At 36.0% G+C, this 140,065-nt stretch overlaps 15 protein-coding genes, 1 long non-coding RNA gene and 1 pseudogene across 26 annotated transcripts; 12 read left to right on the top strand and 5 right to left on the bottom strand.

Annotated features, from left to right (window-relative positions):
* The first annotated feature begins 2,305 nt into the window (after positions 1-2,305).
* Positions 2,306-5,183, top strand: LOC121249657 (endoglucanase 9-like). The gene is made up of 6 exons (XM_041148388.1): positions 2,306-2,569; positions 3,050-3,553; positions 3,646-3,795; positions 4,012-4,123; positions 4,360-4,523; positions 4,639-5,183. Exons 1-6 carry the CDS (start codon positions 2,363-2,365, stop codon positions 4,969-4,971), a joined length of 1,470 nt encoding a protein of 489 aa, XP_041004322.1. The 5' UTR covers positions 2,306-2,362; the 3' UTR covers positions 4,972-5,183.
* Positions 5,184-12,317: 7,134 nt separating this feature from the next.
* On the top strand, positions 12,318-15,311 carry LOC121249658 (endoglucanase 9-like). The gene is made up of 6 exons (XM_041148389.1): positions 12,318-12,559; positions 12,965-13,468; positions 13,773-13,922; positions 14,146-14,257; positions 14,494-14,657; positions 14,776-15,311. Exons 1-6 carry the CDS (start codon positions 12,353-12,355, stop codon positions 15,106-15,108), a joined length of 1,470 nt encoding a protein of 489 aa, XP_041004323.1. The 5' UTR covers positions 12,318-12,352; the 3' UTR covers positions 15,109-15,311.
* A 1,083-nt stretch (positions 15,312-16,394) lies between these two features.
* Positions 16,395-18,697, bottom strand: LOC121249656 (RNA-binding protein 7). The gene is made up of 4 exons (XM_041148387.1): positions 18,517-18,697; positions 17,615-17,826; positions 16,977-17,148; positions 16,395-16,878 (listed from the first exon to the last, which is right to left on the bottom strand). The coding sequence occupies exons 1-4, from the start codon at positions 18,548-18,550 to the stop codon at positions 16,706-16,708; spliced, it is 591 nt and encodes a 196-aa protein (XP_041004321.1). The 5' UTR covers positions 18,551-18,697; the 3' UTR covers positions 16,395-16,705.
* A 1,964-nt stretch (positions 18,698-20,661) lies between these two features.
* Positions 20,662-26,375, top strand: LOC121249655 (SUN domain-containing protein 4). Of its 4 annotated transcripts, none has more exons than XM_041148384.1 (6): positions 20,662-21,246; positions 21,336-21,515; positions 22,240-22,457; positions 23,838-25,099; positions 25,400-25,485; positions 26,112-26,375. In XM_041148384.1, the coding sequence occupies exons 3-6, from the start codon at positions 22,298-22,300 to the stop codon at positions 26,356-26,358; spliced, it is 1,755 nt and encodes a 584-aa protein (XP_041004318.1). In that variant the 5' UTR covers positions 20,662-21,246; positions 21,336-21,515; positions 22,240-22,297; the 3' UTR covers positions 26,359-26,375. The 4 variants fall into 4 exon arrangements, with proteins under 4 accessions (XP_041004318.1, XP_041004317.1, XP_041004316.1 ...); XM_041148383.1 differs by adding an exon at positions 21,629-22,065 and having other exon boundaries at positions 20,662-21,515; XM_041148382.1 differs by lacking the exon at positions 21,336-21,515.
* Positions 26,376-28,158: 1,783 nt separating this feature from the next.
* LOC121249653 lies at positions 28,159-30,380 on the top strand (annotated as a pseudogene).
* Positions 30,381-30,941: 561 nt separating this feature from the next.
* Positions 30,942-43,388, bottom strand: LOC121249652 (dynamin-2A-like). The gene is made up of 23 exons (XM_041148381.1): positions 43,243-43,388; positions 42,889-43,123; positions 42,140-42,190; positions 41,912-42,032; positions 41,299-41,391; positions 40,452-40,513; positions 40,101-40,218; positions 39,566-39,908; positions 38,858-39,005; positions 38,314-38,415; positions 38,078-38,197; positions 37,442-37,525; positions 37,118-37,245; positions 36,601-36,685; positions 36,319-36,457; positions 35,709-35,785; positions 35,464-35,520; positions 33,724-33,871; positions 33,461-33,609; positions 33,044-33,157; positions 32,889-32,956; positions 32,398-32,570; positions 30,942-31,656 (listed from the first exon to the last, which is right to left on the bottom strand). The coding sequence occupies exons 2-23, from the start codon at positions 43,042-43,044 to the stop codon at positions 31,400-31,402; spliced, it is 2,793 nt and encodes a 930-aa protein (XP_041004315.1). The 5' UTR covers positions 43,045-43,123; positions 43,243-43,388; the 3' UTR covers positions 30,942-31,399.
* A 10,217-nt stretch (positions 43,389-53,605) lies between these two features.
* On the top strand, positions 53,606-61,574 carry LOC121249651 (eukaryotic translation initiation factor 2D). The gene is given in 9 exon segments (XM_041148380.1): positions 53,606-53,884; positions 54,320-54,431; positions 55,825-55,869; positions 55,872-56,014; positions 56,117-56,211; positions 56,292-56,723; positions 57,229-57,337; positions 60,222-60,867; positions 61,191-61,574. Coding segments are annotated over 9 exon segments (1,839 nt in total). The 5' UTR covers positions 53,606-53,749; the 3' UTR covers positions 61,313-61,574.
* A 1,364-nt stretch (positions 61,575-62,938) lies between these two features.
* On the top strand, positions 62,939-64,226 carry LOC121249650 (probable carboxylesterase 18). Its single transcript, XM_041148379.1, has one exon. The coding sequence runs from the start codon at positions 63,017-63,019 to the stop codon at positions 64,064-64,066; it is 1,050 nt and encodes a 349-aa protein (XP_041004313.1). The 5' UTR covers positions 62,939-63,016; the 3' UTR covers positions 64,067-64,226.
* A 3,061-nt stretch (positions 64,227-67,287) lies between these two features.
* LOC121249648 (probable sucrose-phosphate synthase 4) lies at positions 67,288-73,756 on the top strand. 2 transcript variants are annotated; one of them, XM_041148376.1, is made up of 14 exons: positions 67,288-67,780; positions 68,333-68,425; positions 68,543-68,763; positions 68,982-69,045; positions 69,317-69,516; positions 69,632-70,109; positions 70,419-70,550; positions 70,699-70,830; positions 70,925-71,101; positions 71,478-71,531; positions 71,635-71,697; positions 72,060-72,902; positions 73,014-73,141; positions 73,312-73,756. In XM_041148376.1, the coding sequence occupies exons 1-14, from the start codon at positions 67,574-67,576 to the stop codon at positions 73,583-73,585; spliced, it is 3,066 nt and encodes a 1,021-aa protein (XP_041004310.1). In that variant the 5' UTR covers positions 67,288-67,573; the 3' UTR covers positions 73,586-73,756. The 2 variants fall into 2 exon arrangements, with proteins under 2 accessions (XP_041004310.1, XP_041004311.1); XM_041148377.1 differs by lacking the exon at positions 73,312-73,756 and having other exon boundaries at positions 72,060-72,919; positions 73,014-73,146.
* LOC121249649 lies at positions 73,597-79,475 on the bottom strand. Its single transcript, XM_041148378.1, has 12 exons — positions 79,199-79,475; positions 79,000-79,086; positions 78,176-78,309; positions 76,828-76,886; positions 76,690-76,744; positions 76,552-76,602; positions 75,972-76,011; positions 75,439-75,479; positions 75,266-75,370; positions 74,972-75,019; positions 74,514-74,633; positions 73,597-74,395 (listed from the first exon to the last, which is right to left on the bottom strand). The coding sequence occupies exons 1-12, from the start codon at positions 79,245-79,247 to the stop codon at positions 74,327-74,329; spliced, it is 858 nt and encodes a 285-aa protein (XP_041004312.1). The 5' UTR covers positions 79,248-79,475; the 3' UTR covers positions 73,597-74,326.
* Positions 79,476-82,227: 2,752 nt separating this feature from the next.
* LOC121249647 (glycerophosphodiester phosphodiesterase GDPD4) lies at positions 82,228-86,771 on the top strand. 2 transcript variants are annotated; one of them, XM_041148373.1, is made up of 9 exons: positions 82,228-82,673; positions 82,822-82,908; positions 83,019-83,116; positions 83,236-83,296; positions 84,776-84,856; positions 85,074-85,166; positions 85,443-85,532; positions 86,296-86,423; positions 86,511-86,771. In XM_041148373.1, the coding sequence occupies exons 1-9, from the start codon at positions 82,230-82,232 to the stop codon at positions 86,677-86,679; spliced, it is 1,251 nt and encodes a 416-aa protein (XP_041004307.1). In that variant the 5' UTR covers positions 82,228-82,229; the 3' UTR covers positions 86,680-86,771. The 2 variants fall into 2 exon arrangements, with proteins under 2 accessions (XP_041004307.1, XP_041004308.1); XM_041148374.1 differs by having other exon boundaries at positions 82,532-82,673; positions 83,232-83,296.
* Positions 86,772-89,184: 2,413 nt separating this feature from the next.
* On the top strand, positions 89,185-92,862 carry LOC121249646. Of its 2 annotated transcripts, XM_041148371.1 has the most exons (7): positions 89,185-89,272; positions 89,534-89,627; positions 90,003-90,073; positions 90,299-90,404; positions 90,509-90,641; positions 92,136-92,285; positions 92,518-92,862. In XM_041148371.1, the coding sequence occupies exons 2-7, from the start codon at positions 89,551-89,553 to the stop codon at positions 92,668-92,670; spliced, it is 690 nt and encodes a 229-aa protein (XP_041004305.1). In that variant the 5' UTR covers positions 89,185-89,272; positions 89,534-89,550; the 3' UTR covers positions 92,671-92,862. The 2 variants fall into 2 exon arrangements, with proteins under 2 accessions (XP_041004305.1, XP_041004306.1); XM_041148372.1 differs by lacking the exon at positions 89,185-89,272 and having other exon boundaries at positions 89,291-89,595; positions 92,518-92,697.
* Positions 92,863-94,310: 1,448 nt separating this feature from the next.
* LOC121249643 (phytolongin Phyl1.1-like) lies at positions 94,311-96,704 on the top strand. Of its 2 annotated transcripts, none has more exons than XM_041148368.1 (2): positions 94,311-94,441; positions 95,012-96,704. In XM_041148368.1, the coding sequence occupies exon 2, from the start codon at positions 95,468-95,470 to the stop codon at positions 96,308-96,310; it is 843 nt and encodes a 280-aa protein (XP_041004302.1). In that variant the 5' UTR covers positions 94,311-94,441; positions 95,012-95,467; the 3' UTR covers positions 96,311-96,704. The 2 variants fall into 2 exon arrangements, with proteins under 2 accessions (XP_041004302.1, XP_041004303.1); XM_041148369.1 differs by having other exon boundaries at positions 94,312-94,517.
* Positions 96,705-97,949: 1,245 nt separating this feature from the next.
* Positions 97,950-106,407, bottom strand: LOC121249644 (single-stranded DNA-binding protein WHY2, mitochondrial). Its single transcript, XM_041148370.1, has 8 exons — positions 106,252-106,407; positions 104,940-105,061; positions 104,711-104,808; positions 104,515-104,607; positions 104,236-104,330; positions 103,962-104,035; positions 99,080-99,168; positions 97,950-98,286 (listed from the first exon to the last, which is right to left on the bottom strand). Exons 1-8 carry the CDS (start codon positions 106,281-106,283, stop codon positions 98,170-98,172), a joined length of 720 nt encoding a protein of 239 aa, XP_041004304.1. The 5' UTR covers positions 106,284-106,407; the 3' UTR covers positions 97,950-98,169.
* A 1,537-nt stretch (positions 106,408-107,944) lies between these two features.
* On the top strand, positions 107,945-122,758 carry LOC121249642 (vacuolar protein sorting-associated protein 52 A). Of its 2 annotated transcripts, XM_041148366.1 has the most exons (20): positions 107,945-108,188; positions 108,774-108,868; positions 109,069-109,126; positions 109,370-109,465; positions 110,477-110,578; positions 111,852-111,935; positions 112,498-112,578; positions 113,031-113,174; positions 116,539-116,630; positions 117,557-117,638; positions 117,856-118,041; positions 118,501-118,616; positions 118,710-118,768; positions 119,144-119,244; positions 119,452-119,502; positions 120,850-121,029; positions 121,123-121,257; positions 121,515-121,589; positions 122,214-122,271; positions 122,358-122,758. In XM_041148366.1, the coding sequence occupies exons 1-20, from the start codon at positions 108,162-108,164 to the stop codon at positions 122,660-122,662; spliced, it is 2,127 nt and encodes a 708-aa protein (XP_041004300.1). In that variant the 5' UTR covers positions 107,945-108,161; the 3' UTR covers positions 122,663-122,758. The 2 variants fall into 2 exon arrangements, with proteins under 2 accessions (XP_041004300.1, XP_041004301.1); XM_041148367.1 differs by lacking the exon at positions 109,069-109,126 and having other exon boundaries at positions 107,963-108,188; positions 108,780-108,868.
* Positions 122,759-122,922: 164 nt separating this feature from the next.
* Positions 122,923-124,136, top strand: LOC121249641. 2 transcript variants are annotated; one of them, XR_005937624.1, is made up of 2 exons: positions 122,923-123,362; positions 123,462-124,136. It is a non-coding gene; the product is annotated as an uncharacterized LOC121249641 (long non-coding RNA). The 2 variants fall into 2 exon arrangements; XR_005937623.1 differs by having other exon boundaries at positions 123,459-124,136.
* A 417-nt stretch (positions 124,137-124,553) lies between these two features.
* LOC121249640 (RNA-binding protein 24-A) lies at positions 124,554-130,396 on the bottom strand. 2 transcript variants are annotated; one of them, XM_041148364.1, is made up of 6 exons: positions 129,808-130,396; positions 129,396-129,528; positions 128,651-128,786; positions 127,996-128,035; positions 126,232-126,529; positions 124,554-125,876 (listed from the first exon to the last, which is right to left on the bottom strand). In XM_041148364.1, the coding sequence occupies exons 1-6, from the start codon at positions 129,988-129,990 to the stop codon at positions 125,836-125,838; spliced, it is 831 nt and encodes a 276-aa protein (XP_041004298.1). In that variant the 5' UTR covers positions 129,991-130,396; the 3' UTR covers positions 124,554-125,835. The 2 variants fall into 2 exon arrangements, with proteins under 2 accessions (XP_041004298.1, XP_041004299.1); XM_041148365.1 differs by having other exon boundaries at positions 124,554-125,896; positions 129,808-130,395.
* Between the last annotated feature and the right edge of the window lie 9,669 nt (positions 130,397-140,065).

Here is a 140,065-nt window from a genome sequence, read left to right as displayed (position 1 = left end):
ACTGTAGTATAAAATATATATGCAAATATATATATATATATATATATATATAATATTACCCTAAAATCCGAAAAAGAAAATCATGATATATACTAACATATATAGATGGTCATCTCTCTCTCTCTCTCTCTCTCTCTCTCTAGCTATATCTTATATCTGGGAAACCAAAACGTACGAAAGGAATTAAGAAAATTTACAAGCAAGCGGGGAGAATATTTGGGAATGGCAATTAAGACTTGGTACTAAAGAATGAGAAGAAAGGGGAGAAGATCCCAAGAAATTAAGAGAATCAATTGAAAGCAATTACAAACTACCAAAAGCAATATTCATTCGTCCCTACACACAAATCAATTTATCTTAAAACCATATTGGCGCCGATTTTTGAGCGTGATCCAAGGACCCTTAAAGGCGCGCCATTTGCGCCTTCCATTTACTGATCTACAGTACTTTTGGACAACGAGAATATATAGAATTGGGTAGATAGAGAATTTCGAGAGACTTGCCGTTGTTTTTCAGTTATAGTTTCTTGATAAGTCCCTCAAAACAAGACCGATAATGATCAGGGACTTTTGTCTTCCACATTCAAAGGCAATTTTGTACACTAATTGTCTGGCATAAACCAAACACACGAGGATTAGTAGTGGACGAGTGACTCAATGTGTTTCTTCAAATTAATTAGCTCTAAATGGGTCCTACAATGGTTCAATGCATGGGAATAAACTGCTATGATGTATATCAATCTAATTTCAACTTTATGATTAAAAAAAAAAAAAGTAATGTTTTCTAGCGGCGCCATTAGAATCAATGTACTAGCTAGCTTCAGTTACCAAACATGAGTGACAAAACAGTGTAAAACAGTTCATGCTGGACTCGCCGAAATAGATTGGACGTGTCACGTGGATGCATATGATTAAAAAAGATTGTAGACATTACAGTAAGGTAGGTAAAGATTAGACAGAGTTCACCCAACAAAAAGCATACATGTTTATCAGTTGTTTGTTCATTAAATAATCCCAACAGTTACGAAGTTGATCAATCCCTGGTAAGCCTTTTTTTTTTTTTTTTTTTTAAGGAGAATAAAGAAAAATAGAGAAGAAGAGCAATGTAATCTATTTAGTTTTCCCCTTTCGGGTAACCGAGTTCCTACAATATCATGATTCGTGACATGTGCATGAATTACTGTGCTCAAAGTCATGATTGTAAAATAAAAAAGGAGATAATATATTAGGGTCAATGGCCAAATGCTATTGTACCATCTTGAGTGAAGCGGGATGTGCGGTACACTATATATATTGGGATTTGGCCAAACCCAAAATCGTGCAGTCAAATGACTAAACATATCAAGATCGATATCCTAGTAATTTGAAACTAATTACAACTTGACGACAACAATAAAAAAAAAAAAAAAAAGAAGAGAGAGAGAGTAATTGGCTGGTGTTGCAGTAGATCAAAGCTTATGTTTTTTAAAGGATAGAACACCCATATAGAGAGGTTAATGGAGCTACAGATTTCCTTAGAACGAGGTCATAAAGCTTCAATTTCAGAGGCTTACTAAAGAGGTTAAAGGACGTCTAGTTTGAGAAAAGAAAGATTAAGCCGTGTTTGGTTGTAAGACTCAGTTAAGTTTAGACTAATTTTAAATTGAGTCTAATATCCAAATACTTGACTCTCAAATTACTAAACTCATCTCAACTCAAAACCTCTTTACATGTGGGATCCACAACCTTTTTCAAATTTTCATAAAAAGTACTATATTCATCTTAACATCTAAACACACTTTAAACTCACTTTAAATGGGCCTCACATAATTCTTTCCACTACTCAACTCACTATTATTTACAAAAAATTGAGCTCAGCATGCAGTCTGATAAACAAGATCTGGTGTTGGAGGTTTGGGATCATGAGTTAATATTTCCTGTACATCAAAACATAAGCTCGAGGATGAGTTAATTGGAGCTCTGCAGGCAGATAAACAAGATCTAAGGGAGATGTGAAGGAATGGCTTCAATTTCAGGGGCTTCCCAAAGAGGTTAAAAGGATGTCTAGTTTTAGAAAAAGTTTCAGGTGTAATATATAGCATTTGTTTTGTCTTCCATTGGCATACAACGAAATGGTTGTGCGTGTTTTGTTTTTTGTTACCAAAACGGAAAAAAAAAAAATAACAAGAAGGAAAAAAGTGCTAAAATATGCAAGTTGACAAATACAATTAAAAAAGATATTTATTAATGGAAAGAAAAGCCTTAATTTGTGCCTAAATATAGTACATTAGGCCTTCGGGTTCTTATATATATATGAGGGCATCATGTTATCATCCAAGCAAAGTTTAAAAAACAAAACCATATTGACACTTTAACGAGTACGAATGGCAATGATAAGGGGAGCTTCTTTCTGCCTCTTGTTTTTCTCTTCTTTCTTGGTTTTGGAGAGCGTCCAAGGCAACCCCAACTACAAAGATGCCTTAGCAAAGTCCATATTGTTCTTCCAAGGCCAGAGGTCTGGGAGGCTCCCCAAAACCCAGCAAATTACTTGGAGGTCCAACTCTGGTTTATCTGATGGACAGCTTGCCCATGTATGTTGTTTGTTCTACTATTTTGTTTTGGTCCTGTCACGACTCATTAGAACTGAAAACTTCATTTCTTTACTATTTTTTTATACAAAATATTTTCTTTTCGTTCTTAGGCAATATTTGACAGTGTGTTCATGCACTCCATTTTCTTTTTTTCTTTATCACCTCCATAATATTGAACCTGAGATATGATCACCCTTTTGTGTTAAATTTTATTTTGGTGTCATTTCCACCACTGACCAGCTTATTGCATTCGTTATATATATATATATATATATATATATATATATATATATATATATATGCCATTCAACTTCCTTTGACCATACACAACTCTCAAAATATCACTTATATTTGCATGTGTGCAGCCAGCCAGGCCGTTGAATAAGGTCATTTTGTACACAAGCCTATGTTTTATTGTCTTGCAGTCTCAAAAAGTGATAATAGTTTGAGCTTTTTTAAAAAAGTTTGTGCCATTGGCAGGTGGATTTAACAGGAGGTTACCATGATGCTGGAGACAATGTTAAGTTCAATTTTCCGATGGCTTTCACGACCACCATGCTTTCATGGAGTTCGCTCGAATACGGAAAGCGAATGGGCCCAGAATTACAAAATGCAAGGGCCTCAATCCGATGGGCGACAGACTACCTCCTAAAGTGTGCCACGGCCACACCCGGAAGGCTCTACGTCGGGGTTGGTGACCCGAATGTGGACCACAAGTGTTGGGAAAGGCCTGAGGACATGGACACATCCCGCACCGTGTATTGGGTCTCTCCTTCCAACCCTGGCTCTGATGTTGCTGCTGAGACTGCCGCTGCTTTAGCTGCTGCTTCCATGGTTTTCAGAAAGGTTGATCCGAAGTACTCAAGGTTACTTTTGAAAACTGCCAAAAATGTCTTTCAATTTGCAATGAAATATCGTGGTGCTTATAGCGATTCGCTTGGCTCTGCCGTCTGCCCATTTTATTGCTCATATTCTGGATATAAGGTACAATATTGAAGAACTCAAATATAATGTCTTTCTTTTAAGGCATACACTAGTTTTAACTTTGAAAAAAGCATTCATAATGTAATTTTCAGGACGAACTGCTGTGGGGAGCTGCTTGGCTTCTAAGGGCTACCAACGATGTTTCTTACTCCAATATCTTGAAATCACTGGGAGCTGATGATGGAACCGATATGTTCAGCTGGGACAACAAATTGGCCGGTGCTCGTGTTCTTCTATCACGGGTAAAATAGCCAATCATGTAATTTGATAGACAAGAACACTACTAGATTTGCATAGAAATCTGCCAATTATGCGAGAAAATTAAAAGTTTTTTTGGGTTCTTCATCAAGTAAAATCTCAGCATTGATCTCTATGAACGCTAAAAAGGTCAACGATCTTTGTAGTTTTCCCTTATTTAGACTTTTTAACAAGTTGACGTGGTGGTTACCTTCATACAGCAAGCCTTGCTTAGCAAAGATAAGAACTTCGATCCATTCAAGCAACAAGCTGAAGATTTCATGTGCCGCATTTTGCCCAACTCTCCCTTCTCAAGTACACAATATACACAAGGTAAAGTCATAATTTCATAGCTTACTGATCTCCAGAATGAATTGGTATAATTCCACCAGTAACACCACATCTAAATTGTTTTCCTATATAATTAATTGCACTGCAAAGGCCTCGTAACCTTAAATTTTGAAGGTTCCAGCTACAGCGGTTCAAGTTTCCTAGAGCTTGGGTATCCTTTTCCTAACCCCTATGAATTGTGGGTTTCATTAGTAACCATCAATTTCTTTGATGTGAAGGTGGGCTCATTTACAAGCTACCAGGAAGCAACCTTCAGTACGTTACATCCATTACATTCTTGCTCACGACTTATTCCAAGTACATGTCCGCCACGAAACACACATTTAACTGTGGCAACCTTTTGGTCACTCCGAGTTCACTGAAAATCCTTGCAAAGAAACAGGCAAGTCATTCAAGATGCTATGTTCTTGGAACAACTGATCCATATGGTCACTTTTCTTATTCCTCTTTTCATTTTTTTCCTTTCGTCTAAACAGAATAACACATGGATATTGCAGGTTGACTATATATTAGGAGAGAACCCACTAAAACTATCGTACATGGTTGGATATGGGGCATATTTTCCAAAGAGAATTCACCACAGAGGATCCTCATTACCCTCGTTGACAAGCCATCCACAAAGCTTAGGTTGTGACGGCGGTTTTCAACCATACCTGTATTCATCAAACCCCAATCCTAACATCTTGACTGGAGCCATTGTTGGTGGCCCGAACCAAAACGATGGCTACCCTGATGAAAGAACTGACTACAGTCACTCGGAACCTGCCACGTATATCAATGCTGCTATTGTTGGACCTCTAGCATCTTTTGCTGGGAGCAATACCCGTTGATCATGAGTATTTTCTTAAGACAGGAGTTGGTTCAGTATATGTCTGTAGAACTTAGCCCGAAACTAGGTATGTACCACCAAGAAATAGGTACTGGAATATGTAGTTGTGTTTGAATTCTCTCCGGGATAATCCCGTGTTCCCAATATGAACAAATTACGTGTCAAAAAATGTACTGCGACACAAAATAATAGGGAGATTTCAATTCGAAGCTTTATCCGCATGCTGGAGCATGAAAAATTTTATGTCTTCCTGAGAGCAGAGGTGGCGAGAAGCTGAAAACTACTAAAAATGTACATAGCCTTACCCACAAGGTCCCAACCATGGAACCATTACAATCATAACCATTCAGTCAACTGTCAAGTAAAGATAGAAGAAATTAAGAATAATCACAGCACTAGATTTCTCCAAAATGATAAGGTATATAACTATCAGATCAGGTATTTACTGCTCTTGTCTCTGAAAGTTTGGGAGCTAGACAATTAGCAAACACGCACTCGGGCTAGGAAAGGTATGTATATATATCTTAAAAATAATTATTAGAGTAATAAAATGATGAAAACCCGCTACTTTTCCATATCATGATGCCTTGTTACAATTTACCATAAAGATCTGATCTTTAGGCAAGTGAAGAGACCATAGAGGTTAGGTGAAAAAAATAAATAAGATGGTCAAATTAGCACACCTTTTGTAATTTGTAATATTATATATGTCAATCATGTACGTAAGAAATGTTCGGAACAGGATTAATAATGCACAGAATGGCTATCACCAACGTGTATTAGCAATTTCAATTGCTGTAAGCTGGACAAAAGTTGCTTGATCAATATGCTAGTTATACGTACTTGGTATCAAACATTAATTGTAATGATATTTGGAGTAATAGTCAAGCTTATAAGGAATTATTGATAGCTTGGATAAGGTACTATATTGATCACTATACAATTCATTAAAAGACGTAAAAAGCATTCAATTCCAATGAGACTGTTCCCAAGAATTCCATGGAAACTTCAAAGGCTTGATCAGTTTGCAGCCATCACTAAAAAAATCGTGTTATTATGAGGAGGAGACTTTCACCGATTATTGCTAATTAAGTTTACGTTTAAATGTTGAATTGAGATTATAAAATATTATTAGAATATTATTTTTTAATATTATTATTATTATGATATTTAAAAAAAATGAATTATTTATTATATTTTATGTTAAAATTTAAAAAAATTGTAATGATGAGTTGAATGAATTGAAAGGAGTTGAGAATCCAAACATACCTTTTTTCTCAAATCAAGCTAATTAATATTAATTTCCAAAAGGATTAGGCTAGCTAGCCGTCATCTCAATTTTGCTAATTTTGCGCCAAACCCACTTGTCTGGCTGATTAATTGCTGATTAATTGAGTTTATGTCGCTGATATGTATGCGCACGCTGCAAGGACATATATGAAGGAGCCACATAATTTGCTCAAAGCATGCAAGGCTATGATCTAAAATGTGTAAGTGGTGTCACATGTCCTAAAAATTCATGAAACTATAATATAAAAGATATGAGAAATGTTACAGATATAAAGAGATATAAAAGTAAATTTATAAATTGACGTGGTTTCATGAGATCTGTTAGATTTATTTTATAATAAAAATAACTTTAAAATCTAACATATTACATCAAGTCACATCAATTTATAGTTTACTTTTGTGTAATTTTTTTGTACCTAAAGTATTTTTTAAAAAATATATGCAAAAAAATATAATTACCCTAAAATTCGAGAAAGAAAATCCTAGATGATATATACTAACATATATTGAAGATCATCTCTCTCTCTCTCTATAGCTATATCTATCTATCTGGGAAACTAAAACGTACAAACGAAGAAAATTTACAAGCAAGCGGCGGGGAGAATATTTGGGAATGCCAAAGACTTGGTCCTAAAGAATGGGAAGAAAGGGGAGAAGATCCCAAGAAATTAAGAGAATCAATTGAAAGCAATTACAACCCAAAAGCAATATTCACTCGTCCCTACAGAAATCAATTTATCTTAAAACCATAATGGCGCCGATTTTTGAGCGTGATCTAGGGACCCGTAAAGGCTCGCCATTTGCGCCTTCCATTTACTGATCTACAGTAGTTTTGGACATTGAGAATATATAGAATTAGGTAGATAGAGAATTTCGAGATACTTGCCGTTGTTTTTCAGTTATAGTTTCTTGATAAGTTCCTCAAAACAAGACCCATAATCAGGGACTTTTGTCTTCCACATTCAAAGGCAATTTTGTACACTAATTGTCTGGCATAAACCAAACACACGAGGATTAGTAGTGCACGAGTGAGTCGATGTGTTTCTTCAAATTAATTAGCTCTAAATGGGTCCTACAATGGTCCAATGCATGGGAATAAACTGCTATGATGTATATCAATCTAATTTCAACTTTATGATAAAAACAAAAAAAAACAAAATAATTTACATACAATATTTTTTACAACATTTTATACAACTTTGTTTTAAATTAGAGGTATTTTTATAAAAAATTTTGTAAAAAAAAGTTAGAAACAGTGACAAAACTGTGTAAAAAAGTTGCTAGACTCGCCGAAGTAGATTGGACGTGGATGATGCATATGATTAAGAAATTTGTAGACATTACAGAAAGGTGGGTAAAGATTAGACAGGGTTCACCCAACAAAAAATATTTATGTTTATCAGTTATTTGTTCATTAATTAATCCTTGTTTAATGTTTGGTTCGCGTCTCTACTTCAAGACGTACGTTTGGTACTGGAAGTATAAGGTCAAAGTACTACAATATTTCAGCTAATTCATTTGAGGAAGCATCTGAAGGTTTTCTACGTCAAGAATATCCCCCTTGTATACCCAATTTCCCAACAGTTACGAAATTGATCGATACCTTGTAAACTTTAAAAAAAAAAAAAATGAGAATAAAGAAAAATAGATAAGATCGAAGAGCAATCACTACAACATAAATAAATTTTTGTGACAGTTTAGCAATTGTGACAATTTCTAAACAATCACCAAAAAGAATTTTTTGTGACAGTTTGTAAAAATCGTCGCTAAAGACAACAGGGAAATTGCATTACGTATGAACGTATACATATTCACGTTCGAACATGCTCTAGACATTCGAACGTTGAGGCTACTTAAGTGCAAAAATAAAATTTTTTACGCCAACGTTTGAACGTTAATTGATTTAATATTAAAATTGGATATTTCAGATTAAAAATGATTGAGAATTGAAGTCCATTGATTTAATATTAATGTTGGATAAGCTAACAGCTAACATTAAAAAAGATTGAGAATTGTTGTTCATTACATATAATAAAAATAAAGTACAAAATATGATAAAATTTTGTAAACAACATGATAAAAGTGAAAAATACTCAGTACGAATTGTTTACATATGTATTCAATTCATTAGTCAATGTGTTGACATTTTCATTTAAGATATCTAACCGATGACCAACCTTGGTGACACTCTGTTATACTAACGCAATTTGTCGGTCGATGTGTGCAGTTATATCTGAGATCATCGCATCAACCTAAGCAGGGCACACATGGAGCCAAGCAAGGCGCACATCTCCCTTAGATGTACCATTCGGCAGCTGACTAGTACTCTCAATATGGGGAGCAATAACGGACCCAGACTGGGTCGGAGGAATAAGACCTGGTATAGGGCAACGTTGACGTCGAGCATGCCCCCTCCCCTGTCCAATGCTCCGACGGTGTGTGGTCATGTCGATGGGGCTAATCTGCTCTGTCAGCCATTCTTCTGCCTGAGGTGGCACACTTCGGGCCAGTAATAGCTAGGTAATGATGACTCCATATGGGAGGTTATCCGTGGAGATGACACTTACCTCGTAACAGATCCTCTCAAAAATACAAAATGACAAGTCGATGGGCTCTCCACGTGCCACTTGTATAAGGAACTATGTACGAGTCTGACTAAATGTGGCCTTATGTGCCACATGATCTACATTTGTTGTAACAATAAGATGTAACATACGGAAAAAGGGAAGAGTTGTACATGGCTGAAGGAGTTCTTCCTATCGAGCTGCTCTCGATCTCTCCCAGTGAAGATGTAGAAATCTTCATCTCGGTCGTCATCCTCCTCATCAGTACCCCCAGCCTCCGACTGGTGAACTGGGCTAGTAGATGACGTAGAAATGCCTACATCTGCATCTACTCGGGATCCATCCCTAGGCTGAGCATCTTCTGTAGTCGATGTCTCAACTACGTGACGAATCCCCAGAAGTTAGGCGATGACATCCGCCGAGATCTAGAACTGAATACTGCGTATAGTCATGGTGTGAAAGGATGCATCCTAAAGCATAAAGCACATCCCCATATAAAACTCTCGAACCATTGAGGAGTATATGCTACTCCTCAATATGCAGATACTCGTCCAGTCTCTGGTAGTGAACACGTCTCTAAGGTTCTTATACTCCCATCTGAGTTCGTCGAACTCCTAGATCAGGACTTCTTGTTTGGACATTACTATTCGAGCCCCGATTAGAGACGTGTCCTGGCTTGTTCCTTCCCTCCTCATTTTCCTAGTCGTCAGAAGATGAGCTATGTCTTAAAAGAAAAAAAAATAGCAATATTAGTAATATGATGCATATTATATACTGTAATCTAAATTATTTCTGAAACATGTTCGAACGTAAAATAATTCGCATTTGAACGTTAACCTTATACGTTCGAACATTTTAAACTTTATGTTCGCATTCTTGAACATATTTATTAAGACATTCGAACATTTCTGATCTTTTTGACACCTGAAAGGTTTCACATTCGAGTGGATGTGAAATAAACGTTCGAATGTAAGACTAACGTTTGAACGTATGTGATGCTAAAGAATATGAACGATTTGACATGCGAATGTTACAAACATACGTTCGAATGTAAAATACACACTCGCACGTACTCTTGTTATATTCGCACATATTGTAGAACGTTTGCACGTTATTTGATTAACATTCGAATGTGTTTGTCGTCTTCCTCATTTGAAAGGTCTAACGCTCGAATGTGAGGTTGTAACGTTTGATAGTTACGATACAGGAATAGTTGAGTCGACTCAGTCATTCCCTAACACCTTAAACATAATGAAAGTAGTCAAAAGCCATATTAGAAATGAAATATACACTTCAAGAAAACTTTCTACGGTGGCCGTTTGGCCATTGACAACCCGTGGGGGTCGAAAAATCAAGATGAAAATCTAGCTACCAATGGATTTCAGAAACTCCCAAAACCTCCATTAAACATTGTAAAAAAATATACTAAGGGTTGAAGAGAGATGCCTACCTCTTTTGTAACGTTTGTGGTGAAGTTTAACAGCGGCGGTGATGGATTTGGCGGCAATTTGTGACGGTTGCGAAGAATGAATACAGGTTACGGATTTCGTTTGGAATTTCATTTCGCATTCTGACAGAAGCTTATATACACTGACGTTCGAACGTTATAATAACGTCACTTAATGAGCGAGAGAGGCATCCGAACGTTACTAGTTGCACGTTCAAACGTTCGTCACTTAATTCCTGAGACATGCGAACGTTATATTTGTACATTCGAATGTTTGTCACTTAATTCCCGATATATTTGAACGTTATATTGGTACGTTCAAACGTCTCTAGAATAATTTTTTTTATAATTTATGCTAGATAATATATTATTTATAATATAATATATAATAGTTGTTATATATTGTGAATATGTAATTATTGATCAAGAATATTATTACTGTACTATATGTAATATACTTAATATACTATACTTATACACTATGTACACTATACTAATACACTGTACTTTAATATATACTATATTAGTCTAGTATTGTTAATATATTAATACGTATAATTAACAACTAATATTGTATGCTACTATATTATAAGCTAATAATATATGCTATACTAATAACACTATGCACTAGTATATATACTAATATTATACTAGTGTTATTAATATATTGTTGGGGTATATAATATATATATATATATATATATATATAATAAACTACTATTATATACTAATATATCATGAGCTACTAACTTATAATATACTATACACCACTACATTATATACTATACATTACTATATATACTAGTAAATAATATATAATATATACCCTATACTATCTAATATATACATTATTATGTCATATATACATTACTATGTTAGATAATTATGTTACATATTGTGTGTAATTAGAACATTATATAAATCACTATTATTTAAAAAATATATAAATATGTGATTCACGTTCAAACAATACAAATGTACGTTCGCACGTGTTGAGGTGACGTTCGAACATGGAAATTCACATTCAAATGTGTTTAAAAATTTGGCGGGACATTTCTCCCGTTAATTGTTAGACAATATATGTGGAACCTAATTTCACTCATGTTCGAACGTGTACAATTTAACGTTCTAATATCACGCCTTGATGTTCAAGTTAAACTATATGTGCGAACGTGAATGAAAAAATTTGCCCTTTCAGATAACCGAGTTCCTACAATATCATGATTCTTGACATGTGAATGAATTATGTGCTTAAAGTCATGATTGTAAAATAAAATGAAATAAAAAGGAGATAATATATTAAGGTCAATGGCCCAATGCCACTGTACCATCTTAAGCGAAGCGGGATGTGCGGTACTTTATACATAGTGAGATTTGGCCAAACCCAAAAACGTGCAATCAAATGACTAAACATATCAAGATCCTAGTAATTTGAAACTAATTACAACTTGACGAGAACAATAAAACTAAATTAAATTAAAAAAAAAAAAAAAAAAAGTAATTTGCTGGTGTTGCAGAACATCAAAGCATATGTTTTTTTGAGGATAGAACACCCTAGCTAATCGAGAGGTTAAAGGAGCAACAGATTTCCTTAGAACGAGGGAGGCTTGCTAAAGAGGTTAAAGGACGTCTAGTTTTAGAAAAGAAAGATTAAGTACTGGAAGGTGTTGGTGGTTTGGGATGAGTTAATATTTCCTGTACATCAAAACATAAGCTCGAGGATAGAACACATTTGCATGAAGATTAATTGGAGCTGCAGGCAGATAAACAAGATCTAATGGAGTTGTGAAGGAATGGCTTCAATTTCAGGGGCTTCCCAAAGAGGTTAATAGGATGTCCAGTTTTAGAAAAAGACGGCTGCCCTTATATCAGGTGTAAATATATAGCATTTGTTTTGTCTTCCATTGGCATACAACGAAATGGTTGTGCTAAATATAGTACGTTAGGCCTTCGGGTTCTTATATATATATATATATAAGGGCATCATGTTATCATCGAAGCAAAGTTAAAAATAAAAATAAAAATAAAAAAAAATAAAAAATAAAAAAAAAAACACCATATTGACGCTTTAACGAGTACCAATGGCAATGATAAGGGGAGCTTCTTTCTGCCTCTTGTTTTTCTCTTCTTTCTTGGTTTTGGCGAGCGTCCAAGGCAACCCCAACTACAAAGACGCCTTAGCAAAGTCCATATTGTTCTTCCAAGGCCAGAGGTCTGGGATGCTCCCCAAAACCCAGCAAATTACTTGGAGGTCCAACTCTGGCTTATCTGATGGACAGCTTGCCAATGTATGTTGTTTGTCTACTATTTTGTTTTGATCCTCTCACGACTCATTAGAATTGAAAACTTCATTTCTTTACTATATTTTTTTAATACAAAATATTTTCTTTTCATTCTTAGGCAATATTCGATAGTGTGTTCATGCAATCCATTTTCGTTTTTTCTTTATTACCTCCATAATATTGAACCTAAACTGATATGATCACCCTTTTGTGTTAAATTTTATTTTGGTGTCATTTCCACCACTGACCTGCTTATTGCATTCGTTATATACTTATATATGCCATGCAACTTCCTTTGACCATACGACAAAATAAAGTCATTTTGTACACAAGCCTATGTTCTATTGTCTGGCTGTCTCAAAAAGTGATAATAGTTTGAGCTTGTTTAAAAAAGTTTTGTACAATTGGCAGGTGGATTTAACAGGAGGTTACTATGATGCCGGAGACAACATTAAGTTCAATTTTCCGATGGCTTTCACGACCACCATGCTTTCATGGAGCACGCTCGAATATGGAAAGCGAATGGGCCCAGAATTACAAAACGCAAGGGCCTCAATCCGATGGGCAACAGACTACCTCCTAAAGTGTGCCACAGCCACACCCGGAAGGCTCTACGTTGGGGTTGGCGACCCGAATGTGGACCACAAGTGTTGGGCAAGGCCTGAGGACATAGGCACGTCCCGCACCATATATTGGGTCTCTCCTTCCAACCCTGGCTCCGACGTTGCTGCTGAGACTGCCGCTGCTTTAGCTGCTGCTTCCATGGTTTTCAAAAAGGTTGATCCAAAGTACTCAATGTTACTTTTGAACACTGCCAGAAATGTCTTTCAATTTGCAATGCAATATCGTGGTGCTTATAGTGATTCGCTTGGCTCTGCCGTCTGCCCATTTTATTGCTCATATTCTGGATATAAGGTACAATTAAGAACTCAAATATAATGTCTTTCTTTTAAGGCATTCACTAGCTTTTACTTTGCAAAAGCATGCATAATTGATTTTTTTTTTTTTTTGATAAGTAATGACATATTTGACCAAGAAAATATTTTTTGTCAAGTTGAACCAAGTAACATCAAGTAACATCAAAAAGCGTGCAAAATGTTCTCATGTGGTATATATATCAGATGGAAATAAGCATAACTTCAAAGTCTTGAAAGAGATTGTCTCTAAGAGAGCAGTTTTTATAGAAGTTGATCGATTATTTCTCTTGTATAATTTTCAGGACGAACTGCTGTGGGGAGCTGCTTGGCTTCTAAGGGCTACCAACGATGTTTCTTACTTCAATATCTTGGAATCACTGGGAGCTGATGATGGAACCGATATGTTCAGCTGGGACAACAAATTGGCCGGTGCTCGTGTTCTTCTATCAAGGGTAAAATAGCTAATCATGTATTTTGATAGACAAAAATAAAAACACTACTAGATTTGCACAGAAATCTGCCAATTATGCGAGAAAATTAAAAGTTTTCTTGGGCTCTTCATCAAGTAAAATCTCAGCATTGATCTCTATAAACGCTAAAAAGGTCAACGATCTTTGTAGTTTTTCCCTTATTTAGACTTTTTAACAAGTTGACGTGGTGGTTACCTTCATACAGCAAGCCTTGCTTAGCAATGATAAGAACTTCGATCCATTCAAGCAACAAGCTGAAGATTTCATGTGCCGCATTTTGCCCAACTCTCCCTTCTCAAGTACACAATATACACAAGGTAAAGTCATAATTTCATAGCTTACTGATCTCCAGAATGAATTGGTATAATTCCACCAGTAACACCACATCTAAATTGTTTTCCTATATAATTAATTGCACTGCAAAGGCCTCGTAACCTTAAATTTTGAAGGTTCCAGCTACAGCCGTTCAAGTTTCCTAGAGCTTGGGTATCCTTTCCCTAACCCCTATGAATTGTGGGTTTCATTAGTAACCATCAATTTCTTTGATGTGAAGGTGGGCTCATTTACAAGCTACCAGGAAGCAACCTTCAGTACGTTACATCCATTACATTCTTGCTCACAACTTATTCCAAGTACATGTCCGCCACGAAACACACATTTAACTGTGGCAGCCTTTTGGTCACTCCGAGTTCGCTAAAAAACCTTGCAAAGAAACAGGCAAGTCATTGAAGATGATATGTTCTAGGAACAACTGATCCATATGGTCACTTTTCTTCTTATTCCTCTTTTCATTTTTTTCCTTTCGTCTAAACAGAATAACACATGGATATTGCAGGTTGACTATATATTAGGAGAGAACCCACTAAAACTATCGTACATGGTTGGATATGGGCCATATTTTCCAAAGAGAATTCACCACAGAGGATCCTCATTGCCCTCATTGGCAAGCCATCCACAAAGCTTAGGTTGTGACGGCAGTTTTCAACCATACTTGTATTCATCAAACCCCAATCCGAACATCTTGACTGGAGCCATTGTTGGTGGTCCGAACCAAGACGATGGCTACCCGGATGAAAGAACTGACTACAGTCACGCGGAACCTGCCACGTATATCAATGCTGCTATTGTTGGACCTCTAGCATTTTTTGCTGGGAGCTATACCGGTTGATGAGTATTTTCTTAAGACAGGAGTTGGTTCAGTATATGTCTGTATTTAACCCCAAACTAGGTATGTACCACCAAGAAATAGGTGGACTATGTAGTTGTGTTTGAATTCACTCTGGGATAATCCCGTGTTCCCAATATGAACAAATTACGTGTCAAAAAATGTAGTGCGACACAAAATAATAGGGAAATTTCAATTCGAAGCTTTATCCGCATGCTGGAGCATGAAAAATTTTATGTCTTCCTGAGAGCAGAGGTGGTGAGAAGAAAACTACTAAAAATGTACATAGCCTTACCCACAAGGTCCCAACCATGGAACCATCACAATCATAACCATTCAGTCAACTGTCAAGTAAAGATAGAAGAAATAAGAATAATCACAGCACTAGATTTCTCCAAAATGATAGCCCATGGCAGACACATTCAAAATGCTCGCCTCATTGAAGTCATAATTATCCAATAAAACTATTGCATAGAAACTACTGCAAGTAATTTTGCAGGCTAGAAAGGCTCTTACTCTAAGAACAAGATTCACAAATTCCTGTATCACATTCTCTCAGTCCGCAAGATTAGTCGATTGGGAAGGATCCAAACATTCGACACAACCAAAGTAAACCCACTTCATGTGCCATATTAATGACCTTAAAGACATCATATAACTTAATAATCAATATAGACATTTACCAGGGGTGGTTAAATTTTTCTCGTTTCTCCATTTTATTCTCATTCATTCCTTTTATTTGACGAAATTCTACTTGTGCCACACATATAAAGAAATCAAAGAAAACACATAGTTAGCCAAGTGATTACAAACAAAGACCCCCGACCCAGTCTCTTAGAAGTCACAGATCTTAAATGGTCAAAATCTCAAGCATTGTTTTTTAACTGCCCCTGCCATACAAGACCACACAATTACACCTACTCGTTTGACCTTTCTCACATCCCATCAAACATCCTTTGATCTCTAATAGAATCCCCACCCCCCCGCGCAGGGGGGATTCTAAACCATTAGTCATTTGGGTGAGGCTATCATGAAAAGTGGATTTGACCTTTCTCACATCCCATCAACATCCTTTGATCTTTAATAGAAATACTCGTTCCAAATGTCCAAAACCCCTATCCCCCTGCAGATGCACATGAAGGGAAGGGGGGAAGAAAAGAGGGGGGGGGGGGGGGGGGGGGGGGGGGGGGGGGGGGGGGAGAGAGGGGAGAGAGAGAGAGAGGCAATTAAAAGATAAAAGAAAAGAAGTAGAAGTGACAGAATAGCATGCAAACAGAACCAATATCAGGTGCTACAAAAAAGATTTTAGAACCAATCACTAGGAAACACGGTATTGAAATATTGGAGTCAAGAGCAACTTTAACTAGATGAAACTACAACACCAAAGAAGAAACAAAGAACTACTCCCATTAAGTCTATGTTACAGAGAATAACAAACATGATGGGCACAACCTACGAATAAGGCTTAGGGCTAACACAAATTAACTTACTGGTTAACACATCTTCAACTATGCTTCACAACAACAGTGTCACTAATGCTGATTATATTATTAGAACGACTCACCAAGGTGGGAGTTCAATCTCTAACAATCTAATATGGTTAACTGTAAGATGGAAAATAGATTGGGTTACTTGTATCATGGCGGCGAGACCTAAAATGGCTAATGCTATCCAATGTTGTCCCCAAAACTCTCCGACTGTATTCATAATTGTTGCTATTGAAATGGGATCCATATCCATTAGATTGATTAATTACACCAGGGGAGATCGGCACTGTATTAAAAAGAAGCTCTTTTAGAACATGTACAATTACAACTTTTTGGGTGTAAGGAGAAGAAAATAAGGAATTAGAGAGGAAAAGAACATGTAACCTTGAGAAGGACTATCGTGGTAAGCTGAAAGTCTGCAATGTGCTGACAACTTCATGGAGTGCTGAGAAATTTCCATATCGTTAACTGGCACAAGGTGGGACCTTGGTTTATGAGATGAATTTGATGTGGGTGTGACCGCCATTGGAGGTGAGGGTTTGTCTTGCCCAGATATCTATTCACCAAGGAACAGATGTCATAATGAAAAGCATCAACCAAGCTTTGGTTTCAAACTTTGCAAACCCATATAGATTTGTATCTTTCAAATTTTCTATGTAAGTAGACCCAGTTTTTTCAATATATTGCAGCAAATGCTATTCTACTACCAATCAATTAGAAGACTACTATTTGCACACATGCCTGCCATTTCATCAAGGGCACAAAATCAAACTAGTGATTCCTCAATCTGACTAGGTTAACTACGGAATACGTCTCCATCACATCAAGCCTCGTGTACTGATTGGATACAGGCTTGGATAAAGTACAGCGGAAAGAACCAGAACATAAAAGTGCTAGGGAACCTAAGATAGTAAACTAGACTGATACAGAACAATATCAATCCCAGAAGAACGAGACTATGTAATGCAAAATGGCGTTCAAAAAATTACAGCAAGTGAAAGCCATAGGTAACAAGGACATACCGCAAATTTCAGTGTTCGGCTGTAGAGAGTCACAAGGCCAGAGAAAAGCCTGACAGCATAGCCTGCAACCTCCTCAGTTTCGTATTCTGCAAAAGCATAACCTTTGGGTTTATCTGTTTCCTTGTCTCGGGGAATGTACAAGTCGACCACCCGCCCTGCTTGAATCAAAATATCATACAAGACCCTATCACTCACCCTCTCATCCAGATTACCTGAGTACAAGCAAATAATATACAAGTCAGGAAAGAAAAGTCTGCCTACGAATTAAAAACGATGGCAACAGAAGCCAAATCTCAATAAACCACATCATAATATACTTATTTCAAATGGATGAAAGTATCAGGAAAAGTATAAACAATGCAGGGAAAAAATAGGTCCACAAAAGATCCTTTATTAACTCAAATAGAGATAACTTGTCACGCGCACACAAGGACTATAAATTCTCAACAAAGTTTCATCTCCAGGATCAAGATGTTTTAATGAAAATAGAAGATAATCATCTTCAGAGTCTTTAGTTTTTTGGAACTAGAAAACGAAAAACCCTCCAATAAAAGGACCATGGCCTAATTCGGCTGTTACAGGCTTCATTCCAGAAAATTCAGCAAAAAATTCATAATCAACCTATAAATTTTCTCTTTAAATACCCAAAAATAAAAATTCCATGGCTTTCTAGTCAACCGAACCAATCAACTTTATTTTCCAACCAAAATTACAGGTACCTAAAAAACTATCGGGTCCATTTGTTTCCAAAGAAATTTTCTCAAAAAAAAAATATTTATTCTTTGATTGTTCATATATCTCGAATTCTATGAAAAGAAAAAAGTATCTCATTCTCGCCTAATCAAAGATAGCGAAAAATAAATCGAAAGCGAAGAATGTTAAAGGAATTGTCTCGAACTTACCAACGTACACGGTGGAACCTGAGCTTCCGGACATGGTTGACGTACTCGAGATAAGAACGTGATGCGCAACCCTAATACGAAAGGACACTGTTCAGAGATGAGATCCAGCGAGAGACTGACTTCCGAGATAAATCCGTCAAACACGTTTGATATTATATTGCAATAACCGACATTGGATAGTGGAATGATTTAAGTACAACGGTCCTTATCCTATTAAAGAGAGACACGTGGCTAGGATTATCATCGTGACGTCCCCGAATTATCAGTGCGGCCTCCGGTCACATAGAATCGAAGAGTATATAAAAATAAATTTATAAATTAATATCATTTTATGTGATATGATAATCAGTTTTAGAATAAAATTAATTTTATAATCTAAAAGATTGTATTAGGTCATATTAATTTATAAGTTTATTTTTATATAATATTTTCATGACTAAAATATTTTTCTTATTTAATTACCTTTATTTCTTAATCTATTGTTCAATTCGCTTACCAAAAACAAAAATCTAATGTTCATGTAATTTTCTAAATATTATTTTGTAAGATGTTAATTGCTTTCATAATTATAATTCGATCGTTTATTAAATAAATTATTTGTAATAATATTTTCATCTGATAGCACTCATGAGTCACGACACCACTTGCTAGGAACTAAAGTCACGACACCATTGCTTTCATAGTAAATGTTGATTGCTATAAGCAAAGGATTTCAAATTCTAAGATATTCAAATTAAATTTGAAAAGATTAAAAAGTTTAGATTTGATAATCTCTCGGTCTCTTTGTTTATATTGAATTGTCCGATTTTGAGGGAAAAATATATAATATTATATACTCGTAATTGGGTTTATATTATATAAAAATTTTACACAAACAAATATCAAATATTATAAGATCTATGTGCTATGTCTATTTATTTTTAATAAAACAATACAGCTGGAACCAAAATAACTGAAAATAGCCTCTATCCAAAATTATGAATGCATTTTACAGGCTGTTAAACATAATTTACTAATTAAAAGTTACTTATAAAAAAAAATTACGAATTAAAAGTTGAGTCCAAAATAAAATGAAGAAATCATAAATTTAGAATAATGGTGTGTTTTTCACGCTTTGATACGACAAAAAACATTTATGTCTTCTAATTATATTTTTTTTTCACGTACATCAAATTATGGTAAGTAAGTGAAGGAAAATAAATTACACCAAATCATTTTGAACTAAGTGGAAATGACTTAAGTTATTTATAAATAATAATGAGTTAAGATGGTAGAGTGAGTTTTATAGAATCCAACAAAAATGAGTTTTTGATACGTTTGGATGTTAAGATGAGTTTAAATATATTTATGATAAGTTGAAAAGGGTTATGGGTCTTGTATGTAAAAATGTGTTAAGTTGAAAAATATTATGGGTCTCACGTGTAAAGATGTTTCGAATTGGGATGAGTTTAATGATTTGAAAGCTAAGCGTTTAAATGTCAGACTCAACTTAAAATCTAAAAGGACTTAAGGGTGCGTTTGGTTACCAAACTCACCTCAACTCATCTCAACTCATCATTACAACTTTTTCAAATCTCAATATAAAATATAATAAACAATTCAACTTTTTCAAATTTTAAAATAATAATAATATTAAAAAATAATATTCTAACAATATTTTATCATCACAACTCAACTCACCTCAACTCACTTCAACATCCCCACACACACCAATCATATGAGATACTCTCTTTTTTACGATATACAATAAACTCGGAGTGATGTTCTTGGCAGCAAAAGATTGTATTAACATGAACAATATATAGTATGACACGTCTTCCAAGTGTGAAAAAAAAAAAAAAATCCAGTGACATTTCGTGTGCCCTCCGTGTCTCTCTGTCTACTCGATAGAAGCGTGTTGTGGGAGATCTCGACCTCTATCGTGATACTTCTACCACCTATGGGGACATGGATCGTTCATGCTTGCTTAGGTGTAAAAACAAATCCACTTAAAAAAGAAAAAATGAACGCAAAAGTGAACATGGGGGGAGCTAGATTGTGCTGAAGGTTACTGAATTTCATTCAAGTATTATCTTATAAGATACGAAAATAAGTCAATAAAGAAATAGTGGGACATGATGTATGTCGAGGGAATTGGTGGATGTGCGGATCGACGAGGCAGAGTGGGAGACCAATCACCAATGGACTCGCCGTCAGCCGGCATTGCCCCTAGCGTGGCGTTTCTTTATTAGTCCCAACGCTCCAGCGCATCAGAGCGATTGACCTCCCTCTATAATTATTTGAAAACTTTTTTTTATAACGTCGACATAAATGACAAAATCCAATCCAAAAACCAGAGGGATTCGGAATTCCCTTGGTAAATCGCAGGGAGAGAGGGAGAGAGAGTGAGATTAACTAGTAGTAAAAGTAAAGAATAGTGTAACAACAGACATTCGGTGGAAAGAACTAGGAAGCCGTTACTGGAGAAAGCGACAAGGAAGAGGAAGAATGGAATTGACGAGTATAAAAAACGGCGAGTGGGAGGAGGAATGATGATTACATATGCCCAAACCGCAAGGCAACGCGGAGACAAATAGAATCGCCTTTCGTTAAGCCTTGTACATGACGCTGATTCTGCCTTCTCCGATCTCCATCCTTCTCCAAATTTAAATATTCATATTCCTGTTTCTTTTTGTTCAAAATCCTCGGTTGGAGCCAAACCAAGCCAAAAAGAAAAAAAACAAAACCGAGGTGATTTGAATTTGAATCTCACTGTTACTGTGTACCCATCTATTTTACTTCTTTTTAATCAATTTTTTTCTTGATTATGTTTGTATTAGATCTAAGAGTAATTCGATATATGTGCTCGAGCTGAATCGCCCACCGAGATCTCCTTTCTCTTTCTCTATATCTGGGTTCCTGTTCTAATCTACCTATATATTGCATGTATGTTTGTTTTTTTGGTGCTTTATCTTTCTTTGGATAATGAAAAGATCAACTCGGTTAAGGGAAGTAATTGGGTACGTGTTCTGAACCAATCGAGTGTTCTTTCTTTAACGTGTTTATATGGGTGGATGTGCTGTATTCGAAAATTTTGAATTTTGTTCTGCCGTATTTTTGTACTTTTATTTAGGTTTTCTCTACAACCAATCGAGTCTGAAAGGAATGCAATCTCATTGGTTGTGGCCTGTGCTTGAATTTAGTCGAGAAAACTGGTTAGGTGTTGTCTCTTTCAGTTTTCACCGTCGGTTCGGGTGAGATAGTATTTCTTCTGAACCAAGCGTATTTTGCCTCACTACAAAGATGGAATACTAATCGAACAATTCCCTTTGTAATTACTAAGCATCTATATATATATATATATATATATGAGGGTCTATTGTGTTACATAGAGTCCTGATTTGGGAGCTATTTATTATGGTATCCATGGAAGAATGCCCATTGTCGCTTCAAAACGTGGAAGCGATGCTGCCCTAAGCATTAAAATGGATATATTTGCGTGTATTTGAAAATCGTATAAAGTTATTTAGTTGAATCTACAAGCTAAATGCTATTTTGTTTAATTCAAAGGTAAAATTTACGAATTACAGCCATTAAACCTGGATCGTAGCTTCATTTACAACCAATACAGCTCATTTAAATGTTTTTCTTTTGATTCTGTTCGTATTTATGTCGTATCATTTTATTTGTTAGAATTTGTGTAAATATTGAAACAAAAGAAGGTTTCTGTATTATGTGGTGCAGGGGATCTCCTGTTTTCTTTAATTGTTCAACTGTCAGCATTGGACCGGATTGATGAGCGATGCAGAGGTCACGTAGAGCTATTCTTCAAAGAAGAGCTTTGGAGAAGGCTATAAGTGGAAGAACTAGATTGTACAAGGTTTCTCTTTCTTTGGTGTTTGTTTTGTGGGGGCTTGTCTTCCTTTTTAGCTTATGGATCAGTCACGGCCATGGTTATAGAGGTAAGCTTCTTAGACTATATTTTCTTTATACTTAAGGTAATAGTAGAGGCCTTTCAGTGTTTCTTCCTGTTTTCTGGTCAGAACTTAGGACGGTGTTCCTATGCTTAGCATAAGCGTATCAACCATATTTGGCAATCTAAAGTTTACTTCTTTCTTTCTAGCTCCTTGGCTATGCCCATGATCTATCATTTTGGACTGAGTAGCCTCCTCTTGATTACTTTTACTGGAAACATCGACCTGATTGCCAAAATTTAGCCTTTAACCTACTTCTTCGAATCTATTTATTCATGTTATGCTATTTGCTATATGCTGCTTCTTTGAGTCTATTACTAATAAGCTAGGGCTCTGTTGAGAACCTAAGCAAGCTGCGTTTTTAATCTGATTCAATATCAATTCATGGCTGGTACTTGGGGAATACCAAGAACCAATCATTTTTTAGTTGTATCTTTGAGTTAAAGTTTGCCTTTCAAAAGAAAATTTGACACTACAAGCAGTGTTTTTTTTTCTTTCATATTATCATTTTTTTAAAGCAGATTAACAGCTAGATATAAACTTTAGAGCATAATAGACTGAAGAAATTGATAACAAGAGGCAAATACAACAGCGATTATGGCAATAGCCTAGATGAAAAGGAAAAAGCAGTCCAGAATTTGGAAAACCAAATCAATGAAAATAGGAGGGTAAATGGAGAAGATTCTTTGACAGCAACTAATAGCTCAATTGGTGCAGATGCAGTGAGACTTCCAATAATATTTGATAGGACCAAGTTTTATTCTAGTTCTTTCTTCTCGTTCTTCAATTCTTGAACTGTTGCTGTGGAGAACATTTTTTTTCCCAATTTCTATGTTTCTTTTCATTATCCTGTCATGCAGTTGCAAGCATCATTTCTTGTTGCGTATTGTGTTATAGAAATTTTAAATGGTTGTGTATATGAGTTTTTAAGAAGTTACACACATATATAGTGCTATTGACTGTGTCAAAGATGCAAAACCATTCCATAGCGCACGTTTCTCTTATCTTAGTTTACAGCCATACTTTTGCAGAGTTATAGGGTGGGCATATTTTCTTGCTAACTACTTCCTGTTATTTTCATGTAACAGAAAGTAGGTAGCAATAAAGTGGACTTTTAGCGTGGGTGTAGTTTCCTCTTCCCGATCCACCAAAAAAGGGAGATGCTCCTTTAGGTTAGAGCTACTTCACTTTCGGTGTTCGATGTTTCCTTTGAACTGATACCCAAAGATTCCCTGTAACTGGGTGAATATTTGTAATTGTTGAGGATGCACCCATCTTTAGTATTATTTTCAACAATGCATTAAATTTTGGGAAGTACTATATTCATGACTTCTTATTAGCTGATCTCTCTAATTTCTTTCGGCTTAGATGAACCTGCTGTAATTCTGGCTGGCACATCAACTTGGGATGAAGCCAAGGTGGGATGTAATGACTCAGATACTACAGATAATCATCCACCAACGGAGGCTTTGTGTACAAATGCTGCTGAAACCAGAGGGTATGGTAGTAAATCAGTTGCTGATGATGACAGCACAAATTATGTCTCAGTTGAAGTGAGTAGAAATGATGTCTCAACTGTTGGAGAGCAACCTGCAGTGGAGAACTCCCTTTCTGCTCTGAAATCGGAAAATGATGCTCCAAAGAATGATCGTCTCTCTCACACTGTACCACTTGGTCTTGATGAATTCAAAAGCAGAGCCTTTAGTACTGTAAGTAAATCTGGATCTGGTCAGGGTGGAAGCGTAATACACAGAGTTGAGCCTGGTGGTGCTGAGTACAATTATGCTTCAGCATCAAAGGGGGCAAAGATTTTGGCATTTAACAAGGAAGCCAAGGGTGCCTCTAATATCTTAGGTAGAGATAAGGACAAGTATCTTCGGAATCCCTGTTCTGTGGATGAGAAATTTGCCATTATAGAGCTTTCAGAAGAAATCTTAGTAGATACAATTGAAATAGCTAATTTTGAGCACCACTCTTCTAATTTGAAGGACTTTGAGTTGCTTGGCAGTTTGGTTTATCCAACAGATGAATGGGTCAAACTTGGGAATTTCACTGCTTCAAACGTTAAGCATGCACAGAGGTTTGTCCTTCAGGAGCCAAAATGGGTAAGATACCTGAAGTTGAATCTTTTGAGCCATTATGGTTCAGAATTCTATTGTACATTGAGTTTTGTTGAAGTTTATGGTGTGGATGCTGTTGAAAGAATGCTGGAAGATTTGATATCTGCTCAAGATAAAAAATTGTATGTGACCGAGGAAGGAACTGGTGACAAAAAGGAACTACCCTACCAGCCAGAGCCCACAGAGAGTGTTGACCTTGATCAAGATATCACAGAAACTGAAATTACTTCTGCACATGAAACTGTAAAAACGAATGTGCCTGATCCAGTAGAAGAGATGCGTCACCAACAAGTTGGCAGGATGCCGGGGGATACGGTTCTCAAGATATTGATGCAGAAAGTGCATTCACTGGATTTAAATTTATCAGTTTTGGAGCAGTTTTTGGAGGAATTGGTTTCCAGATATGGCAATATTTTCAAAGATATCAAGGAAGATGTAGGAGAGAAAGATGTAATTTTAGAAAGGATCAGGGAGGACATACGGAATCTTCTTGAAAATCAGGAAGTCATTGTATGTGAAACTCTTACCTTTTAGAATCTGGTTTCATGTTACCACTATTGTGTTTGGGAAAATGATAAACCTACAACTAGTCTACAACTATTTTACAACTCTATTTAAAATGAAGGGTAATTATGTAAAATTGAAAATATTTTTTAATGAAGTGGCACAATTACATTAGTTGAGTTGAAGTGAGTTGTAAAAAACTTGTAGGAGTATCATTATCCTTGGTGTTTGTATGTACATCAAGATCAATTTTGGTGTTATCATTATTTGTGTGATTAATTTTGTAATGGTTTGTTTTAATTGCAGGCTAAAGATGTTGGTGATTTTATTTCTTGGAGGTCCCTTGTTTCATTGCAGTTGGATAATTTACTCAGGGACAATGCTGTTCTCAGGTAGAATATGTTTTCTAGTCAAATTATTATCTTTTTTTTTTCAAAATACCTAGGCAAACACATTCTACAGGTCCTGATCTTAGAATCCGTTTCTGTTTCTGGGTGGGTTTCTTTGGGTTTTGACTCTGTCGGATAAGGAAGAAAATATAGTGCAACAGGGCAAAGTTTCTGCTTGTTTAGTGTTCTCGTTTCTATCAACTCTGGCACAAGTTAGGATTTTCCTTGTGTGTGGGTTGGGATAGCCTCCCATTCCACCTAACTAGATAGCTAGAAGGTAAAGACCCAGATAGGATACTGGATCAGAGCTGAAATGTCCCATGAGTCTGGAATCTTTTTGATCTGTAAAGAAGAACCTTATTGATGAGAGAATTAGGCATAGCCAAAGAGGGGCGATTGAACTCAAATTTGAGATGGACAATTTGGGTTGTTGCAAAAGGAGGTGAAAAATTGGGGACTGCTCATGCAAGCCCCCAATTTGGGTAATATATATATTTATATATATATATATATATATATATATACATATGGCATTATTCATTGGTTAGAAGTGTAAATTAAGAAATACTATTGGTTTATCTAATTGTTTTTAATGGTGGGCTGCTTATCTAGTGTATGGGCATTTGCAGATCTCAGGTTGATAAGGTCGAGGAGAATCAGTTTTCAATGGAGAATAAGGGTATTGTGATATTTGTTGTATGTTTAATTTTTTCAGTTCTAGCTCTTGTGAGACTATTTCTAGATCTGGCGGTAAGTGTTTATATGGCATTGAGTGTTCATAGAACAAATGAGTCCGGGAAATTTTGTTGGATGACCTCGCCCTGGCTGTTCTTGCTATTGAGCTGTAGCACTATTATCTTCATACTATCAATATAAAACACATCTTTGAGTTACCCAGCTTTCTCCCAATGAATGAATTATTATTTATTGCCCCTCAGTGTGGCTTGCTTCATAAAACTTCCCCATACTGGTTATTTCCTTCGTTGGGGGGTTTTGCAGCAAGTTTTGTCGCTTTATTCGAAGATACTGTACAGAATGGTGTCCATTCTCTATTACGGAACGGAACAGACTTTAATCTTCTTTTGGAAAAGATCGACACAAATATAATATTGTTCATTGTTATGTATTAAGACTATTATTCGTAGAGTACTGCTATTCTTATTTTTCATTTGTGTCTATCTTTTCCAAAATCTGATTTTTTTTTCCCCCTAATTTTAAGACATTTTGGGATGATTTGCATGCATACGTCCAATTTACAGCCATACATATGATAATAACATGTAAATTGCCCAGGGTAGTGCTACGCATAAGCCTCACACTCTGCATATTCATTTAAAAATATCATTTTACTTTTTTATCCTATTTTACTTACAAACATGTCTGAAATCATTTTCATTACGTGGGTAAAAAAATAAAATGACATGTTTTTAAATGGGTGTACAGGGTGTGAGGTTTATGACTAAAATTTTTCAATTGCTATATATAATTCGATTGTTCTTGTTATATAATGGAAACAGTCTATTATTTAATGCTAATAATTTCCGAAACGAATGCCATTTATAAGATTTCTTACCATTTTGTACTAAAGACACGATATTTTCCGAAATTTGATTCTTATTTTTCCCCAATTTTTAGAGATGTTAGGATACTATGCATATTGCTTTAATTTAACAGCCATAAATTGCTATCGAACAAAAAGGGCCATAAATTGAATAAATGCGAATTGCAACAGTTCGATTGTTGCTGTCTTAGTAAAAATAGTCCAATATTAATTGTGCTATTATTATTATTATTATTATTATTATTATTATTATTATTATTATTATTCTCGTAAACATTTTTACTCCACTAAACATTTTAATATATATGATCAATAAAAAAAGGATAGGTTAAAAAAAAAAAAAAAAAGAATTCAGCCTCTCTCTAGGGATCGTATTACAACTTCATTTTAAAATTTTCATCTCATCTCATTTATTTCTCAAACATAATTCAAATACAAGCATTTTCAAATTAATCATTATAACTTTTCAAATTAATCATTACAAATTTTCCAAACTTTCAAACAAAAAATACCAAACAATTCAACTTTTTCAAATTCTCAAACAAAACTAATATTATAATACTATATTCTATCAATATTTTAATTTTATAATATTTTATATCTAATTTTTTCTCTTCTCTTCCTAAATCCAACAAATATTCAATTCAAACTATCTCGCTACTATTCACAAACTATGTTACTACTATTTATAAAATTTTCATCATATTTCACTTCCCAAACGAGCTTTAGTCAGTCAAAAGTTTTGCAAAACGTTTAAGGTAATAAAGAGTCAAAATACAAACTAAAGCTGACGATAATACCAAATAGGAAACACTGGTTAATGGTTATTATTGGAAGAAGATCCATACTCGGGATTTTCTTTTTTTAATCTTATTTGCCATACTGGGGATTCACAAACCTTACTCTCGACGAAGCTTTGCATGAAAAAAAAAAAGAGCAAAGCAGCATATAAAATATCTTCGTGGCTTGCATTCAATGCATATAACCATGCAAGTTACGATGAGCAAATAAGGAATGATCCTCTCCTTGAAGAAATGAATCCCTAGCAGACGATCCTTCTGTGTCATTCACAGAATAAAGGATACAGTATATACAGAGAAATGCCATCTGGATACAGTATATACAGAGAAATGCCATCTTCCGACAAGCGGACTTTCTGTTCATTCTACCGACCGTACTCTTCTTTAATATTTTTGGTTTTATTTTTTGTGCTAGCCTTGGTTGTTATGATCTCAGTGATACAGTGCACACTTGGTGATGAGAGGTCTTCTGAATTTTTCAAAACTCCAGATTCTCCGTATAGTTCTTCCTCCTCCCTCCCTCAAACCGTAAGTCTTGTTTAAGAAACACATATATTCGCTTAGTTTCTATGTTGATATACTCGGTTTTCTATTTAATTTTGAGTCTTGGTTGTTGGGTTACAAGGGAGAAAAGCAAAGAGAGAATAGAAAGGAAGAAAGAATCAGATAAAATCAACGTGACTACAGGGAAAAGCAAAGTAAAGAGACAATACAGTACGTTAGAGAAAATTGAAGCAAGTTTGGGTAGAGCCAGGTCGGCCATTAAAGAGGCTGGTCGAACCCACAATTTGACATCAACCAATGATGACCCTGGCTATGTTCCTCGAGGTCTAGTATATAGGAATGCAAATGCTTTTCACAGGTACCATTCGATTCATCACTAATGAATTTTTTTTTTAAAAACACTACTATACCCACTCTTTTTGACACCTCCCCACTTCTTTTGACACCTCCATTTGATCGTGGTCAAAATTTTTTTTTTTACTTAGTGATTAAAGAAGTGATTTTAAATGTATTGGTATATTTTTTATTTTTTAAATGTATTTAAATATGTTAAAAAATTGTGAAAAGAAAAAAGAAAAAAAAAATTTACGCTGGGTGGTATACCCAGTCAAGATGGGGCGGCATAGTAGCCGCACCCAATTTTTTTTTGTTATGGTACTTGGTTCATTAAAAGAGAGAAAAAAATGTAGGAATTATTCAGAGATGGAAAGGATTTTCAAAATATATGTATATGAAGAAGGAGAGCAACCATTGTTTCATTATGGTCCATGCAAGAGTATATATTCCACCGAGGGAAGCTTCATTCATGCTATGGAAATGGAGAATATTTATAGAACCAAAGACCCCAATAAAGCACATGTATATTTCATGCCATTTAGTGTGGTGGAGATGGTTAAGTATCTTTTCGTGCTCAATTCCCATGATATGGATCCCATTGGAACTATTGTCGCTGACTATGTCAACGTCATTTCCAAGACACATCCCTATTGGAATCGAAGCCTTGGTGCCGATCATGTCATGCTCTCTTGCCATGATTGGGTAAGCAATCTCTCTCTCCCACACCCCCCCCCCCCCCCCCCCCCCCCCCTTCTCTCCTTGTTCCTTATTTTGGCTTTGATTAAAAACGTGTCTTATTTTAGTTGCCTATCTCCTTGGTAAAAACATTTTAAAGTAATATAAAGTAATAGTAAAAAAAAACTAGTAGCATGGTATAAGAACGACCAAAATTACAGGGAAATTAATGCTCTATATAACTTTGCTAGATGCGTTTTGTTAATTTTATAGGGGCCTTATGCATCTTCATACGCTCCTACCTATACATGTCCGTTAAAGTATTGTGTAATGCAAATACTTCTGAAGGATTTGTTCCTTCTAGAGACGTTTCATATCCAGAAATCCATCTCCTAACAGGGGAAGTTAGGGGGCTTCTTGGCGGCCACACTCCATCTCGCAGACCCATTCTAGCCTTCTTTGCAGGCGGTCGACACGGCCACATTAGACCTATACTGTTGAAACATTGGGAAGAAAAAGATGAAGATGTTCTAGTATATGAGCGTCTTCCCAAGCCACTGAACTATAACTCGATGTTGCAGAAGAGTAAGTACTGCCTATGCCCAAGCGGGTTTGAAGTAGCAAGCCCAAGAGTTGTGGAGGCAATCCATGCAGAGTGTGTTCCGGTGCTGATTTCGGGGAAATATAGCTGGGAGTTATTTTCTATCCAGGTGAAAGTGGAGGACATTGCCAATATCAAAGACATACTTACGAGCATCTCTGAAAATCAGTACACGAGACTGCAAAGGAGGGTGAAGCAGGTTCAAAGGCACTTTGTAGTGAATGTACCTCCAAAGAGATTCGACATCTTTCACATGACTGTTCACTCTATTTGGCTTGGGAGGTTGAACATCCGCTTGAAGGGATTAGGCTCACCATTGACCATCATATAAATTTTCTATCGACAAGACTATAGGAAATTTTTCTGATGCTGGAAAAATTTTTTGTGAGTCTCCAAGTAAACTAGTCAGAGTAAAACACAGATTAAAAAATAAAAATAAAAACTACTTTTCCTCTCTTTTGCCTTTTGACAGGCGCATTGACTTTGTCTAATAAATCAGTTTTTTTTTTTTTTTTTTTTTTTTTGGAGGCGCCCCCGGGGGGGCGGGGGGGATTTCGAGTCTCTGACTCCAGAGGCTGGGGTTCTGCTAATAGGTTAATTCCGTATTTTTTAAGAAATAAATTTACTAACAGTGATCAAGTTCGCTTTTTGGGAGATGCTTATCCATGATGGTGGGGTTGGATGTTCAACAGCTTGCGAAATTGTTTTATTTGCTAAAATCTTTGGATTAATGTGGAATGGAAAACCTGCTCTGCAATATCTTGGACATAGGCAGAAGACAAAAATGCAAAGGCAATGATTGGAAAATATAAAGGCACCATATTCCTTCACAAACCGGATTTATTGGAAATGCAATAGCTTTTGGAAAAACCGAATCCCAATCTATTGGAGAACCGAACTTTGAATTGCATCGTGAAATAAAAATCTATAGACAGTTTACACTAGCAGCAATTAGAGAAAAAGGGTGAGAAACACAAGCAAATAGACAGTAAAATATATACCCTTTTACTTGGAAAAGATATTCCACATGTTACAAGGCCATCAGATATGGGTAGTACACATGAAATCCAAATCAATACAAACAAGTACATCTATGGCATCCAAAAATGAGCAGAGAAATGGGAACATAAACTCTATGAAAAGAAGAATATTGAATAGAATATAATAAAAGTGGATTTCAAGTGAACCCTGAAATCCATCTATGTGACGCCTGACCAAGTCATCTAACACTGGGCCAAGACATGAGCACTCGATACTGAGGACCTGTAGTCTTCTATGTACACAAACTCTCTCTCTCTCTCGTCTCTTCCCCATCTACTGATTCTAACAGGAATATAGAATTTAAAAAGAGCAAATGTTCGGATCATGAAGTGGGGCTGGGCTGTCTCACCCACCAAAAATGCAATGAAAACATGAGTCAGTCGAACAATACAATTCCATTTAATAATATTTGTAATTTGAAGAACCAGACTGCGGTGGAGGAGGGGGCAACCGATTAGGAGTACGTCGGCTGCCGGAATTTGAACCAGAGTTCACATCACCATTTTGTGCCGGGTCACTGTGATGTCGGCTGTGACCATTGGATCCAGACCTAGAAGAATTGCCAAAGGAATTATAATCAACAGAGCCATTAGCAGCCGCATCAAATGCAGACCTCCAGTCATCACCAGATGGACCACTAGTCCTAGGGCTGCTTTCTGCACAGGTTATAGAGATTACAATGTCAGAGCTTCAGGAAAACTATATATTTAAGATCAACATTAGAGCGCTGTAAAAAGAGACTTCGCATAGCATCATTATTTGAAAAACAATAGAAAACAACCCCAATAAATCCATGGCCTTCTGAACAACATCCAGGTCTTGCTTTTTCAAAAAAAAAGTGAATGAAAAAATCAAAGTTCCATGGCTTAATATTACAGTAACTCTTTGATTGTGTGTAGTTGACCATGCAACTGTTGAGGGGCTTGGTTCGTCCACTATGATAATGACATTATACGTACATCCCTCCTTAACATTGATCTGTAAGTCCTTGGTTACTAGGGCCCATGATCCACCACCAACATGTGGCAAACATTTATGTTGACTGGGAACTCAAACCTGAACCCAATCTAATCATCTATCAAGGTTAAACACACTCACCTTAAACATTCACAAAACAAGAAAGAAATGAAGCCATGGTAAAATTTATATTCTTCCGAGTCTTAATGCTTGGAAAAAAAAATGCTCTGATTACAACAATGATTTAGAAAATGTTTGAGAGATACTAACAAAGTTTTGAGTCCAGTTATAATTCATGATATAGCCTAAAACATATTTGCTTCTGGCATTGTTCATCAAAAACAGACTTCTTTAAGTGTTTTGAGAAGAAAAATATCATCGACTTGAGATCTTTTGGATTCAGAACGTTGAGAGAAATGGAACAGTTTTTAAATACAAACCTGCCCCACCACCATTAGACCAGCTGGAGGCAGCAGAAGCTCGGTTGTCATGAATGCTAAGTTGGCGCGTTAGTTTTGAAATTAGAGAAGACTGCTTCTGGTAGCGCTCCCTCCTACGTTTGGCATTCTGGTCCTCCTGGAGCAACTCCTCAATCCTTGCTGTGCTTTGTGCACTACCCATTCACAAATATAAACATTATTTTTTATACAAGTAAATATAAACATTATTTTTTAATTACCCCAAATATAAACATTATTAAAATTATTCTGTTCTATGAAGATTTAGGAATTTTGCATTCCTGTGACTTTTTCACGACTGTACAGTTAAAGAGACACAAATTGCAGGGAAGTATAAGGTTACATTCACCAGATGGAGCTAAGAACACGAAGGCAGCGTGTCAGGGCCGCTTGGACAAGCACATACGTAGAAAAAAACATCGAAGTTGTGCAATGCAAACAACAAATGAAGAGAAAATAGAGAAGCATTCCACCTGACATTGCTATACAACTGATTTAGCATATCTTCCTTCGCTTTCTCTACTTGGCAAAGAACAACTGCCTGCTCAACCAGTCAATCCCAAATGTATCAATCATTCACCTACTGATTTTAAGGATGAAAAATGCAAAGGTGATGATTTAAGCTTACTTTGGGGACATTTGCAGCCAAACTGTTCAAGACTGCTTCCACATAACCTCGTACTTCTTGAGACATCCACCGAAGCTCTTCCTCAGGATCAGCAGGCTTTCGAGCCATCATATCCTTGAAGGGGGGAGGAGCATTAAACTTTAAGATTTAGTGCAACAACTTTTAGCAAAATAAAGGTTAGCAGGTTCTTCCATCTAAATTGCAGTGGGAAATTGAAATTCAAGAAATTTCCAAAAAATTATGAAGACTGAATCAAATGAGAAAACTAGAGGAAATTCAACATTGAAGATACCAAAAAAACTGAATCAGAAAATGGCATAATTCCAAAATATTTGCAAGAAGAAAAAGTCATACAAGCAGCTATTTGTCATTACAAAGTAGAAATTGCGTAACATCAGCCATGAATCAGTAACTTACAAGAGAACCATCAGAAAGGCTTTGTCGCATACCACCACCTTCACCCTTTACTTGTCCTCCCCTAGAAGGTTGAATAACATTTCTTATTTTATTCATCCATTCAATCTTATCAGCCATACTCTCAGCCTTCAATACAACGGCACTATGGGCTGCAAGATGAATGGAGAATGAGTTCAGCATATGCTAGTAACTCAAAACAACAAACATCGGGGTGAGGGGGTATCCACATCTCAGAAACTAAAGATGAAAGAAAAAGGACATGCCTTTCAAAACAGTTTTATATGGAACCTTGCTAGTGATCTTGAACACAAGACTGGGTGCTTTTCCAGAATCTGGCCCATTAGCCTTCTTATCCTTTGAACTCTTTGATGGAGGTTCTTCCTCATCTGATACCTCTTCCATATTACATTCCTGAGAGGAATTATATAAGATGGGTGATGATTACTATTAGCATGAAGTACACTAAATGGTTATCTGAGGGATAGACTGCCCTTAATGGGCATCGGCAGGCACATATAAGCTGCGTGCATGTAAATATAGTTTGTCCGTAGATGTATCAAGACAGAAAGGCTAAAACCCAAACACAAAGATGAGCATGCTAATGAGATATGTCCAATTCTACAAAAACCATCTGTGATACAGTTTACCAAAAGCAATTGATCTTCTACAAATGACTAACATTCAAATAAAGTAGTGTCTCAAGAGACCAACCTTGATCCACGATTTTATAATGTCTAAAATCTAATCAAGATAGTCAACAAGAGATTTCAGTTTCTTCTCTATTGCTATTGAGGATTGAAAATGGAAAAATGAATATCAGACTAAGGGTTCTGAATAAACATAGTAAAAACAAAAATAATATTAAATTCATCTAATCTCATCTCATCTAATCTAATCTAATCTAATCATTACAACTTTCTTAAATTCTCACACAAAATAAATAAACAATTCAACTTTTTCAAATTTCATAACAAAAATAATATTAAAAAAATATATTATAACAATATTTTATTCAACTTTTAACTTTAATCTCAATTCATCTGCGAAAACAAACGAGGCCAAGAGTTTGAAAGTTTTCCACCGTTTTACAGAAATAGCTTGCGTAGAATTGATATCTGACAGCCTAACATAATTAAAAAAAAAAATAGCTTTACAACTACTCAAGCTTCTTTCTTTTCATAGCTAGCTGGTCAATTTGGTTTAGGCCATTTAGAAATAATTTTTTTTTATTAGTAAATAGAATTTTTATTAAAATAGGCAAAGCCAAGTAGACCATTCAGATATAATAAATAAATTGATTAGCTAAAAGAACATTTTTTCCCTTTGATTTGGTTCCTCATATTAACATTTTTTTCTAAGTAAATAAGTAACACTTTAGACATAACATTGCAGAGCAAGCTAAATAAAGGCTAAGCGTTAAAGTGAACATATATGTGTTCACTGCATCCAACTTATGTGTTGTTTTTTGGCCAAGGGAAAACAAATGTAAACTGTATTTCATAACGGGATTGCAAAAACCCAAACCCATAATCCCATACCATCAGATCTTTTCTTTTCAAAAGGTAAGCAATCCCATACCATAAGATTAGAATGAATATTCAGATAAGAGATTGGAAAAAGTTTTTGATAGGTAAAAAGAAGTTTATTAAACAAAGTAATTAGGCATAGCTCAAGTACACAGGGAGTATTCAAGAGAGAACGCCTAATTACAAGAGATCAGGCAAAAATTCTCCACAATAACTTTTTTTTTATGGGTAAAAATAACGTTAATAATACAAATGAAAATTCCCCCCACTAGCCCATATTCTGATACACCCGCCAGAATTAATGAAATTTTCATTTTGAATGCACAGTTTATTACCTGAGAACCCTCGATACATTCTGTCCAGCATTAGTGACAATGATAGAATCTTAAACAGTAAAAGGCTTCATAAAAACTTGGGGAACAACACAGTTACAAAATTCAGATCTAAACGTAGAAAAGTATGAACATTTGTAATTACCTCCAAAGTGATGACTCCTCGAAAATGTCTTTCCTCCTGCTTTTTGGTGTAACCAAGCTGTGGAATAAAGGAGAGGTCAAATAAATCCCAAGATCACAATTGTGATGATGATAGTAGATGAAAGTAGTTGCATTAGCAACAAGTACACATCTTATATTACAAGGGCTATGGTGCCTCGATGTAAGAGAACCCCAACTTATAAATTGAAGCTTGAATTTGGCAGGCTTTGAACTAATGTTACAAACCTTTCCGGTCTTCTCGTTCAAAACAAACCACCGACGGCTCCAGCCATTAGTTTTTGCACTTTTCTTTAATATAAAACCTGCAGTAAAATAAAATGCACAGTTAGTATAATGTAACTCCCCAAAGAAAGCTGGGCTACAGCTCGTGTGAGTCTTTTAAGTGCTCTCAAGACATCGGCATGCATAGTTGCCCCAAAAACCGATATGACCCCAGGAAACAGCTTCGCTAATTGCATCATGAATTCTATTTTGGCACAAAATGCACTTTCATCAATAGAAAAGAAAATTCCCCATAAAAATGATCTAGGACAGGTAAGTCAGCAAATATGCATCATTCACCAAGAAGAAGTAATTTATCTAATTGCAAAGTATCTTCATAATCTGAAACACTGTAACAATGTGATATATAGCGCAATAAAACCAGCTTCAATTTCATAACCAAAATGTTGTCCCCATTTTATTTTTAATTGTAGCGTTTTCCATAAATAGAGAAATGAGGAATAGGAAATCTACATTAATTAAATGTCTGAATCTTGATTTTGAAATACAGGTATCTAGATTCTTATATAATAGAACCTATTGTCACAAATGAGCATGCATTTTGCAGACAAACCTGCTGTTATTTCTCCTTCGGGACCTGCAGTCTTTAAACCTGAATTCTCCTGAACTTCTTTCTCTGTCTGCCCTGGTTTTTCCTTCATTGATTTTAAGCTTCCACCAGTTTGCTGACCACCTGTTTGAGGACTAGTTGCCTGACAAGGAAACAAGATACGCATAATGAGCAAGGCATAGGAAGACCGAAATGACTTCATTAACAAGATATACAGTTCAGGAAAACAAACAAAATCAACTCAATGTAATTGTTCTACAACAAACATCAGAGGAAATATCCTACTCTGTTTAGTGTTGCCTGCTCTGCCTCTTGACCCTTTTTTGAAGATCGAGTTTTCAGCTCCTCCTCTCGGCGCTGTCTCTCCATCCTAAGATTTTTTTAACACGTAATTGAAGATTTTATTAAAAAAAAAGGTAAAAGCCTGAGAAAAAAATTAACAGATCATCCTAATAAGCTCCAGATAAATATTGCAAAAGAAAACATACAATTTCAAACCACTAACAATGACACAACACACTCGGGAACAAGACACTTTTGTCCCACAGGAGGGGGGGAGGGGGATAAAAGAAACTTCATCAATCTATGTAGCAATGACATCGAAGTTAAAGCATCTTCCTGAAGAAATTAAGCAAGGCATGCCATTCTGTTACAAATGTTTACAGTTAAACTCAACAATTTTGCAGGAATCACATACATTTAGCAAATGTCAACTGTGTAATAATCTCAAACCAGATGCTACATAACATGCTTTGGTATGAAACCAAATGTTATTTTCAGGCCAAAAACATGTTAAGAATACCTCCTTTGCACCAAACGGATGAAATGTTGGGGGGGCACAAAAGCTCGCTCCATATCAACTAGTGCAACAACCATTTTCTTTGCCTCATTCTTAAAACCATCTAAGGCAGCACTTGCAATGGCCACGACCTTGTATAACATTAACATAGTTTAAATTCGCAAATTTAAAATACCTTCTTAGTTATAAAAAAAAAAAAAAATCACAAATTTAAAAGAATAACAAGGAAGTAAATTTTAAACCACGCAGACTTGTAGTCATAATATTAAACATAGTAAAATTTATAAGAAAAACAACAAAAATGAATATTTTGACAAAGCACCATACCTCTCTCTTGAATGGAGGGTATCTTCCAAGACCTGGTGTGGCATTTGCTGCAGCAGAAACTATATCAACCAGAACGCGGTGTACCTAATTTATCAGTCAGAAATCAATGTATAAGGAATTGATTAGAGCATTTGCACAGATTGATCCCAGTAAATATTATAATGCCTTGCTAGGGCTAGGTGTACATGATATCACCCTTTCTGATGATTAATAAAGTTTAACTTGTTGAAAAAATATATACTATTTGTTTGTTTCTGTTTTAGTTTTCGTGTTTTCTAGAGTGTAGTAGGTATTTCCTTTGTATACTTACTGTGTACTTGGGCTATGCCTATTCGTGATAATAAAATTCTTATTAATTATCAAAAATATATATATATATGCTATACTGACGACATTAACTAACTGTAGACAAGCAATTCCAAAACAAACAAATAAAAATACTAGTTGAACCCAAGGTTTAATCATCATTAAGTATGAAAAGGAAGACTGAGAAGCTCCAGAAATGATATCATCTATCAGCAGCCCAACTCAAGCCTTCAAGAGTAAATATACAGTAGAAAAAGAGAATTCGGAAAGCCCACTAAAAATCATAAGTTAGAATCTAGATAATAAACAATGCTAAATGCCTAGATTTACCTCATCAACACAAAGCCGTGATGGTTCTTTAGCAAGCTCCAAGACACCTTTAATTAAGGATCTTAAACCCTTTTCAGGGGATATGAGATATGGCTGATAACCATCTGCTTCCAACACAATCTAGTACAACAATTTGAAATGAAAAGGTCATAAGAAGCCCCCAAAAATGTCCAGAAAGCAATAAAAGGTAAGCTGCAACAAGGCAATTTGGGAAAAAGGGGAAGGATAAAACATACCCTCTTGACATTGTTGATATCAAAATGTCTGTCTAAAGGAAGTTGCTTCATTCTATTTGGAAAGCTCCCCTCAAAACTGGCAACAATTTTCCAACCAGAACCCTACAAAAAAATAGTAGAACAATAGATGAGGGTCATGAACCAGGAAAATGATGGCAATAAATTACTCTAAAGGATGAGGCAACTGTTGCTGCCTCAAGCAATTGTCACTCACTGTGAAGAAATGTGGAAATGGCACCAGACGATATTTTGATAGAAAAATAACTTCCAATAAATACAAGTACTCAAAAGTGAAATACCAAATCATACACAAAGCTTCACAAATGAAAAATGAAGGAAAAGCAGAAGAGGAAGTGAAGACAATCAAACACTATTAATATCCATGTTGGTCAATGAAACACAAATTTAAGCAATTAGGAAAATATTTGCAATAAAATCTCAGTAATTGGCAGAACCCTGTGCTTAAGGATATATTTTTTATAGGTAAGATTAAATACTTAAGGCTATATTTTGAAACTAAATGTATATATTACAAAAAACAAACCTCCCCAGATGTAACATGCTGGAGGAACTTATCCTCAAATTCACGGCAAAGTTCCAGGGCTAGAGCTCGGGTGCCCTCGGAACTTTGAACCAATTGCTCACCAAGCCTCACCAGCTCATCCTGAACTATTTGTGACTTCCCTTGTAACCTGCAGATATAAAAAGAACAGGCATTGATAGGAACCCAATTTCATCATGATTGATAGGAAAAGATATGTATATGAATCCATTCAAAAGCAGTAGTTTCAAGAAAGGTATGTGGTTTATTATGTGCATGGTATCAAATTTAGACATGCAAAATACTTAATAAACTGGATCTATACAACCTAGAAAGCTGGATTTATTGGTCAATGCAATCTGCACGTCAGCAGTACTTGATAGTGTCAACTCTAATCAAAGTAGACAGCTCAAAATCTGGGAGACTTTTTGAAACATTTGGACGTGACTTTGTTTCCTCTATATTGTATTTTTTGTATGCTGAACTGGATTGTGCCTTTCGATAAAGTTCAATTACTTATGAAAAAAATCCCATTAATATGACTCGAAATACTTTTTTTATAAGTGTATAAAAAACTACACTAGAAAGAGGCATAAAAAATATTAGGCACTATAGGAACTAAACTTGCAAGTTAAAAAATATATCTAAAAGATGCATAAAAACATGAAAAGATCAAAATAGAATGCCGTATAGCATCAGCAGAACACACACCCAGAGAGGAGGTTTGGAAGCCGAACTTTCATGCGATTCCTAATCTGCTGCGCCAGAGCATCAACCAAAGCTATTCTCCCAAGTTTAGTTTGTGGGGCTCCAGTTAGTATGGATTTAAGACTTTCACTCTCTGCTCTCCATGCAGTTTCTAAAGAATTCTCTGAGCCAATCGATCCAGATTGTGCAGATGCTATTGAGACTGATTGGCCTATTAAAGCAACCCATGGGATATCGGATGCCCTTGATGGCCCCTGATTTAACAGGAGAGCCTGAACTGCAGCAAGTGATTTCTGATCCGATGCAGCTTGATCTATTTTACTAATTACACCAATGGTTCTGGTACCTATAATCAACATTTAAATTACTACTATTAAAGAAAAAGCGGAAGGAGAAGAGAAGATCGCATTAGAAACCAAGGAGATAATAGCATATGAACGTCTAAAAAAAGCAATATCTCATATGCATTCATATATAGGAACAGAATCAAATTCAACCTCCCCCTAATAAAAAGGTCACAAACGAAAGAGCAAGTTACCATCTCCATCATATTCCTTGGCGATTCGGATGGCTCGACATGAACCAACTTCAGGTGCCTGTGCGGCAGGTACTATAACTAGTAGAATGGCATCGTTGTGCTCTGCGTATTCACTAACCTATACAAGGATCATTAAGAACATTATCAATCGAAATTGTTTTGTTTCCAATAATAATTCAAATGCACCAAAACTATCATAAGAAAATTCATTGAGAACCTATTTGTAAAAAGTAAAAATATAAATGAACTGAAACCATGGAAAAGAGTCTATTGCAAGAATGATGAACTCTTGGGCTAGGCCACCTATGTCCTTGATAAACAAAAGGTCTAGACGTACTTTACACCACTTACCAGTGAGTCATCCATGATCCGTTGATCCAGCCCAGGTAAATCAATCAACTTCAAAGGAGGTGCTGAGGAAAAATCACGTTAGAGAGAAATTTAAAATCAAAGGAACCAATAAATCAAAGAATACATGCATGACAGAAGAAAATCAAATGAAACATGCACCAACCCCAACACAGATGTCAGCATAACATGGAGTGAACTTTTTTTTTTTAAAAGTAACATGGAGTGAACTTTTTTTTTTAAAAAGTAACATGGAGTGAACTTTTTTTTTTAAAAAGTAACATGGAGTGAACTTTAAAAAACTTTTAATGCAGATCATAAGAACATTAAACAGATGCACACAAAAATAGAAATCTCGTGAAGAAACATTCATTGTTACAATATACGGACAATATTCATTAATGCAACCAAATTTCAAGATATGCATTCTACACATGTAACAATCTAAGACTGATCCCAAACAGATATTTGGCATTACTGTAATGTGAAATGGCTTGTCAATGACCCATCTACTTAAATTTTATGCATCTATAATGGGAAAAGAGAACAAAAGGATATAATAATAATAATAGTAGTAGTAGTAGCAGTAGTAGGAGTAATCAAATTATTCAAAGTTTCTTTGCACCACAAGATACTCTATTACTTTTAGCCGTTACATATCCATACACTATCTCTTCACATCCAAATGTTAATTGATGCCTCCACAAACTTTATATGTATTCCAGAGCCTCTCTCAATACCCGTACCATAATTTTAGGAACTTTTCATTTTCCAAGAGACAAACATTTTTTAGTACAATCTTTAATCACATAAGTTAAGAGAGATGAAAGACTATTGATTATAAACGAACCTGTACTTGTGCGAAGCTTCAAATATATTTCATCTCGACTCTTGCCTGAGGAACCCTTACTCAGTCTATCCTGTAGAGAATGTCGTAAAGCACCTGCACAAGCGCCACATTAATCAAACAAAGCACATCAACAGATAAAGAGAATTTCAAACACCCTAGCATTTGTTATATTTTTTTTACAAGTAATAAAAGATTTTATTGAAACGAATGTATAGGCGAAGTCCATGTACACAGGAAGTATACAAAAGAAAACACCTAAATACATTATTAAAACCGGAAAGTGACATCAGAAAATCATGAACGGAAAGACCATTGTTCCCTAAAACTGAAACCCAAGACAGTAAGGAATGAACAAAAAAATTCCAGATTTGTTCTAAAGAAAACACCCTAGCATTTGTTATATTATCACTAAACACCCCGTAACATAGGGATTGTAATTGATGCAGGCATCACAAAGTCACTTGCTAGGCAGATTTCATTGGTCATTCTAGAACTGCAGGGCAAGGTCAGTGGTGCTTTTGAAATCCTCAAAAGAAGCTTCTGATGTTTGACATATTAAGTAAAATCAGTTGTAAACATGAAGTAATTATGACTACTGATTGTAGTTACTGACTTGCAGAAACTTGTTGAGATTTATTGTCAATCTGCAAAATAATCGATTTGCTGCTCAAAGAACCATCCCTCTGCAAATCGATGCTTATGGGAGCTCGAGTGGCACCGTTTTCACCAGTCGGCTGGACGAAGAAGAGAAGATATCTTAATAAAAAAGGTAGATCTTACTAATTTCTATGCTATATAAGATTTTTTTAAAGAAAAACAACATATTAAACTCCAAACTTACCAAAACAGGATGCCCAATTAAACTGTTCAAGACTGCAGATTTACCAGCACCCTATTCAATTTGAGGCACACCAAAAAAAAAAATTAAATCAGGATCTCCCGACAATGAAAGCAGTATTGCACAGAAAAAGAGATCGTTACTAACACCTCGCGTCTGAGTTGATTTTCAAATGGTTTCTTATAAGTTGTAAGAATAAATTAAACACTATATTTCAAAACTTCACTTGACGCTTGAAATTGAATAATCATATACATCTCACAGAGAATTTCAGGAAAAATTCTAGTGGCCATCAGCATTAATCCTCCAGTCAAAAAGTATAAAATAAGCTTACACTTACACGTTCAGAACTCCCTCGTTTCAAGTTAATATCGACACACGGGTGCATTTTAATGATATTAAACCAGTTAAACGCAAGTAATCAATGAAACAGGTCAATCCTCTATCCTTACTTTCCGCAAGCCCCAATAACACCTTTCAAGTAATAAAACCATAACTTTTCTTAGTAAATCATCTACATGAATTAAGGCAGCATGCAGACCGCAGTGCCATTGAGACAAGTATAGAGGGCCACTTCCAATCCAGAAGGAAACATCTCCCTTCGTATAAAAGAACTGAAAATCTAAAAGCTTGTGCATAGAGAAATCGAGGCGATCTCCCTCTCTGTAAACACATAAATCCAGTATATCGTCACCCACTCACACACGTGTGAAAACGAGAACTACAAGTAGAGAGATAAGGGGTAGACTTACGACATTTCCAAGAGCTACAACATTGAGGAAAGTAGAGGCCCTTCTAGAAGAACCGGAGGAAGAGCCGGGGTTTTCGTCAACGTCTTCGTCGGCAAGAAGAGCCCCGGCTTGCCGCATCGACTCCGACAGCTGAGACAACTCCTCGATCGCCTCCATCGATCCGAGATTTCCAAGATCAAAGATCTGATCCCAAGAGATTAATAGACAGATAGAAAGATGGATAGATGGGTACCTCTTGAGAAAAATAAAAGCCCCAAAAACGTGAGAGAAAGAGGTGGATGAGGATCGATCGGAGTGAAGACCGAAAATAAGGGAAATAAATCGGAGAGATCTGACGGAATAGATATTTCTTGCCCTGCGTTCCTCTCTGGTACGAAGGATTTAGGGTTTGAAATTCAACAATTGGAAGACGAAAAGGGACGAGAGGAAATGCGCAAGAGGAACCTCTCTCTTCTCTCTCTGTCTCTCTCTAATTTTGAATTTGTATTAACTGCCCTTTTTGTTCAATTTTAAATCTGTCAGCCCACCTCTGTTTTTCTTTCTTTCTCTTTTTTTTTTTTTTTTTTTCTCCTTCCTTTTGTTTGGATCTGGATCTGTTTTTTCCTAATATCTGTCCTATTTGTTTCAAGTTTTTTTCTTGCTATTTATCACCTCCGTCAAAAACATGCTACAAAAACCTTCTAAAAAAAATCTTGAAAATATCTTACAGTAAGTAAATTTGTATATCAATTCGTACATTAATATTGATATATAATATATATATTTAATAAAATTATGTTAATTAAAGATAAAAATAATTTTTATAATATAGAAGATTTTTTTCTTCTCTTAAAGAATTTTTTTTATTTTTTTTTAAATTAAAAAATTCATCAATACTCTAAATGATGCACGAACTTACTTGTAACTAACAAAACTCAAAAATCTTACCATCAAGCTCAGATGCTATCGTACCTGTGTCCGAAGGTACCCCACTGTAGCCTCATTTGACTTTTCCCGGGCAATTAGACATTTCCTACTTACAAATCAGCTTTTTCCTTCGCAACCGTGTAAAAAAAAAAAAAAAAGTTAAATGATATTTATGATGATAGATTGTGTGATGTTTATCTGCTATTTTTAAAAAATTGAGTAAATATTAAATTTATATAATAAATTAATTTTTTAATTATTTATAAGATGAATACGTGATAATTGTAAAGTTTATGACTTATCTAACATTACTCAAAATATTCACTAAGCAAAACATGAAAGCATAAATATAATTAAGAAAACATCACTCTCTTTTATTTTATGATTCCTTAGCCCATACACAGTTGATCCTGTGTCATCATCGATTGAATGGCGATAGAAAGTATAGAAAACTTAAACACAAGTTTTTCAATAGACATGGTCGAGAAACAATTTCGAAGTTAAATCCATGAAACAATTTTGATTGGAAAATGAAAACAAATGGATAAAAGGTTATGGGTGCGGGAAAAATGGTTAGTTCTTCCTATATTTTAGTTGAGATGTGTGGTTCTATATTTCAGAAAACTTTATAATCATCTTGAATTATGTGACATGTTATATACAATCACTTATGAGTAATTTTTGTGTACTCTACTGATATAATTGGTCTAAATAATTATTTTATATTAAAAAAAATGATGCAACTAATTACATTAATGAAGTATGTAAAGAATACGTAAAAGTAACTGCATATAAAATTTTTATTAATTTTTATTAAATTATAGGTGACATTCCCTCTTTATATTGTTTTGTAGCCAATTTTGTGATTACAATAATATCGTTTGGGGACTTTTTGTGAAATGTGCACAACGAGCACATGAACAATTACTCTGACTTCATATGTGAAATGTGTCCTTAATTTACATGCTTGATAAGTCATTCGGATGGATGTAGGATTGGGAGCCGGAAGTGAGGTTCAAGTTGGGCCCAAGCTCGCCCAGAGTTTACTCTGTACGCCCAACCCAGCCCATGCACATATACACACATATATATATATACACATTAACAAGATATTTAATAAAATGATGTCGTTTTATCGTATGTTTTGTTACTTATTTTTAAACAAAACGACGCCGCTTTAGAGTTAAGTTTTGTTTAAAAGCTAATCCCGCCTCTCTGGCCAGTGCCATTATTCTCTCCTCCTCTACTTTTCTTTTTTATATCCTTCTTAAAGTATGGTCATGGATTTGCAAAGAGGCTCATGACCATTTATGGCCGTGATTCTTTGCTTAGATCCATAGCCACACCATAGTCTTGTCGGAGCAAAAGGTTAAGATTGTTTTTGATTTTGTGTTAACGGCATGGGTATACTTTGTAAATTCGTGGATTTATTGTTAGATGATGTATCTTTAGATGTTAGGGATGGATATGTGGATTTGTTATTATTTTTTTTCCAGTACTTTTAATTTTTTTATTGTTTTACATCGTAAGTGGACAGGATGGGACGGACTATCGTAAGGGTCAATCCGCCTCTCAACATTTGGACAGGAGCACTCGCTCACGAGAGGCGGTGCAGGGATTTGGGAGCCCTAATTATCCCCTGCCCATGCGGTGGCGAGGGTGGGATAGGAGTATCCTTATAGGTGCACTTCAGTCGGGCAAATCGTGGATCATAAGCTCATCCATACAAGCCAATGGGTTTGACTCGTGGGCCCACCCTCGTTGGGCTTTATGCCTTGTTCTTTTTAGGCCACTTAGTTATATCCAACGAGAATATAGATGATTATAAGTGAAAAATGATCATATTATCATTAACAATTCATATTTTATAATTAAGATTATTCATCTGAACTGGATTTTTTTATCGACCCGATTCGGAATATGGGAAACTAGAATGAATCCGAAAAATCGAATTTCGATTCCGAGTTTCGGTCTGGATACGAGTTTGAAACCAGGGTATCGGATTTAAAACCCGGTACCCGAGTCTTTTTTAAAAACATGACCCAGCATCAATTTGCTACCATTTTTTACTTTTCAAGCTTCGGTTCATTCTGCTTTTCTTATTTTGGGACTCTTAAATTTTCCTTTTCCATGCTTTTATTTATTCAACGATCTCTAATTGCCTTTTTTTGGCCACGTATTGTGAGTTTAATGCTATTGGATCTGTTGGGTGCCTTTCTTATTTGTACAAACTCTATCTAGATCTTTGGTTGCCGAGAAAACTCAAGTTAAAAAAAAGTAATAATACTTGAGATTTTTCGTTGTGTTGCAATGTTTGATGGTGGAACCATACTTTTAATTAGTAAAGGTGTTTGTTAACTACGGTGTGGAACAAAAATAATTTTGAGATTCGATTTCCGTGTGAATTGATCCGAGTTGTTAAAAGTTCGAATTCATTCAGGTTATGACACGGGCTAATCTGGAACCTAGATGAACAATCTTATTCATAACTATCTATATTGATATGATTTATGTTCCTCGAGATAGTTAAAGGTTTTGAAATTATTAAATGTTAATATTGTCCATATAAATGAAAAATGACTTGTGTCATTGTAACTGACTCTGCTCAATGCCAACTAGAGTCATCGCCATTTAATAATCGAGTAATGCTACTCATCGTCTTAATTTTCATCATCTCATGATGTAGTATTAGATGATTGGAGATTATTTATTATATTTTACTTATAAATCTATTATCTAATAACACATTATGGAATAATGAAAGGATGATGTGAAAATTGATGATAAATATATTTTTTCCTTAATAATCACATTCAAACGAGACGAGACCGTTAATAAACCCTCCTATTAACGGTCTCGTTTGAATATCTAGAAAATCTCAGTATATTTATGAACAGTAGTTAAATATTTTGAGTTGGGATGTTTTACTGAATGTTGGAAAAGAAAATATAAAAAATTGAATAAAATAGTATAAAGTTAAAAAGTTGTTTAAATATAATTTTTGAATATAATTGTTATCTTGTAATTTAAAGTGATATTATTGTTTGTCTTTTGTTTGAGAGTTTAAAAAAATTATAATGATTAAATAATGATTATATGAAAAAGTTAAAGATTTTAAATTGAAAATATTTTATACACCAATGATGTTTGAGAATGAAATATATGGGAATATTTAAAAATATATGAAAATATTGAAAACAGTTATGCCATCCCTTAACGAGAGGGAATCTCTTGTCATCACTTTATTCTCATTGGGTATTTACTCAAGGTTTGTGTTGTCCCTTATGTGATATGTAAAGTAAATATAATATATTACATAAAATTATGTCAATTTGTAAATAAAGTTAATAGGAGGGTTAGGTCTCATTTGAATATTTAGAAAATCTCAGTATATTCATGAATAGTAGTTAAATATGTTGACTTAAAAATGTTTTATTAAATGTTGGAAAAGAAAAAATACAAAATAAAATAAAATATTATAAAGTTAAAAAGTTGTTTGAATATAATTTGTTAATATAATTGTTGTCTTGCAATTTAAAGTGATATTATTGTTTGTATTTTGTTTGAGAGTTTGATAAAATTGTAATGATTAGATAATAATTATATGAAAAAGTTTAATATTTTAAACTGAAAATATTTTGTACATCAATGATGTTTGAGAATGAAATATGTGATAATATTTGAAAATATATGAGAATACTTTAGAACAGTTGTATCGTCCCTTAATAGGAGGGAATCTCTTGTCATCACTTTATTCTCGGTGGGTATATACTCAAGGATTGTGTTGTCTGGTTATCGATAAGAAAAATATTACAGTCATAAATATATTTGATAAATATAAATTCACAAATTAATATGATTTTATGTAATACGTTATATTTATTTTACAATTTGACATATCACATGAAACTACATTAGTTTGTAAATTTATTTTTATGAAATATTGTTGTTAAATCATTTCTCACCAATTAAGGTTACACAAATATCCTTTTATATAATGATATTGTGAATAAAAATTATAGCAATAAAATAAATCAGCAGATGCCCTAAACGATATAAGTAGACACAAAAAAATATGTTTAATAGTATATAAATGCTATTTATCATTCTATTAATTATTATTATTTTATTATCAATCGATATAATATTAACTTTTTAAAATACAATCTTTTTATTTTCTTATTTATTTACTAATTGTTCGATGTCATATATTAATGAAATGAGAAAAATTAAAAGAATAATAAATAATTTTTTTACTAACATACATCAGCATATTGGATTGCATAAGCAATTTCAATGGTTTGATTCAAGTTTATATTTTCAAGACGAGTAAAAGAAAATAAAAATATTATTTCATATTTAAGTGGTTAGACTTATATCTCTAAAATTATCTAGAAGTTGCCTGACCAAAGAATTAAATTAATAATAGAATAAAATCTAACGATAGTATTATATAAGAAGATAATATATGAGTTTCGGAATGATTCAGATTATCCCTCTTTATTGTTGACGGAAAAATCTAGGGAGAAGCCCCTGTTTGGGAGAAGCTGCTGCACTCCCTACGTGGCTTTAGTAAAATACCAAAAATACCCTACCACAAAACCAACATAACACATGTTCACTCTCTAATTTCTCATCGATTTCTCAAAGCCCCCTACCGAACCTCCTCAACCCTTCTCTTCTTCGATCTCAGCCCTCGAAGCCAAGCCCTCAGTCCATTCGACGCGAAGCCACCCTTAGTCCACCGACGCAAAGCCGCCCTCAGTCCACCAATGCGAAGCCCTCATATCTGCAGGAGGGTAAATAATCTGCGATTCTAAGTTTTAGGCATACATTTTTTTTTTCTTCTCTGTTTACTCTATCTCTTTTTTCTCTCTGTATTTGCTAGAAACTAATGGTACCCTCCTGTAGATGTTGCCTCCCATGAATTTGCGCAACCCTCTCTCTCAACAGCTCTAAACCCTTTCTACAGGTTTCTTGCCTGTTCATGCTTAAAGACTAAGCTTTCATTGTCGGGAATTGTAAGGTATCGAGAGCTTAACATTTGCTTCTTCTTTTTTCAAATCAGAGTGGTCTTTTTTCATGAGCTCATTGTTGGTACCCTCCATATGTTTTTGTGTTTCTTGGATGCTTGGTTTTGTATTTGTTAGATCTATGTTTTTTGTCTTTTAATGGTTGCTGACTTTGGGTATTTTCTCATCCGAGAATGACATAATTTAGTAGCTTTGTTTACGAAGGCATTAGTCCGCATTTAATCTGAAAACTTCCGTTTCCCAGCATCTCATATGTGTTTGTGTTTCTTGGATGCTTGGTTTTGTGTAAGTTAGATCTGTATTTTTAGTATTTTAATGGCTGTCGACTTTGGGTATTTTCTCATCTGAGAATGGCATAAACTTAGTAGCTTTGTTTACGAATGCATTAGTCTGCATTAAAGGAAAGATTCAACAACCAAACAAATCTACGGATTCCACTGCAACTTTATCCAAATTCGAAGTTTTCGGATCTTCAAAATAAAGCTTTCGAAGCTTTCTCTCTACCATATCAAAAATAAATTAAGCTCAGTACGATTTTGTTGTGGTAAAGCTCAATACAATTTTTTAACCACTAAATTGATCTATGACAAGGTTTTTTCCTTTCCTTCTTACTTCTAATGATGGGCGTCATGTTTTCTCTACCCCTATTCATCCTGCCCCTAGACTTATTTAGTGGTAAAAAAATAAGAAAAGTTTCCTCCGCAAATGAACAATTTTTCAAGAAAGGGCAGAGAAAACATGAATGTTTATGTCAACAAAAAGGTCATAGAGATCACAAATTCTGTCATCTAATGTGAGAAAATTACCTTTCTCACGTTATATATCTTCTTGCAACGTTCTATTTTTAATGTCTTTGTTTTAATTCTTCATTTTGAGTATATTCAGGATATGTCATGCTTGCCCCCATGGAACTTAGTGCAAATCAGTCCCCGTGTTTGAGTTGAGCCTTGGCCTACTAATTGTGTAAAGGGAGATGGGTAATTTCAGCCTTTGTGAATTTACATCTAATAGTGTTATGTATTAGTGTCATGAGTTTTTTTTTTCCTTTGTTGCTATACATAGCTGTTAGTGTTATGCATACATGTTATGAGTTTTTTTTTTTTCCTTGGTTGCTACAGGTATATACATTGAAGGTTCAACTTGCAAAGGATATTGCAGCTGAGAAATTTGGAGTTGATCAATTTGAGGAATTTGATAGTTGATGAGTGTCACTGTAGCTGTTTTGATAATGGTTTAATGTGTGATTGTAAATGGTTGAAACTTGAATGGGTTTAGTTTGTAAATGGGTTTAGTTTTTATCAATGGGTAAATTGTGCATGTAAAATGGTTGAATGGGGTATGGAAACTATTTTTTTGCACTGCCAAAGAAATTTCTTCTAGTGTAATATTTTCAAGAAGTGTAGCATTTTTGTGAAAATGGAAATGTTCCATTTTCTTCAAGTGTAATATTTTCAGGAAGTGTAAATCATGATATTTAAAAGGGTAATCTGATATGTAAAAGGGTTCATTAAATTAACCTGTGTAATGAAAAGTTGAGTTTAACAAACAGCTTGTGGACATGGTTTGATCTCCTGAAATCTGAAGCCATTAAAATTAAAATTTATAATTGATCTACAAACTTGGTAGTGGAGTTGTGGATCTTAATCTACATGGCTGTTGTGGATCTTGTTGCAGCTAATTTTATACGTCAAGTTCTTAATAAAACAACAGATAGCATATAAAATGCAGCATTAAAATCGACAACAATACAAGATCTTGAGTTCTGAAAGGTGAGAACTTCCAGAGAAAGCTTAACAATGCCATTGGTTTAAACTTGAAGGGCACTGAATACAAATACATTCCGTTGTATACTAAAACATACCTTAGACAATGAAGCAAGGATGCAAAGCAAATTGAACCTTTTCATCCCCGTTGTAGATTAATTAGTACCACAAAAATCTGATCACCAAAAAGTTTCCAAATTCCCTCATCATTTTCACGTGGAATTAACTTACAACATTCATCTACATAATAGAAAATCTTGGTCTTCTCTCTCAATATATACAGAGATCAGTGCATGCTTAACAACCACATAGGATGCTAAAGTTACATGAACTAAATATTTTACTTATAAAAAAAAAAAAAAAAAGTTACATGAACTAAATATATAGCAAATGAAAATCAACATCTTGTCTTCGCGTCCAATCTTGTCAATTTTAGTCAATCCGAAATTTGCACCAGAAAGCCATTCAAAATACTGGGGGGCCATGTTTACCAAAGTTCAAGACCAAATCTGAAAAATGACAAAAACAGACAGATCATATATTGAACGCAAAGAAAAGCAAATAAAGAGGATTACTCTTTCAAGGAAAAACTGTGAATCAATAAATTCACATATATCTTCTATGAAGTGAAATATAACACACTGTCTTCACACTGTCACTGCCGTTGCTCAATAATGGGTTAGACATGAAATTTCACAAATGCCTTCTTTGAAGATGAAGCTATTCAAAACTAGGCAAAGGGAGTGAAAATGAAAGGGAAAGCAATAGACTATTTGAAGATTAAGAGAAAGAGTACCTTACGAGAAGCTTCAATAAAGCAGTCAAATACCACTTTACATTTCGTGGGTCCTAGTGGAAGAACTATAATGACTATACGGTACCTATTGATCATAAAATTTGGATAAACGAAAGCAAATAGAGCTTTTGACCCATTTGTGACCCTGCTGTGGGGAGTCTGGTTGTTCAGACAGTGTTGGAAAGCCCTGCACTTCTAATTTTCAATTTTTGAGTCATTCCTAGTTGTGCATTAATCATGTATTCATAATTTATTGAATATGCTATTGGTAATGGATTTTATTGAATATGCTTCAGAAGTTGCCATTGAAAACAATTCACATTCCAGCTCGATTTGAAGGCTTCTCAAAGTTGTAGATAGTTTCTTCAATTGTCAATGGTTGTCTTGGATTTGGGTACTCGTGCTTGGGAATTTGGGTTTTAGAGGAGAAGTTGAGGAAAACCAAGACTGCTTATTCAAAAATGATCCCCTCAATGTGCAAGAATGTCTAGGAAGAATATTTTAAATGAATGGCCCTTCCTATCTCGAGCATTTTCATCAATAGAGTATATTAGAAAAGAATGGACATAATGTTTGAAATAGTTAGGCAACTTGGGTTTAGAGGTGACCCTGTTTTACAACAGGAAAGGATTATGATCCAATCGTGATTTGTAGCTAGTTTATATCAATTGCGACATGAGATCATTAATACTTAAATCGCTACAGATCCAACTTTGAATTTCATTGACCTTTTGCTCCCATTCAATCAATTATGTCTACAGAAAAGTTGTTTAAGGGAGGTAAGTATCTATCCATTCAGCATACTTATCAAAAAAAAAAAAAAAAGATCATGCCTATGGCCCTCTTAACTCTACTCTTCAGGATGGTTAGAATATGCTTGTAGAAAAAAATATATAAGATAACTATATCAGAATTACATCTTCCCTTAAAGCTAATATCCCATATATCGAAACGATAACGTTGTATTAGAAGGATCGCACCTCTGCATTCCAATTCCAACATGATCTAATAATTCTACCTCCCTAGCAATCCTACAAAAAAGCCAATTTCAAAGAACCACCCTTTCAAATACTAGTAAAAATACATAAGATAGATTTTACCTGGTCAGAAATGGCCATAGAATTAGAGTTTATGACATCCGCTTTCACTGAATACTTGTAATATGAAAACTCTCAAATGTTTGAAACCAGCCCTCTGTTTAGTTCTCAGAAAACCTTACAAAAACATCAATCTTCCTCCAGGTTCTCAGCAAATTTACGCAGACTTTACCTTTAAAAAAGAAAAGACCATGAAGAGTATAAACGAAAGAACTTGATCCTCCATTCTTTTTTTTTTTTTCCTATACTCTCTCGGTAACCAGTGTAATTTTATGCGGCCAACAAATTTTTAAAAAAAATTGTTTAAAAAGTCGGTTCCTTGTTCCTTGGCATTAAGGTTCAAAGGCTAGTAATAGTGAAAATTGAAGAATCAATCAAACATCTTCTTTCACGAATCAAAATACTTCGAATCCAAGCTTACTCGACCCAGCGGCTTCTGTTCCTCCCCCTCTTGCCCTTGCTTCCCCAATGCCTATTCTTCGACGCACTTTGCTAGTTGAGATGGGGGAAATCACATCAGGTGAAAAATTGCAGTGTAAGCGAATGAAGGGAGGGGGAAATCACAATGCACGAGAGGGGACTGAAAGAATCACAGAGAATGTTCTGAAGAAGAAGAAGGTCTCGAAATCGAACCTGAGTTCCACGATTCACAGAGAAGCAGATTCGGAATGCTGGGTTTATGACTTCGTCAGCGCCACTCAGCGATTCGCAGAGAAGAAGAAAAAGATTCGGGGGTTTTGTGAGGAAACTTGAGAGATTCACAGCGCTTCACAGTGAAGAAGAAGGGGTTTTCAATGAGCTTGCGGGAGGCACGACACCGTTCAATAACCTTGCGGGGAGTGGCGGCGCTGGGTAGACAGGGGAGCTAAGCGAGGTGGAGCTGAACAGAGGGACGACATCGCGGGGTGGTGCTGGGCAAAAGGAGGCGACGCAAGGGAGGAGGGGCGGTTTCGCGGGATGGGATGAAAAATTTGAATGGAAAGAAAAGAAAACGGGAAGAGAGAGAAAAATAAAAATATCGCAATGAAAAGAAAAAAAAAAAAAAAAAAAAAAAAAGCATCCACGTAGCGTGTGCAACGTGTGCACCGCTACAGTGGATGGGTAGTAGGAGAACTCGTTGTTGACAACTCAAGTAACACCCCGCCATACTTCTTTTCCAGAACGTTCGTACCCCCAGAATCCCTAGAGACACACCCGCACGCTATCGCCCTCTTATCTCCCTAGCTCGCTCTCTATAGCGCGCGCGCTGGCGCACACATTGAGAGAATGTTCAAGAAGAAAGTAGAGGCCAAGTCACACCAGAGGCTGTCAGGGGCAGACAGGAAGAAGCTTAAACGTACAGTCAAAGACCGCTTCCCCAGAGCCTCCGATGCCGATATCGACGTCTTGCTCCCTCCCAAGGTTTTTTATTCTTCTCTTGTTGATTACAATTTAGAATATTTTATAGTAACGAAGCTTGCGTAGGTTGAATTCGGCATAAAAATTGTTATCCTTTCCGGGCACTAAATATTGTGCTGTTGACCTTGTATGAAGAGTATTACTATCTAGATGGATAATGTTTGAATAATTATCTGTCCTGGACCCTGGTCGATGCTATTGACACAGTAATGCTCTTTGCTGCATATTTACAGCCGGGGTTGCATGATTAAACTGGACGCCTCAAGTACTTAATTTGGATTTTGTAATGAGCAAGGGAGGATTAAAATGTTCGAGTTTTGATTGCTTTTTTGTATGATATATTCATGTATTCATTTTCCCTTTTCTTTTCAAGAAATGAAAGAACCTAGTTTGCTTAGGTACTAATCCGGTACTATTTATTTAATTGTAATTTTTCAGGCAGAGATAACTGTCGCAAAGCTTCAAAATCGAGTCCATATATATGGTGTTGAAGGAGGCTTTCCTATGTTTTTTGATATTGATGGGCGAGGCACAGAAATATATCCCACCGGTATTTTATCATTCATTAGCGTTTGGTTTAGATTCCTCCCGTTACATTTGCATTCGAATTGTCTAAGTTTTCCTCAGCGATCTTCATTCCTGCCCCTTGGTATACTAATGAGAGAGTTTAAAGTGTAATCGCTCTTGACAGCATCTGTTGTTCTCGGATATGGATGGTTCTGATTGTGTAGAGTTGTAGAAGTCATTGCATAAAATATTTCCAAGAGGCTTACACTTTCTTGGTAGTGCTTTTTTCCCCTTTGATGTGAATGTTCATTAGTACAAAAAATGCTAGTTGTACAAATTGAAGTGCTGGATTTCACTAGAGAAGGAAAGTAAGAAGTGAATGGCGCTATAACATGCTACAAAGTGAAGGGCGAGATAGGTTAGGGTCATTCATCAAGGAATATGGTGACTACTAATTATGAATGAGCTGCAAATATAGAACCCAAATTTAGAACTCAAACCGGCGGTGTTATTTTTACATCAATGGAATATTTTTTTTTTTTTTTTGATAAGTAAGAAGTAATTTGATTGATATAAAGATAGGCATAGCCAAGTACACCGGAGGTATACATATGAGTACACCAAATTAAGAACTAGAAACTGTTACAAGAAAATCATGGAAACTGAGACCATTTAAATCTAAAGCAATGACCCACATAAATAAAGTCTTCCAGAAAAAAACTCCTAAACTCCTCCAAGGAAAGTTCATGATCCTTAAAAAAATATATCATTTCTTTCTCTCCAAATACACTAGAAAATACAAATAGGAGTCATCTTCCACACAGTTGCAATCTGTGGTGTCCCTATGATCCCTCTCCAGCTAGCTAGTAGTTCCACCACCCTTCCCGACATTACCCATGCTACTTCCATTCTACAGAAGAAACAATTCCATATGTCCCGTGCAAAGTCACAATGTAAGAGTAAATGATCTACTGTTTCCCCACTATTTATGCACATACAGCACCAGTCCGTAGTTATAAGTCCACGCCTTCTTAGATTATCAATGGTTAGAATCTTCCCTATAGCTGATGTCCAAACAAAGAACGCAGGCTTGGGAGGTACTTTGCTCCTCCATATGTTCTTCAAAGGAAAATTGGGCTTAGTTTGAGTTGTAAGTATGTCATAGAAAGAGCGTACCAAGAATTTCCTTTTCTTAGAAGGTCTCCATTCCATCTTGTCTTCAGCTAGAACAACAGCAGTGATGTTATACAACAAGCTAAAGAAATCCACCAGAGCACTCACTTCCCAATCTTGTGCCTCCCTATTAGACTCACTAATCGGGACTGATGAATTTCTGAAGAAGTATTTGCTTTAGAAGTGATGAAATGTGTGAAATGTTCCCTTCGATTGTTCTGTTATAGGCTGTAGTTGATCACAGCTTGTTTTTACTATTGCAGTTTTTGCTCTTTGGATGGTCCCCGAGCTCTTGCCTGCTTTCATACTGAAGGGGGTGAGGTTTCACGATTTGTCATCGGAGGGGCAGATTTGATGTTTCCCGGTATCAGTGTACCTCAAGAAGGTCTAGCTTCATTTCTAGCTGGGGAACCATGGGCAGTCAAAGTCCCTGGCAATCCAGCTGCCATTGCAGTAAGCATTTTTGGAATATACATATATATATTGTGGGATCTTGGACCGTCAAAACTCCTGTAAAGTTGGTTATTGCCCCGTATTTGACTAATCTTGGTGCAGGTTGGCGCAACCACTATGAGCAGTACTGAAGCCTTAAAAGCCAGTCTGCGTGGAAAGGCATTGAGAATAACTCACTATTATCATGACTTGCTTTGGTAACTGTAGCTGTAACAGTAAATTTGAGATTGATTTACAATTTCAACTACTAATCCCTGCTTATGCACTTCTTTTACAGGGAATCAGTTGAGGGCCACTATGTGCCAAATGCTGGCTTCTTAGAAGATGTTGTGTTTGAGGATCCTGCATTTCTGCAGTCGTGTCAGACTTCTGAGTCATGTGAAGGTGCTAGTGAGGCCTCAAACAGTCAACAGAATGGCAGTGGTAGTCATGAAATGGGGGAACCTGTTGATGTAACTAATTCTCTGTCTGAAGCTAATCAAGCTTCAAGTTCATTGACACAGTTTGATGTCGAGAATGTTACTGCTGAAGAAATAATTGCAGGTGTTGGAGATTTGAAGATAAAAGAAAATGTTCCTTCTGAGGAATTAAGTGACCATCATACTCTATCCACTGAGGATGTGGATGCCCTTTTGGACAAATGCCTCTTGCAAGCCTTGCATACAACGGTTAAAGACAAAGACCTTCCCTTGCCTGGAAGCACACTATGGTACGAAAAATTTGTATGACTTAAATTGTAATTCTTTTTTATTTCTGGGTTGGAGGGAGGAGAGAGTCCACCCCTTGAAATTTAGGAAAATAAAAATATCATCTGAGATGGTTGTCTCGAAGTTTCTTTTTACCCAAATAGAAAACTAGCAAATGGAGCTAAGGCTAGAAAAAGAAAGTTTAAATATTGTCACTTGAGAGTAAATCGGATTTCAAATATGATTTTCGTCTCAAGTGTTTGTAGTATATTGTGCCTCTTGTGCAAGCACAATAATTGAAATCGAATTCAGTCATCGATATGAAGCCAAGCTAGAGTTGAGTAGAGCGCACCAAACCTGTACTCGAGTGAGCCAAGGAACTTCATTGGGCCAAGTCGAGCAAGGGGAAGATAGTACCCACTCCCATCTATTTATATTAGTGTTTCTCAAGCTCAAAATTCTTACAAGTCTTTTGCATTGTTTTGCATTAAATATCTAACAAATGCTGTTGTCTTGTGAGTGGTGTAGGTCAAACCATATATTACCTTGCAGACCCCCTGGAATCACTCTTGACATCAAGAAATCATCCTACAAAAAATTATCAAAGTGGTTACAGGCTAAATCATCCACAGGACTGGTGTGTCTCCTACTGCTTTTCCGTGAGTTATAATTTATATTTCCTCTAGCAAACAGAGTATTTATTTAAGGCAGTTCTATTTGCGTAAAAGTTGGAAACTTCATAGATGGTGTTTAAAGATTTCGTCAATGTTATTCAATAAATGAGGTACTTTTACCTATAAAAAAAAGATTTCGTCAATGTTGTTAGCTGGTTTGTGGTTATTTTAAAGATTTCTTCAATGGAGTTAGCTGGCTTATGGTTGCTTTAAAGAGTTCATCAATGGAGTTAGCTGGTGTGTGGTTGCTTTAAAGATTTCATCAATGGAGTTAACTGGGTTTTGATGACCTGTTTGGCATGAATATCTAAATTACCGGGTTTGATTTAGTTATAATGGTATGATATGTGAAAGATGAATAGTACTATTTGTGATGCCAAAGTCCTATTTACACAAATGCACAGTTATAATCGTCTGGAAGTCAATAATGTATTGTACAAGGGACCCCAGCCGATCATTGCATTTGCTTGACAGAGTAAGGTATTTATAATCTATGGTGGGAGCTTTTGCAATGTTTTTGTTTGCCTTAAAATCAGAGCTATTTTGCTTTTGTAGTTATTTCTGTGTTGGTATATTTGTGTGTTTTTATTTGCCTATAATAAAATTGACGTGTTTGCAAATGTGGCCCACCTAAGTTGTTTCTTTTGTCATGTGGTGGCGCATGCGTGATGGTTTGTTGACAAGGATGAGTTTTCTTCTTGTTTTTGGGGACACTAATTACACACTTAGTATGTTGATTCTTTTACCATTTGTTTTTTCCTTTTCCCCCTTTCGGTTTGAAAAAAGGGGCGGTTGGGTGTGGAAAATTATAGGTCTTATGTGAAGTGGACTGCATGACCAGGATGAATTGGGAATTGGAAGTGGGAGATAGGTTATTTTTTTGATAAGTAAGAGTAAAATTTTATTGATAATAAAGGCATAGCCCAAGTACACCGGGAGTATACATCGAACAAGCCTAATTACAACTAAGCACTAGTGAGACATACAAGCAAATCATGGAGATTATCCGCATTACAAATAATGGCCAAAGCCTAGGAGAGTAAAGTAGTGTAAAAAAATCGCTTCAGCTCCTCCAAAGAATGCTCCATGTCTTCAAAGTACCTCTTGTTTCTCTCCATCCACAAATACTACATAATGCAATGAGGGATCATTCTCCACACAACAGTGATGTGGGCATTTCCCCTTATACCTGTCCAGCTCTTCAGGATAGCCTTCACTCTTCTAGGCATAATCCATGCCACCCTTGTCCCCGGGCCACTTCACAATGTAACAAAAGATGGTCCACTGTTTTCCCGTCTTTCTTGCACATACAACACCAATCTAAAATGATAATTCCATGTTTCCTCAAGTTATCCGAGGTGAAATCCTCTCTAGAGATGCAGTCCATATAAAGAAAGCAATTGTACGAGGTACCTTGGAGTTCCAAATGCCTTCCAAGGAAAACAAGGATCATTAGACAATCCCAAAAGAGCCTTATAGAAGGAGTGCACCGAGAACTTTTTATTTCCTCCAAGATTCTAAATCATCTTATCCTCCACCTCAATGTCAATTGACATATCATACAACGAGTCAAAGAAAATGACAAATATATCCAATTCCCAGTCTTGAGCTGCTCTCTAAAAACTAACATTCCAATTGACAGCACCATCAAAAAACACCAAAAGATCAGCCACAACAACCTCCTTGTTGCTAGAGATTTGGTAGAGCATGGGAAACACCTGCTTTAGGTCCTATTTGGATGTTGAGATGGTCTCAACCTATCTTATCTCATCTCAATATCCAAACACCATTCAACCACAAACACAAACACTTTTCAATTTCAAATTTTTAAATTTTTTATCTAATCATTACTTAATCGTTACAAATTTTCCAAACTTCCAAACTAAATACAAAAAACAATTCAAAATTTTCAAATTCCAAAACAAAAATAATATTAAAAAATTATTTCTAACAATCCTTTAACTTTATAATATTTTTATTCAACTTTTTATCTCTCATTTCCCAAAATCTCATAAAATATTTTAATTCAAGCTATTTCACTACTATTCACAAACTATTTCACTAATATAAACAAATTTTTCATCTCATCTCAACATCAAACGGGCCTTAGAGCCCTTTCACCGCACCAGACATCAGGCCAAAAATAAAAGCTTGATAATATTGATATGTTAGTTAATTGATATGTTAGTTATTATGAAAAACTAGAGGCTTTTGTCCACAATGCAAACACAAGTAGGAAGTTCTGATCAAGCAGCCATTGCAAACTTCAAATCTCATGTCATGGTACTAGGAACAAGTGTAAAGAAGCAAAATAAAATTTAAATCTGTATTTTTAGCCTCCATTCTCTTTGGAAATTTATGTTTGAGGTTTTTATTTAAATTTGATAGATCTCTTCCAAATTTTGTTGGTTTGACTAAAAATAATGAATTTCAACAGGGAAAAGATTTTGTGGTTAATATGCTCCTGTAAATGTAAAACATCTATGCTAATGTCTATGACCGTAGATAATCGTACACTTCCATGGAAACTATGACCTGATGATTAGATTCTTTTCTGTTTGTCGATAAACCCCATGCACATCCCCACTTATCTATACTCATCACAAGATTCTTGTGGGAACTAGCAGGAAGTAAATCTAAGGTGTCGTTTGGATAGTGAGTTGAGATATAAGATGAATTAAGATGAAAGTTGAAAGTTGAATAAAATATTGTTAAATAATTGAAGCAGGGTTGTAGACTTTCATATTGAAGGGACTTTAATGCACCATGCTTTATTGTTGTTTTCATTGTTAAATCCTTCTGTAGCTAGTTTCTTTTTCTTTCTTTATGATGATCCTGCATGGACAGATTGCAGTGAAGGAAGATAAACATAAAAAGGAGGTTATGCTATCTTCTTTTGATCGCAATCATGCTGAGTACTCATCCTTCAAGCCTGAGAAACGGATAGTAGAGAAAAAAAATGAGATTAGTGATCATGCTGCCAATGACAGCCGGTCGAATAGGATGCTAGATGTGGCAGAGATCTATAAACCGAGTGTACATGTTAATCCCATTTTTGCGTCTGTAGGAGCTGATAAGGGAAAACTTTTTAGTGCTTCAGAAGCTTCTGATATTGTTTTCAAATACATTGAGAAAGAAAATCTGGTAAAGCTGACAGACAAGTCCATTGTGGTTCTGGACGCAATATTGTGTGATGCTCTGTTCAAGGGGGTCATAAAAAAGGGATCAACATACCCAGCAGAAATTCATAAAAAAGATTTAGGGCAACTATTCATAAGCCGGATGCAAGCTCACCACCTTGTGACTAGAGGAAGTGAGTCGGTTGTTCGGAAAGGTGCTCTGAAAGCAATTCAGATACTGACAGAACGGCGGCAAGGTAACAAGAAGGTGACTAAACTCTCAGGGATGGAAACTTTTTTGATGGATGCTGAAGCCTTGGCATCAGAGCTTCAGAAAAAGTTTGCTTGCAGTACATCAGTGGCAGAATTACCAGGTATCTTGTATTGTCAGTCTATTGAGAATGTCATGTTTGGTGGTGGTTATCAGTTGGTAAACATAGTGAGGTATTCAATATATTTATTTTCTATTCTTGGTTTTTTCAGCTTTTCATTCATATGGAAAACAATGATTCAAATTTTTCTTTGTATCAAGTCAGTGTTATCTAAATTCTTTCTAAGATCTGTATTTTTTTTTTGTTTCACCCTGGAAAGAATTAGAAAGTTGTGTTTGTGTGACTTCTAATATCATCTAGCAAATGCATCGAGATAAATACATATTCCTGCTGATCTGAAACTTCGCAAAATTTTATTTTCTCAGGTAAGAAAGGACACGAGGTTCTGGTGCAAGGTGGTGTGATTGATGATCTCGCAAAACATCTTGTTGAACAGTATGGAATCCCAAAGAGATACATTGAGGTTCTTGATAAAACCAAGAAATAAGAAATGGATAAAAGCTAAGCTTTCTACCTATCATCCAAATTTACATGAGCGGAAACAAATAGATTGCTTGTGGCGCAATAAATTGCTGTGGGTGACAGTGGGGGTCAATATGTTTTTTAGTTGCCTCTATTTGCTTGTGCGGGTAATTAAAAATTTGACATAAAGTGATGCCGTTTCTTGCAAGCTAGTACGGTTGAAATTCTGAGGATTTTGTACTGGTATGAGAATTTCTTGTATGAATTTACATACATGCCTTAACTTTTGCTAGACAGTAATATTTTCAGATGAATTTTACTGGTTTGTACAAATACCATTCATATCATTCGGTTCAATTTTGTCAGAAATGATTGTTCTTTTTATTGGATCGAACAATGACTAATGACTAGACCTTGCTGGCAGCCTGGTCCATGTTTTCATTGGATTCTTGTAGTTTTGTAGTGGTTCAGCAGTCAGCTAAGGTTAGGGTCTTTCCTAGGGCAGGGAAAACTCTACCCCTTATTCCTTCCCGGTTCCAGGGTTGACCCTATGTCTCTGGGCCTTTTGCAATTGTTCTGCCATGTTATAGAACTTATGGAGACAGCATGTTTTGAAGCTGTATGAATTATATCAATTGATTCATAACTCATTTAGTTCTTTTGGTTGTCTTCCTGTTTTGCTTCGAGTGTGGATCGCTTTAATAAAAACTGATATCTTATCCCAAACCACCATATTCTATGGCGGCTGTTTGGTGAAAAATAATAAATCTTATCTAATAAGTTACTAAAGAAAATGAAATGTAGCAATTTCAAAATTAATTCAAGAAACATTCCACCAATAAAACATTCCATCAACACGATCGATCCTGCATTTTGAAAACCCTAGTAGAGAATAAGTAAAATCCAAAATAGATCAAAACTAATTTTTTCTTATGCATCGGAGGAATCACGATCAAAGATTCAAAACAAGGCTCAGCTATTAAAGAGGAGGTTGTTGGGGGCTCATCGCTTATAAATATCTCAAATTGGTTGGTGTAAAACATGAGTTAGACACCAACTTCATTTCGAAGATTCATTCAAGATTAACAACATTTTTTTGCACACTTAAAAATTTTTAGAAATTTTACCTTTCTAGTCAAAATTACGACGATGATACACTTCAATCATAAAAAAAATTGTCATCTTGCACGTTCTATTTAGATTCGATTGAAAAAATTATACCCTATCCCCTATTTTTACTGAAATTAGGGTGTAAACTGTAAAGTACTGATTTTTACGAGCACATTGTATAACAAACGAGGAAAATGAGGTGACTCCAAACAAATAAAAATAATGATAATAACGCAGAAAGTTGTCTCTGCTAGCCGGCCCCGCCTTTTTGTCTCTCTGGATTGAGAAATTTTATTTATAATCTCGAATGGAAACTGCGTATATAGTCTTGGTAATAAATAAGGATAAAAAGAAAAAATATCATTTTAAAAATAATATTATTATAATTTAATAATTTTTTTTTAAAATATAACTGTATACACTCGTTTAGTAACTGTACGTAGACTATTGCTCTGGATTTTTATTATAAAGAGAGAGAAACAGAGTTGAAAAGAGCCTGCAACCGGTTTGTGTTGATAGTTTGACCTCAACACAACTGCATTGACTAACTACACCTTAGCCTAGAATTAGATCCACCATCACTATACGAAGTACGAACGAATTCGTGTTCCCCAGGGCTATGTCATCCACTCCTCAATGTGTCGCAGAAAGAGTCCGTCCCAAACCCAACCTCCCATGGAAGACGAAGCTCCTTCTTAAAGCAATGTCCTGGATCGTCCAACCTTCTCTCCGACCCAACATGACCGTCAACCGACGCCTCCTCAACTTCCTCGATCTCAAAGCCCCTCACTCTCCCAATCCCCACCCCCGGTCTGATGGTATTGCCTCCTCCGATAAAATCGTTGACCCTTATCGAAACCTCTGGTTCCGCCTCTTCAACCCAATCCACCCTACCACTGTTGGCAACGAGGTCGTAAGCATGCCCGTCATCGTTTTTTACCACGGCGGCGGCTTCATCCTAGGCCACGCTAACTCGATGGCGATGGACATCATGGCACGCCGACTCGCCCGTGAACTCCATGCCATCGTTCTCTCCGTTGACTACCGCCTCGCGCCGGAGCATAGGTTTCCGTGCCAGTACGAAGACGGGTTCGACGCGTTGAGATTCATCGACGAAATGGACAGCCGCGATCTACCTGCCAGCGCTGATCTTGGACGTTGTTTCCTTGCCGGAGAGAGTGCTGGAGGGAATCTGGCCCACCACGTGGCGGTCAGGGCTGGCGAGTACGACTTCAAGCGGGTGAATCTCCTCGGGCTCATAGCCATACAACCATTTTTTGGAGGGGAAGAGCGGGTGGAATCGGAGATGGAATTTTGCCAGGGTCCGGTTCTGTCATTGGAATTGACGGACTGGTTTTGGAAGGCCTTTTTGCCTGAAGGGTCAGACAGGGACCATCCAGCAGCGAATGTATTCGGGCCGAATAAGGTTGACATCTCTGGGCTGAGGTTCCCTCCCACGCTTCTTTTCATTGGAGGATGCGATCCGTTGAGGGACTGGGAGATTAGGTACTATGAGGGGCTAAAGAAATCCGAGAAACAAGTCTACTTAGTGGATTATCCGAATGCCGTCCATGGATTTGCAGGCTTCACCGATACGCCCGAATCATCTTTATTTTTATCAGAAGTAAAGGATTTCATGCAAAAACAAATGGCCAAATTGACGAGGTGACTCACGAAACTGCACCTTCATAATTTGCAAGTCATATGTATGGTTGTGTAATAATTTTCCGGATTGTGTAGCCCAGCAGTATTGTGAATTACTTGTTAAGATATGTCTGATACTATTGAATCCTAACGTCAGATAATGACGATTATGATATTTGGAAGGAGTTTATACCATATCCTATCTACACCACCTCTTACTATTCACACAACTTTCACATACCACATTTTTTTTTAATTTTTATTATTTTTTTCTTTTATCAAATATTTAATATATGAATAATGAATAGAATAATTGAATTAATTTAAAAAAAATAAACTAAAAAAAAAACTTAAAAAACCCAAAAGATGCGAAATCCATAATTTCTAATGGAAATAGAGTTGTTCATCGAAGAGGCAAAATCCCAATTCATGTAGCATTAGGCATAAAAATATAAACTATTTACAAGAATTATCATTATAATATCAGTGTGGTTTTTTCCAAAGATAAATTTCTGATTTCGCCGTCTCACGTCTACCTTCGTGAGGAAACTGTCAGGTGCTCTAAACTGCATGCAGTGTACGTGGCATTTCAGTTGTCTTTGATGCATGCGCTGACTGGCCAATTCATAGCAGCTCGTTTGATCAAGCTGGCGAGAAAGATTCGCAAAAAAATATATATAATATAAAACTGTTTTGATATGATGAAGGTGATCATGCCCTTAGATTAGTACGTAGTCATTAGATGAAGTGATATAAAGCCTACACCGTGTAAAAGCATTTTTCTTTCAAATCAAAGACTACAAATTATATACGAGCAAACGCTATGATGCGCTGACTATACGAGTAATGTTGCTCACTATCTTTTTTATCATCATCTTCTCATCATCACATGACATGATATTAAATAATTAAAAATTACTTGTATGTTTTATTGTGAACTTATCATTTAATATCACATCAAACTATATATATTCACCCAACAAAAGCCATACACGGTCTGATTCTATGTAAGTGGTTTCATTTGGTGCATTTCGTGGCATCTAACTTTATTTCATTTCTTTCTTTTTTTCCGTTCTCTTTATTATAATTTTATTTAGCACAAGTGTCACCCATTTGTATCGGAGAGATACACATATCAATGGCATCTTTATTGGTAGTAATATCATTGTGATGATCTGGAACAGCTTTTAACTCCTAATGATATTCTCGTGTCCTAGAATAGAAGTTGGAATCCTTGTGACCATATTGATGCATACTTTTGCAAATTGAAGTTTCATGGTGGGGACAATTCCAAGCATATTAAAAAAGATTAAAAAAATAAGGAAATAACTATATCATGTGTAGCCCAAATTAGTGGCTGTGATGCCAAAAAGTGCAAGTGGCAGGCATGCATTTCATGGGAAGTTTGGAGGTGAGGAAAGAAGATATAGAGAAAAAAGAAAAAAAGAGTCGAATGGCCACAATTATGATAAGACTCGTAACCAATTGGATATTCCTAGAAATATCCATTGGGTACCGCCATTCTTTCTTCAGCCCCATATACCTCACAGCATGCTGCCCACTACTTGATCTCTTTGTGCCTAGCTAGCTATATGATGTAACCTTCCCAACTCCCATGTCCATATATTACATCTTCTATTATAGCCAGCTTTTAGTTTCCTTTTTCATTTTTTTTTTCTCCTGTTTGCTTTCTTTCTTTCTTTCCTACCAGACTTTAATCTCCCTTAATTGCCTTAGAATATTCTTTACTTCTTTCTTGTAGAATACAATAGTCTTTTAGGCAGCGTTCACATTTTACAGCATATATATCCTAGTCAGCCCAAGTGGATTGTTCTCCTTATATATGCTGAAGTATCCGATGCCGCCTAAAAGTTTTATGTTTATTCAACCATGAATGGAAAAAAAAACTTATTAACTAGAGGGGCACGTGGAGAGGTGTGCCGTGAAAAAGCATGCAATTATTTCATCCAGTTGGAGCCCTGCATTTTCTTGATAATCAAAGTCCATTAACATTACATTTGAAAGCACCTACTTTGAAGAATCATTTCTAATGGGAGCCAGAGAGAGCCATAGTTTTTGTCTCTTGGGGCTCTCACTTAGCTAGCTAATAGCTAGTATATATCATTTTATGATTTGAGTTTTGCTATATACAGTCATTTTTACGTATTCTTTATACATTCCAATTATGTGATTGATTAAAACAATTCTTTTATATTAAAAAAAAATAACACAACCAATCACATTAGTGAAGTGCACAAAAAATACGCAAAAGTGATTGCATATAGAATTTTTGTTATGATTTATCCACCACAAACTTATAAATCCGATGGAGTGCCTATATATAGAATATATACATACATACATACATATATATCTATATATAAAGCTGGTTTTCAAACTTCTCTCTTTCTCAGTAGTTTTTATTAGCTTGCATCCTAGTTATTTTGAGAAGATAGTACTTCTTTCGGGTCTTGAATTTCCTTTTGTGGGAACCAATTACAATACTTGGATACTTTTTTTTTTTTTTTTCCCCACGAAATTAAAAAGACGTGTCGTGATAAATGAATAGATACCAAATATTGGAAACTAATGCAAATATTTGGTCGTACTTCAAATATAACCTTGACGCGTTCGATTGGCGGCTGCTGTGATTGCAACAAGTACAAGGTGACAAGGATTATAGAGGAATCAGACATGTTCGACAACGGAAACCCTTGTCTCTTTGTGGGGAGGAAGACAAGAAGCACTTAATGGAGAGTAGTGTTTCTACGTGCATCATGCAAACAAATTAAACATATTGTTTATGTTATTAATCCTGCCCTTTTGTTTTCATGCAAACAATCACAGGACTGCGCGATGCATGCAAAACAAAAATATTGCTAAAAACCACCCCAAATATCTCTTGTAATAATATTATCAAGCATAATTATGCTATAAATTATACACGTATAAACTGTTGAAAATAAAAAGTTAAGCCTTGAGGATGGATAGGAAGGAATAGTAATTGGTATATTTAAAAAGGATTCTCCACAATGGATTAAAATGAATTTTTAGTGTCTGTACTGAAGAATAAGGATGTTTAGGTAATATGCTTCGTGAAAGAATATATAAGAGAGATTTGAAGCCACCCAATTAATTTATACATATATATATAGTCATTAATTTATTTGTCTTATAGTTTAGATGAAAATACTAAAAACTGAAATTCGAGGTCTTTTTAAGGAGCCCATCTCCTTTGTCCAATTCGTTTCAGGCTACGAAGTCTTTGAAACCATACCCTCCCTCTCTCTCTCTCTCTCTCAAGATGCTACTTTCTCTAGCAAAGGGATTTTATAAGACTATGAAACTTCAGATTACCACTCATTTCTCATTGCTTTTATAAGCTTAAACAGCTATAAAAGCCATTCATTTCCCTCTTCCCTGACATACCCAGAAGCTTTTACGTAAGTCGGTGCTTTTCATTTTCTCTCTTCCCAAACTCAATCCCTACAAAGAAGCTCTCAAGAGGGGAGGGGAGGAGAAGTTAAAAGTGATGGCAAGAAACGAGTGGATTAATGGATATTTAGAGGCGATTTTGGACGCGGGAAGTAAAACAAGTAAGAGGTCTGATGGGAAACCGACTATTGCAAAGTTCGAAGAGAAAGAAAAAGAGGAAAAGGTGTTCAGTCCCACAAAGTATTTCGTGGAAGAAGTTGTTAACAGCTTTGATGAATCTGACCTCTACAAGACTTGGATCAAGGTTCGTTTCCTATCTATCTCTATCTGCAATTAAATTTACATTGATTAACGCTCCATTAATTGTGTTTGGAAATTAACGTCTAATATAAATAGCACTGAGTTCCTATACGCACAGCTTCCAGCATCCCATAATTTTTTTCCCCAAGTAACACGTAATTTATATGGTTATCTTACCATAACATAATCACACAATTAATTAATGAACATAATAAGGCCAATAAGGAAAGATAAATTTAGCGAGCATATATCCCAAGTTTGTGTGGCGATTTTAGCACCAAAGTTGTCTCTTCTATTTCCTGGCCCTACGAAACAAGAGCATGCAATTGAAACACTAATAGATGGGGAGTAGGGACCACACTCTCTTTCAAACTGTCTGTTGAACTTTTCTCATGAGGGTGGCACGCGATACAAGACATGATCAATACTTATGGTTAATTATCTTACCAAAGCCCCAGATACCGATCAAAAATAACTTGAATCTCAATTGTGTTAGTAAAAGGAGATAAATATGAATGAAAATAACTTGTGATTGGCGGTGAGCTATCACGTACAGGTTATAGCAACAAGGAGTGGTACCCGTGATCGCAGTAATAGGCTGGAGAATATGTGCTGGCGCATTTGGCATCTCGCTCGCAAAAAGAAACAGGTGAGCCACTATACATCATATTCCAAAATCAATGGCCGGTAAAGTGTACTGTACTGATCGAATTTTATAGCAGAAACTAATAATAATAATAATAATGATAATCTATCGCAACTGCAGATAGCATGGGACGATGCAAAGAAGCTAGCAAACCAGCGCCTAGAGCGTGAAAAAGGCCGTAATGATGCTGCAGATGACCTCTCAGAGCTCTCAGAGGGCGAGAAGGAGAAGGGCGAATCCAATGTCTCAGAATCTGTGAAGAATATTTCCAGGATCAACTCCGATATACATATCTGGTCAGATGAGGAAAAGTCTCGGCGACTTTACATTGTCCTCATCAGGTATTTTGGATTGCTGGCTAAACTTGTTATTTTGGAAACAAGGGATTGTCCCTGCGACTAATTTGGTCCAAACTCAGTTCAATGATCTTCCCAAGGTACCTTTATTATGATCCTTCCAAAATTTTAAAGAGAGAGGAGGAAAAATACAAAGGTGGTTCTATAATATGACGGAAATGAATAACTTTCGGTTTTTAATACTACGGTATTTATTCTTGTAGTATTCATGGGTTGGTGCGAGGAGAAAATATGGAACTTGGAAGAGATTCTGATACTGGTGGTCAGGTGGTTATTTCATACTGCCCCTACTTCTTCCATTTAAAATATTTCAGATGTTTTTACAATAAATAAAACAAAATTCAAATTTTATGTAAAAATGGCCAGCCCAACCAAAGAAAAACTGGGCTTCTCAGTCACTTATCCTCACAATAAGGACCTCACTTCTGATATTAAGGAACCCATATAAAGGCCTATGTCTGAGCCCACCAAAGGCCACAGCCGAATCAGTCTCAAATCTTTCAAACCTAATACTGGTCTCTGTTTTTGCATATTTAAGGTGAAATATGTTGTGGAACTTGCTCGGGCTCTGGCCAACACAAAAGGAGTCCATCGAGTTGATCTTCTAACCAGACAAATCAGCACACCGGAAGTAGACTCTAGCTATGGTGAGCCCAACGAGATGCTGTCATGCCCATCTGATGGAAGTGGTAGCTGTGGAGCTTACATTATCCGCATTCCTTGTGGGCCACGCGATAAGTAATTACCTTTTTATTTTTTTTGGTCTTAAACCTATACCTAGTGAGTTAATTTCTCGGATAAAGGAGCGGAAATACCGATCCACGAGTCTAACAAATAGGCAACTTTGTGACAGGTACATACCAAAAGAGTCACTTTGGCCTCATATACCTGAATTTGTTGATGGAGCTCTAAACCATATAGTTAACATGGCAAAAGCTCTAGGTGAAGTGAATGGGGGAAAGCCAACTTGGCCTTATGTAATTCACGGCCACTACGCTGATGCTGGGGAGGTAGCGGCACTCTTATCTGGGGCCTTGAATGTGCCTATGGTGCTAACTGGCCACTCATTGGGCCGGAACAAGTTTGAGCAACTGCTTAAGCAAGGGAGGTTTTCGAGGGAGGACATAAATGCAACCTACAAAATAATGAGAAGGATTGAAGGTGAGGAACTAGGTCTGGATGCTGCTGACACGGTGGTGACTAGCACGAGGCAAGAGATTGAAGAGCAATGGGGATTGTACGATGGGTTCGACCTCAAGCTTGAGAGGAAGCTTAGGATTAGGAAACGGCGTGGAGTTAGTTGTTACGGGCGACACATGCCAAGGATGGCGGTAAGCACAATCTCTTGTTGATTGTGGTTTTTCCTACAACTGAAAGAATGGCTTGATTTTCTAGTAATTTATAGTCAAATCACAGACTAAAGGTATACTGTGTGAACTCACATAAAACTAATTACTATGTGGCATTGCCGCATAGGTACATTATAAAAGTTACCCTAACTAAATTCTCAGGAGTTAAAAGGTTTTGAATTCGCATCAAACTTCCTTGGTCTTTGTAGGACATATTGAGCTTAGCTATAGTAAAGAGTATATTGCAGCATGAAGATCCACAACTGCATACTAATTACTAAGTGGCATCAGGTTATACCACCGGGCATGGACTTCAGCTATGCCACCACCCAAGATTCAGTGGAAGGTGATGGTGATCTCAAGTCATTGATTGGCCCCGAGAGATCTCAGACCAAAAGGAATCTGCCTCCAATATGGTCCGAGGTTGAAATACTTCTGCTAATCTTTCTTACCATTCACATTGTGTCCATGAAAATGAATCTACATGTTACATAGACTGCGATCAACTACGAGGAAAAAAAAAAGCATTTACGAATGGGACATTTGGTTTAACTCGATTTTATAAATGCAGATAATGCGATTTTTCACGAACCCCCACAAGCCCATGATACTTGCATTGTCCCGTCCTGACCCAAAGAAAAATGTCACCACATTGCTCAAGGCTTTTGGGGAATGCCAACATCTCCGAGAGCTAGCTAACTTGGTAATTTTAACGTTGAAGTAAATTTCGCAACGGTTCAAACACGGTTCAACAGAGGTGGGACTAATATGCTTGGGGCAAATTTTTACTTTTGCAGACACTAATACTAGGCAACAGAGATGACATTCAAGAAATGCCCAATAGCAGCTCGGTCGTTCTCGAAACGGTACTCAAGCTCATTGACAAGTACGACTTATATGGTCAGGTGGCCTATCCGAAGCATCACAAGCAATCTGAAGTTCCTGACATTTATCGTCTGGCTGCAAAAACAAAGGTACGTTGCCCAATGACGGATCCAATGAACACCTAGGATGGCCATGACCCCAGCCCCTTGCTAAATCTTTTTCTTTATAAAACGGGCTTCAACGGCCTTTTACGGCCTTCACGGTCCATGCGGATGGCCTGCCAAATCTTCTAGAAAGCCACTTGGCAAGGCCCATGATATATCAGATAGATTACTATTCTAAACGTGAGACTTATTTGCCAACTGGCCTGACGGCACAGGACCCAGATCATGGTTCGACCCCTTCTCCCAATGTATCAAAAAATGGAGACTTATTTATATATTTATCACTCTTGCCTCAAACATTAGATTTCGTTCAAATCCCACTAAATTTGCTAACGTAATACTTGGGGGTTCTCTCTTGAAGGGAGTTTTCATCAACCCAGCTCTCGTGGAACCTTTCGGTCTCACACTCATTGAGGTAAGGCTCGGTTTATGTACTCAGAAGCAAAAATCTGATCATAGAAGTTATTAATTTCCTATAATTTGCTTATCTTTTATCCCGTATAATAAATATCTTGCAGGCAACTGCATATGGTTTACCTGTGGTCGCAACGAAAAACGGAGGACCTGTTGATATTCTAAAGGTAATGACGAACCTCAAATGTTTTTTCCAACCTACTAAAGCTATACTCAATTGTGTTTCCTATTTAAAGATGCACTTCATTGTTTCCTCTATACAATCTAGCCAGATCTCGCAATCAATTGCGTTGCTGTTCTCTTAATATAATCATTCGAACGCTGGGATATGCACCACATGCATCTTCATCTCTATTTCAATCAACTAGCATACGTTTAAACCTAATCTACTCGATCCCTGCTGATCCTACTTATAATCGGCACTCTAGAAAAAAAGCCTGCGGAATGCATTCCTTGCCTATGATCACCCAAATCTATATAAGGGAATGGCAATATTTCACCAAACTAATGGAGGGCTCTGTTCTACCAGGCACTAAACAATGGACTCCTCGTTGATCCACATGATCAGAACGCCATAGCAGATGCATTGCTAAAGCTTGTCGCTGAGAAAAATCTTTGGTTCGAATGCCGAAAGAATGGCCTTAAGAATATCCACCGTTTTTCATGGCCAGAGCACTGCCGTAACTACCTCTCCCATGTTGAGCACTGTCGAAATCGCCACCCCACCACCCGTCTTGAGATCATGCCAATTCTTGAAGAACCGATGAGTGATTCTCTACGGGATGTGGAAGACGTTTCTTTGAGATTCTCCACAGACGGAGACTTAAGGATCAATGGAGAGCTTGATGCAGCAACCAGACAAAAGGAACTCGTTGAAGCCATAACCAGAATGGCTGCCTCCAATGGCCATCACGGTGCCAATTACTGTCCAGGTAGAAGGCAGTGGCTATTTGTAATAGCCATAGATTGTTACAACAGCACCGGGGATTGCACTGAAATGTTCCAGGAAACTATCAAGAGTATTATGCAAGCTACACAGTCCGGTTTTGGCTTGGGTTGGATAGGCTTTGTATTGTTAACTGGTTTAACTTTACAAGAGACCACAGAAGCATTGAAATGCTGCCAGGTAAATATAGAAGCCTTTGATGCATTGGTGTGTAAGAGTGGGAGTGAAATGTATTATCCATGGAGAGATATGGTAGCTGATGTGGATTATGAAGCTCACATAGAATATAGATGGCCGGGCGAGAATGTGAGGTCGATGGTGACAAGGCTTGCTAGGATAGAAGATGGAGCTGAGGATGACATCGTGGAGTATGTGGGTGCATGCAGCTCTAGGTGCTACTCTTATAGTGTGAAACCGGGAGCAAAGGTGAGAAATTTCAGATGATGGTATGAAAATGTCTAATAAATAGAAGGTGGTACCTTCATTTTCTGATCCCATAACATTTCTAACTATGATTCCAATTTATATAAATAGCAGACTCGAAGGATAGACGACCTCCGCCAGAAGCTGAGGATGAGAGTCTTTCGATGCAATCTTGTGTACACACATGCAGCATCGAGGTTAAATGTTGTACCTTTGCTTGCATCAAGAGTGCAGGCACTAAGGTCAGACCACTTTTCTTAAATATATAAAGAATGACATGCGGACTTACACACAAGCAGCATTGTAATGCCTTTATATGAAACATATACATTAATCCACATAACAAAATCAGTTGGAATACCAGAATAAAAGTTGAACAGGAAAAGTTTTCAATCATTGTTGTGTTATGCAGGTACCTTTCAGTCATATGGGGTATTGATCTATCCAAAGTGGTTGTGTTCGTGGGTGAAAGAGGGGATACAGATTATGAAGACCTGCTTGCCGGCCTCCACAAAACCCTTATTCTAAGAGGCTCTGTGGAGTATGGCAGTGAGAAGCTTCTTCGCAGTGAAGACAGTTTTAAAAGAGAAGATGTAGTTCCACAAGATAGCCCCAACATCGCCTTTGTAGAGACTTATGGAGCCCATGATATCTCAGCAGCTCTAAAAGCTCTTGGAATCAAGTGAACGGACGTTCCCTTCGTTTCTCTTTTCTTTCTTTCTTCTTTCTTCTTTTTTACCATTACCATTATTATTATTATTATTGTTATTACTATCATTTTTAGGGTCTTTAAAGCAAATAATTATATAGTTAACTCAAAAGTGAGAATGTAAATATAGAAGAATACCGAGTCTCAATATTTTGTTAAAAATTTCTATTTTATCTAAGATTATACATCTAAGCTTTTCAAAAACTTCGTCTTGAGCATACACACGATCTCTGATATGATTCATAGAAGTAACAAAATAGCCACTCGCAAACAAAAAGAACTCTCCACAAAATGTTTAAATGCATTCTTGATGTGCCTTTGTGTGTGCAGTTATTTGGCGATTTTGGGCATTGAAGTTTAGGTGTATAATATATAATCTTTTATAATCAAGAACCGGCAATTTAGGACAGGTGATGTGTGGGTATCAAAGCATTTTTCTGTATTGAATTATCGATATTGTTTCACTGCCCCTTGAGTGCGTATTCCCTTGTTTCGTTCACAAAGAAACAGTTCAGATCACTAACATATTTTTTTTAATAGCAAGATTATCTATAAAATTGGCCTTCAACGACTCTAATAGTTTCATCACATTATGTTTCAACGACTTGAAAGTATTGAATTCTTTAAAATTTAAAGAATTACCTGTAGAGCGAGTCACTGATGCTTTCTTTCTTAGTCTTTGAGTTCTCCAAGTTTCAAGTACTTATTTCACATTTTTTCATCCATGAATGTCCACACCCACCTCGTATTCCTCTCCGCAAGCACATTTAACAACATGGGAAATTCCCTGCAAAAAGCAGAGGCTTCCATAATGCAAGGGGATATTTTACATGGAAAATACAAATTGTGTCGAAACTTGCTTAATATCGGGAAGGCAAAAAGCAAAAGCTTATCACAGTATTTACCTTCAGTTTTCCAATTTGGTCTAGCAGAGACTGCAAATACTCAGTTTCTCCTACTTTATCTGATAGAAGGACTCTGTGTTCCTCTTCCAGGGTCTTAATATCCATTGCTCTAAGTTCTGGCTGTATTCATCCACACATTATGAGAATGCAATAGTTGCATAAAATAGTATAAGAATATTTGAATATATTGGATTCAGTCTCTCTCACTGCCCAATCGGCTTGACTTGCAGAATCTCAAATTTTCATCAATTTTCTTTGAAACCCCCAGTTGAGCATTCCAAATTACTCCAAATACAAGATAACTATACAAATTTTTGTAAAATAAAACGATGCAAGTGGTGGCATCTTCATCAAGCCATTATTTAGGCATCAAATGGTCCATTCTTAAACACTTCTGCATTACCATGTAACTAAAAGTGCATACATGCAGTCATATTTGAGCTGAGTAAACGACTGACCTTAAATTCATTTGCCCTGCACCTCACTTGCTCAAGAAGCTGCATCATCTGAAATACAGAGGGATGCTTGTGCAAAGATTCGATATACCAAGATAAGCGAGCAGCTTTTAATTAGAAATGCTACTGAGGACTATTATTCCCTCAGAGTTATACAATCAGCATATGGACTATCTTTACATGCTCGATATTAGTTACTAGACTTGAGAAGTTATACAATCAGCATATGCACTATCCAAATTGATAAATCAATATACATCTCAATTCGGTTGACTAATAGGCATATAAAGATGTAACCTTGCTGTTCTCCATGACAAGGTTGGATTTCATTTGTGAAATTGCATTGAGGTTGGCTTTAGCAGAATCTAGTTTCACCGCTAGGTTCATCTTTGCTTCATTCCCCTGTCACTCCAAAGATGAGTTATGACCTTCCACCTCCAAAAGTATTAAGAGAAATGGAAGAGTTGTACCAGATTGTCCATAATGAGATCGCTATTAATGCTAGACTTCCCTGCAAGAGAAACCCAATTCAAGAGGAAGATGTGAACGCAATATTTAAGTAAAAACAGTATCCTTCAGAAAATCGAACCTTGGCTCAAAAAACATTTTCTCCCCCCATAAGAATGGGTTGGGGGTAAGGTCGAGGTTTCAAGATCCACTAGATGTGTCTGAAACTTACCAATAGAAAAGAAAAACATTGTTTTAAAAAGGATATGGTGCTTCTTTTTAACTCTACCTTGTTTCAGGAAAATCGACACTCTTGCATTTTCTTGGATATACATGCAACATGTGAAAAGTTGACAGCTAACATTTTCCAGAGATTCAGATGGAAGAGAGAAATTTCAACTAACAGATACAGTCCCTTATGACCCTTAGACATTAAGGAAAACTTCAAAGGCAACAAACACAACAAAAATTTGGCTGCATGTCCCCACAAACTGGAAGGAGTTAGCTGAGATGTAAACCACTTTCTCAACTACATAAAGAATTCCAAGAGCCATACCTTCAGTTTCACCTGTTTGCTTATCGACTCTTGTCTTGACCTGTATAAAATCTTATTAGCAGTATAAAATATAATTTGCAGTCTACACCATAATTTTCTATCAATAGGACTTGTGAAATCACGCGCAAAAATACAACTGAAGAAAGGAGGAAAAAAACTAAAAAGTGGCATCTTTTACAAACAGCACTTCAACTAGTTTAGTTCATGCATACGTGGTTGTGACTGCATGATTTAAATGTGTCTAAACAAAATATAGTATAGCAACACACATACAGACACGGTAGAAAATCAACATTCACATTATAAAGTGTATTCAGGAGAGGACTTTGTAAATGGAACAATTTAAGTCTATGATACTGGGGAAATCAAGAATAGACTTCAGCAAATGCAGACTCCCGAGATTATATCAGCTTGTGGATGGAACAACACACGCACCCACACAAGCATCAGGCAGCTGATTTGTCGCCTAGAAGATGCCTTTTGAGTAGTACTATCTAGCTGAAGCTATCACAGCTATGCTGAATAAGAAACAGACGAGGGAGGGGGAGTCGTAAAAACAGTTTGATCTAGACAAACGTACCAAACCATGTTCTCCCAACTCTCTGCTAATGTTGTGAGAATTGACCCAATCCTACAAAAAAAAAGGAGATCATCAACTAAAGGTTGGAATTTGAACAAAAGGCATTAGATTTACAAGAAAGAGCTTCCGGAACCAGACCTGTTGTTCCCGTAATTTGCAATTGATGTCCTCTGCAACCTTGGTGTAGTAGATGCTGTTATTGTGAACAGATTGCATTGATAATGGTTGAACAATATCTCATGCACTACAATTATCGCAGGTTTTTCTTTGAAGTACCTTTTCTCTATAAGTTTGGCGGACAAGCTGGCTTTTTCTTGTTGAATAAGGTCCAACGTCTGTTTGTTATAGAATCATGGTTAAAACCAAGAGAGTGGCACAAAAAACCATTTGTCCATTAACTGATCAGGCGAGTGACATATGTGCTTATTTCTTTATAAAAACAAAAATTAGTCGCAGTGATATCCCTTACATGCGATCCATTTCAACCTTTCAAGGCCAGGTATATAGTTATAGTAGAGTAGTTAAGGATCGTGATTCTCAATTTGACTTATTTCTGTTTCACACCCCATTTGACTCTAGGCAATCCACTGAAAAGTAATAAAGTAACATTATGAAACATGCTTAGTTTATTAAAATTGTTTTGCGCACAGGCTTGAACAGTGTTTCCACTGTTCATACGAGGGTGTCTACATAGACCCCGTGCAGCTAGCATAATTGTTTGTTTATATTGAAAAACAATGCGAGGATGTCTATCAAATGTGCCCATCAAATATGTCTAATACTATAAATAAGTTTTTTTATTTTTCTTTTATTTGTTTTAATCATTTTTTTAAATATTCTTAACCATTAAGAAAAAAAATAAAAAAAATAAAAATTTATTAATAGTCATTTCTTTAACTATTAAATATATATATACATGAGTGAGCATATTTGATGTCATACTATCATTTTCCTATATAGAATGCCTCCATGGATTGTCCCTCTCATCAAAAATAAAATAATGAAATAATAATAGCAATAATAAAATTTAAAAAAAAAAAAAGACGACCACTGTGATTTAAAATAAAAAATCAACTAGAGAAAGCCTTCAACCTTCTTCGTGCTGTCTGTACAATTAACAGCTAAACAATAACTTCTGTCACTAAAATATTCCACGTCACTTTCCTCCACCATTCATATCAAAACAAACAGATCCAAAATATCTACAAGCTCATACTATAAGGAATACGCCGGAGCAAATCCTGGAATAATGACCTTATGAAGTAGAATGTTACAATTGCGTAATAATATCCGGTCAAAAGCAACTCTTGTTACGAACTTACGAAGTAGCATTTTGCAATTGTGTAATTACAACGACCTTAAAATATTACAATTGGGACGCACAAAAGGGACGGCATCCCAAGAATGCAAAGCATCGCATGTTTAAGGAATGGAGAAAAATACTTGATGCAAAATGGTCCCTTTCTCTCTATGAGTATTTTTAAATAAATTTTCCTCTTTCAAATATTAATTACTTCTTTGCAAATGTTTCTACGTTATCTTGTGTAAACACATGGGCTCACTAACTAAGGGCTTCAAGTGCGCACACACGGATAAAAACAGACCCACGAGGAAGAGGTACTACCTGTGCAAGTGTTGATGAATCAGACTCCAAAGAGGCACTCCTTCTCTGTTTTTCTAATATCTGTAAGCATATCTGACCCTTCGCTTTCCTCATTTGCTCGGCATCTTCTTTTAGTTTCTTTGTTTCAGATTTTGCTGCAACATAGTGATAACCAGCGCACGAACGTCACCGAACGATGATTGTAATTATTATAGATGGTAAATAAAGAGGCGCATTTCATATGCTTTCGATTCCAGAAAATAAATTTACTCGTCCGATGAACTGAAAAAGGATATCTGATAAAGATACAACGCCGCCAATATTAACAACAATAATCATACAAAAAACACTAGTAATTTTAAAAGACAAAAACAATAGTACTAATTCCAAACCCTCTGTCGATAACCAAGGCTTCAAAACCCAAACATTTGGGAAAGTGGAAGAAAAATGAAAAAAAAAAAAGGAGTAACAGGCGGCACAGAAATAAACGAAGGCCTTTACTATAACCTAGGAAATTTAACCTCTCTGTACAACTTAGATCATGCAACCAAACGGAACACCACTGAAAATTTTATTTTTAAATTTCAAAAGATTTATAATAATAGTTGCTTCCAAATTTCCAATAACAATTAATTCATTTAACCAGAGAACGTATTTCAAAATGAACAGCCTAATATGCACTACAAGCTTTTTTTCAGGGGAAAAAAAAAACACCAAGAAAACATACACATGTAATATGATTACATACACATGAAATATAATTACATAAACATACAAATGCATTCCTGCGTATGTGCATACATGTAGGGAAGTAACGCGAAGAAGAAGAAATTAAGCAGACTAACCCGAATTAAGATCGTTTTCCATGGTTTGAATGGTGGTTAATTGCATTTGCTCTTCGACTGAAATCTTCGCCGCTTGATCCTCCACATCTATTAGTATTCATTCAAGTTAATGTTAAAAATCGCTGTAATTCTCTAATTTTCTTAAATATTTCTTGACTTTAAAAGAATAAATTAGAGAGAGAGAGAGAGAGAGAGGTACCGTTCATCTGAGACCGCAAGGTTTTCATGTACTGCAAGTACTCGTCCATCTTCGAGTTCCTGCGGATTCACAGAGAAAATGAAATTCGCTTACACCAAATTTGGCTTGTACAGAGAGGGATATACAAAGATTAATCTAATCAATCGAATCAACCTTACGGTTGCCCCCACAGTAAGGCAGAGAGATATCTAGAGCGTGCGCGTGAGTTTTTCGACCTTTCTGGTCTTCGCGAAATGAATTAATAGAGCGAGCAGATTTTGGAGGGAAAAAGCCATATTTTTGTGCTTATGCGCAATCTTTTTAAAAAGGAAAATATTCTAGTAATAAATGTATTAAATAAAAATAATTTTATAAATTAATATATATGATGTAATTTTTCAGATTGTAAAATTATTTTTTATTATAAAATATATCTAATTGATTATAAAAATCACGCCAGTTTGTAGAATTACTTTTATGTAATCTCTTGATGGTTGTAACCAAAGTTTTAAATTTCGTACCGTACCGACCTGAATTTCGGTCCGTACAAGCCTATATTTCGGTCGGTACCGGCCGATATTTTGGCCTGTGTTTTTTTTTTTTTCATTTTTTCAAACTACAAGCTTATTTTTTAACCCTCAATTCAGACTAGACTATTTATAATTTATATATATATATGTATTTATATATAATTTATTTATATATAGACTCTTGTTTTAGAATATAATTTATATATATATTTATATATATAATTTATTTATAGATCGACTATCCCGAAACGTTATCCCGAAACGCTATCTCGAAACGGTACCGGTACCGAAATATTTCGTTCTAGTGCCTTGACCGGTACAGTGTCCGGTACGGTATTCAAAATATTGGTTGTAACAGTACACTTTTAAAAATGTGTGATTTATTATTAAAAAATAATTTTTTTCATGTACATTTTACATTTATTCATTTTTTTTTAAAATAAGTGGACGAAACTTTCATACCTTAAATTCTCTCTTTTCTAACAGAAGAACTTTACTACTTATCATTCTCACACACTATATTTTTTTTTCCTTAAATTAATTAATTTCTTTTACTCTCCATCTATACACAGCATATTTAGCAAAAATAAAAAATAAATTATGTGTGGTGTGTGATATGAGAATAATAAGCATAATTTCTCAAAAGAAAATGATTGGATAAGTAAAATTATCTTTCGTGGATGGCATGCGGTATAAAAATTTTTAAATATAAATATCCTAGGTAAAAATGGAATGTCAATACGTAAACTTGCATATATATATTTATAAAAGTTTATGTTGGATTGTTGTGCTACACATTAGACAATACAATTTATTATATTTTAAATTTTTTTAATGAATAGTGTCACTACGATGAATGGGGATTGTTCATGTCAATTCAGTGCATAACGTGACAAGTAAAATGATAGGTACATTAAGTTGTGTTTGGATATTAAAATGAGTTGAGTTGGGATGATAAAATATTGTTAGAATATTATTTGTTAATATTATTATTATTTTGAGATTTAAAAAAGTTGAATTATTTATTATATTTTATATTGGAATTTGAAAAAGTTGTAATAATGAGTTGAAATGAGTTGAGATAGGTTGATGATCCAAACGAAGCCTTACTATCGTTTATACGGAGAGAAGACATTTTCTCTCTAAAACTGAAAACCCTCTCCCTTCTCTCTAAATTCCCTCAAACACCGGATTCGGCTAAATGGGATGAGAATTTCGGCTCCTTTCTCCCTCCCTTCTACTATGTCTGATTTCTTTTCTTATATAGTGTTTTAATTTTAATTTTATGTTTTTCAAGCCAAATAAGAAAAAATTGCCATTCGGATCCTTTGATGTCTATTAACCAACACGCGCCCCACCTAGATACTGCCCAGCTGTCGATCTTCAAGATTACCAAATGCGGCACCAAACGAAGTGGAGCTTAGCCAGCACGCACAGGTTGAAGCTGCGGAGCTTGTTAGCGTGTGGCCCTCACGCGCCATCAAAGAGCCTTTTGCCGACGCAATGCTCGAATTGTCTGGGACCTTTAACTCCAAGACTTCAAGGATCAACTGTTGGCCTTCCTTCCAAAGTGGCCGTGTCTTACACATGCCATTGCCGACTCTTTGTGTGTTGTCCCTCTGTTTTAACATCATTTTTCTTAGTGTTTTGCATTGTTTTTCCAATACATAGCTTTATTCCTCTCCACCCTTTCTCTTTGACCTAAGTGAGGTGTTGAGCCACCTGGATTGAATGCAATCTAGGGTAAAAGTTGGTCGAGAGGAGCAGACGATGCTATTGTCGGTGCTCGTGAGTGGGAGCCGCCAGCACAATGAAGGATGGTGTTCGTATGAGAGTTGAGTGCTCGTGTTGTTTAGGCTCATGAAACCGATGCTTGCGATGGGTGTGCCGTCTTGGCTCATGCCGGTGCTCGTGGAGAGCAACGATGGCAAATGATTTTTATTTTTTTGTGTTTTTGTTTTTTTTAATGTGTTCTTTTTTGCAGTTTTTTTTTTAATTAATAAAAAAGAAATAAGCTATTGGACTTGATATCCATAGCATCAGAGTTCCATACTCCTCCTCCCTAGGAGGACGAAGGGGGCGAGTGCTTCTCTTTTTTAGAAGATGGGTCGTGTAGTTCTGTTTTTACAAATCGCTTTTTCTATTAGGAAATAGTTTTTAGAAGTTAAGACAATATCCGCCACCAAAGAATTTGTGTGCGGGGGGTGCCCCAAAGTATATGCGTATGTTGGCTTATAGTTTAGATTTTTTCTGTATTGATAAGTTACAATTGTAATTTTGATTTATTGAATAAAATGAAGTTTGTTTTCTTAAAAAAAAAAACTATCATTTATATGGATCAAAATTTTTTTTTTGATAAGTAAAAATAATAATATTTATGTTTGTTTATGTTATAGTATTGTGTTTTTTATTTTTTGTGTTTTTTTTAAATACACAAAAAAATACTTTAAGAAATAAAAATAAAATTATTTAACACTATCAGCGAAGTGTTGGTAAAATTTATCGGATTCAGGTGATTACAGATGCCCGCCCCTATAGCTCCAATTGTCGTCTTAAAAAGCTTTATGTCACGCACTTGTCAAAGGCGTCGTGTTAAAGGTCATCTTGCAACGCATTTGTTAAAAAAACACTTCAATGCAACATGCCCGAAATGGCGTGACGTCTTCAATGCAACGCATTTGTTAACAATACGGAGTGACGTCTTTATCATTGGAGCTGTTGTCACTGAGAAAGAAGGGAAGGTGCGGGTGAGGGAGACCGAAATGGCGATCCCAATGAGATTGGGAAGGAGACAACGAGGACGGCAGTTCCTACAGAGGCAAGTCGGGCTCGGTGGTCGATTCCTTCATCGCTTCAGATTAAGATTTTCTTCGCAAAGGCTCTTCCGTGCTATTATCATATGCCTGGCCTTCGTCGCTCTGTTGCCTCCCCTATTCCTCCACTTCCGGCTCAAGCGCTTCCATCAGGTCTGTCAGTTCCTCAATCAACTCAAATCCTCTACTCTTCCCATTAGAATTCCATTTCTATGCAAATACAAATACGCCGTTTCCTTAAATGGGATATGGATATTGAGAATGAATGAATGAATTTGCTTTTGCTACGTTTGCAAAATAGATACGAGAAAGAAATTGCGGTTGGCTGAATGATCCTCCTCTTGTATGTGCTCACGGGGGTGACTCAACTAAGGCCTTCCCCAACACGGTGAGCATCCCCATGTTTATTTTTTTCTTGATGATAAGAAGATGTAAGCCTCCCATGTTATGAAATTAAACTTTGAGACCTAAAAATTCTAATGTTGAATTTCTTCACAGATGGTTGCGTATCATATGGCACTTCGTTCTCAAGCAGACTGCATTGAGATTGATGTTTCTCGTTCTTCTGATGGGGTTTTGTTCGCTCTGCATGATAGGTAAAGTTAACTCGTACTATCCAGGTGTCAAACAACATTCATCTTTGAATGTTATAATTGTAGATTGTTATCTATTGAATTAACTACTTGGGGATTTGATTCTCACTTGGCACAGGCAGGGATTTGCAGCGGATGTCTGGAAACAGTACTTCTAAAGTAGGGTACTTGAGCACAAAAGAGGTAAGACTAGGTGGTTTAGCTTTCTTTTCAACAATGTTAAGCAGCTTCTCAAGTATTTGTGTTACGAATCAAAGTTTTGTTGTCAATCTACTAGTTAATGAATCTCAGGAACACCCATGAAAGTTGTAACTGTAAATTTATACACTTTTAACTGTAGTCTGTAGATGAAGACTCATTTGGGTGGTGGGGTTGGTTTGTCGGGGGTACTAGTCTAACACTAATCAGCCACTACTTTTCATTACCTGACTGTACTGAATAAATATGTTGATTGAACCTGAGCAAAACAGCCAAAAGGGAATGGATCGATTTGTTCTTGGGTTGAGGCTGGCCAAGTTATGTCAGGGTTCATATCTTAAACTTTGCTAGGTGTATCATTAATGTGTCTTAGTGGATCAATGTTGGTGTGGCATGCATGCAAATGAAGAAGTTACATATGAATAAACCAAACAAGACTCTTATTCGGGACCTAAGAGATCAAGTACCAGCTGTTCTCCTAACATAGTAGAGGTCATAGTTTCATAAGTTTTACCGTAGAAGCATGGTCTACGATATTTTCCCCTCAATTTCAATGTTGGGGTTCTCAGTTGTAAAAGTAGTGGTGGTGGCATGCATGCAAATGAAAAAGTTACATATGAGAAAACCAAACATGACTCTTTGTCAGGACCTAACAGATCAAGTCCAGCCATTCTCCTAACATAGTAGAGGTCATAGTTTCATAAATTTTACCGTAGAAGCGATATTTTTCCCCTCAATTTCAATGTTGGGGTTCTCAGTTGTAAAATTAGTAGTGATGCAGGTTAGTTAACAGAATTCTTGACACAGAGTGAGGAGGGTTGGACGAATTTTGCCTCCAGTAATTGCTCTCCTCTTTATCATCCATAACAACCAATTTATGCTGGTTTCTAGTGTTTTCTTTTTCACATGATCTTGTATAATTTGAAACATCTGAAATTTTTCGATTGTCATATCATGTTAATCTTTTGTGAAAGAGAATAGTTTTAGTTTTATTTGGGGTTTATTTGTTGAAGAAATAATGATATCCTTTTAGATCTAGAACTAATTCACCTGTGGTTTAGGTCAGATCATATTCAATTAAACGACCGCTAGTTTAAAAGGTTTCACTTTACCCCTCTGAGATCACATACTTAATGTTTTTATTTTTATTTTATTTTTTGCCTTCAATCGTAAATATTATCATGTGTAAATCATGTACCTCAAAATAAAACTAAAAAAAACACAATAGCAACTTCATTGAACTCTGAATACTTTGACTGATTAAAAAAAATGAACTCAGAATACTTTGAACTTGTGAATCAAAAGCAGACATGACTATATTTCAGTTGGATAATGTGTAAACTTTCAAAGTACAGGCTGGAATTCAAACTTGACCCAAACCACAGGTGGATAATTGCATATATTATATGCATCAAAAGATCTGAGTAATTTTGACTGAGATTGTATTTTAGTTTGTGGCTGTAGATACGAGAACTTGGCAGTGCTCATCAATCTGTGCAGAAGTTTCACGATGAAAGCATTCCTACTCTTGAAGATGCTTTGACGGTATTTTCCAGGATTTCCTTAATCCTCTCTCCATAAAGTTACATCCATTATCCTCTCTTTTTACAGTATTTTTTATGAACATATTTCATCAACCTTACTGACCTTTTTTGTTTGCCCTGTGAGACTATTCTTGACATCTATCAGCACTCTATTTTTCTATTTCCTGTTAAAGCTTTGTTGTTGAGTTTTCTGACCATTGTTCTAATCATGTTCTTAGTTGATATCAAGTTCTGTTCGGCAAGTGATTCTAGATGCTAAGGTTGGGCCTCCATCTTATGAAAAAGGGCTTGCAAAGGATATTCTTTCTGTTGTAAGTTTGTTGTTTGCTTCCCCTTCCCTGTTTCTATCTTATATTTTCAACCTTTTACTCTATGTTTGTGTTTATATGATACACATTTGAAATGACCTCTAACTTTATGGTTTTTGGAATAATGCACGTTTAGCAATTGTAAAGTTGACTCTTTGTTTTATTACCAATGAAAAAAGGTTACCTTTTTGCTTTATTGTTTGCAAGCATTCAATTTTAAGTTAAAAATGGTTTTGCAAGTCCTGTAGCCTTATGATTTTCAGTGCCTTCATTTTACAGGTTGAGAGGACGCAGTGTAAGAATTGCCTTGTATGGGCTAAAAGTGACAATTTAGCAAGGGATGTAATTAAACTATCACCGGATATTGTGGTAAGAATCAGTTCACTGGTTGTACATCTTCAGGATCTTTTTCTACATAATTATTTAATCTTACAATAGATTTTTTGTCCTGTTTGCTGAGTTCTTTCAGGATCTTTTTCTACATAATTATTAATCTTACGATAGATTCTTTGTCCTGTTTGCTGAATTCTTTAGTGATGATCATCTGGGGAAGATAACATTTGATGTTCATCAATGTGAGGAGACTTTGGCAAAATTGTTAGGTTTAATTATTAGCTTCTTTGAAAGCTGAAATCGTAGAAGTCTGTGGTCTATTGTATCCATTGTATTGTATAGGAATTATCCTGCAGCCATCACATATGAGTCTTCCTTTGTTTGCATCTTATTTTTGTTTTTCTTCTTGGTGGGGTTCAGGTTCCTGGGGTGGGGTGGGGGTGGGGAGGGAGTCAGGGTTATTGGAAAATATGCTTCCTTTTCTTAATGGATATGGTTTGTCATCACCATATGCAGGACTGGACTTAATTATGTTTGCTCGTTCAAAGCCTTTTTGGTCCACAAGTCTTTAACAGTCTACTAGTTGAATTTTAAAGTAATAGGATACGTTGCTACAGATTGATTATCTTGTTACCAGCAGGACTTATTCACATAAAATTATCACAAAATTCTTCTTGTTGATGCATGACCTACTCGACCGGTATGGCACATAAAGCCAGATGTTTTGGTACAGAAATTGGTTATGTTGGTTTATGAGTTTGTTCTCTTTGCATGTTGAAACGGTGAGATGCCATTTCAGGTGGGCTACATTGTGATGAAGGATCCTTCTACTGGGGCTCGAACAAACTTGTTGAGGATGAGAGGTGCTGGAGTGGTTGGTGTTTATCACCCTCTGGTTGATGAAAAGCTTGTGAAAATTCTTCATGGGTATGAAGGTCATTTGATGTATATGAATTTGCAGGCTACATAGCAGACGAGCTGTGCGATTTCACATTTACATCTGGCTCTTTACAGGACAAATAAAAAGGTCTACGCCTGGACTGTTGATGATACAGATTCGATGCAAAAGATGTTGATTGAGCGTGTGGATGCTGTTGTTACAAGCAATCCTACTCTACTTCAACGTCGAATGCAAGATATCAGAACCCAATGTCTCGAGGAAGGCTTTTTTTTGTCACGATGACATTCATTTGTTTCAAGTACAGAACATAATTCCTATGGCAGAGCCTTGCGGCTTGCCTTCCACTTACGAGAAGTGCTAAATACATTAATTGATTTTTAGATTGAAAAATAATCTAATCACAGATATTTTTAAAAAATAAACTCACAAATTGATAAGTTATAATGATAGTTACTTTTATTTTAAAATATATCTAAGGGATTACATGAATTTACAATTTATTTTTGTGAAATCTCTTTATAACTATAACATTTCTTTTTCAGATTTAGAATAGTGTCCTTGCTATGATGGTGCTGATGGGTTCTCGTTAAAAGATCATTTGTCTTGTAAAATTTATTTGCATGCTGGAAAATTTATATTTTAATTTTTTTTTAAATTAAAATGAATTCTTTGGTTTATATGTCGACTTTAAACTTTTAAAAAATATTGTATTCCTCTCAAAAATTGTATTTTTGTGGAGGCTTTACGTGCTTTATTAAAAAAACTAAAAATGAATTGCCTTTCACCCACGCAAAGTTCCAACGTGCCCTCGCAACTCTTGACAAGTCTCTATTCGTACCCTTTTTGCATGTGGGTATGTTACTATGCTTTTTACACGTGGATACGTTACTATGCTATTTATCATTTACCCTGAAGCTGAATGCTGCACTGGACTTAATGCAGTGGAAAGATCGCGTGTGTGCATCGTAATCTTCCACGTTTCTTTCAGCTGCGATCCCAAGACTCGTTACTTGTCTTTCGATTAGGTCTACTACATGCCCTATGCGGGTGGGGTAGCCAGGCATCTCGCCCCACAATCCCACCTCGGCAAGGGTCTCCTTTTCCCCTATCTTCTGGTCTCGTCCGGCTGTTGGGCAGGCATATTTTCAAGCTCAATGCCCATTAATTTTCCAAACATCATAGATCTACAAATCAACCTCCAAATCAACATATCTAAGCCTACAATTCACAGATCCATCACCACAATACATAGATCTTGCAAAAACACATATCCAATGAAATATACAAAAGATACAAAAAAAAAAAAAAAAAACCATTCGACCCACCCATGGCCACGACGTGTCCGTGGGTTTTTGAGTCATGACATGTCCATGGGTTTCTGCGCAGACCTATGACCACGTTGTGATCGTGAGTCATGGAGAATTAAAAAAAAAAAAGATTAAGAATATATTAAGAAGAAAAGGAGGAGGAGAGGATGAAGAAGAAGAAGAAGAATAAGAGAATAATGAAAGGAGAATAAGAATTCACTGAATTAAAGAGAAATGAAAGAGAAATAAGCAGTTGGAAAAATGAGAGGGTTGAGAGAGAAAATTAGTATTGAGAAATGATTTAGGCTACGTTTGTATAGTGAGAATATCTGAGAAGTGTTGAGAATGTTTGTGAATAATAGTAAAAAAGTAATAATAAAATAATAAATAGTAGGTAAAAAATAATGAATAATAAAAAAGTATGTGAAAAGTAATAATAAAGTAAAGAATAGTAGTGAGAGTATTTGAGATACTCTTGATAGCCTAGTCAGAGATCTTATAAAATAAATTTATAAATTAATATGATATATTATATTATAAAATTATTTTTATTATAAAATATATATAACGTTTTATATATAATGTTTAGTTATATATATTTTTGTTATAAAATATATATAACGTTTTATATAAAATAATGTTTAGTTATATATATATATATATATATATTTTTTTTTTTTTAATTATAGTACTTATCTTCTTTGTATACTAGTACCGGGCGGGTGAGAATTCGGAGAGTACAGATGGATGGACTTGGCGGGCAGGATGGGGGGGCCGCCCAGCTGCCCTCCTGAGTATTGATGGATGCACAAAGTTGCACTCACGTGGGTCCTTGACCTAAAGGCTAAGGTTCTGTTTAGCTTTACACGTAGTTTCAATTCATTACATTTCATTTTAATATTTAAATATTATTTAATTTTAAATATATTTTTATTTTAAATTTTAAATTTTTTTATTTAATATTATAATTTTTTCAAACTTTCAAACAAAACATAAAAAAAATTTATTTAAATTTTAAAATAAAAATTTTATTATAACAATATTTTAATTTTATAATATTTTTTTTCAACTTTTTATTTCTCATTTTTCAAAATCTCATAAAATATTTTTTATACAAAAAAATCTCATAAAACATCTTAATTTAAATTATTTTACTATTATTTATAAACTATCTCAATACTATTTATAGATTTGTGTAATTTCATACGCATAACGAAACGAGACCCAAGAGTCCAGATTACTCATTTTGCAATCCAAAAATTATATTTATCATCTTCAGTATTACACACAAACATATAACTTTGTCATTTTTATCATTTTTTATTATCTTATGATGTGTTATTAGATGATTAAAAATTATTTATTATATTTTACTTATAAATCTATCATCTAATGCCACATTATAGAATGATAGAAAGATAATAAGAGTTGAGATGATGAATAGATTTTTTCTATTTAAAAACACACATACAGTCACCGTGCTTTCGGCCGCACTAGATCCAGAAGGTGTCCAATCCCACCGCCAAACGCACCTATCTATCTGCTGCTCTTCTTGTTCTATAGCTCTGGTAAAAACAAATATCTCAACTAATATCTGATATACATATGTTAAGATTTGATGACAGATCATGATGTTTAATATATCTATATATATGAATTAAACTTGAAGCACTAGACGAGCGGATTGAAGAAAATATGCTCATCTCGGAAACATAATTCAATGAACAATTCCTATTTAATTATTTTGTCAGAGAAGTGAAATAAACACAATTTCGCTATTTGTTTTTTTTAAACTCTGATTTGGAGAATCAGTCCGAAATTTCTCTTAGACATCTGGGCGAAGGAGATGGCAACGGCAAGGATTGGATTGGCTCCTTGGTTCCACAATAAGGTCATCGATCCTCTTTTCCAAATCCTCCGCAGGTTCTCTCTCAAGATTTTTTCTTTCATTCGATTCCTTCTGTCTTCAGCTTGTGGGGTGGGTTATTGACTGTAACTGAATAGAAATATGTACTGCGGCTGTGCTTAATTACTCGTTGCTATCTATCATTCTTTAATTATTACTATACATTTCCCGTGCCGGATTTTACTGATCTGTTTGACATCACGCATTGTATTCCTGGTCGAAACAGCTCAGAGACCTAAAAAAAGTAAACTTGTTCATGAAATTATATTTTGTTTACCTTTTTTAATCTAATAAAACAGAAGGAAGGGGGGGGGGGGGTGGGTATTGTTCTCAATTCTAATCCTGGGAAAGAATGATCCGCTCAGTTCAGCAAGTTCTTTTCTTTTTCCCAGGGGTGCTGAACCAAAGCAATTGGCATTCTCTGTTGCTCTTGGCATTACCATGGGAGTATTTCCAATATGTGGTATGTCCTCATCTACAATTATTCTTGTGTAATTTTTTCTCTTAAAGGTGATTTTGTAGTGAAATTAAGTAGTTGTGCTGATTGATCAGTCTTTGAATCGTTATGCATAGTATATTATATACCATGTGCATTAGTCGTGCTTTGTATATATGTGTGTGGAAAGAACAGTGAAGCTATTTGTTGTATTGCAAGCATTCTTTAGATGAACAAAGGCTTCATTGACAGGGGTGACTGTGTTTCTGTCTGGGATGGCTATTGCATTGCTTGGATCTCGTTGCCATGCCCCAAGTGTAATGCTGGCAAACTTTATTGCAACTCCGATAGAGTTGAGGTATTTGTGTGCTTTTAGAAGACCAATTTGGATTTGATTTCATCATTTGTAGTTGAGATAAGTTTTCACTATGTATTCTGATTGCTGATATGCTTTACTTCCAGCCTGCTGGTACCCTTCTTACGATTTGGCGAAATTCTCTCTGGTGGGCCTCAATTTCCGTTGACGGCTGATGCTTTGAAGAAGATTTTGACCGGCCAAGCCTCTTGGGAAGTCCTCTTAAGTGTAGCACACGCGGTAGGTGTCTAAACTGACATTCTGTTACTTAAGATCCTCTCTCTCTCATTCACACACATAGAGACTCGTTCATACTTCATGCCCTTAATTGTCTGTAATTTTAATTTATCTAAGCACACATTGCTTTATCTTTGACACATTCATGGCTCTAGTTATTGTTCCTTGTGGTCTTGGCTTGTTGTATACTGGTATCGCTTTTGTGCCTGATACTAGGACAGCTATTATCAATTGCTAGGTGCAGATGCCAGGATGATCTCGAGTGTATTAATTTCAAATGATGTTGTGTCACTAATGGGGTCTGTTGGTGGTGTATTGTATCAGCTACAATACTTCTAGGCGAAATTACACCTTTCACTTACAAATTACCACCCATTTTTCACTTTGGATCCTTAACTAAAAGTTAGCCTTTTTTTGTTCATCATATTGGTTTTATCTTTGTAAGGGTGCAAATTGAAAAATATAAATAGTTTAGGGTGTAAATTGAAACTTCTGGAATATAGGGTGCAAAAATGAAAAATAGATGGTGGTTTGTGAGTGAAAAATGTAATTATCCCATAATTATAATGTTTTAACTACTTGGACAAGACTGTGAACTAGAAACTGTCATTGTTTAACTCCAAATGCCCGAATATAATTCTTGATGTTCTAGCACGAGGTTTGGAATACTAGTGAGTCCAATGACCAAATTGTCTCCTTAGTTGGGAATTCAACTTGATTATTCATATGCTTTTCCCTTCATAGTGGTAGAAGAGGGTACTTCTATTCAATTGATACAATGTGAATATTCATTAAGTTCAAGTTGATTCTGATGGCAGACTGGCTTTTTACTACTCCAGTGTCGGTAAAATTATACTGCAGATATACTGGATTACTGTTGGAGTAACTAGGTTTGTAGTTTTTTTTTTTTTTAGCACTCTTTAGTGCTTGCACCTACACATTTTGTGCAAGGAGCTACAAAATGTGATGCATTGTCGTTAGTCTATTATACCCCATGCACTAAAAACGACCACTTCTCGATCTCTCGTTCATTTAACAACACATCTAATCAATTCTTATCCAAAAAAAAAGAAAAAAAAAAAGAAGAAAAATCTCAGGAATATAGGTTCACAGACTGGCCATGGACTAGCACTTATTTTCAAGGAGTCTTTAACAATATGGTTGATTAGCCTGATTTCCCTGTCAAACTTTGTTGCCTGTGCATAGAGCTAGTCGCAACCAGTGAGAATTAAAGGACAACTACAGACTTTATGGGACAGTGGTGCTATATGACCAGACAGTTGTGGTTTGGGAGCTAATAAGAAGATTGATATTTACTTGTCATGTAATTTTATGTTAATAGACACCTTAACATCCTATTAAAATTTTAAAGCTTGAGCACTTCAGTCCTGACCTAAGTTATCTTCTCCTGCCTTTTTACATTATTTGCTTCAGCTTCCACTGATGTTTAATGACATGGCCACAATTGAAACTCCATTTATCTTTCAATCTTTACAGTTACTGGGATGGCTTGTAGCGGCACCCTTTATCCTGGCAACCCTCTATGTAATTCTTCTTCCGTGTTTCAAGCTCTTGGTTCACAAGTTTAGTTCCGTTCCTTCAAGCCCAAAGAAACAACCTAACTCACCCTCTGATGTTAGGCTGAAGGTAAGGGATGTCTGAATGACTTATAGTAAGCCAAAATTTGTGGTACTCATCCTGTAAATGCGGAACGTCGTAATTTGTTTCTAACCCAATGCTTGTACATAGTTGTGCTCGAGTTGTACTAAGATATTTGCATCATCGTGTTTGATGAGACCGTTTGTATTACATCGTGTAGCCAAGGCCAGATTTGGATACAATCTAACGAAAGTATGAAGTTGATTCACGATCATGACAGGAAAATGATGCATTTCTTTCTATTGCCCAGCATTGTGGGATGTACTCCTATGTTGAATCATTTATGTGGTTCCAAGTTGGACACAAGTTGAAGTTCACTTATTATGAAGTTCTTTTTCTCTCATTTAATTTTCGTATTTTTTTTTTCCAGTAATTTTTTCCCATACCCTCTGAAAAACCTTTTGGCATCCAACATGCGAATGAATCATGGTATGTTCATTGTACAAAACAGTTGACTAGATGGAAAATATGATCATAGACTAATCTGTTTCTTTTTATTCAGACCAAGAAGAAAAAAGGTTTCCTTTCATGCCCGTTAGTTCTCTCAATAATCAATATATGTTGAAAGCATGGGTCTTATTCGTCCTCGACTGTTGGATTTATTATATTCTCGTTGAGATCTCAGTACCCCCTTTGATTATCATATGCAAAAAAGTCTCTTCCACTTTCCTATCAAACCTCTATTCATTTTGGCACATAAATGAAGGGATCGAAGAGATTAATGCAGATCATGTTCATCAAGAAATGACTTGGAAATTTTATCTTGGTTTATTTGAAATTGCTCCTTATAATTGTAATCAAAGATGTATTTCTTGTCTCTCGTTTATTTTCTAAACAAATCGAAGAACCTAATAGATCGAACTCGTCCTAGGCTGCAATGGAACATATCGGCCCTGCGTTGTGGCTGATTTGTTACCTGGGCTGTGCCAAATATTCGTTTTTTCCCCCAACATTCGTTATAACTTTGATAACGAACATGTTGATAGATAGACAAAAAATATATATATATATATATATATATTAATAATAATAACAAAAGAAGAAGAAGAAGAAGAAGACGACGACATAACCGCAACAATATAGCTACCATAAATAATAATGAGGAAGTTAGATACAAGTGTTAAGAGTGTTGTAAGTCTTGTGTGCATTCTTTTTTTTTTTTTTTAAATGTGATTGATATTTATTTACTTTTTTTTAAAGATAGTGTGCAATACTTGCTCACTCTAAAACTTTAAATATCATTTTTCATAATAGAAATACTTATTGGTAATTTAGATTTGAAGAATGATAAACATACAGCCTTTTTGTACAATATTTTATACAAATATATTTTTATAAAATAATTTAAATTTTGAAGCAAGAGATCCACGCCCACACGGTGAGGTCATGCCCTTAGTGCATCCTTAATGGATTAGTTAAAAGCTAAATCTATTTAGAATTTAGCTATTAAAACATAAAATAACACCACAATGCATTTTCATAACACCACAAAGCTAAATAATTAGAATTTAGCTATAGTCACTTCTAAAATAATTTTCAAATTTAAAAGTAACTATTCATACATCAGATACATTTTATATCAATTATTTCTCTTTTCCATTTATATCAATTATTTCTCTCTCTTTTAAATGACAATTGAAAAAATATAATTAGAATATGATTACTAATTAATATATAATATTATAAATAGTAAAACACGATAAAATAAAATAATTTCATAATTAAAAAAATTAAAATATTTTTAAAATTATTAATTACTCATTACTATGTAATGAATAAATTGATAATTTAATGTGGAGATTTAAAGTGAATAGTCAAAGTCAAATTCATCTTATATTATTTTATTATTATATAATAAAAAAATAACTATTCTAATATAGAGACTTATATAAATGAAATAGTTAAAAGTTAACATTTATAAAAAATATACATTAACTTTAACTAATCTATTAGGGTGCCAAGGAGATCCTTCCCGAATCCAAACGGCGAAGCTTTAAGATAGGCAACTTTCGGGAGAAAAAGAAGGAAAAAAAGAAGAATGAAAATGAGAGGGACGGAGTCAGTCAAAAAGTCAAAGACTCAACTGTCACTAAAGCACTCGTTACATTTATCTCCTTACCTATCGAACACCAATAATCAATAAAGTGAGTATTTACTCCCCTTTTATTTCTTTGCTGAGCTTCTAATGCGATTGTTCTTGAAGATGATTTGGAACTCAAGGTAAGCGCCTAGAATCTTAGATTAGCTAATTGGAAGCCCACATCATGCTTCGTGTATTATTCTTTTTTACGTACGTATTTGCCCGAAAACTTTAGAAACAGTTGAGTCGTCCCCCTTTTTTTTAAAAAAAAATTTTCTTATAATTTTCTTAGCAATCAAACAGAGGTTGGTGTTTTTTTTTTTTATAGTCGTTGACTTTCATTTATTTTTAATTTCTTAGCTTTAGATCTTTGGAGAACTCGATTGAGTTTCTGTCAAATGTTACCTTTTCCTTAATTGTTTGTGTTTATTTGTTTTAAGTTTATTTCAGATTACAGTCGTGAGAACTGTTGGATTTTGGACGTGTATTGGGTCGTGAAAACCCCGGTTATCATTTTTTCAAATTCAAATGGGTTCTTGAGATTCGAGAATGAAATTGAAGTCAATTCGTTTCTTATAAAACCTACCAAGTATAGTCTCTGATTATCTATACTTTTTTGTTCTGTTGATTACAGTGTGCATGCCATCGCGAAGCAGTTTTGTTGTTGTTTATGTGGGTATTTGTGATTGGTGAGGAACCCCATGCAGGCATGAGGGACTTCATTGTTGATTTTGAGTACTTTGCTGAGGGACTGAGTTGGTATTTGTTAGAGGCTTTTGAGTTTGTTGCAGAAGAACTACTTGCACTTTGTTTGGTTATTGTCGTTTTGGTTGAGGAGTTTATTGGATTTTTCTTCTGCCAAATCTTGATTGCTTAGAGTATTCAGCATCCAGAAAAATTATTACAGAGCCCCATATCAGAAGTGTTTGCTTACACATTTGTATGAGGGTCAGACTGCTTAGTGGATGGTAAACCCAAGTGGGTGTTGAAGATCGAGAACCTAGAAAACAGGAAACAAGGACAGTCCTGGGTCAAACTTAGTTTTCAGGTAGAATTTGCTGCAGACCAAACTGGGGGACTTTTTATCACTATGATAATGGATGCCATTCAGAATACAGTGTATTACTGTTGCATTTATAGGGGTAACAGGATTTTGTACACCTATAGTGGTGGAGACCATGAAATCGAGAATTTGGCCGTTTTGTGCTTAGAAAGAACTCCCCCGTTCCATAGGTGGTACTTTGAGACAATGTGTAAAAAAACTTTTGGGTTTTTGATGGAAGATGGGTATGTTTATTTCACAATTGTTGATGAGGGTCTGGGTAACTCGGGTGTTCTTCGATTTCTAGAACATGTGCGAGATGAATTTAAGAAGGTAGCAAGAAAAGGTTCAAGGGGAAGTTTTTCAAGTATGAGCTCAATTGGTTTACAGGAGCAGTTAGTGCCTGTCATCCGGCGGTTGATCACCATATTGGAGAATGTTTCTCAGGGTGGCAGTGATTGGACTGGTGAAACACGCTCATCACTTCATGTCGGTCTGTCTCCATCATCACATAATGTAAATGGGCAAATTGAAACTGTTAGTTCTACAAAAGCCCCTTTGTTGGGAAAATCCAGCAAGCAAGATAAGAAGAAGGTAAAGGATCATGTCATTGGAATGAGAGACATGGAGCTGGAGGAGAACCGAAGATCTACAGACAGAGGAGTCAAGGCTGATTTGGAAAGCCTGGATTCTCATAATCAAGGTGGGGCAGGTTCCTCAGTCTCATTGCAGAAAGATATGGGTTCTATGAGGATAAGATCAGGTTCTCAAAGTATTCGAAAGAAGTATTGGCATCAAGTACGAATTGTTCTTGCCATTGATGCAGTTGTCTGTATAATTTTGTTTGTGATCTGGCTATTGATCTGTCATGGTATTTCTTGCCTTCGTTGAGAGATTGCCATTTCTATTAGATTTTGAAGCTTAATTTGTGGTCTCAAAGTTAAGTTGGCAATTTGCACCATGATGATTTCGAAGAAAGTGAAGCAAATTCTTTGAAGAAGAGGTTCCTGTAGAGGGTGAAGGACGGAAAGCCACATACTGATCTTATTGGTAGGATTTTATATATATCTGAAGGCATGTCCCTTAAAATTATGCATTCAGCCGCATTGGATATAGGAAACTTGCTGTTTAGTCATAGCTTTTGTATGTACATATGAAGTATTTAGGGAGATTATCAAGTTATTGGTTTTAGTTATTCTATATTTTGTTTGCTGAGATGGTGTGAATGTTCTGTAACCTTGAGACTTTCTTTGTTCGCTCTTTCTATTTATTTTGTGCACTGAAACATCCTACCTTTATATTTTTTGTTTATTTTTGTTCAATGCTAGCTGTTTTTCATTCACCTCTCTTCAATCATCGTGAAGTTGGTTTTCTCAACTCTCATATTGATTAAATGGTTCATATGTGCCTATTAGTGATTATATTTACCTATTCAAATATTATGTACCTAATTTTTGTGTGTTGCCCATTAAATCTCCACGGGCCAGGGGGCCAAAAATATATAAGAAATACTTGTGTCATTGGTGAGGACAGACGAGCTACTTTAGTTGAGAAGTAGAATCATGAATATGATTGCACGCACATTATTCATGTGGCAAGATCTGAGTGAATGCAGATTATGAGGGTAATTTCTGACTTTTGTAGTACTGTGTTGTGTCTGTCAGTTATCCACTCCACCCCTCATTTCTAGTTATAAAGCATGCTTTCATTCAAATCTGGGTGGTATGGTGGCAAAGAGGTCTCTTTGGTATTTTTTGCTTAGGATGTAATCTGGCGAAGAAGATCGGCACCCTCTTTCAGTGGTGGTCCAATTGTATTTTTAGATAGCGCTTGCCCTTCTAGGAAGCCCGAAGCAGACAGGTTTCTCTTTCCTTTCTGAACTATACGCTGAGGCATCGAATAGATTTCCCTGGCATTAGAGCAAGGTACTCAATTTTGTACCTGTATGTTTGAAATATGCGTTTTGGGGGACCCAAAAGCAGTTCATCTTCACTTGTAGATGTTTCTACGAAATTAATTCTTCTAGCGGTGCCGTGTTAGCTGTCTGGTTTCAACATGATCCACTGGCGAGAGAGTCTTGCATTAAGCTTAGTTGTCTTGGTTCAGCTTGCCTCATGAGGCTCTTGGTTCTACTAGTGCGGGGTCTTTCCACTTGAATGCTGTCTCTGCCCTCCATCCTTAATTAGGTTTCCATCAGAAAAACCCCCCTTGTTTTTCTGATGTGTGCTATGTTCGTGTTAAATAAATCTCTGGCGTGTACTTAAACATCAGGCACCTTAAGTCTGAAAAATAAAAGATTCCCACAAGGCTGAACGCCATTTTGATGAAAAAGTTCAGAAAACGAAGTTGGTTTGCTAAGAGATTATACCAACCCATTTAAATTATGAAAGTTAAGGAAAGAAGGGCTTGAGGGCGTAAAGACGGTACCAAACGATATGAAGAAAACGCCTGGAAGTTGGAACTTTTTAGTTATTACTCACCTGCAAATAATTGGTCAGCAAATAACTGTTGAAGATCCTGATCCAGAGGGTTATCGAATACTCATCAAGTACCACTCCATAATCTAGATGACAAATACCATAGCTAATTCCAGAAGACTTAAAAGATTACACAATAATGACAAGTTTTATGTTCTAATTCATTTTGTTTATCATCATGAACTAACAACTCGACATAACGCACACAACAATATTTTCAGATTGACAAACAATGCGCGGAGGTGGCATCATTGATTCTCGGCTGCCTTGACTTCATTTATCCCACTCTAAATCCAGTAGTTGTGAATCAACCTTTGATGGCTGTCCCTCTGTGCCTCTCGGCAGCTGATTTGTTAACCGGCCCCAACCTAAGATGTGGGGCAATGCAAACTGCAAAATAAACAAGAGAAGTGACCTCTAGAGGAAACTTAAAAGAGTATGAGATACCTCTGACAATACAAAAGGCATTGGTGAGTTTGACCAATATCAAGGAAATCATGCGCATTATCCCATGTTCAGATCTAAGCAAGTACTTCCACCATCGGGGATTATGGAATAATTTTCTTGCCAATCCAAAAGCTGTTGTACCATCTACGACATTTTGTAAAACCCCTCCTCCCTCGCTCAACAAATCTCTTCAAAACCGATCAGGAAAATCACTATCAAAGAATGCACAATGCTTGCATGAGTTGCTTTTTTCCTTTTATTGCCCATGTTTGTCAAGTAGTCCTGAGTTCATTAGTATCCAAAAACTTTCCTACAGAACCTATTTCTTCAAGTGTGCGCCTGTCTAGCAATCAGTAGGCAAACTTTGTCTATTTCATTAAAAATCGTGATAATTATTTTGATGCATCAGTATCATCCAGTTTTTCATGAAACTACATGATCGCTTTTTTTCTTTTCTTTTTTATGACATGGAACCTCACCAAGGCAGGATTCTTAAAACCCTAGATATACGACTCCACCAACTAGAACCATGTATTAGTAACCCAGGAGAACTCCTAGTGGGGGATCAACCCAGAATGTCTGAGTTGTAGATTCATCCCAAGCCCCACCGTTTGACTACTGGGCTGCACCCTGATAGTGATGCTCCATGATCACTATAATCTAATAAAAGATATTCATTGCCATGATTTGAGTTAACTGGAAGGAAATGTGAGTAAAGTTCTTTAGTTGGTCATACACTGCAAGCTGTCTTCATCACTGAGAATTCAGCAGTTGTGACAGGAACAGTGAAGTATTCTTTGGTTTTAAGAATGTTGTTGACAACAGCTGCCAAAAAAGAAGTGTATAAATAATTGAAAAAATCATAAAGAATCTAACAGGAAAAAAAGAAAATTGATAAATTCAAACTAACATCATGCCAAACTATAGAGAATGCTTGCATAACACAAACTTTTAGAATTTAGGGGATTTTTTTAGATGTGCGCTGTTTTTATGTTTGTAAAATTGATGGGACCCATTGAAAAGATGTTAGGAAAGAAAAAATTTTGAAATGTGTGTTTTTGAAATTTGTGAAATTGTTGGGATCCACTTGAAATTTTGTGTTTTTTAGAAGTGGTTTTGATTTTTTTGGGTTTTTTGCGAATGATGGGTTTCGCTGATGATTGGATGGAAGTTATTTTGAGGTTTAATACAAGTTTGTATTGAAAGTAGAGAAGAATGAAAAATTCTTGGTTGGCAAACATGATCCTTTTTTTTTTTATTGGCACCGGGTGTGTGGGAACAACGTCCCTACTAATCCCGGGGTGCACAGGCCTTCGATAAGGAATTTCCTGCAAGTGCACCTTGGGTAATTCAAGGGGAAAATCCCCCAATCAGATCTTTAGAATTGAGTATGACATCTCTGAACTTTTTTCTCTGAAATCTCTGAATATTATGTAATAAATGTTCTAGACTACCCAAGGTCAACTAGAGGGCACTCCAAGTAAGATATTGGCTGGAAAACTAAAAGCTTTGAAAGTCGATTTGAAGTCATGGAATGAACAGATTTTTGGAAATGTAATATTACAAAAAAAAAAAAAAAAATCTCCTACAAGAACTACAAAGTTTGGAGGATGTTGAAGATGAGAATGAACGCAAAGGCCAAGTATTATCCGAGTTAGAAAGGTTGATATTAATGGAAGAGATCTCGTGGAGGCAAAAGTCAAGAGCTTTGTGGCTCAAGGAGGGGGATCGATGCACAAAATTCTTTCTTCGAGTTGCAAACTCACACAGGAGATTTAATGCCATAGAGTCCATGACAGTAGATGAAGGTATATCCTCAGATCAAGCCGTAATTAAAGATCATGTTGCTGTACATTTCAAACGATTGTTGATAGAACCCCATGAATGGAGGCCAAAAGTGGATGGTCTAGTTTTTGAGGCTATTGATCAAAACAGCATGACTTCGTTGGAGAGACCATTTGAAGAGGAAGAGGTACGACTTGTCGTCAGAAAAATGAACAAGGACAAAGCGCCAGGTCCAGACGGCTTTACTATGGCATTTTTTCAAACTTGCTGGGAGGTGGTGGGAGGAGATGTCATGCAGGTGTTTCAGGAATTTTTCTCGTTTGGAAAATTTGAGAAAAATTTAAACGCTACTTTTATTGCACTTGTCCCTAAAAAGGTGGGTGCCATAGAGGTGCAAGATTTCAGGCTGATTAGTCTTGTGGGCAGCATATACAAGATAATAGCCCAGGTACTTGCCAATAGGATGAGCATAGTAATGGATAAGATTATTTCTAAGTCTCAAAATGCCTTTGTGAGAGGTAGACAAATACTGGATTCAGTTCTTGTAGCCAATGAATGTCTAGACAACAGGCTTAAGTCGAGGGTACCAGGTATTTTATGTAAGTTGGACATGGAGAAGGCTTATGACCACGTCAATTGGGATTTTCTGGTTTATTTGTTAGGTAGATGTGGATTCGAGGAAAGATGGAAGGGGTGGATAATGCATGGTGTCGACGACTCGCTTTTTGGTTTTGGTAAATGGTGACCCGGTGGGCTTCTTTAATAGTTCACGAGGACTACGACAAGGAGATCCACTTTCACCACTCTTATTTGTCCTCGTGATGGAGGCACTTGGTAGAATGGTGTCGGCAGCTGTAGTGGGGGGGTTTTTCAGCGGGGGCTTCTAACCATGGCTCCATCACTATTTCTCATCTTTTGTTTGTTGATGATACGTTGCTGTTTTGTGAGGATAATGCAGGACATATTCAATCTCTAAAAGCTATCTTACTTTGTTTTGAAGCGGTTTTCGGGTTAAAGATCAATCTTGCTAAAACGGAGATGGTTGTAGTGGGTGCGGTGAGAAATATTAGTGGGTTGGCCAGCTTATTGGGATGTGTGGTCTCCTCGTTGCCGTTAAAGTATCTTGGTCTTCCGTTGGGTGCAAATTTTAAAGCTAAGACAATTTGGGAGAAGGTGTTAGAGAAACTAGAGCGTAGGTTGGCCGGGTGGAAAAGGTTATACTTATCGAAAGGGGGAAAGATCACACTTATCAAGAGCACGCTATCTAACCTTCCCACATACTTCTTGTTTTTATTTCCCCTCCCGGTAAGCATTGCATCCAAAATTGAGAAACTCCAACGTGACTTTTTGTAGAGTGGACTAGGGGATGAATTTAAATTTCACTTAGTTGGATGGGATAAAGTATATACTCCCTTGAGCGTTGGTGGGTTGGGTGTTCGCAATGTTAGATTCTTTAATAAGGCTCTACTAGGAAAATGGTTGTGGCGTTATAATCATGAGAGGGAAGCCTTATGGAAATGGGTAATTGATGCGAAGTATGGGTGTGCAAGAGGGGGTTGGTGTTCTAATGAGGGGAGGGGGGCTCATGGGGTTGGGTTGTGGAAACACATAAGGCAAGGGTGGGGGACTTTCTCGAATAATACCAGGCTGTGTTTGGGGGAGGGCAGTAGAATCAGCTTTTGGAATGATGTGTGGGTGGGAGATATGGCCTTCAAAAATGCTTATCCTAACATTTTCAGAATTGCAAGAGAAAAGGAAGCTATGGTGGCTGATGTGAGGGTGGTTAGACAAGGTTCACAGGAGTGGAATATTAATCTCACTAGGGAGGCACAAGATTGGGAAGTGAGTGAGCTGGTGGATTTTTTCAGCTTATGATATAACATCACTACCGCAGGTCCAGCTGACGACATGATGGAATGGAGGCTTTCCAAGAACGGGAAATTTTCGGTACACTCTTTTTATGACATTCTTTCAGCTCAGGATAGACCCTATTTTCCTTGGAAGAACATAAGGAGGAGTAAAGCACCTCCCAAGGCTGCGTTCTTTGTTTGGACAGCAGCTTTAGGGAAGATACTAACCATGGACAACTTAAGAAGGCGTGGACTCATAATTACGGATTGGTGCTGTATGTGCAGAAATACTGGAGAAACGGTAGATCATTTACTATTAAATTGTGATTTTGCAAGAGACATATGGACTTACTTTTTCAGCAATTTGGGAGTCGCATAGGTAATGCCAGGAACGGTGGTGGAACTACTAGCTAGCTGGAGAGGGATCACAGGGACACCACAGATTGTAGCGGTGTGGAAGATGGCACCTATTTGTATTTTATGGTGTATTTGGAGTGAAAGGAATGGTAGATTCTTTGAGGATCATGAACGCTCCTCGGAGGAGTTTAAGAGCTTTTTTTGGAAGATTTTATTTATGTGGGCCATTGCTTTAGAGTTAAATGGTCGCAGCTTCTATGATTTCCTTGTAACAATTTTTAGTTCTTAATTTGGTATACTCATATGTATACCTCCGGTGTACTTGGGCTATGCCTATCTTTATCAATACAATTGCTTATTACCTATAAAAAAAAAAATAAATGTTCTCCTAAGATACACAAACCATAACCACACTCTTTAATCCTAAACGCATTTGAACGAAAAAAAGCATCACAGCCCATTAACTATAGACACTTACAACAACTAGCCCACAATTTAAAATGAAGTGACAAGAGTGCATGGTGTTGGTTTGTGGAAGTATATTAGAAATGGATGGGAGGATTTTACTCAGTTAATTAAATTCAAGGTTGGTGATGGTGCGAGGATCAACTTTTGGTATGACTATGACTTATGGTGTGGTGATTCAGCCCTTAAGACCACATTTCCCTCTATTTTTAGACTGGCTCTTAATCAGTAGGCTTTGGTGTCTGCGTTGCTGGATTGTTCTAGTGGGTTCCCTTTGTGGAATGTTTATTTCAATAGAGCAGTTCACGATTGGGAAACTGGATCTATTTTTTATTTTTAGAGCTTATTGTATTCCTAGCAATTTGGTAATTACGAGGTGAACAGGATGCTGTGGATGAACACTGGGAAGCAGAAGTTTTCTGCATGGTCATTGTATAAGGCTTTGTCAAGCCAAAATCATATTTTGTTCCCTTCAAAACCTATTTGGAAAAATAAAGTTCCACCTAAGGTTGCCTTCTTTGGGTGGACAGCATCTCTTGGAAAAATCTTGATGTTGGATAATTTGAGAGAGGGGTCTTGTTGTTATGGAATGGTGTTATATGCGTAAGAAGAGTGGTGTATCGGTGGACCATCTTTTACTTCATTGTTAGGTGGCAAGAATTTTATGGGTGGAAAATCTTTTATAGAACGGGCATTGCTTGGGTAACGCCCAAGAGGGTGGTTGATTTATTTGCTTGTTGGCAAAGATGCAGGGCCAATTTACATAATGAGAATGATTCCTCTATGTATCATGGGGTGCTTATGAATTGAAAGGAATAGTCAAAGTTTTGAAAACAAAAAGCATTCTTCGAACAGGCTAAGAAGTTTCTTCTTCCATACTTTACTTCTTTGGGCATCCTTGTGTACTTAATGGAGCTTGCTTCGATGACTTTCTTGTATCACTTTCTAGCTCATTTTTATGTAACTAGGTGTATGCTGTTTGTATACCTCCTGTGTACTTGGGCTATGCCTATATACTACTATTTATAAATTTTTGTCTTACTTATATATATAACAATTTAAAAGTAAAACAACTTCTGCATAGAGAAAATGGTGGACAAAAATGTGGCAGATTAAAGCTATCCAAAGAAAAATGCCACTATGAGCAGAAAGACTTCTTACACAGAGAAATTAAATAGCCACTACCATCCGCATGAGGCTTAATTGATAAGCTCTTCCTGACTTGACCAGCATTGCTGTAGCATTATTGCTCATCAGAAAAGCCACTTGCCATTTTTTCAACCAGCATAGAATATGTAAACAAAGGATACTTGCATAATGAAATAGATGGATCATGCAAACTGAACAATTTGGTTTAATCGAAAAATGATTCTAAGCCATAAAAAATTGTCTACATTGTGGACTTGTGCACTATAGGATGTCGAAGAAAATAAACCTTGATTTCATTGATGGGTCGTGAAACATCTCACAAGAATCTTGAGGGCCCAAGCTAATCAAAGACCCAACCTCTGTCACTGACAAAGCAATCATCTACAGAACATCCACTAAACCAGTCAGTTAAAAGGCTCATAAATTAGTCCTGTACATGGTTATGGTAATTATACAATAATAAAGTCTACAAACTGCTTGCACATGTTAAATGTGTGGTAGAGGGGACTTGGAAATTAATTCGTATGACTAAGAATGTGACAGCAAAGGAACTAAGAGAAGTTACCTGTCTCTTCTCATTATCATACTTGCGCTCACCAATAGCAGGTAAGAACTTAAACATCATGACACCACGACGGTCAACTACAACACTGCCAGACTATGTAACACAATAAATAATGAGAAGCATTATTCAACTCCAAAAAAAAAAGAAAAAAAAAAGATGTACCAAATAATGGTATTGAACCAAAAAAATATCATACATCCAATTTTGTGAAAGTTGGGAGAACAGGAGTCACAGAGAGTGCAGCTTTGCCCTTGAAAACAGAATAAGAAGCAAATATTCGCTGTGCAGCATATCCTGCAGGTTCAGAACCAAAAGGATGCAGGTGTTCCAGCATACTTGTACATTAGAAAAAACAGGAAAAAAAAAAATAAACAAATAAAAAGGAATTAAAACATTGAAAATGTCTACATAGGCAAATTAAAAACCTTTAGCAGCAGAATTCTCTCTTGAAGTTGATATCCCAGCATGAACTGTAAATGCATGCAGGCATGAAGCATCTTTAACATCACCAGATTTCCCATATAGAAGTTTCCCAGACAACAGGTTCCTTTTTTTGACAAAGCAATTAAAAAATCAGAAATAATGTTAAAAAACCTAAAAGAATAAACAGTCCGAGGTCCAAGTGGTCAGTAAGAGAACATAACATCCATCCAATATGTCACAGGGAAGAATAAAATAACACGGAATATTTGTGAAGTTTAACTCAAGCGGCTTATATGTGTCAAGGCTAGCGTACTTACTAGGGTACAACTGTACAAAGACATTTAATTTACAGTAAAGGGATACATAATCAATATATTCAATTGAAAAAAAAAATCCATTGCAAATGCCTTCTGCTACTCTTTTTTGGTGGGAGGGGGGGTGGGGATGCAAGATAAATCAAATGATTACAATTAGAAGTAATTTTACTCAGAAGAAAAAGAATATGTTCTTGCCCAAGCGATAGCAACCACACAATGCAAAGAACCTACTAGAGAAGCCATAAACACAATGCCAAGTGATTATAATGTGGCAATCATAATACAACAGCACCGAGGTGGAGACAGGGCTGCATAAGAATTTTTCTACATCCCTTGTTCAAATTTTAAGTCGAAATGCAACCACAATGTGCACGTGTCTTGCTAGAAGAGAGAGCGCGCGAGAGAGAGCACCAAAAGCATCTTTCTTTCCTGAGAAAGACATAATTCGATACCGAAATTTTAATAGAACAAGCGGTGGTCTCGGTTTCAAGGTGTGGAATGACATAAAAAACTACAAGTTCTCTCAAGTGTTTGGTCATGCTTTTCAATAGAACATTATTCTATCCTGCAGCTTCACCACCAGCAATTTGCAAAATGACCGACAAAAGTTGAGATGCCTTGCTCCTACGAAGACGAAACATATTTAAGCATAAACTTTCAGGGCCAACCGAACATACAAAGTCTGCAATTTTGATTTCCTTAATGGCACAAGTAAAATATCACACCAGAAGTAAAAATGTCCGAAGCCCAGGTTTGATAGTTGAGAACTTGAGATAGTGAAGGAAACGACAAAAATAAAGAAAAACAACTCACTTAAAACTCAGCCGTTGTATTAGGTTAAGTTGAGTCGAGACCGCAACATCAGACCCCATAAAAACTTGAACTTTAATTATCTTTTACTTTCTCGGGGGCCAAACAGAGAAATGAAAATAGATTCCAGCGAAACAATCGGATCTACTACAAGCGCAAATGAGTCTTAGCTTAAATAAGTTGATACCTGGACTGTAAAAGTCGCGACAGCTTCATCATCTTGAGAGACTGAGACAGAGAGGAAGAGAAGCTGTGCGCGAATTTGGGCGGTCTTTATGATTTGCAGGGACGGGATCGTCAAATTTCAATCGGTACACCTCACTTAAATATATTTGCACTTTTTAGGGTTTTTTTAAGGTGAGTTTGGATATAGAATTTAAATGAGATAAGATGAGATGAGATGAGATGAGATGAGATGTTTTGTTAAAAATTAAATAAAATATTATTAAATATAATTTTTTAGTGTTATTTTTATTTTAAAATTTTTTAAAAAATTAAATTGTTTATTATATTTTTAAATATAAATTTAAAAAAAATTATAATGATGAAATAATTTCGCCAACTCCTTTTTATTTGAGTTTATTATCAAAAAAATAATTTTTGTATATAAATTATATATTTATTTATTTTTTTAAATAAATGTGCACATTTACACATCTTAAAATTGAAAATATCACTTATCTTATTGCGTGTGGTACTGCCATAGAAACCTTTAGTGCTAATTCAGGAACTCATATATTTTATTCCTAGACATCACTAAATACAAAGTATTTTTTAACTTCAAATATTTAATCTTTTCATTTAATTATTATAATTTTTTTAAACTCTCAAATAAAATAAAAAAATAATACAACTTTTTTTAAATTTTAAAACAAAAATAATATTCAAATAATTTTTTAACATTATAATATTTTTATTCAATTTTTTCTCTTATTTTTAAAAACTTAATAAAATATTTTAACTTAAACTATTTTACTGTTATTTATAAATTATTTTATTATTTTCCAAAATATTATAAATGTCCACCTTTTATTTGTTTTTGTATATGAGATAAGATAAATTGAGATTAAAGTTAAAAAGTTGAATAAAATATTATTAGAATATAATTTTTTAATATAATTTTTATTTTGAAATTTAAAAAAGATGAATTGTTTATTTTATTTTGTGTGATAACTTGAAAAAAATGTAATAATTATATGAGATGATATGAGATGAGTTGAGAAGAGTTCTAAAAACAAACGAGGCAAGGTGGTGCTAGTCCAATATTTATAGCTACTGGGCATACTACTAGTGCAATTTATTTATATATTTTTTTAACAAATTTAATTATTAAGAAAAAATAAAAGCTCAAATTTTTTAGTAATAATCAATTTCTTAATTATAAATAAAATTAAAATATTCAAACGATAACTTTTTTTTTTTTTTAAATTTGAGTGAAAATTTTGAATGGTAAGATTGATGGACTAAGTAGCATTTTCTAACTTTTAGTTTCTTTTGTAATAAGGTAATGATATCCATACTTATATTTTATTTGTTACTTATATTTTATTTGCTACTGTTTAATTACTTAACTATTTTTTTCTTTTTATTATTTGAATTTGAATTAAAAATTTCGTTTTAAATAATTTAGAAAAAAATAAATTCAATTAATAGTATAATTATATAAATTAATTAAAAATAAATATAATTTTATAAAAATGTACCTTAAAAAAAACTGGATAATAAAAGTAATATAATAAAGAAAATAATAAGGTTATTACTCTCTTACTACTTATTTACTATTTTTTTTATATTTGATTTTTTTTTAATTTTTTAATTTTACTTAGTGTTAAATGAGGCGGAAGGTAATATCGGACAGCGCATTAGTTACTTATTACGTCGATTTTAGGTTATACCAATTCCAAACAACTATATGACCGACCCGGCCCGACCCGCAGAACGAGTCTTCCTAAGTTCCTATAGTAATCGTAGTAATTGGAAAAAATTTGCCGATCTGTATCTGAAATGAAATTCCCTTCATCCACCATGCATTCAATCTGAACATCTGCTCTTCAAGCTCTCTCAGGTGTATTCAGTCCTTGAAGCGCTTCGTCAATTATGGCCGATGTCGCAACGAACAAAGTGGTGAGGGTTCAACTTTAAATTTCGCAGTGGTTTAGTTCGTATTTGTAAGATCCGATAGCTCTATATGCTTCTTCTCAAGCCAAAATGATTGTTCTTCGTATATTAGCATTCAAAGAACACCTCAGTTTTGCAAGCATTTGCTTCTAGACCCGAAAACCTCTTGAACCATTAAACACTAGCTTAATTGTCTGAATTGAAGAAACTTGAGCAGCTGAAAACGACTTAGTCATGTGATAATCTCGATCTTTCGCATCTTGGATGGAAACCGGAGTTATTTTCTACTGCCTTTTGCGTCATTCAACATAGACAAAACAAAGAGATTAGGATGAAGCGGATCTCCTGTGTCTCAGGTCTTTCCTTCCTTCAAAACACCCCAGGAGATTCCCATTCGAAGAGGACCGAATACACGAAATAGCATCGAGGCGTAAAATAAATACCCGATGCACAGAGTCTTGAGCGTTTAGATCAATCCTGATTGTGCGCTTAGTAGTAGACCATTCTCCATGATATTTCTAACCATTTATCGTGCAAGTAATATGTTCTCACTTAATTTCAGCTTTCTTTTTATCTTTCCCATGCTTGTAGGAACAGTCGTATGGCGAGACAAATGACGATCAGAAAAATATATTTGATTTGGGAGCATTTGTTGGGGACTTGACTATCGAGGAGGATTTGAGCAAGTACGATGTGTCCTTATATCATTGCATGGATTAGTGCTACTTTTACATTATTTGGAATCAGTGATCCATATCACATGCACACTGATTAGTTTAGGAATAGATTATCTTCATTCTTTTGTTATGTGATACGTTGTCAGTTTCATGAGCCTCCCGTACAAATATGGCATCTTGAAAAGATATTTGGTTGACATGTTGTACAGCGATGATATATCCTTGGAAGGCCTACAGCAAGAACTAGAAGAATGTAAAAATGATGATGTATGTAATTTCACTATCATTTTCTTGGATTTCTGATGATTTCCTTGGCCATGGATTTATCAATGCTTCTTTAAGATGCAACCTTTGAAAAAAAAATGTCTTTATTCTTTTCTCCTTGCACCTTCTCCTCTTGTTTCAGTGTTTAAATTGAGTTTTGTTGCTCAGTTGAAAAATGGATTTTGATGTTCTTTTCTATATGTTAGCGATTCCCTCCTCACCTCTTTGGCCTCTTTAATGCCGTAGGTGGTTGCAAACATACTGTCTAAAGGTGCAAAATTACGAGAGTATACAAAGGGAGTTGAGAACAATTTACGACAAGTTGAATTAGACTCAATTCAGGTATGTGGTGACTAAACTAAATCTTTCGGTGGTGATCCATATGTGTCTGTGTGTGCACATATTTATATAATTCATCATTACTTGATATTGTAACTCTCTCCTTCTAGGCTTTGCTTGAGTTATGGTAACCTGAAAACTGACTTAAACATGGTGTCCACAGCATAAGGTGGTTGATACTTTGTTGTGGCAAAACCTGTAATTCTTCAAATATGGCGTAATTAGTTTTCTTGTTTATTTTAGGAAGTTTACTTCAAAATAGTCTTTTTGTTACACTTCTTTATTAGATAATATTGTCCAAAGACTTTAGTGGTGTAGCATTGCATCCCTGTACAGATTTTCTTCTTAAGAGAGATTTTTTGCTGGGGAGGTACTTTCTTATTGGATGAAAGATTAGTGTAATTTCCTAGTTAAAGTCTTGAGCCTCTGAGTTTCATGCCATTGCCATTGTTTTCTAGGATCAACTTTATAAGTTTGGTACAATTTTAAATCCAGGATTATCCCATTGCTCCTTCCCCTTTTAACGGCTGAGCTACATGGCTCCATTAATTTTTTTTGAATCAATGTACACGAGACTCGAGTTGCAAAATAAGCCCTACCTTGTATGTATGATCTACTTGGGCTTACTTATCTGATAAAGAAGAAGAGTTAAAGCAGCCTGAATATAAGGTGATAATGATTGGGTTGGGGAATTTAGGCCGTAAGGGTCATGGAGCATAGCTTTTATGACAAAAACTTTTTGGAAGGATAGCTTTGATAATTTTTACTTTGGCCATTACACTTACATATACAGAGCTCCCAAGCTTTAGTTGGAGACGCATTTGCAGTCTATCTAATATCATGTGTATGTGGAAGTGCGTACAAGCATGCGTACGCACATCAATGAAGAATAAGACATTATTTACTTGTTTGATTGTTTGTGTGGCAGAGATACTCTTCATTTTGCGTAACTTAAAAAAAAAATTGGAGGTTTTCTGTTGACTTTATTGGTATTCTATCTTTTGAACATTGCAGGATTACATACATGAAAGTGATAACTTGGTGTCTCTTCATGATCAAATTCGTGAATGTGACAGCATTTTGTCACAGATGGAAACTCTCCTCAGTGGATTTCAAGTATGTTGGCCCTTGCTTGGCAATAAACAAATGTTTACTTGCTTGCAGCTTCAGTGAGACTTTGTTTCATTTCTTTTAGAAGTAACCGAAGGTTTCATTAATCATGCAAAGTTTTATTTTTTCATATTTTTTGAACTGATTAAATGGCTTCTCAAGCATATTTGTTGGAAATAAGCAAGTAATCACTCTAATAACACATTGGCTGAGAACGTAGTCCATCATATCTTTAGTATAATTCTGCCACTTTGCAACAATTATAATTCATGACATTCTTTTTAATAATCTTATGATTGGTAACTATGCACCCACCTAATGCGTCTTGAACACATGATATCACCATCAGGAGGGGTTAGTGTTGTTAGAGTTCATTGGCTTTTCCTGCCTATTTCAACAAGACCGAAACCTTGTGCAAAAACTTTCATATTTTGATTTGCAGTGCAATTATTTGTATTTTCAAAGTAGATCAAGCATAAAGGAACTGTGTGGTTTGGGTCAAAGACTAGTTTTAAGTTATACCCAAAATGCAATTCAAATGTAAATAGGCGGAGGATGTAACAAGCAACAAATTATATTATTCGAGGGGTTCATCTTGATGGTTATTTAGATATTGTAATCCACAGTCTGATCAATGAGGACATGGCCTGACTTCCCTTTACAACCATACCATGTCTATGAAGTCCAAGTGCAGACCAGTGCATGATCTGGCTTTTTCTCTAGGTTAATTCCCGATGTTGTAATCCACAGTCTGATCAATGAGGACAAGGCCTGACTTCCCTCTACAACCACACTATGTCTATGAAGTCCAAGTGCAGATCAGTGCATGATCTGGCTTTTTCTCTAGGTTAATTCCCTCATTAGTTTCTTGGTATCGTAAATATTTAAATAGCACCTCTTGGATCCCATACCCCTGGATCTTATATATAGAAAGTACTAAAGATTACTACAAAAGATCCATGTAGAAGGTCTAAATGATTTTGCAAGTGGACCATTTATATGCTGTGAAAAAGAAAACACTGATTGTAGGCACTAGCTTCATTTCGTTGTTGCTTAAGAGGTGTTTAAAAGTGTGGTCCTATTTTTCCTACAAACTTTTGTGAACAATGATAGTGATTTTGGTTCAGCTTTGGGATGTTTAACTAAGAAGTCTTGAATACATGTTCATTTTAAATGATATACAATCTCTCTGTTACCTTGTCGTGGATTGATTCTTTGTGTTTGGATTTTTTTTCTTTCACTTTTTAATGGAGTTGTTCATTGACATTTTATTTCCCAGGCTGAAATTGGTTCCATAAGTTCAGACATAAAAATCCTCCAAGAGAAGTCTATGGATATGGGCCTGAAGCTTAAGAATCGCAAGGTATCCTTGTGAATTTTTGCTTCATTTTTCTGTTGGGTTTTCAGTTTTGAGAACCACAGAAGCATGGATTGTGGATTAAATTAGATTTTAATGATGCTTTCATCTTGTCACATGGCCGTGTAAACCATTTGATTCGAGTCATCTTGTGTGGAAGGAGCTAGATGTAGTCAGTACAAAAAAAAAAAAAAAAATGTTGTATTCAATTAGAGTTTCTTTTGGTGTTTATTTGTGCTTTGTCAAGTATGGACCACAATTACAGAACTCAGGTAATGAAACAGGCAGAATAAGAATTCTTCAATTGGTCCTTTGCGGTATGACCTAGTTGGACTGCATCCTCATTCTATGATTCTTTTTTCTTTTTTTTTTTTTTGGGGGGGGGGGGGATTGTATGTAGAAGGACTCTTGGATAATAGAATTCATTCTGAACCATCATCAGTCAGTTTGTTTTTGTGCTCAATTAGGTTTTCTGTTTCTTGGAATAAAAAGGAACTCAAGTGAAATTATTGTTTATAGACATTCTGTTTTTCTCTTGCGCTTTACATTAAATATGTTCTTTAAACAGGTGGCAGAATCAAAATTGGCAAAATTTGTAGAAGACATTATAGTCCCACCGCGGATGGTTGACATAATTATTGATGGAGAGGTATCACTGGTTTTTGTATGACAAAATTTTTCCTTGTTCATGTGATGATTGATATTGTTACATGTCTGTCTTAGCCATGAAACTTGGTTAATTATATATATATATATATATATATATATATATATATATAAGAAAGAAAAGAAGCTTTGCAACTTGATCACACTCAACCAAAATTATTCTTGTTTAACTGTCCCCTTTTCCCAAATCAAAGAGTTTCATTGATTCTTCTATCACAAAAGATTATCTATCATAAAAGATTACCTGGACTCTGGTTGCTATTAATTTAAGGGAAGTGAATAATGTAGAAATATTGATACAGGTGATTTGAGAGGAGAATACATGTGTTTTTGTCCATTTTGGTTGTGCTTCCTCTTCAATGTAGTGATGTGGAAATTTTTTTTTATCCCTTTCCTTTTGTTACTGTTAACATACTTGCAGTGGAATTTGTCCAGGTCAATGATGAATTCCTGAGAACTCTTGAGATTCTAAGTAAGAAGCTGAAGTTTGTAGAAGTGGATCCTATGGTCAAAGTTTCAAAAGCTCTAAAAGATGTTCAACCTGAGCTAGAAAAACTCCGTCAGAAAGCAGTTTCAAAGGTTTTTTTTTACTACAATTGCATATGCACTGGCTGATGAACGTTATTTAATTTTTTTGTTTTATGTACATTTTCCATAGTTATTTTATCTCCTAGATAATTGAAATTAGAGAGAGCCTCTCGAGAGAATACGCACGGAGAGAGAAAACCCTAGGGCACCCAAACTTGCCGCCACCCTAGCCAGCTTGTGACACCTCACCACCGTCACATACAAGGTCGACGGTCCCTGGTGACTTTGTTGAGGCCGTCCGGCGTCTATCCTCCCTCCGGCGACCTGGACTTTTGCAAGTTTCTCTTTCTGTTGTCTTTCAGAGTGAGCCCGTGTGTAGTGGCACTTACTACCAATGGCTCCGTTGGCCGTGCCATCGACACAGTAAGAGTCGCCGGCTTCCAGTGAGTCTGCTGGGAGTACTCCGGCATCAAGATTTTGTCCCGCGAGCCCTATTTGCAGCTAAGCTCCGTAGCTCTTCAACTGTGTCCTTCTCGCAGCTTGTGCTCGTATCTGCACTGAAGCTTGTGCTCGTATCTTTGCATAAACATTCGATAGGAATGAAGCTTGGAAAGCCCTTTAACTTGGTAAGCCCCTACATCTGAAATCGAAGGTTTGAACTTAATATGGGTCAATTGGTGCGATTTTGGATGGAATCAAAGGCTTTTGAGTTTTTGCCAGAAGCATGGAGGTCCTCATTAAAAATTGTGGAGAGGAGCAGAAGGGTTTGGAGGTCTGTAGCTATGGGTTGGAGTGGTATAGGATGGCTGGTGGCTACGGTGGAAGTAGTATTACAAGCGGGGAGAAATTCGGATTTCACAAAACATTTGCACGAAGGAAACAGAGCATTCGTGGCTCAACGATGCTCTAACGTGCATGGTAGGTATCTAATTGTCATCGAATATGGTGGAGGCCTGCGGAGTGTTGTAGTCATTCCTGAAGGGTATGAAGGTCTGGATTGGGAGAAGTTTGCTGTTGAATTACGCAGAGCCGCGTATATGTTTTTTTCCTTTCATGCTGATGGGTCAAGGAAGGAAAGCTTGGAGAGGACATCTGATCATGAGAACATCAACCTGGAGTTGAAACAAAAAAACCCAGGCACAACCACAGTGGCGAGGCGATCATATGTGGCAGCTTTGAAGACGGGTCATGCTTTGGTGACTCAGAGTGAGGGGAACTGTGAAAGTGGCCTGCAAATCACACAAGCTCAGAACCAACTTGTCATGATGCACAATACATTAAAGGAGATGGAAACCCAGCTTGTCGAGTTGAAGGCTGCAATCGCTTTCTTGTCTAGGAAAATAGACTTGCTTTCAGCTGGAGGCAAAATGGTCATAAGAAACAAGCCTAAGATAGGCCCGAATCCTTTAATCTTAGATAAAGGAAAACAGAAAATCGGTTTCAACCTTGTCCCTATAACCAGATCCACATGCGTAATGGAATGCCCTTTGCCACAGGTGACACAGGAAAGACAGTCGGTGTTACACCCTTGGTTAGTGTTCTCCCCAAAAAAACTATGGCTCTCATGTCGAAGTTGAAGGAAAATGGTGTAACGCCGAGGTCTGAAGGGACTTGCTACCAACCCAGAATCTCCAATGGTGACCATGACCTTACCATTGGAGAGAACCAATGGAGTTGTTGAGGAGGTATGAGATTTGAATATGGGTTTGTCATTGGTGCCTTGCGAGGATAAATGTTTAGGACTTGGTGTTCAGTTGGGAACTGTGTATGGAGAAGATGTTGTCCCCCTATTATCTCTTTCTCTATTAAACAATATAGCTGGATCATCATCGGATTGGGTTTTGCAAAAGGTTAATGAGATACGACAGTGTGTGGGGATTACTTGTGGAGAATTTGACGACCAATTCATAGCACTACACGCTGCAATTGAGGCGGGTCACTCACTTGAAACAAAATCAAGATTTAAGAAGAGCAGGGAGTTAAAATGTCTTACTTGGGCAATCAACTACGACGCAAAGGGAGGTAATACAAGTCGAGGGAGGACTAGAGGGAAGGCTTAAAGCCTTCCTCAGTCCTCGTAGGATAATTCGGGTGGAGTATTAATTGTGTGGGAGACAAAGGGTTGGGGTAGTTACAGTGACTTGCTTTGTTTTGGAAAGCCTTCTTTTGTCCCAATAGGGCTTGGTGTCTATTGGATAGGTTTCTAATTTCTCCCTCTTTGGGGGGTGTTCATTTAGGGGCTCTCTATTATGGGCTAGGTGTTCTCTCTTGTATACACTCAGTGTACTTGGTTACGCCTATTGATATTAATATATATTTTTACTTATAAAAAAAAATGTACACTTTCCATCTCTACAATGTTAATGAGACTACACCCTCTACAATGTCATGCATATCATATCCACAAATATGTAGTTGCTTTATGGTCAATGCCCACGGAGAGATTTGTACACGGATGATTGCTTGTTTAGACTGCTTAATATCAATTAGTAAGAACAGTCCTTATAGCGTTAAAATATGAAAGTAGAAATAGTAGCCATCCTTGGTGACAAACATTTTGGGCTTAGAGTCCTTGGCAACCCCAAAGCTAGGTTGACATGAGGAGCTGACCCTAACATGTAGTTTTTTCAATCATATTGTGTCTGTTTCTAACATATCTTGTAAAGAACTACAATTTTGACACTTGTGTACCTTTGAAAAAGTTGGTTATTGGTACTTACGTTTGATACTTGAGCATAATAACATTGAGACTTAGGTGCCGTTTGGATAGTGAATTGAGATGAGGAGATGAGATGAGTTGAGATGAAAGTTGAATAAAATATTGATAGAATATTATTTTTAATATTATTATTGTTTTGGAATTTGAAAAAGTTGAATTGTTTATTATATCTTGTGTGGGAATTTGAAAAAGTTGTAATGATGAGATGAGATGAGATGAAACACTTTTACTATCCAAACGGGGCCTTAGTATCTGTCTTAGTCATATATTCATCTACATCTAATAGTAACTAGTATTTTTAGTTTGTCATCTAGAACGGAAATTGAAGTCTGAGGTAATTTTTCTAAGTCCAAAGATTGCCATGAGGATAGGAATAGCGGCCTTCGTCAACAGTTTTTTCTCTTAATTGATTACAACTGCCAGTAGGCTATGCAAAATTTCATTCATTTAAGGACGAATTGACATATTAATTGCGAAGTAAGTTCAGATGTCTTTATGAATTTTGGTGGGTGGGGTCATGTACTCCTGAGGTGTGGGTCAGAAGGGCCCCTGATGAGGTTCCACATCATCAAAAATAAAATAATGTTTTATGAGTCAAGTTTTAACAGTTGACATTTTCTACCATATGATCACTCATTTAATGGGGATTTGACACATGAACTGTAAACTCTTTCTACTGTTTTGATCTTTTTGCAGACGTTTGACTTCGTTGTTCAGAAGCTTTATGCTTTGAGAAAACCAAAAACAAATATCCAGATCCTTCAACAGAGTGTACTTTTAAAATACAAGTGAGTAGTGTCTAATAACTTCTTAGTTATGGCACATGTTAATTTGGCAATGTTTTATCATATAGGTATTTTCCATTCGCCAAATCCCTTTTTTTGGTTCTTTTCTTTCCCCATGGGTTTACATCACTATGGCTAGCTAACCTGTTAGTATGCAATTGCATCTTTATTGCATATGGATCTCTAAAGGACGTGGTGATGGGCTGTGTTTGATCTTTCTGTGAAATCTTCTTAGCATGCTTGTGAGTTTTATCATCGGTCAATATTTATATCGTCCATCATATCTGAATCCAATTACAACTTCTTTATCGCTGAAAGTTCCTTATTTTGTTTAATATTGTGCCGAGAAGCTTCTTGAGATACATTCTTTTTTGTTCACCATTAACTATTAAGCTAGGAATTCTTCTTGCACACGTGTACTTTTCTCTTTTTGAACCTATTTTGGGAAAACTGCATACCATATATTGGTTGTTTCTTTTGATTTGTCGATTAGAAAATTTGACTTTACATAATAAGAGCTAGTTATATGTGTGTATCCTTTCCTTTGATCATGGGGTTGAGAGCTGATCAAACACCATTTTTGAGCCCATCATGAGCTGTGCTAAGAATGCTCTTGATGGTTAAAGCTTTTCTGTGCATCCCCAGCATTCATTCAGGTAATTAATTGTATGTGATGCTAGCTAAAGCATTGGCATCAATGTCTGTAAAGAGAGCTACTTATCCATGTCGGACGGCATTATAAATTTAGTGTACATGAATTATTTTACGCAAATTATTTTAGTGTCTTTCTTAATAAAGATTTCATGACATTGCCATTATGCGTGAAGTCATTCCCTTTTTCTTTGTCCACCAGAAGGGTATTGTTTATCATATTTCTGTGGGTCAATCATGGGCATATCATAAAAGTATATTAAAACATGAACACACAGGTACATCGTTTCCTTCCTCAAAGAACATGGCAGTGAAGTATATAATGAGGTCCGTGGAGCATACATTGACACAATGAACAAGGTGAATATTTGAACCAATTATCTATTTTTTTAATTAGTCGGGATGCGGACGAAAACTTTAACCCATGCAATTCTACTTTTATGAGGACTTGGCAGTGTTCATTTGATCTTTATAGAGTTAGCTTTAATTTCATTTGCTTCTCTTCTTCCTCATATTTTGTCTTGTCTTCACATTGATATTTTTGAAGAGTATTGAAGTGCAGCTACATGTTCTGCAGGTCTTAAGTGCACATTTCCGTGCATATATTCTGGCTCTGGAGAAACTACAGTTGGATATAGCAACATATAGTGATTTGATTGGTGTGGAGACTAGAAGCACTGCTGGTCTTTTTTTAAGAGGGAGGGAACCCCTGAAGAATCGCTCTGCTGTTTATGCTTTGGGCGAGAGGATAAAAATTTTGAAGGTTTTCTTAAATACTTTTTAACAAATAATTTCTCTGCCAGCTGTGAAATATGGTATTTGTGGAAGTAATGCATGTAGCTTCTCTTGGCAACCACTCACTTAAATTTCAATTTCAACTCTTTGGGCATTGGTCTGTTTCTATTATATTTGGCTTCTCTATGGAATGCTTATTCTGTAGATTAACATTAATGAGTTGCTTCCTATATATTATTTCACCCATGTGTCAATATTCCCATGAGCTTAATTTTGCATTCTCAAGGGAGTCATTCTTACACGCATCCTGTGTATTTAAGTTTCATCCCTTTTCTAGTAAATTGAATTGTATGTATTAAAAAAGTGCTTATTAGTATTGCATTTGCCAGTCAAAGCATGTTCCATATTTTTTATAAATGAATCTAAGACAGTTGTGGTAGACACTGTGACCTAATTGCTTGCTAATGCCGTGGTCTGGAATTATCAGGAAATTGATGAACCTGCTTTAATTCCACATATAGCTGAAGCCAGTTCCAGCAAGTATCCTTATGAGGTTCTCTTCAGGAGTTTGCACAAGCTGCTTATGGATACTGCTACTTCTGAGTACTGTGGAGTTTGCTCATTATGCTTTTTTCTAAATGATAATGAATTATAATCCTTTGGTGATAAGCATTTTACATTCTTTGTCTTCTACAGATATCATTTCTGTGATGATTTCTTTGGTGAGGAATCCATATTTTATGAAATTTTTGCAGGTAACTTTGATACATATTCCTGCATTACTTGCATTAAATGTTTCTAGACACAACTGATGTCAATTGAGTTTCGGTGGTTCTTATCAGGTATTATTCAACATATAAAAAAAATGGCAGTCTATGGAATGACTTGCATTAGAATTTGATCATTATGTTTACAACTCAGATTGTATTATACATTCTCCTCTGAATAAAGCATCATTCTCATCATTCTCATGTACTTGGGCATTTGTCTGCCTCTATATATTTTGAAGCTTCATACGAATACAAGATGATTCACGAGCACTGTAAACTTTGAATTGTGTATTTTTTTTCTTGTGCCCAAAAACAATTGGATAGATTAGTGATTCTTTGCTTGCTCTTTGAGATTATCAGGTCCATTTGCTGTCATTGATGAGCACTTCAATTCAATACTTCCAAATTGTTATGATGCAATTGGCTTAATGCTCATGATTCGGATAATACATCAGCACCAGGTAGCGTTCCAAGCTTTGATCATTCCTATTTTTACTTCTAAACGTTCTCTGTTGTTTCATGTTATATTTTGATTATATCATATGGGGTTAGAAATAGCAGTTCTGATTTTTAGTGAAGTGTCCAAAACAATCATTGTTTCATTACTCAAACTGTGTTGAATAGTGATTCTGGTTGTGGTTAATTTGTAACTGATGTTTACTTTTCAGCTCACAATGTCGCGGCGACGGATTCCATGCTTGGATTTATATTTAGACAAGGTCTGTTATTTTTTAATATAGTTGCTATGTTTATCTTTTGAGCTGCCCAACGATGATTCAAATTTCTGTCTAAAGATACATTGGCACAGTTTGTAACTTGGAAGAGAGACTACCTCTGATGCTGGAAAAGGAGTGGTATAACCTTTTTTTATAGGTAGAAAAGGAGTGGTATAACTAGGAAAATGATCAAGGACCATAACATATAATAAGATTTTTTTTTTTGGTCTCCAGTTAATTTCTCCATTGTTGGGGTCACTAATTTTTTTAAATCATAGACAAAGTATATATATATGCATATATTCTTCTTTGACTGAATACAGGAGAACTTACCATATATGAAAAATCAGGAAGAAAATATGGTTGAATTGACATTTTCTTTCCCAAAACCTCTAGCTTAAGACCAGCTGACCTTATTTGTCCATATCTTTTGTTGTACCACTTCAGGGATTTGGATCTAATGGCTTATTTCAGGTTTTCTCAGCCACCAAAGTTTGGTGGCAAAAACGTGGAGCCCTCGTGTAATTGACAGAAGATGGCTCTAATGTTGTTGTCCTTACAAAATACTTTTAATCCCTTTTTTAATTGGCCACACCTTATAAAAACTCCTGAAATTTGAAAGCGATGGAACTCAACTGCTGAATGACTAGAATTTGTTTCTAAGTCAACATATTGGCTTTCATTTTGCAATTTTTTTTTTTTGATAGGTGGTTTTCATTTTCAAAATTCTCCCTCAATCCTGCTTATGTTTTTGCTAACCTCGTGTAATTGACAGAAGATGGCTCTAATGTTGTTGTCCTTACAAAATACTTTTAATCCCTTTTTTAATTGGCCACACCTTATAAAAACTCCTGAAATTTGAAAGCGATGGAACTCAACTGCTGAATGACTAGAATTTGTTTCTAAGTCAACATATTGGCTTTCATTTTGCAATTTTTTTTTTTTGATAGGTGGTTTTCATTTTCAAAATTCTCCCTCAATCCTGCTTATGTTTTTGCTAACTTATCAAGAAAAAAAATTATCTATCGATCCTATTTCTTTGTCCTCTACACGGATTCCAAAATTTTAAGAGATTATCATTGTTACTGTGTTACTTCTGAATTGCCGTGTTTTCCTCCCTGTTTTGCTCGTGTATTCTCTTCTCCAATGTCTAGAATATTTATTTTGTAAATCTAAGATCCTTCAAGTCTTCACTTTGGAAAGCTATAATTAGACATCAAAAAAAGAAAGGAGGTCCAGCAAAATGGTACAGGGGTAGAAAACTGTTGAAACTCTTCTGCTGTTGTGTCTTGGATCTTTAACCTTACCACAAATTATAACGGTGACTCATTCTTAACTCAATTTGAGCAGGTCAATATTTCCCTATGGCCCCGTTTCAAGATGGTATTCGATATGCATCTCAACAGCCTGCGCAACGCTAACGTGAAGACGTTATGGGAAGATGATGTTCATCCTCACTATGTCATGAGGCGTTATGCTGAATTCACAGCTTCACTAATCCGCCTCAATGTTGAATATGGAGATGGGCAGGTGAGACACAAGAACTGAAGTAATGAAACATGTATATGCTTGGTTTCATAATGAGATCAATTTCTCAAAATACATAATTCCTCAACATTGCAGCTTGAATTGAATTTGGAACGACTGAGAATGGCTGTTGATGACTTGCTTATCAAGCTTGCAAAAGTATTCCCAAAAACCAAATTACAAATTGTGTTTCTGATTAACAACTACGACATGACAATTTCTGTTTTGAAGGTAAGGATTAGTTTCTTATTTGCTTCTGGACTATGAAATCAACTTTATTAATGTAAAGGTAGAAGTTGGGGTGGTCGGGCAATAAATTTTCAGACCAGCTCCTTTTTATCCAAAAAAACTTTTTGGACAAGTTTGCTTCGTTATAATGCCTTTTGGATGGACAGCATATTCGCTCATATTTGTTGCTCAAGAAATTTGCAGTGTCCTCTGGCCTTAAGCTGCTGTGAATTTTAACATGTTTGTCGGTTGGATTTCAGGAAGCCAGTCCAGATGGTGGTAAAATTCAAATGCACTTTGAGGAGCTGCTGAAGAGCAACACAGCATTATTCGTGGTAACTGTCAACCAACAGCTTTGAGACATGGTTTAGATCCAGAAGGAAAATTTCATTATTGATCTTGAAATTGAAGAATTGTGCCTAGGCTGGTTGCTAGTGAAACTTTTTTTGTTTTGTATTTTTTGCTTATTATAAAGACATCTAGGGAAGCCATAGGGTTAAATAGTCACTGTTAGAAACTGAATATATATGTTCTGTTTTTTTTTTAAAAATAAAATAAAAATGATGATGACTTTCCATGGGTTGTTATTCTATGACTGAAGGGAGTGTACGCATCTCCTTGAAGGATTAAAACCTTTGTCCTGATTCCTGTCTCAACAGAACGGTGCTATCTTCAACTTACCCCTCTTTCAAAAATTGTATTTCTTGATATTACTGAAGGGTGTGCAAGAAATGCTTCCTTTAATCCCCTCAGGAAGCTCCTTGGGAAGTAACTGATATGTGTAGGGGAAGAACTTTGTTTTCGCAAAATGTGCTGACATAAAGTTTGAAAACAACCAAATGCCTCTTCTGAAGCTTATATCGTTCTCCCTATCAATGTTCTGTTTTGTGTAGGCCCTTTTTCCTGACTTTTGGGTTTTTGTTTGCATTTTGTTTTAGTTCGTCTGTTTCTTCTTGCAGGAAGAGCTGCTACTAGAGCATTTCAGTGATATAATAAAGTTTGTAAAGACCCGAGCCTGTAAGTATTAAATCGATGCAATGTTTCAATATAATTTTTTCATATGTTTGTTTAAGGAAATGGGCTAATTCGCAAGCTGTTAACAGCGGAGGACCCGACTTCTAGTTCCGAGAAACCCATAGCCGTTGGAGAAGTTGAGCCACTGGTGAAGGACTTTGCAAGTAGATGGAAAGGTGCAATAGAGCTGATGCATAAAGACGTCATAACTTCTTTCAGCAGCTTACTGTGTGGTATGGAGATTTTGAGGGCTGCATTGACACAGCTGCTGCTATATTATACCAGGCTCTCGGACTGCATAAAGAGGATTGTTGGTGGATCTGCACTAAACAAGGATCTCGTTTCCATATCTTCAATCATGTATGAAATTAAGAAATACTCCAGGACCTTCTAAATCCTTCACGAGCTTGTGTTTTGATAAACGGGTTAATTTGGATGGCGAATTTAATTTTGAGGTTTCAAAATATATTAATCTTTGAATTTGTGGGCTTATATATATATTGATATACAGGGAAAGCCTTTAAAAATTAGAAATTTTCAGTCCCCGTCTAGCTATCTCTCTCTCTCTCTCTCTCACTAACACGCACAAACGTTAATCACATGTCAAACAAAATGTGTTTTCCTGCTTGGAGAATGTGTTTTCGCATATATGCCTTGTTTATTTTGAAAGATATTTTCGACATTTTTTATATTGGTCGGAAAATAATTTACAACTTAAAATGATCGCTATTGGCCGGGAATAATATCGTGGAATTGCTTGCCCTTGTGATTTCACGACAACGACAAAATCAGCGTGGAGCTATCAAATTTATTTTTCATCTGCATGTGATCAGAATTACGTAAGTCACGTTTATTAATTTTGTCCATGGGACCGCTATAGATATATGTCGCTAAAATGTCTTTTGCACAGCGCCTCGATCTGGAAAATGTGGGGTAAAAGGCAAAAACCCATGCGGTGAATTGGTTACTACTGCAAGTATCAATAGCACTTCAAAACAAGTGGAAGAAGCTATATATGGGGTTTAAATATTCCTGGAGTTGCAAAGCATTTTATCTGGAGGGAGGGTAGAGAATTATTACCTTCTCCCAACCAGGTATAATATTTTCAGTAGAAAGATTATTGATTATGATACATGTCCTATTTGCTTGAATGGAGTTGCAACAATTACTCATGTTGTGGAGCTGTCCAGCAGGCCGTTCTGATGCATGGGGGTAAAGGGAGTGGTACTCCACTTCAGAAATGGTCAAGCTATGGGGAGAATTTCTTAAATATGTGGGAGGATCTGTGTAGCGAGTTAAAGAAGGATAACTTGAACCTATTCATGTGGTCATAATGAGAAGCATCTGGCATGGAAGAAACTTGTTCATCTTTGAAGCTAAGTTCTCGATCGGCTCCTCAAAGGGTGTGAATTGCATGCATGATCTATATATGGATGGTTTGGAAGAATTTCATCAGGAGCCCATATGGTTTAAGAGGAGAAGCAACACAATAGGGTGATCGAGAGAATAGCTCAATGCTGGAAGAGACCCGGGAAAGATTGCTGCAAAGCAAATTTTGATGCAGTAATTGAAATTAAAAACCAGATAATGGGCATATATATAGGTGTGATTGTTAGAAATTGTAATGGTGAAATATTGGCTGCCTTGCATGAACAAAGACAGGGAATATATAGATCTATTAATGCAGCAGAATGCATGCATGGCCTTATGGAGACGGATGTCGAGATCATGTGTACAAAATTGGGTTTCAAAGAGTTTTGTTTGAAGGTGATGCACAAAAGATTATAAAAGCTGTACTGAATATATACTGAAGAGGATTGGTCTACTTTTGGATAGATTATAGAAGATACAAGAAAGGTTTTCAATTACTATATTGATTGGTCAATTGTATTTACATATAGAGAAGGGAACGTGGTAGCACATGCATAAGTTAGCCAATATCATGGCTTTATGTAATGATGTATCTCACTGTTGGGTAGAAGAGGGTCCTATATATAGCAATTATGAGTTTAGTACTGACTGATAAACTCTGTAGTGCTGTTTCAGCTGATGATATGTGATGAAGTTACTTTGATTTTACTCAAAATAAAAAAAAAAATAAAAAAAAAAATAAAAAAAAAAGCACTTCAAAATTAAACAAATATATTGATCCAATTAATACATTTGCATGGCAACTCGACCAGTACAAAAAATTTTCAGCGGACACCACGACATGATAATTTCCAAGTTGACGAGCAGGAACAATATTAAATTTGATATTTTTCATGGAAAGATTGAGCACTTGGTAGAAGTAAGCATGAGAGTCTCAATTAAAAGCATAGCAGAATTAAGTATCAGATCATCCATTCTCAACCAGCATGATTGGAAATGATTCTGAATCGTCCTAATTAAGTAGCATCCCTAATTACAATCCAATCCATAGGCTTACACATATGATTAAAGAGTACCAATTGTTCCATCTCAAAGTAAATGTTGGGGGGAGGGAGAGAGAGAGAGAGGATGGCGGTAAGTGTGGTGAATCCTGAAGATGACCAAGCAACGAAGAGATCGAAGGAGAAAGCGACGAGCTTAACCTAAGTCCTAACCATGGTTTATGTGGGTTAGTGGAGAAAAACCCAAGGGAACCAAAATATCTCCCCGGGTTGCATGCAGATGATTTGAGCTAGCTCCACATCCATAGATGGAGTTCTCAAAAAGGATGATAAAAATTTACTAAAAGCTAAATGCAATATAAAAGAAAACACTATCCCTCCTAAAGTACTTAGAAATTAATTAAATGGGGCTAAAACTCCCGTGTTTATAGCCACATTAATGAATTTACATAGTAAAAAACAAGATCTTGCGTCCCTTTAACCTAAGGGATCAAGACGGTTGATTAGACGCACTACTAAAAAGTTGAAGTGAAGTTGATAAAAAAGAAGACTTTTAAAAAAAGACATGACTTGCCCGGCCTACCTCTAAAATCCTAAGACTAGCTACGTTAACATACAAAAAAGCTGGGGGTGGCATTCCATGCGCCCGTGAATTTGCTAAAACTGCCTCTCCATTAGAGGTTATTAGCTGAAGCTGGAGGGATTAGACGTTCCAAAACTTAAATTTCTAGAGTGAGGGGCTCGCTGTATAAGTTGTTGAAATTTACAATTTTTGAAAACCGTCTTTAAATTGTCTTATAGCCTTTCCCGGGCTAAAGTTACAAAGTAGTACTATAGTTTCCTTTTACCTAGCCTTTCCGGGGCAAAGGTTCAAAAACTATTTTCCAACGTCTTAGCTAATTCCAATAGCTCGATCAGTTGGTTGTTACACATGACATGCTATGGTTCTCTTCAAGGAACCCTTCTTTCAAAAAGATGCAAAGGGGAAAAATGCATGACGTCCCTCCAATTCTGGAGGTGATATTTAGCCCCTATTGGGGGCCATGTATGTGTGCAGAAGCCCAAATCACCAGAATTGGGCTTATGTTAGACACTGAGAGAGTGACAGAGAGAACCATGGTTAGGCCGAAGGTTGAAGAATTGAGACTTCAAGAAGCAGCTGAGAAGTTCGATGTGGCTAGATTGAGATGAATCTCTAGCGATGAGGAATTGGTGCATGAAGCGCCATGGTCACGCCTGGGGCACAGCAAAACACACTGTCAAAGATGTTAGTAACTCCTTGAATCAAATCAAAAGGACATATATCGACATGTTTTGCTAGAAATTTTACAAGTAATTCTTAAAAGCAGTACTTGATCTGCGTTGAAGTTTTATTCTGAAACCCCAAATTAAGTCTAGACCCATATCGACATGTTTATAAGTGATGGTAATTAACAAGCTGGGTGATATTTTTAGAAGTTTTGGAAGATCAAAATGATCAATGTAAAATGCGTTTGCAAGAAACTTCTTTTCCACAATGCTAGGTCGTTATACCGTTCGAAAAATAATGTCTACGAATCTGAATGCGCGGGGCCGTTTATGAAGTACAAACCTGATGGCAAGGCGGGCGTAGGTGCAAGAGACATGGGTGCACCATAGTGCTGTGGGTATCCCCCAGTTGAGTTGATGGCCGAATATGGAAACAGGTGATGTGGATAGTTGACACCATAACCCTGTGATCCAGAAGTGTAGCCGGTGGCCGCAGCTCCAGTGCCATGACTCCCTTCCCCAAACTGGAGATATTGGTAGAAACCCCCTGTCGCGGCCGCCGCACTAGTGACCATCCCGCCGGGTCCCGTTCCATACATCGGGAATTGGGACGATGCCCCTCCGTACACGCTATAGTAGCTCTGTGCATGCCACAAAAAAAACTCAAGCTAGATATATAGTACTTTTTCTACATGTAATTAGCATACATACATTTTTATATATATATATATATATGTATATATATATAGTACGCTGTTTTTCTACAATATATATATATATATATATATATATATATATATATATATATATAGCTCTGGGTTATTGCATGCATGTCCAAAACTAGGGTCCCAAAGATGTGTCACATGTCACATAGAAATCAGGTCACATTTGGGTACATATATGTATTAGATGTAATTTACATGGGAATGTGCTAGCTCAAATAATTTGTATGCGTTCGGAGTACTATATATATACGTCCTCGCAGCTAGACAACTAATTTCAAATGTGAATTTGACCTTTTTCCCATTTTGGATTGTACTGCTTCGTAGATAATTATAATGTCTGGTTGGCAGCTACACACGAAGCAGAAAATCCAAGCGTAGTTTGTTTGCTTATGTTTAATTTCTTGCAGCCAGTCAACGTCATAATTGATGAAAAAAGTTAGTAAAAACTAGATATGCATGCTGCATGGTGGTGACTGCTCAGTGGGTGGTTCCTCGAAGACCGTGAAAAAGTAACTGAGAGAGTGGACCACGAGTCTGCAGGTTCTCTTAATGGGTATAAAGAAGAGAGAAAAAGACATGGCCTTGTTTGATCTCTCCTTCAATATTCTTTGTCACAAATCACATCCATGTTGATGTCCGCTTTCTATGTATAAAGCAGATATTAATCCAGAGATTATATATGTTGAGATCAATGGATCGCATGCAATTATATATGATATTCACTAATTAACTTCGAAAGATCATAAAATTATATTAGATGGTTCTAGAGAATTTTTTACATTAGATTGTGGAAAAGACCATGAACTATATATTAACATTATATATATATATTATATATAAGATTAATGAATCCGGAAATTAAAATAGAAAAAGTAGAAAAAGAAAATCCATCCGAAACCATTTCGACCTTTTGTTCCAAAAAGGCCGTACTCTGACCATTTTGGCTAGCTAGAGGCATCTTATAACTCTTTCGAACCAAGAGAATTAATTTTCATCTTTATTATATATATATATATACACACACACATGTAGGTAAAATGACTTTGCAGCCGTAAATGATACTTTTGTTCGGGAGTTTTAATTTTAAAGATGGAATACGAGCGTTTTGTTTTCTCTCTCTCTCTCTCAAATCAGATATGTCTTGTCATATTTCACAATAGGATTCGGAAGAAAAAGCTGTTCTTTTTTCGCAAAACAATTAGGAGGTATCCAATATAATTTATTTGGGAGAAAAAAAACTGTTGAAGTTTTTATTATTTTATCGCCTAAAGTTAAAAGGTCGACATTGCATCTCCTAAAAAAGTATGCTTCGGCCAGACGCATCCTAAGAAGTTAAGAAGTAGTGTGAAAAAAAGGAAGGAAAAGGCGAAATTTGTACAAACCGTGGGGTAAGAATAATCTGGCGAGCTGTATGTGGAGTACCTGAAATAGCGATCAAATGAACAAGAAAATTGGAAAGGGTTAATATTATTTGAAGTTGGGAAATAAGCAATTGATAAAAAATCCACAGTTCAAATTAGTGCTTGAAGCTAGCAAGCATACGAACATATATAGGGGCATGCATGACCATCATCGCATGCATGATGCATGCCTCGGGGTATGCATGCAATTAAAATGTATGGTCTAGGCACATGAACGTGTTCCTGACGTGTTTCATACAATATTGGTGCATGACACACATCATGTGATGCTGGCCGGCATGAACGTGCAAAAAGGATGTCGCTTTTGCCAACGCATGAATGCTATCGTAGTTACAACAACAGTACTTCATGTAAAAGCGTGTTAAAGTGGGTTCAAAGGGAGGGAGAGAGAGAGAGAGAGAGAGAGAGAGAGTAAGGAGTGCATGGCTGGTTAGGGCGATAGATCATGAGCATGCTTGATAATAATCCTAGTTTAATGAGGTTTGATCATGGGTATGCTGTGTGCATAAGGTGGCAATGCACGCGCATGCTACTGACCATGCATACACAAAATTAGATCAGAGGAGGGACGTCTTAAAAAAAAAAAAAAACGCAAAGCGTATTCGTACGTACGTACCCGTAAAGATTATAAGGTATCCCTTGTTGGATGGCATAATGAGGGAAGGTTGCTGCTGAAGGAAAAGCTGTTCCCACTCCACCTCCGAACCCTGTCTGAAAAGATCCCATTGCCCTAAAGTTTCTACCTGTTCCTCCTGTCCAATTCGTTTCACATTTATTTTACAGCTAATTAGTACTTCATCGATTCTTTTTTAAAGCTAATATCTTCTATATTGATAAAAATAAACCGGTTGAATGAAATTAATTTATTATAATTCATCCCAAAGAAAGGATAAAAAGTTATTTTATTGAAAACCTATATGCGCATTAAGAAGAAAGAAAGAAAGAAAGAAAGAACATGCAGCTAGCTAACATGATGGAAAACGTATAATGTTGGCTTGAATCATGTGCATTTCAGCTTGAGGAAAATATCCTACTGATGAACATATAATATGTGAGTGTGAAGAAAGTGGGTTTTAGGCATGTTGCGAAAGATAATTTCTTAGGAAATCTTATATGGAAGCATCGAATAGAGCCTTTTTCTTTTCCATTTGGAAGAATATTCATGCTGCATTTGACAATGGATAAGACAAGTAAAATGGAAGACTTCGTGAAACTTTTTCCAGATCTGATATATCAGATAAAAGAACTGATAACCGGCCCCGGCCCGTATAATGTGAAATAATTACTAGAAGAAAAAACGAGAGATCAGAAGAAGAAGAAAGGTATATATATCCATATTATATATACACACAAATATATACCATTTTTTGGTGTTGAGGGTTTGGATCTCTGGACACCCAAAGAAGCAAGATTGCAGTTAGCCCTCCTCCCATCTATGACAGGAGAAGCATCGACACAGGCTCTCATGGCGGCTTCAGGTTCCCGAAAAGTTACCTGAAATAGAGAAAAACAGTAATTCACCACCACATGCAAGAATCTGTTTTTTACAACTAATCTCCATTACAAGATCATGATAAAATAATAATAATTAACCACATATTTTCTTGTTCCTTTATAATTCCATTTCGGTGAGAAGCACATTACCAGATGTCTCGATCGATTATTTCACGATCTACCAATCACAAAGAGGAAACAGATACTAACATGGAAGAATGAGCCAAGTTCCTCAATATATGTACCGGAAAGTAAAAGATGACAAGAGAAGAAGCATACAAATCCATAGCCCTTGGATCGTCCAGTGGCCTTGTCAGTGATGACAACAGCCTCCAAGATCTCCCCAAACTGTTCAAAGTATTTCTTCATGGTCTCCTTCTGGGTCTCCCAAGCCAAACCTCCAACGAACACCTTGGTGTAAGTGGTATCACCGAACTGCCCTGCCAAATTAGCTGGAGTCATCTTTGCTAGCTCGATCGCTCACTTCTCGAAACTGAAGTACTTGTCTCTTCCTGCTCTTCTACTTCCTGATCGATCTTTCACCCTCCAAACTGATCAGCAAAAACTTCAGGTACTGGTATATATGTGTGTAAAGTGCGTGCGTGTGTGTTCTTGTGTTAATTAATGAGTCCTAGCTAGGAATAAGAACTATGGCTCAAAGATGGGATCTAGATTAGCTAGGTGGTGTGTGGTACAAGATGATGAAAAAGACCCACTAAACCTAGACGGATCTTCTGAAGATTTAGAGGTGAATTTCCAGTGCCGGTGATGGTGTTGATCAGAGAGAGAGAGAGAGAGATGGAGGCAATTAGGTCAGAGAGAAATGGGAGGGAAGAGAAAGCAAAAGTTAGAAAAAGAGGAAAGGCCCTCTCATAATACGGACATGAATTATATACACAGCAGCCCCCACCTCCCTAGCCCTCCCTCCCCATTATTTTCTGTCAAAAATGACTCTCACGCGCCATTATAACGTGTGCTCGCTACGTGAATATGATTGACCCACATTATTCGATAAAGTGTAAAGCGACACGCGCAATGATGAGCGTGGGAGTGGGTTTTGTAGTATTATTATGTCCCTCGTAGCTGTGCTTTTGGTTATTTTAAGGGGAATACTACATGACTAATTAGCCCCTGACAGTTCCTGACAACTACGTAACTTACCATATAAAACATCGACACTCAAAACTTGTAGGGTAGTGGCAGAAACGGAACGGGAAATTGTGGCAACAGAGGGAATGGAATGGGGGGAGAACAAATCAAATCCCGGGGAAGTCAACGGTCAACCGCCCAATTGCAACTGTATAAAAGGTGGTGATTCAGTGGATCTCTTTTTTTATAAGAATTAGAAATTGTTTAAGAGTCCTATTTGTATGTTTCAATAATAATAAAAAAAAAGAGTCATATTTGTCGCTCGGCATGGCCCTGTGGCCATTGATTGTGCTGGGGGACCACATATATATATATATATATGTGTATGTATGTCGTTTCATAAGCTCTCTCTGTACAGTTTTATAAGGATCAATCGAGTAATTAACGTATATATTAATACTATCGTTTCGTTTTCTACAAAGTTGAAAGTTATTTGGTACCAACAGAATCATCAATTGATTAAGATGTGAATCTCTCATTTTCCCCAAGTCTGCTCTCCACAACATATACTCTGAGCAAGTGGAGGAGTAAGGAGTCTGCACCTATTTCGGTTAGAACTAGGAGGTTACAGTCCTTGATTTCATCTTGGTGGAATTGAAGAGGTATGGAGGAGCTGGAGGAAGGATGGGATCAATTTCAACTGAATGAGGAGGAGAACGATCCTATTGAGATTAGTCTGGGAGATTCATTGAGGAAGAAGGTGGAGAGGAGTTTGGTGGGAAAAATCGTTTCGCGAATAATCAGGAAGGAGGTGCACAGAACAATGGAAAATATTTGGAGAGTGAAGAAGCCTTTAATGTTTAATGAATTCATACCTAATAGTTTTGTCATCACGTTTGCTAATACTGGGGATAAGAATCAGGTGATGGGAGGAGACCTTGGTTGTTTGACAACCATTTGTTTGTGTTGAAACTGTTTGATGGTATGACCTAACCACATCTGATGAAGTTTGATCATGAGGCATTTTGGGTGCAAATGCATAACCTACCGCTAGCATGGATGAATAAAACTATGGGGGAACTAATTGGTGGTTCTATCGGGGAGGTTCTGGAAGTTGATGCCCAAGAGGATGGATCTAGTTGGGGCTGTAGTTTAAGGGTGAATTGAAGTGTGATTTGAGTAAGATGGTGGCCCGAGGTAGAATTGTTAATATTCAAGGGAAGAAGATGTGGGTACCATTTACATATGAGAAGCTACCGAAGATGTCCTTTAATGAGGGAGAATACTGCCTCAAGAGCAGGGATGTACGGGTGAAGGATTAGGGCCTGGGGGGTCAGTACGATCCCTGGTTGAGAGCATCTTAAAGAGTAAGCAAAAGATCAGGGGGAATAAGGAAGAGGGTGGAGGAGAATGTGCACGAAGAAAGTAGTAATGAGGGGACTAATCCTCATGAAACCGAAGTGCAGAAAGTTGATTAGAAGGGAGGGGGGTCGACTATGGTTGCATTGATCCCTCAAGTGAATGAAGATTCTACAGGGACCCATTCCTTAGCAGGGGTCTAATAGACAATAATTAGAGCTGGGGGTGTCAATTAATTTATCAAGCAACAGTTACAATAAACATGATATATAGGAAACATGGCAATAAGATAATGATGTTTTAATTTGGAAAGCTGCCAAAGATGGATCTTTCTCTTCGGCTAGTGCATGGGAGCTGATTCGAGTTAAAGGTCAGCCTTCTCTTTGGCTTGACTAGATTTGGCATAAATTACTCCCTAAGAAGATCTCGGTTTGTATGTGGAGAGCTCGTTTCAATTTCTTATCTGTGGATGTTAAAGTGCAAACTCGGGGGAGTTGCTTTAGCCTCTAGGTGTGATTGTTATGCTGGTCCACATGAGGAGACCTTGGATCATATCTTTGCTTCAGGTGAGATTGCTTTTAAGGTATGGAAGGTAGCTTCAGTGGCACTTGGAGTTTCTTGTATGCAGGCTGGAACGTGGTGGAGTCGCGTATCCCTCTGGTTGTCTTGTGCGAACAAGTCCTCTAAAAGAGGAATTCTGATTGGTATCATTCCTAGCATTATCACTTAGAGGCTGTGGTAGAGGAGATGCAAGGTAAGGATGGAAGGTGCTTATGAGTCTGCAGAGAGTGTATGGCGCTCAGTTCATCTTTGGTTAGGCAGGTTGGTGAGTGTAATGCCTGATAAAAAGGCATTGACATACTTTGATGCCAAGGTTCTTTGGGAATTGGTCATTAATTTTTCAGAGGGTCCGATAGGGGAAATCCGGGTAACTGTGAGGGTGATGGTGTAGTTCAGGACCATTATGGGGATGTTAATTAAGGGTGTCTTTTCGGATCATTTTGGGGGAAGGTACTAATAATGAGGCTGAGTTGAGGGCGTTACTTCAAGGGGTCCGTTTGTGTAACGAGTTGGGCTTCCAATCATTGATTATCAAATGTGATTCAAAAGTCACATTCGAAAGTGGTGGTTGATTGGTAAACAATGTAGTGTCTAGTACTTATAGGATTTCTGGGAGGAGCTTCTTGAGACTTTGGCTGGGATGCCCTATGAAGTGGTGCATCAATTTCCGGAAGCAAATAAAACTTCAGATTTGCTTGCACGTTGGGGTGAAGCTGGGTTCTGTTCTGTTCATAGTGTTTTTTTTTTTTCTGGGTTCTGTTCTGGATTTTGGTGTTGCTACGTTGGTGCTGTTTTGGTTTTTTTCTGATGGTTTTATTGTTTATTTGGCAATCTCTTAGATTTTGATTTGTTTACATGGTTTTCTTCTACCATAAGTGAGCGTTCTTTAATAATAATAATAAAAATGATATATAGGACCTGTCATATCTATGCCATGCAATATTATTGTGGTTGTGAAACAACAACTTAACAATTAAGCTAGTTGAAACCAGGCCATATTTATTACTCATAATTAAGCAGACAATTATAATTAATGTGATGTATGGTCCTGACCATCTTATCTATTGGATGATAATATTGTCACATCGATAGCAACTTTATAACTACATGATATAATTAATAAGCTAAGTGGGAAAAATATATTCGAGAACATCTACCTGCGCCACATGACGTACTTACGTACATTTCATTCTATTCATTTTAATGGTAATTTGCTATTTAATTTGGAGTATTGATACATTTATAAAAGAATTATATAAAAAAAATTTTATAAATTGTCGTGATTTTATCTGATTTATTAGATTTATTTTATAATAAAAATAATTTTATAATTTGATGAATTACTTTAAGTCACATTAATTTGTAAGATTATTTTAATTAAAGTATTTTCCTTTAATTCGTACTTGTTTTTCTGTGGACAGCTTGTCGTATCTAAGGGCCGGGCATGAGCATTGAGGAACATATATCTTGTCCCAAAAAAATGTCGCGATTTCCGTAATATATTATTATTATTATTAACTTGGTAGGCAGGACATGATGGTTCTGGTAAAGATTCAGAAAATTCATGTAAAACGACATTCCACCCTTCACTTTATTATTTTAAAAACTTTATTCATAATTTGTTTGTTACCTTTTTTAATTTTCTTTTATCGATCTATCGAAATGAGCAACTACCCACCTAAATCGACGCAAAATTTTTGAAATTCAAACCTAAGCAATCAATTTAAAACTATTTTTATAAGCTTTAATTTGCTGCTTAATTATATAATGTCCGTACGGTATCATGATAGATAGCCTTGAGTGGTTTGTAGGCATGCATAATCAACCCTAGCCATCAAATGAGAATCCCAAATAAAAGTAGGGCTTAATCGTTAGAACTAGGCGGTCCAGTACTTTTATTTTTCTTTAATTTCTAGATAAGTAAATAGCAATTGGGGTTGATCGAAGCCCTGGCTGGGGCTGCAAGGCGTTGCGGCGGGTGGTAGGTGCTGGAAAGGGATGGGGAATTAGATCAGTCCGAAGACCCCTCCTTGCCATCTTCTTCTTCTTCTTTTTTTTTTTTTTTTTTTAAATAATTAAATAATTAATTTATTTACTTACTTTTTGAATTTTGTAGATGTGGCCGGCGATCGATCGATGACTTGGCTTGATAAACATATATATGTTGAAAGAAATATGCGTTTGATGTAGAGTAAGTACTGATATTATATTAATGAAAGAACATTGATCTTTAGTGTTCGATCTTGAAAATATAGAAATATTTTAGTTACAAATTGATTATATAAAAGTAATCCTACAAATTGATATAGTTTGTGAGACTGTAAAATTACTTTTATTATAAAGCTAGCAGATCCGACGAATAACATGAAACTACGTTAGTTTGTGAGATTACTTTTATGTAATCATTTTGTGATTAAAGTAAATTATAGTCATTTGTTCCTTTCCAACGCATCTCTTTCCGCTTAGATATATAATTAATTTATAAAGGCGCAGTTTTGTATATATGGATGATCCTTCCCTGATCGTTCTCATGATCCCGATCTACTTTCGATCTATCTCTGATTTAAGGGATCATATAATTTATTATATATTCTGAACTCTTCACACAAGTAGAAGAGATGGATTGTGAGCGTAGGACATTTTTATTTATTATTTTGTGAATTAAATACTCTAATGCATGATGTGACAAGTCCCCATGCATGCATTAATTAACTATTTTGGTTACGTTTGACTATCGAGAGTAACTCAAGTATTCTCACTACTATTCTTTACTTTATTATTATTTTTCACTTATTTTTTTACTATTTATTACTTTTTACCTACTATTCATTATTCTATTATTACTCTTTCACTACTTTTTCACTATTATTCACAAATATTCTCAACACTTCTCAGATATTCTCACTATCCAAATGAAGCCTAATTATTACAATGATATATATTTGATATTTGAAAATTATAATTAACCATTTTATTTAATCATCACATGAATGATATATATTTGACAGTTACTCGATCATGTACTCTTTAAGTCCAACTAAATTTAGAGGTACGCATGTTTATTCAAAACCGGTCCCCTAGTCGGTCCATTAATAATGAAGCGCCGTACAATTATTTCAAGGCCAAACTCCAGAATTTTCATTTGCGACTTTCTTCTGCATGCTGATCACAACATGGACCAGTAATATTCACCAATGGCCAAACTAAATCTTCTCTCTCTGATTTTTTTAAATCCGTCGGCGTTTTCGTTTGACCCATTTACAATTACCTCGTGCTCAGAATTCTGCCACTCCCTTCTACCTTTTGATAGAAATTCCGGCTTGATCGATTAAGTCACAAACAAGGCCTTTGCCTTGTTGCGCAGCAAAAATGATCACACATATTTGCTTACGAATCACTGTATTAATTGTACCGCTTTGATATCATCATGCGGTGAATGCATGCAAAAGAATATTTATTTTCTGTCATGTCCCACGGCGATGATGGTACGTGCATCGATCATACTGCCGGTGGTTGCATGTTGTTTTTCTTTCATTTATATATATGTTGGATTAATTAGAAATTACATTGATGCAATATATCTGGACAGAACGCATGAATATCACTGCTGGCCGGTACACCAAAATATAACATATATAAGCGCGCACATTAATACTAGTAACATTAATATATATATATATATATATATATATATATATACATATATAAATGCAGGACCATCGATCGGGTAAAAGCTGCCTAGAAATAACAACATAGCAGCCAGGATATATACATGATGAGTATATTGTCGGCTCGCTCACTACTTAACAAAAGTCGTCGACTAATCTAACTTTTACTTGTACAAGATGCTACTTCCATGTCTTTATTGACAGGTAAATGTCCTGCATGATCCATCGGATTGGATTGAATAGGAAATTAAAACTAGTGTAGCTAGGTTTATGTGATTGATTGTATATAGTAGTACTCTTAATTCGTGGACGTTTGACTGTATAAATAATTACGGGGAATCCCAATTATGATCTGTCTTTTCTGATATCATTTAGATTTGATAACTATATTATATATATGTTACTTAATTATGATACACTGCATGATCGGGACCGGTTTAATAACGATTAACATTGCCTGCAGGCTTCGATCAATCCACCCCTAGATCGAGCAAGGTGGCTTATATATAGTTATGAGACAAAATAAGTTATAAGAATTTTTATATATTCATCATTTTTACACACCATACAATATATAGATAATGAGTAAAAAAATTCAATTAATTTAAGAAGAATAAAATAAATAAAAAAATAAAAAAAATGCGGTGTGTAGTGTAGTATACAAAGATGATAAATATAAAAACTGACAATTTATTATTGATGTGAACAGTATATAAATATTAATAACTTTACGCTCGTAAAAATAATAACTTTACATATTTTGCATGGTTGGCGGCCACTTTGTTCGGTACTAAGCTATCTCCAGAAATTTATTTATTTATTTTTTTAAGAAACTTGATTTTATTTTTAAATAATAATTGTTTAAGGCCGTATTTAGTCAATCATGAATTGCTGACTTTCTACACCCTTAATTTATCCTCTATTCTAAACAGGTCGAGGGTCATGACCTGCCATGCCAAACCCAGGAATTTTTGGGATGTTGATCCATGATGGAAAGACCCAGAGAATTAAAGGAACATGCGACACTTAAGGAAAATGGCATTACGCGGAGGTCTTACTATATAACAGACATATAAAGATGCTTAATTAGTGTAAGGGGATTTCTCCCTCACTCATAAGCTCACTAGGCGTTCGATCGAAAGTAATTGGCTTCGCCCCGATATCTGGTCCCATGGCCTAAACTTGTCTACGAAAAAACTCGTTTGCAAGGAAAAGTAAGTAATGATAGTTGATGGGACAGACAGACCTGACGTCACTCAGCCACGTCCCATTCATGGAGACTCGTATATGGCAGAACGGAAAAAATAGAGAACCTTTGATCTTCTGATAAGGGAATATCGACGGACTACCGAAGATACCAGTAAAGTAAAGCAAATTGGAGAACCACGCCGTATTAATGGCACCACTACCTGAGCAATACGTCACATTAATGGCGTTATTGCAGTGACACACATCATTTAAATGACTTTGACAAAAGGAATTAGGAGTGTAACTAGTTCGGTCCGGTCTGGTTTTGGACAAAATTTAGGACCGAACCGGTATGTACCGGTTTTGTATTTTTCAAAACCGATTACGCACCGATTACCTTTCTAAACCGGTACTTCCGGTTTTACCGGTTTTCGGTCCTGTTCGATTCGATTTTCTAATTTTCTTAATTCATCTATCAAAACAATTAGAATATCACAATTAGTAGATTTTCTGAATTCACCTATCAGTTAGTAGTACAATATTTAAATGTTTCAACTTTAACGACAGAAATTTCATCGCATCAAAACAATTAGGACTTTCTTATATCGTTAGGATATCACAATCTTATATTCGAAAATGATTCTGGGTCCAAGAATTGCTCACATGCAAGATAATGTATAAAATATTATCTAAGGGGTTAATGTCAGTTGTCACTGTGATTTTATTAGATTTAATAAGAAAATGAAGTTTTATTAATTCAAATGATAAGGTTCAAATACTACCTACATGATTGAGCACGAAAGTTTCACACTTGCATGCTCATTAATGTATTAAAATCTTTTGTACATAGTTACAAAGTTAATTTTTTTATCATACATATTTTTTTCATACGAAAGTATGCAGATTGAAGACTTATTTTTCTTGTTCTCTTTTTTATTCCAGCTATATAATATATTAGATTATATAATAGTATTAATATTATACTATTAGTATTAGTTATATATTAGTATTAGTTATAGTGATTTAATATAACTATATTAGTATAAGTATAACTATAGTACTCTATATTAGTATAACTACTAATGTTATGTACTTATCAAAATTTAGTAATAATATTTGAGTATTTTTTTTTTATATATTATATATAAAACTTATATATAAAAAATATTTTGTATAATATTATTTTTGTATAAAACTTATATATATAATAATATTATTTATTTATTTATTTCTTCAACCGGGCCGGTCTAGTCCCGGAAACCACGAAACCGGAACCGGACCAGTTCCGGCTGGTTTGTGCAAGTAAAGAACCGGTTCCGGACCGGAAAATTGGAAAAACGGGCTCAACCGGTCCGGTCCAGTCCAAACTTACACTCCTAAAAGGAATAGTAAAAAGAACATGGGCTCCACAGGGATAGGTACGAAAAATCTCGTTGGACTCTCTCATTATTTACAAAATTCTAAAAATAGTCTACTGACTTTAGCATCGGAGACTCCCCGACCCTAAAGCCACCCTTTCCCAACTTTTTTCTTCTTTGTTTTTGTAGGCCTAGCTTTGAAGATCCGAGTCGCTAGAACTTGACTGAAAAGCGTACGAAACACGATGTTAACACTTAGTTTATATACAATTTTTATATAAGAAAATTTACACTGTTTAATTTGACCCATCAAATAGTATAATTCTTTTTATTATAAAATATATCTAATATATTACATTAAGTTACGTTTTTTAATAAATTTTATTGTGTAAAATTTATGTGTATATCTAACATTTCTCATGTAACACCCCGTATTTTAGTGTATTTTTACTGAAGAAATTATTTTTATGTAATTAAAATAATTTCTCTTATTTTAAATTGGTTGGATTTTTAGTGAGTTTATTTCTATGATTTTTATTTGGTGAAAATTATTTTTATGTGCTTTCTTAATATTTATTTATTGTTATGCATTTAAATTGCTTTTAATATTTAAATTAATTACCGTGGGATTTAATGATTTCAATTTGACTTTACCATTACGTTTAAATTATTTTATTTAACTTGAGGTTTTAAAATCGTTTCCGTTGGATCATTTTTGTGACCCAAGTTATGAGGATTGGACCTCATTTCTTTTTCCCTCTTTTTCTTTCCTCTCCTTTTCTTTTCCTCCATTTTTTCTTTTTCTCCTTATTTTTCCTTCGGTTTTCTCCTCTCCCGCGCGATCTCTCTCTCTCCTCTCCTCCGCCCGTTTCCATCGTCCCCTCCCAGCGCCGCCGTCCGTCGGCGGTGGTCGACACCGCCCGGTCCTTTGCGTTCTCCAGCCGCCGGCCGTCCTACCCCACCAATATCACCGCCGTTCGTGCCGCCGTTAGCCTCCACGAAGCCCACGAAACCCACGACGCCGCGGCACACTTTCCACCATTGCGCCGCCGTCGCACCGCAATTGCCACCATCTTCCTACCACTTCATCCCCGGCCTCTTGGCAACCCATTGGACCCAACCCCAGCTCCGATCCGTCACCGGTGAAGCCCCACCAAGTCCATCTCCGATTTGCACATTTTTGGCCTAAAACCACCCCTTGCGCCGCCACCCACGGCAAACCACCACCACCACTAGCTTCACCGACCTCCCTAGGCCCTACCCTATTAATCTTGGGTCTTCGTTTGTCCTCGTTGAAAAGTTGGTATTTGTGAC

The sequence above is a fragment of the Juglans microcarpa x Juglans regia genome, chromosome 2D (assembly GCF_004785595.1).
Source record: "Juglans microcarpa x Juglans regia isolate MS1-56 chromosome 2D, Jm3101_v1.0, whole genome shotgun sequence".
Taxonomy (NCBI): Eukaryota; Viridiplantae; Streptophyta; class Magnoliopsida; order Fagales; family Juglandaceae; genus Juglans; species Juglans microcarpa x Juglans regia.
This window is presented reverse-complemented; position numbering and strand designations above follow the sequence as displayed.

Bases quoted from the DNA above. Each gene is read 5' to 3' on its own strand.
- LOC121249640 (XM_041148364.1), bottom strand. From the start codon at position 129,990: ATGACTCCAGCTAATTTGGCAGGGCAGTTCGGTGATACCACTTACACC. The intron at 128,787-129,395 runs GTATATATTTGT...CGAATTGGACAG, and splicing joins ACCCTCAACACCAAAAAATG to GAGGAACAGGTAGAAACTTT. The intron at 125,877-126,231 runs GTTTGTACTTCA...GCTGTGCCCCAG, and splicing joins TACGCCCGCCTTGCCATCAG to GCGTGACCATGGCGCTTCAT.
- LOC121249648 (XM_041148376.1), top strand. From the start codon at position 67,574: ATGGCAAGAAACGAGTGGATTAATGGATATTTAGAGGCGATTTTGGAC. The intron at 67,781-68,332 runs GTTCGTTTCCTA...TATCACGTACAG, and splicing joins TCTACAAGACTTGGATCAAG to GTTATAGCAACAAGGAGTGG. The intron at 71,698-72,059 runs GTAATGACGAAC...CTGTTCTACCAG, and splicing joins GACCTGTTGATATTCTAAAG to GCACTAAACAATGGACTCCT.
- LOC121249657 (XM_041148388.1), top strand. From the start codon at position 2,363: ATGGCAATGATAAGGGGAGCTTCTTTCTGCCTCTTGTTTTTCTCTTCT. The intron at 2,570-3,049 runs GTATGTTGTTTG...TGCCATTGGCAG, and splicing joins CTGATGGACAGCTTGCCCAT to GTGGATTTAACAGGAGGTTA. The intron at 4,524-4,638 runs GCAAGTCATTCA...TGGATATTGCAG, and splicing joins AAATCCTTGCAAAGAAACAG to GTTGACTATATATTAGGAGA.
- LOC121249644 (XM_041148370.1), bottom strand. From the start codon at position 106,283: ATGATGAAGCTGTCGCGACTTTTACAGTCCAG. The intron at 104,331-104,514 runs GTAACTTCTCTT...GATGTTCTGTAG, and splicing joins ATGATAATGAGAAGAGACAG to ATGATTGCTTTGTCAGTGAC. The intron at 99,169-103,961 runs GTAAGAAGTCTT...CTTTTTTGGCAG, and splicing joins TGGCTATTTAATTTCTCTGT to CTGTTGTCAACAACATTCTT.
- LOC121249652 (XM_041148381.1), bottom strand. From the start codon at position 43,044: ATGGAGGCGATCGAGGAGTTGTCTCAGCTGTCGGAGTCGATGCGGCAA. The intron at 37,526-38,077 runs GTAAATCTAGGC...CTGATAAATTAG, and splicing joins CACGGCTTTGTGTTGATGAG to GTACACCGCGTTCTGGTTGA. The intron at 35,786-36,318 runs GTTTGTCTGCAA...ATTTTACTGCAG, and splicing joins CGAAGGAGAAATAACAGCAG to GTTTTATATTAAAGAAAAGT.
- LOC121249649 (XM_041148378.1), bottom strand. From the start codon at position 79,247: ATGGACGAGTACTTGCAGTACATGAAAACCTTGCGGTCTCAGATGAAC. The intron at 79,087-79,198 runs GTACCTCTCTCT...GAATACTAATAG, and splicing joins CTTGCGGTCTCAGATGAACG to ATGTGGAGGATCAAGCGGCG. The intron at 76,012-76,551 runs GTACGTTTGTCT...GATTTTATACAG, and splicing joins AGTTGGGAGAACATGGTTTG to GTCAAGACAAGAGTCGATAA.
- LOC121249650 (XM_041148379.1), top strand. From the start codon at position 63,017: ATGTCATCCACTCCTCAATGTGTCGCAGAAAGAGTCCGTCCCAAACCC.
- LOC121249647 (XM_041148373.1), top strand. From the start codon at position 82,230: ATGCCCGCCCCTATAGCTCCAATTGTCGTCTTAAAAAGCTTTATGTCA. The intron at 84,857-85,073 runs GTATTTTCCAGG...TCATGTTCTTAG, and splicing joins CTCTTGAAGATGCTTTGACG to TTGATATCAAGTTCTGTTCG. The intron at 85,167-85,442 runs GTAAGTTTGTTG...TTCATTTTACAG, and splicing joins CAAAGGATATTCTTTCTGTT to GTTGAGAGGACGCAGTGTAA.
- LOC121249656 (XM_041148387.1), bottom strand. From the start codon at position 18,550: ATGTCCGGAAGCTCAGGTTCCACCGTGTACGTTG. The intron at 17,827-18,516 runs GTAAGTTCGAGA...GCTTGTACTCAG, and splicing joins AGGTTCCACCGTGTACGTTG to GTAATCTGGATGAGAGGGTG. The intron at 17,149-17,614 runs GTATGTCCTTGT...CTTGGTGAATAG, and splicing joins GCCGAACACTGAAATTTGCG to ATATCTGGGCAAGACAAACC.
- LOC121249642 (XM_041148366.1), top strand. From the start codon at position 108,162: ATGGCCGATGTCGCAACGAACAAAGTG. The intron at 111,936-112,497 runs GTATCCTTGTGA...TTCTTTAAACAG, and splicing joins TGAAGCTTAAGAATCGCAAG to GTGGCAGAATCAAAATTGGC. The intron at 118,617-118,709 runs GTACTGTGGAGT...TGTCTTCTACAG, and splicing joins ATGGATACTGCTACTTCTGA to ATATCATTTCTGTGATGATT.
- LOC121249658 (XM_041148389.1), top strand. From the start codon at position 12,353: ATGGCAATGATAAGGGGAGCTTCTTTCTGCCTCTTGTTTTTCTCTTCT. The intron at 12,560-12,964 runs GTATGTTGTTTG...TACAATTGGCAG, and splicing joins CTGATGGACAGCTTGCCAAT to GTGGATTTAACAGGAGGTTA. The intron at 14,258-14,493 runs GTAAAGTCATAA...TTTGATGTGAAG, and splicing joins AAGTACACAATATACACAAG to GTGGGCTCATTTACAAGCTA.
- LOC121249643 (XM_041148368.1), top strand. From the start codon at position 95,468: ATGATAATGGATGCCATTCAGAATACAGTGTATTACTGTTGCATTTAT.
- LOC121249655 (XM_041148382.1), top strand. From the start codon at position 22,298: ATGCAGAGGTCACGTAGAGCTATTCTTCAAAGAAGAGCTTTGGAGAAG. The intron at 22,458-23,837 runs GTAAGCTTCTTA...CTTTCGGCTTAG, and splicing joins TCACGGCCATGGTTATAGAG to ATGAACCTGCTGTAATTCTG. The intron at 25,486-26,111 runs GTAGAATATGTT...GGGCATTTGCAG, and splicing joins AGGGACAATGCTGTTCTCAG to ATCTCAGGTTGATAAGGTCG.
- LOC121249646 (XM_041148371.1), top strand. From the start codon at position 89,551: ATGGCAACGGCAAGGATTGGATTGGCTCCTTGGTTCCACAATAAGGTC. The intron at 90,405-90,508 runs GTATTTGTGTGC...CTTTACTTCCAG, and splicing joins GCAACTCCGATAGAGTTGAG to CCTGCTGGTACCCTTCTTAC. The intron at 92,286-92,517 runs GTAAGGGATGTC...CGATCATGACAG, and splicing joins CCTCTGATGTTAGGCTGAAG to GAAAATGATGCATTTCTTTC.